The sequence below is a fragment of the Canis lupus genome, chromosome X (assembly GCF_048164855.1).
Source record: "Canis lupus baileyi chromosome X, mCanLup2.hap1, whole genome shotgun sequence".
In the NCBI taxonomy this organism is placed as follows: Eukaryota; Metazoa; Chordata; class Mammalia; order Carnivora; family Canidae; genus Canis; species Canis lupus.
In genome coordinates this window covers 67,555,797-67,677,692 of record NC_132876.1, presented here as the reverse complement: position 1 = coordinate 67,677,692, position 121,896 = coordinate 67,555,797, and the positions used below count along the sequence as shown (strand labels likewise).

Below are 121,896 nucleotides of genomic sequence, written 5' to 3'. Positions count from 1 at the left end.
CACCATAAGAGCTGGGAGATCCTGCTGATCCCATGCCCCCTTCCGAGGAACTATCCATTCTCTTCACCTACCTGAGCCATCCCCTCAGGTTCAAGAATTGTGACATGATGCAGTTAGGGGTGAGGGTAGGGATGTAAGCAAAGGGGGAGAGCTCAGAACTCGGGTTCAGTCATAGTTTAGAAACAAAGATGGAAAATTCCTGACGAACACCCTTCCCTACTACTGACCTCTCTGTCCCCTTCCACCATGTAATTGGCCTTTGTGTGCTTAGAGTGTTCAAAGGGTAATGGGGCCCCTTTTAAAGTGTACAAGTTCACTCATTCCCAGTCATGGTGGACAGTAAGGGGAGGCATATTTGAGGGCTTTGCGTTTTGTTTTGTTTTGTTTTTTGGCTGATTCTGAGCCTTCCACAGCCAGAGAAGAATCAGAGGGCTTAAGGATGTGCACAGCTAGGAGAACATGACTGACTGAGAACACAGGCAATCACTTCTAAAAATGCTGAGCCCGCAGAGAGGGAAGGGCTTGCTCAAGGTCAGCCAGAAAGATCATGGTTCCCCCAGAAAGGGAGAACAGGGATGTTAATGGGAAGGCATAAGGGGGAATATCCTGTGAGTCTGAGGCTGGCAGAGGAAATTAACTCTTGCTCTGAGGCTGTGGAATTCAAAGGCCTGTACAAAGTGGGAGGCAGAGAAGATCATGTGGCACATCAAAGCTAGGAGGGGCCGAAGTGGGTGATGCCAACCTGAGTTCACATCAACAGCAGAGGTGTTCCTTTCAAGAGATGATGTGTAGGGTTGTGTCTGGGTGATCAGTCAGCATCTGGTGGGTAGGGGTAGGTGGCACTGGGCCTGGGGAGGAGGAGCTTAGAAAATAAAATTCTCAGATTTGAAAATCCTTAGATAAGGTGGGATTGTGCCGAGGACGAAGAACAGAAGTGAGGGCTCCTTATTGCCAGGTCCTGCTTTGTTTTTGTTTTTGAAGATTTTATTTATTTATTCATGAAAAAGAGAGAGAGAGAGAGAGACAGAGACACAGTCAGAGGGAGAAGCAGGCTCAGAGACAGAGACACAGTCAGAGGGAGAAGCAGGCTCCATGTAGGGAGCCTGATGCGGGACTTGATGTGGGACTGGATCCCGGGACTCCAGGATTACGCCCTGGGCCAAAGGCAGGCGCCAAACCGCTGAGCCACCCAGGGATCCCTTAAGTCCTGCTTTGTTAATTCCCATCTCTGCTGCTTGGGTTTCAGGGTTGGCTGTCGAGTTGTGTCCCATGTTTATCCACCAGTTTTTACCATATCATTTCTTGTTTCCACAAATATTCGTATCCTACACACACACACACACACACACACACACTCCCCAACACCCCCAGTCATGTCCGGTGACTTGCTGTGACAGCAGCTATGAAGGAGTGAATGCCCAATAGTCTCCTCAGGCCCTAATTGTTGGAGCTCCTCTCCTCTTTTGGACAGGGCTGAGACCCATGGTGTGAGGTCTCAGTGCCTTTTGGAGAAGCAGCAATATGGAGCTGAGTTAGGGGCAAGGTTAGGACAACAGAGGCATTGTGGGAAGACAGGTGGTTCCTAGGCCATCAGGAATGGCTGCAGAAACACCAGACACAAAGCAAACCAGTCACACTAAGTTAACAGCTTCCTCTGTTCTGTTCCTCTCAGGTCTTGGCTGCCCTTCAGGGATATAGGAAAAGGGCTATGAAAGGGCTATGGGCCTCCCAAATGTTGTTTGGTGCCTGAAACCTACCCCACCGGAGCTTCATTAGTGTTTAAAGGTATTGAACCTCTGAAAAACTAAAGAACAATTAATTCACACAGCAAGCCCTGTGCAAGTACTTTTTCCTCTCCTGGCTTTGTGTAGAGGACTATGCGAGTTAGGAGGAAATAATATTTTGGTGTTCCTGTGTGCTAGTTAGGCTCTTTGATATTAAAGAGCACAGCCTATGTCTTTGCGTGTGATTTGGGGTGTTGCAATATCTAACAGGGCTTCTACACGTTGTTGGGTTAAAGGGACAAATATGCTCCAACCACTCTGATAGACTGACCTCCTCTACTGATATTATGTTGCAGTACATATCAAGGTCACCTCAGGAAGGGGGAAAAACACCCTTATCATGAAAATGAACAATCCGTACTTAGAGAGGAGGTTGCCAATCTTGTGCCTGAGTCCGGGTGCTTGGGAGCTGACTATACGCTTATGAGTCAACCAGTTTTTCTTAGGCTCCAGAGATTCTTTTTGCACGTGTTCCTCCCCCCTCCCCTCCATATAAGCCCTGCCCAGTCATTTTTGAATGTGAAAACTCTGTGTGGTATTGGGTCATTTCTGCAGTCATTTCCCCATTAGGGTCAGAGCTGCCTCCTGGGAAACACTCACTCTTCATTGGCTAAAGCTATCACAACCGTGACTGAAGAACCATCAGCAGTGCCCCAAGAAGGAGGGTGTACAGCCTATTGAGCTAAGTAAGATGCTAACTCCCTCCCTCTGCCACCCCACCACCACAACTGACAACCCCCAATTCACCTAAGGCTGGAGTCAGTGTTGCAAATTACAGTGTTGAAAAGTTGAAGCAGAAACGGTCAAGTGTGCCAGCATTTATTTCAGGCCCAGTGACCAAGAAACTGGAGAAAGCAGGGAGCATGTGGCAGCAGAAGGGGGCTCGATCACCATTTATGGGTCTGTCTCTGTGGACCCCGTGGTCTCAGTTTCCGAATGTCTGGTATCCTTCCCTACAAAGGCGAAGCAGAGTGACAAACTGTACCCTTGGGAACTCTGGGGAAGTCAGGCCTGGCCTGGGGGCTTCGTGGGTTGAGTAGGAAGGGGAGGCATGCTTGGCTTGGTTGTGAGCAGTGAGAGAGGCAGAGGCTGGCTCTGAGCTCTCACCTGAAGGACCTGGTGAAACATGGCAGGGTACTCTGGAACCAGCTCCTTCAAGACCCTTAGGGACTAGCAGGCTCTCTAGGTGAGCCTGTGCCATTGGATGTATCCTCTGTAGTGTCAGACCAAAAACCACATTCCTTGGTGTCTTTCCCATTCTGGAAAACAAACAAACAAACAAACAAACAAACAAACAAACAAACACAAAGAGTAAATAGCCTCATCCTAGTGGTCCCTGCCTTCCCTGACATTCATTAACTCATTCAACAAGTATTACGTGCATCCCTGGCCCTATTCCAGGTGCGAGGGATACAGCAGGGACTGCTATAGGTCAAACCCCAGCCCCTTGCGGCTGACACTGCAGGATAACAGGGAAAGCAGACTCACTAGGTCAGGAGGTGGAAGGAAGGGAATGAAGATCATACTTCTAGGAGAGTGTGATGTGCCAGTAGTGATGGACAGGACTTCCCTGAAGAGACCAGTAGAACTCCTCACTCTGCTAAGGGGAAAGAGGCTAAGGGCCTGGCCCCTCTACACCCCTCCAGCCCCTCCAGCCCCGCCCTGTCTTTTCTCCCTCCTACAGCTTAGTGCACTGTGCCCAAGCAGTGGATACATTTCTTTTCTGTGACATCCCCCCACCCCGTTCCTGTGCCTTTTACTCCCACCCCTCCTGTGTCTTTTTCTTTCTTTCTTTCTCTTAGTTTCTCTGAACCTCCCAGAAGGCTCAAGCCAGGTTTTTGTTCGCTGACCAAAAAAGCAGAGGTGTTCAGGCAGATGGTAAGTTGTTATTTGATGGGGATGCCATAGACAGGAGTGTTCATGTGGGCCCTCCCCAGAGTTAGATTCGTAGGATTATGTACATCAAAACTCTGATGGGGGGGGGTTGTGCGGATCCAAATGAATTATTAAAGCAAATGAACTAGGTGATGGCATCCATAGTCCAATCAACAGCAGAGCTTTTTCTCTCAGTGGGTTATGTGAGATACCATGTCTATGAGTCAGCATCCAGTGGGTAGTGGACAGGTGGTTTGGGGCCTCATGGGTAGCTTGGAAAATGTAAGGGACAGAGGGGAAGGGTCTGGGCTGGGCTAGGTTGAAAGCAAAACAAGTGAGGTAAGGGCTCATTGTTGCCTAGCTCTGCTATATGAAATTTCATCTTTGAACTTGGGTTTCAAGTGAAGCTGTCTATTTATGCTCCCTTTTTGCCACTGAGAACCATGAGAGTCTGGGCCACTGACTCTAAGGGAGCTTCCTTGCAAATAGGATCTGGGAGGGAAAGAGGAAGTAGGTTGCCTCAGAATCTTTTATTTGGTTTCTGAAGCAATAGTGTGGTTTAAGCAAGCATCTCTTATATAACTGTCAGGATACAAGGCTAATCTTCTCTGGTGGCCTATCAGTGGGCCATGGCCTGGGGTTATAGGAATGAATGAGGCTTGGTTGCTGCTTCAAGCCACTCTGTGCAAGGGAAGCTGAGAAAAGGATGATTACAGTAGAGAGCAATGGAACGAACTTTACATGGCTTTGGGAGGACCAAGAAGGGACAGCCACCCAACCTTGGGAGTTAGAAGAGAGTCTTGGAGATTTCCCAGAGAAGGCATGCCTGAAATGGGTGAGGAAAGAAGTTACCAGGAAATAGAGAAAGGGGAGTGCTTTGCAAGCAGAAACCCAAGGCAATAAAGTGAGTTTTTGTAACCGAAAAATAAGCAGACCCTGTTGTGGGGATTAAGTAGAAGTCAAGGTCAGTCATGAGGTTCCAGTACAGAAGTAGAAAACGGTGCGACACAGAGATACTGAACTCTGTTTTTTTAAGAAGCAAAAGGGTGGTTTTTGTTTTGTTTTGTTTTGTTTTGTTTTGTTGGTGTTTGTTTGTAATTTTGATAACAGTCCATTGATTATTTTCCCTTTGTGATTCACACTTTTTTGATTGAATGTTCTACCTAAGATATCTTTGCCTAACTTCGTGACACAAAAATTTTCTCATATGTTTTCTTGTAGATTTTCAATTTTATAATGTGCACTTAGATCTATGATTTATTTTGAGTTAATTTTCTGCATACAGCATGAGGTATTGAAGTTTTGTTTGTGCTTTCTTTTTCCGTATGGAGATACACTTTTCCCAGTACCACTAGTTAATTATTAGTTAATTTCATTACCTTAGAACCTTTGCCACAAACCAACTTACCATATACGTCTAGGTCTATTTCTGGGCTATTTTATCCTTTGATCCATATATCTATTTTTACAGTATTTTTATAGTACCACCCTATCATGAATACCATGCCTTTATATTAAGTCAGGGAACTTGGTAGTGTGAGTCCTCCATCTTTGTTCCTTTCCAAATGGCCTTGGTTATTTTATGTCCTTTGCATTTCCACATAAAAAGCTATTTGAGATAGCTTTTCATTTTAATTGTGATTATGGTGAACCGCTAGAAGAATTACCAGAGAATTGGCATCTTAAAACTTTTTTGAGTCTTCTGATCCATGAACATAGCACATCTCCATTTACTTAGGTCTTTAATTTCGTTCAGCAATATTTTATAGGTATCTGTGTATAAGTCTTGCACAGATTACATTAAAATTCTCAATAGATATTCCAATTATTTTGCTGCTATTATAAGTGACATTTAAGAAAATTTCCATCTCTTCCTCTGTGAGATTTCTCTTCATGTCTTTTGCCCGTTTCATGATTGGATTGTTTGTTTCTTTGCTGTTGAGTTTAATAAGTTCTTTATAAATCTTGGAAAGTAGCCCTTTATCTGATATGTCATTTGCAAACATGCACATGAGAAAATGCTCTGCATCACTTGCCATCAGGGAAATACAAATCAAAACCACAATGAGATACCACCTCACACCAGTGAGAATGGGGAAAATTAACAAGGCAGGAAAGCACAAATGTTGGAGAGGATGCGGAGAAAAGGGAACCCTCTTACACTGTTGGTGGGAATGTGAACTGGTGCAGCCACTCTGGAAAACTGTGTGGAGGTTCCTCAAAGAGTTAAAAATAGACCTGCCCTACGAACCAGCAATTGTACTGTTGGGGATTTACCCCAAAAATACAGATGCAATGAAATCCCGGGACACCTGCACCCCGATGTTTCTAGCAGCAACGTCCACAATAGCCAAACTGTGGAAGGAGCCTCGGTGTCCATCGAAAGATGAATGGATAAAGAAGATGTGGTTTAAAAAAAAAAAAGAAGATGTGGTTTATGTATACAATGGAATATTACTCAGCCATTAGAAACAACAAATACCCACCATTTGCTTTGACGTGGATGGAACTGGAGGCTATTATGCTGAGTGAAGTAAGTCAATCGGAGAAGGACAAACAGCGTATGTTCTCATTCATTTGGGGAATATAAATAATAGTGAAAGGGAATATAAGGGAAGGGAGAAGAAATGTGTGGGAAATATCAGAAAGGGAGACAGAACATAAAGACTCCTAACTCTGGGAAACGAACTGGGGGTGGTGGAAGGGGAGGAGGGTGGGGGGTGGGGGTGAATGGGTGACGCGCACTGAGGGGGGCACTTGACGGGATGAGCACTGGGTGTTATTCTGTATGTTGGTAAATTGAACACCAATAAAAAATAAATTTATTATAAAAAAAGAAAATTTCCATCTCCAGTTATTTGTTCTTAGTATATTGAAATAAAAAGAACTTTTCTTTATATTGACTTTGTATCCTGTGACCTTATTAAATCGTTTATTAGATCTGGGAGATGATTTTTGTTTCTTGTTTTTTTTTCTTTCCCTAGATTAGTATTTTCTTTGTAGACAACCTGATTTGTGAAAATAAAGACAGCTTTTTACTTCTTCCTTTTCTATCTGCATGCCTTTTATTTCCTTTTCCTGCTTTATCTCATCAACTAGGACCTGAAATATAACATCAAATAGACACAGTAAGAGTGGACATTTGGCCATATTCTTAATCTTATGGGAGAAGCATTCAGTCTTTCACCATTAATTATGATGTCAGCAGCAGGTTTTTGGTAGAATTACTTTATCAGGTTGAGGATGTTCCCTCATGCTCGTAAGTTACCGGCTGTGGGTGTGTTTGTTTGTCCGTTTGTTAGTTTTTTTATTTTTATTTTATTTATTTATTTTGTTTACCACGAATGGATGTTTTATATTATCAAATGACTGTTCTGTTGTATATTGTGATAATTATTTCTTTTCTTTCATTCCCTCAGTATGGCAAAATACTGTATGTATTTTTTAAATGTTAAAATGGCCTTGTATTCCTAGGATAAACTATGCCTGGTCACGGATTATACTTTTCACATGTCCTTGGATTCAAATTTCTAAACTTTTGTTAGTGAGTTTTACCTCAATGTTCATCAAGGATATTAGTCTGTAGTGCTTTCTTTCCCTTGTAATGTCATTTTCTATTTTTTTTTTGTATAAAACTCATGTTGCCCTCATAAAATGAATTGGCCAGTGTTTCTCCTAGATTTTCTGGAAAAGGTCTGTAGGACTGTTAGTATTTTTTTCCTTTTAAATGTGTGATACTGTTCACCAGTGAAGCCATCTAGGACCAAAGTTTTCTTTATGAAAAAATCTTGAATTACAAATTCAATGTCCACATATTTGTGTATTTTCCAGTTTCTCTTCTGCTGCTAATTTTAGTTTCACTCCATTGTGATTGGGAAAAGAAAGTACTTAGCACGATTTCCATCTCTTCAAATTTATTAGGGCTTGTTTTGTGGACTATCATACGGTTGATCCTGGAGAATGTTCCAGGTGCACTAGAGAAAAATGTGTATTTTTTTTGTTTGGGGGTGGAGTGCTCTGTATGTTTGTTAGATACCATTGCTCTGTAGGGTTGTTCAAATCCTGTATTTCCTCGTTGATCTTCTGTGTGGTAGTTCTATTCATCACTAAGTGTGAGTCCTGAAGTCTCCTCCTATCATTGTAGAGCTGACCATGTCTTCCTTCAATTCTGCTAATGTTTTCCTCATATATTTTGGAGTTCTGATATTTGGTGCAAATATGTTTATAATTATCATATATTCCTGGTTCATCGACCCCTCTATCATTATATAATGACCTTCATTGTCTCTTTTGACAGTATTTTTTCTTAAATCCTACTTTGTGTGATATTAGTATCACCACTCCAGCTCTTTTGTTTTTGTTTTTAGTTACTATTTTAGGGGAGAATCTTCTCCCATCTTTTCACTTTCAGCTTCTGTGTGTCCTTAGATCTTAAGTGAGTTTGTAGTAGATAGCATATAGTTGGATCATTTTTTTAAGAAAACTATTCTGCCAATCTGTGTCTCTTAATTGAAGAGTTTAATGCATTTGATACATTTGAAGTAATTGCTGGTAGGGAAACATTTTTTCATTTTATTATTTGTTTTCTGTATTCCTTGCAATTTGTTTGTTCCTCATTTCCTCCATTACTTTCTTCCTTATGTTTAGTTGCTTTTTGTGGTTTCACATTTAGATTCCCGTCTTGTCTTTCTGTGTGTGTACTCAGTAGACATCTTCTTTGTGGCCGCCATGGGAATTGCATCAAACATTCTACTGAAGTATGACAATATATCTTAAATTGATCCCAACTTAACTTCAATTGCCTACAAAAACTCTAGTCCTTTTACAGTTTTGCTTCTCTTTTTATATTATTGATTTCACAACTTTTATATTTATATACTGTGTACCCATTAACATGGGCTTATTATTATTTTTTATGCATTTCTCCCTCATATTCTATAGGAAACAAAAATAAAGTTGCAAATGAAAATTACAGTAACATACGTTTTTATCTGTCCATATATTTACCTTTACTGGACAACTTATAGGACAATTCACATGGCTTCAAATTACTGTCTAGAGTCCTTTAGTTTCAACTTGAGGGACTCCCTTTAACATATCTTGCATGGCAGGCCTAGTGGTAATGAACTCCATCAGCTTTTGTTTCTTTGGGAGTGCCTTAATCTCTCTGTTGTTTTTGAAGGACAGTGTTGCTGGATATAGTGCTCTTGGTTGACAGTACTTTTCTTTCAGCACTTAAATATATCATCTCACTATCTTCCGGATGTCAAGGATTCTGCTGAGAAATTTGCTAGTAGTCTTCTTAGGGGTCCCTTATACATAATGAATCACTTTTCTCTTGCTCTTTTGAGGATTCTCTCTTTGTCCTTGGCTTTTGACAGGTTGGTTACAATGTGTCTTGGGGTGGGTGTCTTTGTGTTTATCTTGCTTGAATCCTTCAGTTTCTTGGATTCGAATAAGTATGTCTTTCTTCAAATTTGGTAAGTTTTCAGCCATTATCTCTTTGAATAATCTCTCTTATTCAATGCTCCCTTACCCTTTTGGGACTCCCATAGTGCATATATTGTTTCACCTGATGAAATTCTGGAAGCCTCTTAGTCTTTCTTCACTTTGATTCTTCCTTTTTCCCTTTTGCTCCTCAGAATCAATAATTTCAAATAATCTCTTTTCAAGTCCATTGATTATTTCTTCTGCTTGTCCGAGTCTGCTGTTGAAACCCTCTAGTGAATTTATCATTTCAGGCACTGTATTTTCCATTCCTAGAGTTTTTGTTCGGCACCTTAAAAACTAATTTGTCTTTGTTGCTATTAGCCTTTCATTCCTATATCATCTTCATGATTCCCTTTAGCTCTTTGTCTCTGTTTTCCTTTAGCTCTTTGAACATATTTAAAAGAGTTCTTGTAAAGTCTTGATCTAGTAATTTTGATGCATGTGTTTCTTTAGGGACAGGTTCTGGAGATCTCTATCTAGCTATCATCTATCTACCTACCTATATATTCTATATTCTTTTTAATGGGCCTCCCCCCCCCCCCCACCGTGTACCTTACTCTTCTTCTTTACTGTATTTTGGAACCATACGTTATTGATTTGAGGCCCTTGTTCTTTTATAATATAAGCATTTAATGCAATAAATTTTCCTGTAAGCACTGCTTTATCTGCATCCCTCAAATTTTGTTCTGCTGTGCTTTCATTTCTATTCAATTGAAAACATTTTCTAATTTCTTTTGTGATGTCTTCTTTGGCTTATGGGTTATGAAAATATTTCTTGTTTAATTTCCAAGAAATTTGGGATTTTTTTGCTATGTTTATGTTATTGGTTTATCATTTATTGCTGTCACAGTCAGAAAATCTGCTCTGTATGATTTCAGCCGCTATACATTTCTTGAGACTTGTTTTAAGACCCAACACAGAGTCTGTCTTCATGTAATATCCAACTCTGCCTCTGGTCATATCCTTTGGTATGATGTGCCTGATAATCATATACACACTCGGCTATCTGTTGATTAGTATTTGCATGATTAGTATTCTCTACACTCTCGCCTATTAATTTCTAATCTATTTGCATCTTTGTATATACTATCTATAAGTTGTTGTACAAAGCATATAGTGTGGTTTTAGTTTTTTCCATCCGGCAATGTATCTTTTTCTTCAAGTGTCTAGGTCCTTTAAATCTAGTGTAATTATCAATACATTTTGTTTGAAACCACAAACTTGATAGTAGTTTACTATTTGTCACATTTGTTCTCTGTTCTTTGTTCCTCTCATTTGTTACCTATCACTATTTATTTTACTCTCATGGTTACTCTTGGGGTTACAATATGCACCTTTAGCTTATCATACTCTACCTTCAAATAAGAGACACCATTTCACATACAGTGACATTTGCTCCTCTGGCATTTTGCTGGCATCCTCTGCATATATTTTACTTCTACATATGTGGTAAACACCATTGCCCTTTCATATTAATTGGTTATAAGTAGCCAATTATCTTCAATCATTTTTTAAATGAGAAAATGATATCTTTTATATATCTGTACATGTGTTTTATTCATTCATTCCTTTTGGCCAATCCAAGTTTCTGTGTGGTATCATTTTACTTATGACTGCAGAATTCCCTTTAACTAACCTTTCTTTTAGTAAAGATGTGCTTGTGATGATCCAATCCATGTTATTTTGCTTTAAATAGCTTCAATTCCCCATTTTTTAGAACAGTTTGTCAAGATTCAACTAACTCATTTAAATTCTACAATTCAACTTATTTGAGCAAATCCAAGAGTTGTGCAGCCATCACTATAATAAACTTAGAATATCTTCACATGTTAAATACTCTATGTCCGTTACCTGCCACTTCCCCTTTATTCCACAACTGCATCGCCTGAGCTTTAAGCAATGATTAATCTACTTTCCGAATTTGCAGATGTGCCTCTTCTGGACATTTCATATAAATGAAATCATAATGTGTGTGGTCTTTTGTGACTATCTTTTTTTTTTTTTACATAGAATAATGTTTTCAAGTTTCATCGATGTTGTATCATGTATCAGTGTTTCATTCCTTTTTAAAATTTTTTATTTATGCATTTATTTTAACTGAAGTATAGTTGACATATAGTATTATATTCATCTCAGGTGTACAACATAGTGATGGGACAATTACATACATTACAAAATGCTCACTCCAATAAATGTGATTATCATCTGTCACTATACAAAGTTATAATGATATTATTGACTATATTTTCTACACTGTACTTTTCATCCCCATTTAGTTCATCACTGGAAGTTTGTGCCTCTTCATCCCCAAAGTAGTTGACTGCTCTGCTTACCACCCCCAACCTTCTACCCTCTGGCTACCACCAAGTTCGTTCTCTATGTTTATGAGTCTGCTTCTATCTTATTTCTGCTGTTGTTCGTTCATTTGTTTGCTTTGCTTTGTAGGTTGCACATATAAGTGAAATCATATGGTATTGGTCTTTTACTGTCTGGCTTATTTCACTTAGTACAATACCCTCTAGGGCCCTTCATGTTGTCACGAATGGCAAGAGTTCATTGCTTTTTTTAATGACCAAATAAAGTTTCATTGTGTATATATACCACATCTTCTTTATCCCTTTGTCTATTAACAGATACTTCCATATTGTGGCTATTGTAAACGAAGCTATGATGAACACGGGCGTGCATAAATCCTCTCAAATTAGTGGTTTTGTTCTCTTTGAGTAAATATCGAGAAGTGGAATTACTGGATTGTGTGATCTTTAATTTTCTGAGGAATTTGCATACTGTTTTCCAGAGTGAAAACTCAGAAATTTCCAACTTACATTCCCACCAACAGTACACAAGGGTTCCCTTTTCTCCGCGTCCTCACCAACACTTGTTATTTCTTCCCGTTTTATACTAGCCATTGTGACTGGTGTGAGGCCGTATCTCCTTCTGGTTTTGATATGCATGTCCCTAATGATTAGTTATATTGAGCATCGTTTCATGTGTCTGTTGGTCATCTGTATACCTCCATTGGAAAAATGTCTATTTAGGTCCTCTGTTAATTTTTATTTTTTATTTTTTTGTTTTTTTTTTGTTTTTTTTTTTTTCTCTGTTAATTTTTAAATCAGTTTATTTGTTTTTTTTTTCTTACTTTGTTTCTTTGCTTGTTTTTGGTATTGAGTTTTCTGAGTTCTTTATATATTTTGGATACTAAGCCCTTATTGGATATGTCATTTGTGAATATCTTCTCCCATTTAGTAGGCTGCCTCTTTGTTTTGTTGATGGTTACTTTCACTGTGCCAGACCTTTTTAGTTTGATATAGTCCCACTTGTTTATTTTTGCTTTTGCTTTCCTTGCCTAGAGAGACATATCCAGAAAAATATTGCTAAAGCCCATGTCTATGAGTTTACTACCCAAGTTTTCTTTTAGAAGTTTTATGGTTTCAAGGCATGCATTTAGGTCTATAATCCATTTTAAGTTTGTTTTTGTGTATGGTGTAAGAAAGTGGTCCAATTTCCTTCTTTTGCACTGTCCAGTTTTTTGTAGCTGTCCAGTTTTCCCAAAGACTCCTTTTTGGAGAGATTGCTTTTATTTTATTTTATTTTTTGAAGAGACTGCCTTTGCCCATTGTATGTTCCTGCCTCCCTTGTCATGGAGTAATTGACCACATATATGTGGGTTTATTTCTGGGCTCTCTATTCTGTTCCATTGATCTGTGTGTCTATTTCTGTGCTGGTACCATATTGTTTTGACGACCTATAGCTTTGCAGTATAGTTAGAAATCTGGGATTCTGATACCTCAGGCTTTCGTCTTCTTTCTCAAGATTGCTCTGACTATCCAAGGTCCTTGGTGGCTCCATACAAATTTTAGGATCCTTTGCTCTAGTTCTGTGAAAAATACTGCTGGTATTTTGATAGGGATTGCATTGAATCTGTAGATTGCTCTATGTAGTGTGAACATGTAGACAATATTAATTCTTCCATTCCGAGAGCATGGTACATCTTTCCATTTATATATGTCATCTTCAGTTTCTTCCTACTCTACCAGCTTCCTGAGTGTTTTCCAGTACTATGTTTCTATAGCCAAATAACATTTCATTGTGTGGATAGATCACATTTTATGTATCCATTCATCAGTTGATGGCCATTTGTTTTGTTTCCACTTTGGGGGCATTATAATAAAAAATAATACTGCTGTGGACATTGGTATGCAAGTTTTTATGTGGATATATATTTTAATTTTTCTTGGGTTTATACCAAGGACTGGAATTGCTTGGTTATATGATAAGCCTGTGTTTAATATTTGAGAGAATGGCAGACAGTTTTCCAAAGCATATGCACCATTTTACATCCCAATCAATAATGCTTGAGGATTCAAATTTTTCCACATCATCAACAACAATCATTTTTATGATTTCATGCCTTTTTGTTTTTAGCTATTCTAGTGGGCATAAGTAAAATAGATTCTCATTGTGGTTTTTATTTGCATTTCCCTAAGGATGAATGGCATCAAGTTACTTTTCAAGTGCTTCTTGGCCATTTCCCTAATCTTTTTGGGGAAACCGACTATTCACATAATTTCCCCGTTTCTCAAGGAGTTTATATATTTTATCATTGGTTTGTAAAACTAATTTATATCATCTTGGTACAGGTCCCTTATGCTTATATGATTTCCAAATACTTTTCCCCTTCTGCAAGTTCTCTTTTCACTTTCTTGATGGTATTATTTGCAGCAAATAAAGTTTTTAAAAATCTGATGAAGCCCAGCATATCTTTTCATTTTGTTCATTGGCCTTTTGGTGGTATATCTAAGAAAACACTGCCTAAACCAATGTCATGACAATTACTGCTATGCTTTCTTCTAGGAGTTCTATACTTTTAGCTCATACATTTAGATCTGTGATCCATTTTGAATAAATTTTTGTATATGGAGTGAAATAAGGATTGGGTCCAATTTCATTCTTTTGTATGTGGATATCCAGTTGTCCCAGTAACATTTGTTGAAAACATTCCTTTTTACCCCATACAATTACCTTGCCACCTGTTTGAAAATCAATAGACTGTAAGTGTGAAAGTTTTTTTGATGGATTTGCAATTTGATTCCATTAATCTATACAAATATCCTTACACTAAGCCCACACTGTCTTGATTGCTGGAACCTCCTAGTAAGATTTGAAATTGGGAAGTTCGAGGCCTCCAACTTTAATCTTCTTTTTAAAGATTGCCTTGGCTATCCTGGAATACTTGAATTACCATGAGGGTTTTGAGATCAGCTTATTTTTGTAAAGAAGTCAGCTGGGGTTTTGTTGGAAATCACGATGTATCTATAGATGTGTTTGGGGCGTATTGCCAGGTTAATAATATTTAGTTTCCCAAACAATGGGCAGGGGATGGCTTTCCTTTTCCCCCCCTCCTTTTTATAAATTGTGGTAAAATATGCATGATGTAAAATTTAACATTTAACCATTTTTTGGCATACACCTCTGTTTCATTAAGTACACTCACGTCGTTGTGCAACCATCAACATTTTCATCTCCAGAATCTTTTCATTTACCCCAAATGAAACTCTGTACCCATGAAACACTAACTCTTCGCTACCCTTCTCTCCCCCACAATCCCTGGCAGCCACCATTCTGCTTTCTATCTGTATGATGTTCTGCCAATAGCTCCTTTGCCGTTTACTGTTCGTTTCATTTACATGTAATGTAATTAATGATAAGGTAGGATTTATTTCTGCCGTTGTCATTTTTTCCTCAAGTTTTTATGTTTTTCTCTCACATCGTAGAGGTGCCATTTTGTGTGAAAAATATTTTCTCTCCTACCCTTTTTATTCCCTTATTGTTACTAGAGTTTTGAATTATTTTCTTAGTGGTTGCCTCACAGATTACAATTAAGATTTTAATCTTAAAGAATTTAACTCAGATTAATACCAGCTTAATTTCAATATTATGTAAAAACTTTGATCTTGTATAGCTCTGGACCCTCCAGCTCCTTTGTAGTGTTATTGTCATAAAAATTACACCTTTATGCCTTTTAAGCCTATCCAGATAGTTCTATAATTATTGCTTTGTGCACTTGTATTTGATGCTCTTTATTTCTTCATGTAGATTGGAGTCACTCTCTGGTGTCTTTGGGGGGCTTCCTCTTAATATTTCTTGTAAGGCAGGCCTGCCAGTGATAAATTCACTCAGTTTTTCCTTATCTGAGAATGGGTTTATTTCACCTTCATCTTTGAAGGATAGTCTTGCTGGATAGAGAATTCTTGGCTGAGTCTTTCTTTCGGTGCTTTGAATATGACTTCCCACTACCTTCTGTTCCTCATGGTTTCTGGTGAGAAGTCAGCTGTTAATCTTACTAGGGAATCCCTTGTATGTGATGAGCTGCTTTTGTATCTCTGCTTTCAACCTTCTCTCACTGTCTTTGGTTTCCAGGAGTTTGACTAAGCTGTTTCTAGGTGCAGATCTCCTTGAGTCTGTCCTCCATGGAGTTTCAGATCTTTTGGTTTCTCTGGATTAATAATTGTAATAAGATTTGGGAAATATTTGGCCAGCCATTGTTTTTCTAATATTCTTTCTTCCCCTTCCTCTCCTCTCCTCTCCTCTCCTCTCCTCTCCTCTCCTCTCCTCTCCTCCAGGAACTCTCATTATGCATAAGCTGGTGTGCTTAATCATGTCCTACAAGGTCTCTGAGGCCGTGTTCATCTTTCTTCATTATCTTTTCTTTCTTTTCCTCAGACTGTACTGCCCCAGTTGGCTTTAACTTCCAAGTTTCGTGATTCTTTTTAATCTCAATTGCAATTTCTGTTGAACTGTCTAGTGAATTTTTCGTTGTAATTATTGTACTTTTCAACTCCAGAATTTCTGTTTGATATTTTTAAAGCGATTTCTATCTCTTTGCTGACGTGTCTATTTAATGAATCATCAGTCTCACACTTTCCATTAATTCATAAGACATGGTTTCCATTAGATGTTGAACATATTTACAACAGTTGATTTAAAGTCTCTGTCCAGTAAGTCCAATGTCTGGGTATCCCTGCGTATGCTCCATACTTCTCTGTTTCTTTGCATGCCAGATAGGATTTGGTCAAAAGCTGGACATCTATTCTAAGTAATAGAACGTGGCAACTCTAGAATTCAGATTCTGCCCCCTTTCCAGGTTTTATTGTTGCTGTTCGTTTTTGGTATCCTTGTTGTCATTGGTCTGCTTAGTGACTTTTCTGAACTACTTCTGTAAAGTCCATATCCTCTGTTGCATGTGGCCACTGAATTCACTGCTTGGCTAGCTTAGTGGTTATCTTGTGGAGGCCGAGAAAATTAAGGCCATTCCACCTCAAGTTTAGCATTAGCACAAGTACAGCCATCCCAGGCCCCTGTGAATAAGAGCTGAACTTTACAGGAAAAACTGCAGAATGTCCTTGACAGGGAATCCCATATCAGAAAGATTACAGAGCTCAAAACACCCTGGACAGAGACAGAAAATCCTGTGTTGGAAGGAAAACAGATCTTAAGAAACTCCCCCACCCTTTCCCCCATATCAGAATGAAAAAAATTCCTCCACCCCTTCTGAAAATACCCTAGACCAGCCCATAAAAACCCAGCTGTAACCCACCGTGGGGTCCAAGCCCCTGCACTGCTGTGTGGAGTATACTTGGACCCAAGCTCCAGCTTGTAAATAAACCCTCATGCGTTTGCATTGGTGTCAGCTCCTTGGTGGTTTCTCGGATACATAATCTTGGGCACAACAATCTAATGATTGGGCAGAGGTGCCTTTAAATGATTGTAGCTGCTAAGATGCTCAGTTGTTGACATGGAGCCCTGTGTGTATGTTGGGCATGCCTTCAACACTCAGCCAGGCAGTTGTCTACTCTGTGTCAGCCTTCATTCCGGCTTTCTCAGAGCCTCAAAATAAAGCAGAGTTGAGAGCATGGGGCCTTTTGGGGTCTCTCCAGAGCATACTGTAGTCTTGGGAATGGTTCCGGCCTTCCAGATTCATAGGGATAATGTCATAGCTTTTTAAAGTCCCTACAGACATCTTATTCCTCAGTTTCTCCTTTGAAGGTTTAGGTTCACTTATTGTTCACCGCAAGTGTTACCTACTGCCTGAGGCGGTTGCAATGTTAAACAATTGCTCCTAAATGTTTTGACAAATGCCCCCAGGGAATGGGCACTTCAAATGGGCAAGCTCTGAGTCAGTCCAAATACAGACAGCCGTGTGAGTGGGGTCATCCAGGAAACAACCAGACAGATCAAATGATGACAGTTGTCTGGGAATGAAACTTTGCAGGAGGCCCATCTCCTTTCTGTTCCCTCTGGCAGCTGCCAAGCTGCTGGCTTTTACTGCAATTGTAGACTGTCCAGAGTCAAGGCTATCACAGGGTTGCAGAGAGGGGCATGGGAATATGACCGGTTAAAATGCCACCAAAAACTCACTCTTCCTACTGAGATTCATCTGTCTCTCTAGAATAAACATACTGAGGTTGTTGCATGCTTTTGGTGAATTTCCAGAGTTCTGAAAACATTGATTCTGAAATTTTCTGCCAGTTTTTTTCATGGATTTTAGGGAAGACAGAATTTTCAGAGGTTCTTCCTCTGCCGGCTTTGGCCGGCTTCCAGTACAACCTTTCACTGTGCTTGTCTATCATGGTGTTTGTTGCTGTGCTTTGCACTTACATGTCTCTCGACAAATGACTTTTGTTGGTCACTGACCACGTGAAAGGGACCACAATAGGAGCTGTGGGAGCAAAGATATATAAGGTACTATCTTTGATCTCAAAGGTGTCACTCTTGAAAATAAATGAATTTAACTGGAATATTTAAAGCGTAATGATTGCCAAGTCTGCATCTGGTCATCAAATTGTATCTTTTTTTTAAAAAAAAGATTTTATTTATTGATTTATTGATTTAGAGACAGACCATGTGAGCACACAGGGGGAGGGGCAGTAGGAGAGGAAGAGAAGCAGACTTCCTGCTGACCATGAAGCCTGAGGCAGGACTCAATCCCATGGCCCTGAGATCATGACCTGAGCCAAAATCAAGAGCGGGATGCTTAACTGACTGAGCCACTCAGGCACCCCAGTCACCAAATTAAATCTTAATTCAGTTCAGTGGCAGTTAGTTTTGGCCTCCATGTCTTAAATATAACCAGGTCTTCACGAGGATATTTGGCAGCAAGCCTGGACTAATATCTCTGGTCACAACTAATTTCACCCCTAATCCCTTCAGGAAGCTGAGAGCCTCAAGTGAATAAGAGGGCAGATGAAGAACTGCAGAGATCTCCCATATGAAGAGTTAGAAAGAGAGATCCATTTGAACAGCCAGTCTCAGTTTTCATAATTCCATAGCACCAAGTTAGTACTTTACACTGAAATGGTTTATTTTTATATTGATGCAGCCCACCGCCCTGCTGGTTATTGATAGACTTCTGAGCAAAACATAGAAGAGACCCAAAAGACTACTCTTCACACCACAGAATGGAAATATAGCTCCATCTTTCTCCTTTTGAATCAATCTCTGCATACTCAACAAATATCACTTGGCCGTTGACCCAAGAGTCCCACAGTAGCCTTTATAAAATCTGAGTTTACATATAATGTCTATTTATGTGAAACCCTTTGAACTGCAAGAGATGCCTGCTAACATACAACCTGTTTGTTCAGGGCCTGATTACTCAAGGAACTCTGGAACCTTGGATAAATATGTCTGTAAAGTTGTCAAGGAGCCCACAAGTGACAATTAAGATAGATGATTTTTAATTTGAAACTTGGTTCTACCACTTCTTAGTTGGGCAAATTACTTAGTTTCTCCTAGTCTCAGATTTCCAGTTTTCAAAACTTGGAATAATCACGGGGGTGAGTACTAAATGTGACAATGTTTATAGAACATTTAGCACACTACCTGGCAAATAGCGAATGCCCCCAAAATATTAGCTCTAATTACTATTGACAAACCTCCAAAATGCCACAAACCCGCAAAATCTATTACGGTGACCCAAATTAAGAGATTCAGAATTCATTTGCCTCATTTGGCCAACAATGAGTTCCTCCCTCCGTGTGCTTGCACAGATGGACAGTGGCCAGGAGAAGAGCCCCCTGTTATGCTTCGTGATGTTGGGTGACAACAAAATCAACTTGCCGAAAATGAATGCATTTACCAAGTGACAAATTTGACACATCTACTGAATTTCTCATTTGTCATTTTAACAGCTTTTATAGGAAAGCTCATATTTGGTTATTGAAGCTGAAGTATGTTTCTGAATATTAACTTCAATGAAGTAGATATACCTTAGAAATTGGGGGAAATTTTTTTTAAAATAAAAATAAAAGAAATTGGGGAAAACATCCAAAGTTACAGACTGAGAAATTGCCCCTCAAAACTATTATTTCTTTTTTTTTTCCAAACTATTATTTCAACCTAAAATCTGGGTTTTACTTATGATAGAATTGTTTTAATTATTCCTGATTTATCCGGGAATCTTTTGAATATAAATTTCTGTTTCTTCAAAGCACATGCATTTGGGGGCATACTTTTCAAATAGTGTATTAAATAGATGTGCTTATTTCTTCCAATTAGAGTTTCTAGTCAAGGACAAATATATTGAATTCAAAATCTGTATTTAATTTTAATTTAAAATTCAATTATTTTAAGTTGGATTAAAATTGAATTTAAATTTAATTTTAAATTCAAACACATGCTAAAAATCAGGACTTATAATTAAATTCATACAGAGACTTCTGAAGCTTCTGGGAAGATAGAGTAGAAGTACATTTCCCTATTCTTCCCACTAACTACAACCTAAAACTCTAGGCACCATATATAAAATAAACACAGGACTCTGCAAAGTGGAGAGGAGTAGGCAGAACAACTAGGGGTCTCGGAACCAAAGGAAGGACAAAATGGTGAGTTCCCCTGGTTTTCTGTCCGTGTCATATATCCCAGACTTTGAGCTGAGGAAGCCAGCTACCCAGAAATGACAAAAGGCACAAGCAAACCAGTGATGATGACAACCATGACAATGAAAACAAGGACAACAACAACAACAACAACAACAACAACAACAAAAACAAAACAGCTGCAACAAAAGGCTGCCGTCTCTAGCACAAGGGTCAAAAAAGTGACAGCTTAGCAAGACAGGAGGAAAACCCTTTGACAATAACTGTTCCACTTCAGCCAACTACCACAGAACAACCCATGGACTCGCCCCCACGCAAGCCAGCAAAGGTCTAATGGGAAGCCTAGAATTCCACATTTGACTGGAAGAAACAGGAGCCATTCTGCCCCTCCTATGTTAGTGGAAATCAATCACGTGGAAGTTCGGGAGGTATAATTAAATTATACCTCCACCAGGCAGTAAGGAGGAGATCTGCCCTATCTCTGCTGAAATGATTTTAGGACTTTTAATGGCACTCATTGGTAAGGAGGCCACCCAATCTATGGACTAAAGGGAAAATGTTCCAGCACATCAAGAAATGAATCGAACTGAATGGAAATGCTTATAAAACATACCAAAATTTGTGGGATGAAGCTAAAGCATTGCTGAAAGGCAAACTCATATCTTTAAGGGCTTCCGTTAAGTAAAAGGAAACCATCAAATCAATAGTCTAAGTTCTCAGCTTCAGGAAACTAGAAGAAGACGAAGAGCAAAATAAACCCTAAGTGAGCAGAAGGAAGGCAACATTAAAGATAAAGCCCAATAATCAATGAAATATAAAACAGAAGACAATAGAGAAAATCAGTGAAACAAAAATCTGGTTCCTTGAAAAGATCCATAAAACTTAGAAACCTCTAGTGAGACCGACAAAATTAACTTACAATGATTCACTACATTTGCACATATTTACTGAAGGACATTAATAGCCCTATCCACGATAGTCGACATAGGATCTACTTTAGAAACCTAACTACCCATGCTCTCATTATGTATCACACAGTGGAAAGAAGAGTAAGGGAAATATTGGACTCTTGGTTTATTTTTATTTTATTTTTCAAAAGATTTTATTTATTTATTCATGAGAGACACAGAGAGAGGCAGAGACACAGGCAGAGGGAGAAGCAGGCTCCATGCAGGGAGCCCAATGCAGGACACGATCCTGGGACCCCAGGATCATGCCCTGAGCCAAAGGCAGATGCTCAACCTCTGAGCCACACAGGCATCCCTGGACTCTTGGTTTAAAACAACAATGAAATTCGATTTTCAGCACAACAGCTAGATTGTTGTCCTTCATGACACAAACTATTTTTTGTAATACCTCCTGTAATTAGCTCAAATTCTTTTGTAAGTGATAGAATAGATTCCACAGTATCTGTTTATCTGTGCCACGAGTTCAATTTTTTTTTTTAAGCTACGAATCATGGCTTTGCAAATTGGAAAGTCCTTGGAGACAAAATGTACCTAAAGTATCAATTGGTCAAGGTCTCATGTCTCACAACTTGTGTAATGATAAAAATAAGGTATTTGAAACTTCTTTCAGATTTGGAATCAATTCCTCTTTCACATTGTTGGTAAGGTCTGGTATTATATATAGACATAGTTGAAGATCTTCTGCGTTTTGTAAAATATAATATATGGTGTCACTGTTTTCTAACATACGTTCTGTGACTGAAATAATGTTTTTTTATTTATGTTTCTTGGCATGTGTCCATCTAAAATGTTTGCATGCGTGTGCACACGTGTGCATGTGCACACACGCACATGTGCATGCACAAAAGGTCTAAGCCATTTTATAGTGATTAAATTTATAACCCAGGTCATCTTAACAATTTTTTTTAAATAGACTTTATTTTTCAGAGCAATTTTAGGTTCAATTTCTGCAAAACTGAGCAGAAAGTACAGAGAGTTCTCATATACCCTCCGACCCTACACATGCATAGCCTCCCCAGCTGTCTACATCCCCCACCAGAGTGGTACATTTGTCACAATTGATGAACCTACATTGATACATCATTATTACTCCAAATTCATAGTTTACGTTAGAGGTCACTCTTGATGTTGTACATTTGATGGGTTTGGATGAATATATAATGACATGTATCCACCAGTGTAGTGTCATACAAAATACTTTCACTGCTCTAAAAATACTCAATGCCCTGCCTATCCATCCCCTCCTTTCCCCCCGAACCCTGGGCAACCACTGATCTTTTTACTGTCCCCATAGTTTCTTCTTTTCCAGAATGTCGTGTAGTTGGAATCACAGTATATAGCATTTTCCCAACTGGCTTTTTTTTTTTCACTTAGTAATACAGGTTAAGCTTCTTCCATGTTTTTTCACAACCTGATATTTCTTTTCTTTTTAGTGCTGAATAATATTTCATTGTATGAAAATGATACCACAGTTTATCCATTCATCTACTTAAGGACATCTTAATTGCTTCCAAATGTTGGAAAATGTGAATTAAGCTGAAACTAACATCCACGTGTAGGTTTTTGTGTCGACATAAGTTTTTATCACATTTGAGAATACACCAAAAACATAACTGCTGGGTCACATGGTAGGTTTTGTAAGAAACTGCCAAACTGTCTTCCAAAGTGGCTGTAGCATTTTTCATCCCCACCATCAATAGGTGAGAGTTCCTGTTGCTTCACATCCTACAGTGTTTGGTTTTATCAGTGCTTTGGATGTTGGCCATTCCAATAGATTTATGGTAATATTGCATACTGTGTCTGTCTGTTACAGCCTGGGTAATTGAATGCGATCTAGTTTCCATTTCACTAATTTACTACTCAGCTATGTCAAATCTGTCTAACATATCCAGTGAGTATTTTTATTGAGGTGAAATTCACATAACATAAAATCAGCCATCTAGAAACATACAATTCAGTGGCTTTTTGTACATTTGCAATGTTGTGCATGCCCATTTCTGTCTTGTTTCCTCAAAACATTTTCACCAACCCAACAGAAAGCCTTGTACCAGTGAACTGGTCCCTCCTCATACCCCCTCCTCCTGGGAACTATCAATATTCTTTTGATCTCTATAGCTTTAACTACTCTGGACATTGCATATAAAGAGCATCATACAATGTGTGACCTTTTGCTTATGGTTACTTACGGAGCACAATGTTTTTGAGGTTCATCCATATTGTATGTCTCAATACTTCATCCCTGTTGATGACTGAGCAATACTCTCCACAGTGTGGTGTGTATATATCATGGTCTGTTTATCCATTCTTTCATGGTCATTAGGGTTGTTTCCAGATTTGGGCTGCTCTTAGCCTGATTTTTCAGATGGGAAAACCAAGACACAGAGAGGCGAGTAACTTGTGCAAAGTCAAACATCTGGTGAAGTGGGGAGCTGAGGTTCAATTTTAAGCAGTTTGTTTTCAGAGTCCTTCTTTTTGAACATGCCCTCATTTGATGGTGAGGAGATACTGTATTCCAAGCACCATAGCGTTTCTTCTGCCTCCCCAGGCAAAGCCGATTGTTTCCTTCTCCACTTTCCCAAGGCATTGCTTATTTGAAATCAACTGTACCATGAAACTTAAAGATTCCTGGGCACTAACTTTCCATCAATGTGACCTCTAGCTTTGGCTTTATCAAACTTGAGCAAGATAAGGAAATGAAGAGGATAAACCAAGACATGTACTTTTTTTTTCTTCAAATTTTATTTATTTTTATTTTTTTAAATAAATTTATTTTTTATTGGTGTTCAATTTACCAACATACAGAATAACACCCAGTGCTCATCCCGTCAAGTGCCCCCCTCAGTGCCCGTCACCCATTCACCCCCACCCCCCGCCCTCCTCCCCTTCTACCACCCCTAGTTTGTTTCCCAGAGTTAGGAGTCTTTATGTTCTGCCAAGACATGTACTTAAAATGACCCCATTCTTTTCTCTTTTTTTCCCCATAATGACCCCGTGTGGAAAATATTATTATTTTGCAATGGAATGTCAATACTAATAACCAAAACATGCTAAAAACCAATAAAATGGATGGAAATTGAGAGAGTAATGCTCAGCATCATACTTCATCAGGGAAATGGAAATTTTAAAAAACAATTGTTAAAAACGTTGTTGCTGTTATTGTTGCTAATTTCAGGCACTAGATTTTGTCATTATGTTTGGACTGTTAGAGAACTTCTTACCAAATTCATCTTAAATTTGTTTACATTTCTCTTGATATTGTCCACTTTGTTCTCTTTATATTTCTTTGAGCACAACAAATGAATAACTTTTCATCATTCTCTGCTGTTGCAAACACAACAGCAGCAACAGCAACAAGGTGGGGGGCTGGGGGCTGGGATGCTCATCTTTACAGCAAAATGTCTGTCAATGAAAAAGTAGAAAGGAATGATATCAATAGAAAGTCATCATTTTCCAACACCAAGGTAAGAATCAAATCAGACTAGAGCCAGCAACAAAAACTAAGGCCAAGAGGTGAAATTCTGTGGGGAGGAAACAGAATTCCCACACGGTATCAAAATGTCATGCTACGGACTGCTTGTAAGTCACAGAGGGACAAAGGTATCTTTACAATGGACGGAGCTGCCCAACAATACCATAAATAAGTGATCAAACTGAGTAGTGCCAATAGCAGCACTGACAGCTAGACAAACTGACCTTGGGAGCTTCCGGATGTGATGTAATGTAACTAGCCATCACCTATTTAGTATCCTTGCCAAAAATGTTAAACCAAAATCATCTAAATGAGAGGAGAATATCAGGCAAGGCCATATTGCGGACACGTTGGAAGCAAACAGGCCTAGGCTCTTGGAAAATGTCATTGACATGGAAGATTTAAGTTGAGGGACTGTTTGGGACTAGAAGATACTAAAGAGACATGACAACTGAATGCAATGCATGATACTTGATTGAACTGTTGACCCTCAAAAGGACATCATTGGGACAAGTGCGGGAAATTTGAATATGGAGTGTGTATGGACTTAATAATGTTACCATGCCACTGTTAAATTTCTTCAACGTGACAATAATAATATGGTTAGACAAGGGTGTTTGGAACCTGGGTGGTTAGGCAAAAAGAAGAAAAAGGGAGAGATAAAGCAATAGGATAATATGGAATCTAGGTAAAAGAATGTTCACTCTTCCACTTTGTGCGCTTTGAATCTCTTTTCAAATGGATAGTTGAGGAAAATGAATCTCTCATATTTTAGAGTTACATGATGAAGTGTTCCACAATAAAAATAAGATGGCTTATGGTATCTCCTTGAAAATTATCTGGAGGAGACTGAGGGGAGAAGATATATATGAAATGAAATTGGCTATGAGTTGTTAATCGTTGCAGCCCAGTGATGGATACTTGGAGGCGCCCTCACTATTCTCTCTTGTACAGTGTGCTCAAAGGGTGGCTCCCCCTCCAGCAGCATCTGCATCACCAGGGAACTTGTCAGAAAAGCAAACTCTGGGTCCCACCTCTGACTTTTTAGTCTGAGACTGTAGATGTAGAGCTCAGCAATCTGTTTTCACAAGCTCTTTGGCTTATTTGGATTCTGATGCAAGCTAATGGGCCAGGACCAACAGCACTACTGTAATGAACCTGGAGACTGTAAGTTTCTGTACAAACCCTATTTGTATACACTTGAAACTATCCACAGTACAACTTAAGAAAAAAAATGAATAAAACTGGCCCCGCAGCTGTTTACTGGTAATATTTTAATAAAGTCTCAAGACAGAGAATCCCGATGTTATACAAAAACTTCCAGAGGATAGAAAAGAGAACCTATCCCCCAACTCAGTCTATGAGACTAGAAAACCTTGATGCTGGAAGCAGCAAGGATAGTATGAGAAAGACAAACTTCAGGTTGATCTTCCTCATGAGCAGAAAACACAAAAATCCTAAGCAAAATTTTAGCAAACTGAACCCACCAGCATCTACAAAAGATGATCCACCATAACAAAGCTACATTTGTCCTAAGAGAGCAAAGCTGGATTCACATTAAGAACAACAACGACAACAACAACAACAAAAAACAACTATAGATGGAAGGGGGCAAGAGAGAGATTTATGTGTTGCCAACATATTCTGTTGCTTGCTCTAGGTGCTAACTGAATGTGTATGTTTAATTTTTGAAAACTCATTAAGATACATGCTTATGATTTTTGTCATTTTGTGATTAGAAGTTTCATTAAAGATTTTGAAAAAAAGCATCTACAAATAACAGCCACTGTATTAACAGACTAGACAAATAGACCCTTGATCATTTCAATAGAGACAAAAATGTAAAATTCAATATCTAGTCATGATTTTTGAAACAAACTCGTTAAGCTGGAAATATAAGGGAAGCTCCTTAATTGTATAAAGGGAAAGAAAAAAGAAAAGAGAAAGAAAGGAAGGAAGGAGAAAGGAAAGAGAGAAAGGAAGAAGAAAGGAGAAGAAAGAAAGGAGAGAGGAAGGGAGGGAGAAAAAAAAAACAGTGAAACAGCAAACATATTTTATTATGGAAATGTTGGCAGCATTCTATTTAATACGAGGGAAAACTCAGGTCCAATTTCGTCATGTCTCTTCAGCCTTGTGTGGAGGCCCGAGCTAGCCGGTAGAGGCTTGAGAAACCTGTACATTGATTACTGTGCTTCTGTAACTCACAGATTCGTGAAAAACAGCAGAATGTCTAAAGACAAATTATTAGATATCGCAGAGTATTTAGCAGGGTGGCTGACTTTAAGGTCGATATAGTTTTTAAACAGTCAAATGGATTCCTATAAGTTAGATACAATCAGAAAATGCCATTTTAAACAGGTATCAAGTACAAGAGCAACAACACTCTAGAATATCTTGGGATAAATGCAAGAAAGGATGTACAAGATCTGAATGTACAAAAGATAAAACTAAACACTAAACTGAAAGGTTAAAACGTTAAGGAAAACCTACCTAACTGGAGAGACATGCCATGTTGGTGACTAGGAGGGCTGGGTGTCCTGAAGATAGTCAATTGTCCCCTAGCTCATCCACAGATTTAAAGAAAATGCAACCCCAAACCGTTACAAATGAGCTTTCAAGGAACGTGGCATGCTGATTCTGACGTTTATACTGGAAGGGAAGAATAAGGAAGATATGCTTGAAGATTACGAATAAGATGTGGGGACTTGCCCAACCATAGATCAGGATGTCATATCAAGAGGTAAAAACTAAGATGGTGTAGTACTGGCACAGTTATAGACAAATTTATCTGTGGAACAGAAGAGGGAGCTCAGACACGGAGACACGCAAAGATGGAACAAAATGACTCAGGCACCGCCAAATGTACCCTGGGGGTACAGAATCCCCCCACACCACCCGGGACCCCGCCGCCCATTGACAATCCCTGACAGGGGAGTATGGATGAATCTTAAAAACACACGGTGAATTTTGTAAAGGTAAGTTACAGAATACCAAGGACATGAGTTAAATATGCACGCACATGTAATATTTCACATCCAAAGAGAGAAAAGCCTGCCAGCCTGTGTCTGGGAAGCACAAAGTTTCACTTCACTTCACGAGTTAGAGTCTGGTTTGGTAAAGCCGCCACACCAAGGCAAGAGGAGAGGGGGCGGGACTTTGTTGGATGAGCTTCGATGGAACTCAAAGCTCATTGGTCGCTGGCCTCAGCTTGGGAGGTGGAAGGCAGCGCTGGAAGCTCATTGGCCTTTGTGGGAAGGGCGGGAAAGAGAGAGAGAGAGAGAGAGAGTGAGAGCGAGAGACAGCTGGGTCCTCCTTCCCACCTCTTGTCCCTGCTGTTGGATTCTGATCTATGGGAAGCTGAGGTAACATTACCTCAGCTGGCATTAGGAATCGGACCCTCGACCCTTCGACCCTCGTTCTCCACACACCTTCTTTCACCCCTCCGTCCTTTCCTCTATTCCTCCCTCCCTCCTGCTTGGGATGACCAACTGTGTCTCTTCTCCTCCACCTCAGTGGGGTACCTCCGCCAGCTCCTGATATACCTCGCACTCTGCCCCACTCCCCGCCGCCCCCCTCACCAACCAACAACCACCAAATGCCTGTGGGAGGAAACCCTTGCCTCAGCCCCCTGACCCCTGGCCTCTGGAACCTGAGGTGGAGCTCATGTCCCTGCCTTTGATTCTGATGTGGTAGTGGCAGCGAATGATTGGGCTGCCTGAGATGCGGTGGTGCACCCCATGTGTGAGGGACCAGGAGGTGGACCATTGAAGTGTGAAGAGGAAAGAGGAGTGTGAAAGATTGCTGAGAGGTTGTTCAGGGAATACGTGGGTTTGCATGAAAGCAAAGAGGGTGTGTTGGCGGAAGAAAGCAATTAGTGCAGTGAGGAGTTGGCTGTTGACTAGATCAGGGTCTGGCATTGGATAGGGGGCTCAACGAGGATCTGGTCACTAAATACTGGAAGGGATGAATAAAAATAATTATTGAAAGAGGGGCTTGGGATCCAGCATCATAATATAATTTCGTGGTGCGCAAAGGGGGTGTCAGCTTAAAGGGGGTGTGTGTGAGAAAATAATTAAGATTACGGTAGGGTGCAAGAAGAGAGTCCGAATGAGGTGTGAGAGGAAAGTTGAATGTAGGACATACATGAGACTAATAATAGAATTCAGGGGGGAGGGGGGCTAGGGGGGCTAGGGCTAGAATCATGAGTAGGGAGTGAATGAATGCAGGAGGTCAGGAAGACAATTGCGGAGGTGGAGACCAGGAAAAATAGTGCAGTATGGCTGAGTACAGGATGATACACGGGAAGGGGAGGGCAGTAATTGTTGAAGGGGGCACAAGAGTGCATGAGTATGCCTGAACATGGGGTCTATGTAGAGTGAAGGAAAGCAACGAGAATAATGATTGGATTGAAAGTTTACAGGAACCATGCCAAGAGTTTCTTGGAATGAGACTGTGTGTGAGTGGGGCTTCCTGGGAAGGAGGCTCTGTGAGCAAGAAGGGTGGATGGGATCTGATTTCAGCGGTGAGCTGGGTGAAGGAGAAAGCCAGGCACCTCAGGTGGGGTTTTCAAAGGGCAGAGGAAGTACGTTGAGGGTAAGGGGATCATGTAGCCATCCTGACCTCCGCTCCTGGCCCTAGAACCATGGATCCCAATGAGATGCCTGCTGTGCCCTGCTGCCCCTCAGACTCCCCCACTGGTCTTGAGACCGGAGCCCCATGGGGGATTGAACTTGGCCCCAAAAGAGCTGTAAGTCGCTGTGTCCACTGCTACAACCACGGCTTCACTGAGCAAATCAAGGACCAGGAGCACTTCTGCCCCTTCCAGGCCTGCGATTGTCACAAGTGTGCCTTTTTCTCGTGAGTATGGTGTCTGACAAAGGGTGTGTGTGTGTGGGGGGGGGGGGTGGGTGCGTGGGCCTCCTCTAAATGTGACTGACTGTAGGCCTGCAATTCCCCACTTTAGGGAGCACCGCAGTGTCTTGCCTGCTGAGAGTGCCTTGAACAAGGAGCAGGGGGCACACCTAAAGAGGCATCTGGCTCAAGGACTGACAAGGAGTGGGGCCTCCCTTCCCAAAGCTCACGGCCATGTCACAAAGTTGACCATTCAAGCAGGAGTCATCAGTGAGTGTCTCTGGCCAGGGAGAACATCTGAGTTTGGGGTTAGGGATCATTGAGCAGTTCTGTCACCAGTCCTACTACCCAATTTTGATGTCGCCTTGGCAAGTTACTCCTCGGTCCTTTAGCTGTCCCACCTATAAAACTTCATCAATATTAGTTACCAAGTGTGGGTGCGAAGGAGAGAATGGGGGGTGGGGTGGTCTAAATGGTCCATCTAAATGAGATGAGACCTCAGACTGGGGGTGAGGAAGAGTGGGGTGGGGTCAGGGGGAAAGGCTCACCTAAAGTGTCCCCAGCTTCCCACAGCTGGGAAGGAGAACCTCATGTCCCAGCTTGAGGCCCACCGCTGTGCAGCCCCCGGGGAGGTAAGGAGAGTCTGGGGCCTGTGGGGGAGGTTCCCATCTCACCCACTGCCCAGACTCTTCTCTGTGTCCTGAAGACAGGGGTTCCCTCCCTAACCCTACTGCAGCTTGCCGTGTGACCTTGGGAAAATACCATTTCTGCTCTCTGGGCCTCGGTTCCTCAGGTGGAAAATAAAGAGTGGGAACTGGCTGGTCTTCCAGGTCTTCTCAGCCCTGACATTCTGGGCTCCTATCCTCATCCCAGAACATACCCATACATATGTCCTCTCCGTGGCCGGCCTGGTGCCTGACTCCACCCTGTGCTCTCTGCTCCTGCAGGCAAGCACCCAAGGAGCTCTGCTGACTGGTCAGGCCCCAAAACCTTTGTCTCCATCTTGGACTCCAGCAGCCTTGAGGATGCAACTAACAATTTCTGTTTCGAGGAAGACCCACAGGATCCCTGCCCTGCGCAGCCTGTGAGTAAAGTGAGAAGGGACATGGAGCTAGTTGTATATTATGTTATTGTGTGCCCAGCCTTTGTGCTTGATGTTGTGGGAGAGAGAAGGAAGGAGTGGAGGAGGCAGCCAATGAGGAGGAGAAGGAGGGGGAGGAGAGGAGCAGGACAAGAAGTGGCAGGGGGAGGAGGAGGGGCGTGTGGAGATGGCAGCATATCGGACTAGCGGGCACGGGCAGGGCTCTCCCAGCCTTGCCATTGCCTATTCGTGAGGCTTATGACAAGTGACATTACACTTCCCAGCCTCCGTTTCCCTAGCGGTGTACTGATAGGGACAATATCCTACACCTATAGCACTGACAAGAGGACTAAGCCAAGGCGTGCCACCATAGCAGGACTTCAACTAATGGAGGCTATTATTCCACATGAAACACATTGATGGGATAGAAGGTCCTGCTGAAAGGAGGGCCACGATGGTGAGGGTCACAAGGCCCGGGGTGGGGAGTCCAGAGGTCATTAGAGAAAGCTTCCTGCCCATTAGATGAGCCAAGCTGGTCCTTCAAGTTCCATGGGGATTGGGGAATATGGAGGTGAGAACCAGTCCCTGCACAAGGGACAGCGATCACATCCCTCCAGGTGCCTTGCACATTAAAACACAGACACCTGTGATTTCCCATAATCGTCACTGTGGCCCTGGGAGTTTTGGAAATGCTGGCAGGAATTAGTGTTCCAGGAGAGATACAGAAGAAGGACATAGAAAGGGAAGGAAAACAGACCAAACAGGGGAAAGGACTTGTGCGAGCCACAACGACTAATAGCCAGCAGGCATTCAGACTCCCACATCCAGATATTGCAAAGTCCTGGCCCTGTCTCTCTCTACTGGTAGTATATGTCTGCCTGCCAGAGGGTTTAATCCTCTGGCCTCTCTTCTTGTTTCTAGATGCTCAACCCTGGTCCTCCAGCCCTGTGCCATCCTTGGCCCTGTCCTACTGCAGCCACAGATTCTGGGAAAATAGCGGGGTCCACAACCCTGGCAGGGGCCAAGCTTAGTGAATGGGAAGAGCAGATGGCCTTGGGGTGGGGGTGGGGCCTTGAGCAGAACCCGGGACTGAAGGGGCACTTGCCACATGAGGTGGGGAGGCGTGGGTTTTCGCTTCCCATCCTCTCACACCCTTTCCCTGGCAGGCTCCTGAAGCCTCTGACCAGGACTTGGTTTCTGCCTCAGAGTGGCAGCGGAAGCTGGAAGCAGCCGAGGCTCTGCTGATTCTGAGAGACTCTACCCAGGAGTCTTCTGGCTCCATCTTCCTGCTACAGCCCTGCGTGGCAGCAGGTAGCCCGGTCCTTGAAAGGAGAACGTGGAGTGGTGGGGATGGTTGGGAAATGGGAGGGCATTGTGGTAAGCAGGGCCTAACTGGGAGGTCAGAGTTGGTGGGTTGAACCTCCTTGGGCCCAGGCACCCAAGCTCCTCAGTCTGATGCTGGAGATGGCAGTTGATGGTTGCTCACTCAATCGAGCTCCGTGCTCAACAGCAAATGCCCCTAGCACCCTAGCATCAAGAAACAAGGAAACCGAGACCCCGTGAGTGGCAGGGACTTGCCCTGGGGCATGCAGCCTATCAAGTGGAACACCCAGGTCCCCTCACTCCCAGCCCAGAGCTTTCTATCCACACCCCTACAGTTCTGCTGTGGTGGGCAGGATATGCATAGGTGATGAGAGCCTAGGCTGGAGGGTGATCTGCTCTCTGATTCCAGTCTCCATGTGGAGCCTGGATGCCTTTACACTTCCCTTGTGTTTTGTGGCTAAATTTCATTGATGAGCCTGGAGAGGAAGGAACAGAGGAAGTCTGAGGAGAGGTAGATGCCTGAGAAGGCTGAGAGGGAAGGATGGTCATTCCTAGACGAAAATGTTGGATGGGGTATGGTGCACGAGTGAAGCAGCAACCTGAGTGAAGGAGGAACTGCTGGAACAGAAGGGGGCGAAGCCGGAGAGGCTGCCAATCACAGAGGTCTGGAATGCCAGGCTTAGGGGCTAGACCAGAAACTGTGCGTGGTGAGGAGGCAGGGAATGTGTGAGCTAGGGAGGAGTATATTCAAAGATATTGGGCTCAACAGAAAGAAATGTGGTGGCTCTGATGGAGGGACTGGAGGAGGCAAGACCTGAGATGAGCAAATCAGCGAGGAAGAGTTCTGTGCTGTAGTCTGTAAGTCCAGGTGACAAAGCCTAGATTGGGTGGAACAAAAAAGAGGGGGGAGCCAGGAGAGGAAATGGATCTGACCTGGCTCTGATGCCTTCCTTTCTATCTGCAGCTCCTGCTGGAGATACAGGACTCCAGCCTCCTAGCCCCTCTCTGAGACCCAGGCCAGCCACCACTATTTCTCTGCCTATTGGACATCTGGGGTGCATCTCCCTCTTGAGCTAGAAGCCCAGAAGAGAAGGCCTCACTAGAGTACTGCTTATTTATGCATTTGCAAAGTGTTTAATGTCCAGTATGCTTAACATGTTTTTTTTTTTTAACCTGCAGGTTCTTTTACAGGCTTTTTCAGGCCCTTTTTATTATAGGGGGCAATTTTTGGCTGAGGGTGGATATTCTTGTACCGCCATCCCTTACTGCCTTGGATTCTGGGGCCTTTTTGTGCGACTGAAGCTGATCATTCTCTCAATAGGGTTCTCTGAAAGGTCATACATTCATATGCCAGAGTTTTCATTTGACTTGTGACCGCAAACATAGCTGTGCACTCATGTACGTATCCATGCTTGTCAAAATACAAGGACGTTTTCATTTTGTATCTAGGTTTATGTGTGTGAACAAATAGTAAACCCTTGTTGTTGTAAGGCAGTGAGATATAGGTGTTGTTTGTTACCACAGTATAACGTAGACCATCCTGACTCTGGTGGACTTGTTCAATTTGCTTTCCAAAGTGAGAATCCCCCTACTCAATAACTGGGATTTCGTAACACGACTAGAGAAGAAAATGGTAGTGGGGAAAAGAAAAAGGCGTTAAGGGTTTTTACTCATTGAGCAAGTAAGTGCCTACCCTCTGCCTGGCACAGACTGTTTCCAGCTGTCCATAGGGCCCCAAATTGAGTTGTCTGCAGGGTCAAGCAGGTCTTATAAATGAGTGGAACAGCCCAGATAGGCTCTGGTCAACTGACAGTGCATTTTCTACCTAAGGGGCCAGGTGGCACCTGGCTCTAGCCGATTGTTGCCATGCAGGAATGTAGACTCTGCATTGCCACATCTCCTGATTTTTCAAGAGAAAATGGAATTCCAGATATCTACGTAAAATATCTCAATTTTAAAATGTTGGCTCTGGTTTCCTCTTTAAGACCTCTACATGAGCCAAGGAAAACATCCATTCAGGCCAACTATGACCAAGCGAATGCCAGGCTGATTCTAGTCCAATGTGTATTTTACAGTGGGGGACACTGAAGCCAACCAGGGCCAGAAGAATCAAAGAGGGGAGGTGAATTAGACCCAGAGCCTATTTTTGAAGGACCCATGAAATATGAGGAAGAATCAATATCATTTCTTGATTTTGTGCCCCCTGTATGCTGAAGACATATAGCCTCACAGCAGGTCTCTGAGCTAGGCATTATTACCCCCCACTTGCACAAGTGTTTTGGGGGAAATTTTTAGCCAAAGATGGGTGGGAGAGGACTCCCTTCTCTTTACCAGGCCCTGAATTAGCTAATAATTTACCTTCTAAAAAGTTATCTATCTATCTATCTATCTATCTATCTATCTATCTATCTATCTCTATATATCTAAACCATTGAATGAAAGGTTCAAAGTTTGAAGAGGCAGACATCCAGTCAGAAGAGTCTCAAAAATAGTCTCTTTGTTTTGTACTCAAGGTAACAACATGTAGTAGTGGATCCGATCTTACCTCCACTTGTTTCTCAGTCCTCTGCTGATGTTCCAAACAAAGGAAGAGCTGGCGACCCTGCCCCAAAGGCAGAAAGCTCAATTGGATATGCCCCGTCGCTATTTCCCATTGTGTTTTCTCCCTCCTTCCTTGCCTCCCTCATATTTACCCAAGATGACTGATGGTGATGACAACTTATGCTTTCAGGCCTTGAGAAGTCAGGCTTCTAATCAGCCTTATCTAATCCCAGCTAAACATGCAAAGCCACTTGGCACATAGGGGAAGACTGACATCCATCTCAAGCTTTCCTCCCTTCCCTGATTTGCCCCTTAAAGCAGTGACCCGAAACCCCTCTTCTCCCAGATATTAGATAAACAAGCCCACATAATCACAGAGGAAGGAAGCTGTGTCACGTGGAAAAGGACTAAAGCCCTGTTGTGCAACTGCATCCTAGGTGCGCCACAGTCTCACAGCTGAATTGGTAAAAGGGAAATTCTATTTGGGGTTAAAGGATGTGGCATGAGAAGAGGGAGGAAAAGAGAAATAAAGTGATGGAGACTGGGAGAAGGAGTGAGCCCCTTTGTCCTGTACCCTTTCATTTTTCTGAGTCCCGCCTGTCCTTCTATGCAGAACCTTTTAGGCCTGATACTGATGCTTCAGCCCCCCCTGCCACTCCACTTCCCCACACCCCATAAATGCATGCACACAAGCGCACTTGTGTGGGTACACTGCTTTTTATGCCTTTTTAAAAAGCCTCTTCACGGTGGCAAATTATGGGCATCTTAGGACTTTGTCATAAATGAGGAAATATCCATCTATTTTGTCATGTACTCCTCCAGTTCACAGATTCAAAACATCACTTTGTAGAATAAATAGTGTGAGTTAGGCCTCGACTCTCATGTGTTCTACAACGGCATTGTTTGGATCTGAGGATATCCACCACATGAGAGTATCTGCAGAGTGGATCAATTTCAACCAGGGGTATGCCTGTAAGTGTTTAACAACAGGCTCTCTGGGGGAGGGGGTGGCTTGAGGGGAAATGCCCTTTGTTGTAGCATTTGCCAATTTCAAGCTACTGACACCAGGTCAATTAGTGCAGAGTTGGGAAGGGATGCATTTTCAGGTACAATACATGGGCAGGTACAACAAATGGGCATAACCTGAAGAACATAGGTAACAGGAAAGTGTAGGAAAAATAATAAAAAATTGATGAGTTTTTGCTTTTTGTTTTTTTTTTTTGTTTGTTTCCAGTATAATGCATGTCTTGTAATTGATACTTTATATAATTTAGTCTTTAAAACAGCTGTGTTCAACAGCTGGCTTGCAGAACTCCTGAAAAATTAAGTTGGCTCTTATGTTCCAGTATGAGTCCCGTCCAGTATTCTGCCACTTTCAGTCCTTGCCCAGAAAGGCACCTCTTCAATAGTAGGTCACGTGAACCCTGCAGGGCCATCAAGGCCTGACACCACTGGTTTCTGGCCAAGAAGAGCTTAACATGTAGGGAAAGTATTAATTATTAATGAAAAAATGGAATGATCTGGAACAAATATTGAGCACAATGAATTGTCAGAAGTATTTGTGGGTGAACATGTGTTTTCAGAGACAGCCAACATTGGGTAGAAGTGGGAAGTGGGGACACCAGGATAAGCAAAACCCATGCAGCAGCATATTCAACAGATTCTTTGAAGTCTGAAGGAATGGAGCAACTGGTACTTCCCAGCCATCAGATTTGTATCTCTCATCAGAGAGAGAGACATTCAATATACTCTCTCCTCCTTAGATAAGTGCTGCATCCTCTATATAAACTCTTTCACTTTGCCCTTTTTAAAATTTTATTTAAATTCAATTAATTAACATATAATGTAATATTGGTTTCAGAGGTAGAGGTCGGTGATTCCTCAGTCTTATCTAATACCCAGTGCTCATTACATCATGTGCCCTCCTTAATGTTCATCACCCAGTTACTCTGTCCTCCCAACCCTCTCCCCTCCACTTTGCCTTTTTTCACTTAAAAACATAGCCTTCATTGTTATGTATAGGCACCATGTTATACAGCAGATCTCTAGAACATACTCATTTTGAATAACCGCAATTTTATATCCATTAAACAACTCTCCATATTCCCCTTCCCTCCTCTCCTGGCAACCACCATTCTATTGTCTATTTCCATAAGTTTGACTGTATTCGATGTTTTTCTTAAGAGGTATTGTCCATTTAAGAATATGTTAAGAGGGTAAATCTCATGTTAAGTTTTCTTATCACAAGAAAGCAGAAACAAAACAAAATAATGAAGGGACACAGAAGGACTCCTAGAGGTGATGGGTATGTTTATTACCTTGATCATGGAGATGGTTACCTGGATGTGTGCATATACCCAAACTCGTGAAATCGTATACATTACTATGTGCAGGGTTGTTTTTTTTTTTTTTTTTTTTTTGTACAAATTATACCTCAGTAAATCTGAAAAAAAAACAACAACACCCAGTATCCATGAGACCACTCCATAGTGCAATGTAGAGACATCTCCCACTCCTTGCAACAGTTATAGAGTATGCCACTGTGTGAAGGTACCATAATTTAGTCAGCTAGTCTTCTATTGATGCACACTTTGGTTGTTTCTATTCTGGCTATTATGAATACAGCCACAATGAATAAAATTGTGACATAATCTTTAGCAATATTTATCAATATATCTTTGAAATTGATCCCTAGATGCACTATTGCTGAATAAAGGGTGAAAATACATGTAATCTTGCTCATTATTGTCACGCTCCCTTTCATAAAGGTTGTGGCATAGCAACCAACAGCCAAAGCAATCTTCAATGAGGAGAACAAAGCAGGAGATACCACAGTTCCTTATTTCAAAATAGATTACAAAACTATAGTAATCAAAACAATATGGCACTGGCCTAAACACAGACACCTAGACCAAGGGGACAGATATGGGAGCCTGGATATAAATCCATGCATCTATAGTCAGCTAATATATCAGCTAAGAATATCTTGTCAAATATATCTCTTGACAAGAGTCAAGAACACTCAAGAAGAAAAGGCAGTCTCCCCAACAAATGGTGCTGGGAAAAGTGGAATTTCACATGGAAAAGAATGAAATTGGACCCCTATTTTGCCCCATCTACAAAAATTAACTCAAAATGGAATAAAAACTTAAATATAAGACCTGAAGCCATAAAACTCCTGGAAGAGAACACAGGGAAAAGTCTCCTTGATATTAGCCTTGGCTATGATTTTATGGATGTGACGCCCAAAACCCAAGCAACAAAAGCAACAATGAACAAGTGGGACTACATCAAAATAAAAAGCTTCTGCTCCCAAACGTAGTTAGAGTGAAAAAGCCAAGACAGAAACAATATGTACTCTATAATTCATAATCGTTAAGACTGTCAAAGTCAGTATATGGTAGTGGAAGTTGGAATAATGGCTCCTCAGGCAGGGGGCTCTACGAAGTTCTACTTCTAAATGTGTTTGTGGATACATGGGTGTATCACTTTGTGGATTCAGGTACACATTTTGATTTGTGTAGTTTGTGGATATATGTTACTAAGATGTACTTAAAACTTAGGAAATAAACGAATTGAAAAGACAAAAGCAAAGGAATAACGGACAGTTAGGATGCATGGATATAAATCATTTGGTATTTTAATATACAGAAAATCATTGCCTTCTAATTGTTTCATATTCCGTAGACACACTAAAAACTCCATGGGGACAAAATCTGTACCTCATTCGTTTTTACATCTCCCGAATGTCCACAATAGTATAAGTCAGAGTAGTTATCCTATATATACATAACGACAATTTTTGAATGTTCTATTAATAGAATTCTCTACAATGAATATAACAAATGAGTGAGTTTCTACAATAAAAAATGATAAAGAGCTTCTGCACAACAAAATGAATGATCAACAGAATGAAAAGGCAACCTACAGAATGTGAGAAAATATTTGCACAATCACATATCTGATAAGGAGTTAACATCAAAAAAAAAAAAAAAACAGAAGGAACTACTACAACTCAATAGTAGAAAAGCAAATGATCCAAATAAAAAATGGACGAAGGACCTGAATAGGCATTTTTCATTATTACTTTTAACCATAATCCTATTGTGGTCAGAGGCTATCCTCTGTATGATTCAATTCCTGTGACATTTGTGGAGTCTGATTATGGCCCAATATCTGATCAGTTTTTCTATACGTTAAGTGTGTGGGGGAGGTGGGGTGTGTGTGTGTGTGTTTGAACTGGATGTGCATCCTGCATTTTGTGGGGGTGGTGTTTTACAAAGGCCCATCATTTCACATTTGCTAATCATGTTGTTTAAGTCCTCTATACTCTCACTGATTTTGTTTTTTTTGTTTTTTTTGTTTTTTTTTTTTTTTTTGTCTCTTACATCAGTTACTGAGAGAGGTGTCGATAAACCGACCACAATGATTGCAGATTTGTGGACTTCTCTTTGAAGTTCTGTCAATTTGTACATTGTATAGTTTTGACTATGCTTTTCATTGTATACCAGCTTCAATGATCTAACTTCCTGGTAAATTATGTCATTTCAAACTGTCTCCTTTTTTTTCTATAATAATGCATTTTGCCTTAAAGTCCTTTTTGCTCAATATCAGTAGAGCTAAACCCATGTGGTATGTCTATTGTTTTGCATCCTTTTAATTGCAAACTTTCTGCATATGCTTAGGTTGTAAAGTGTGTCTCCTGTGAGGTACACATAATTTGATTTCCTTTTTATTGTCCAGTCTGATTGTGTTTTCTTTTTTGACTGCCTTTTACATTTTGTGTATTAACTGTCTCATTTTTCTATTTTCCATTTATTCCAGCTCTTCCTGTTTCCACCCGTCACTGTCCTATCCTTGCTTTCTTTTGGATTGATTATTGTTTTGATTTGACATTTCACTTTTCTTGCCTATTTGTCTGTTATCGTGAACACTCTCTCTAAAAAGTGGTCCCCCTAAAAATTACAACATGCCTCCTCAACTTATGAAAGTCTGACCTTCATACTTTTATCACCCTCTTGGACAATACAAGATCTTAGAACATTTCGTCTTGATTTATTTCCCTCCCTAATTTCATGGCATCTTACAGCATCCTTTCAATTAATACTTAAAGCCTCCGTATTATGCTGAGTGAAGTAAGTCAGTCGGAGAAGGACAAACATTATATGTTCTCATTCATTTGGGGAATATAAATAATAGTGAAAGGGAATATAAGGGAAGGGAGAAGAAATGTGTGGGAAATATCAGAAAGGGAGACAGAACGTAAAGACTGCTAACTCTGGGAAACGAACTAGGGGTGGTGGAAGGGGAGGAGGGCGGGGGGTGAGAGTGAATGGGTGACGGGCACTGGGGGTTATTCTGTATGTTAGTAAATTGAACACCAATAAAAAATAAATTAAAAAAAATACTTAAAGCCTCCAACGACATTATGGTTATAGTTTTACACAGTCATATCTATTTGGAGTTACTATAATATTTATTGTTTTCTTCACTCTTCTTGCATCTCAAATTCCATTCAGTTTCATTTTCCTTCTACCTTTCAAATTTTATGTCATGTGAAGATGGTTTCTCATTGTTTTGTTTGGTATTTCCCTCATTACCAGTTGGGGGTGAATGTACTTTCATACTTTCTGGCTGTGTGTATGGCCTCATCTGTGAATTTCCTTCTATGGATTGCTTCTGTGAATTACCGGATACCAAAACTGAGGATCATGGGAGTGTGACAGAATAAATTTAAGTGTCAGCAGAAAATGTCGGGGTGGTTGTGGAACCAGACTGTGTTCTCTTTCCTCCAGGTGTGGTTGAGCTAATACAAGTATAGATCTAGGGATCTGTGGGTCTGGGATAAGGGGGTGGACAGGTGGTCATGGGACCCTGGGTCCTGAATGGTGATGATGCAGCCACATGATCAAGGTGAAGGGGTCTAGATGGGGCTGTAACATGGAAGGCATAGCGATGAGGGAGCTTGCTGAGGGCAGCCTGGTGGAATCTGACAGCTGTTGGGGTAAGTGAAGAAGGCAGCCAACTATCTGGTAAGTTCCCTGTCTCTGTGCTCCTGGCCTATCAGGGCCCTCAGCAAAAGAAGGAAAACAGTTTACAGATGAAGCAGAGCCTGCCGACTCAGTTTCCCAGATCAACAAATTCTGTCACTAGGCCGACTGAACTTGTGTGCCTCCTTCCAGTTGCCATGATTGGATGGTATTGATTTCTCCATCAGAGGCCCATGATGCGTAGTTGTCACTCTTCTTATGATATTTGCAATTGTTGGTGATCATTGACTAGACCTGTGAAATTCTTTAGAAATTTTGTAGTTCTCATATTCTACAATCATTTTATCTTTTGATCATCCTGAAGGAGAGTTCGATAAAGCAAATGCCCACTCTTCTATGTTATTTATCAGTTATCAAAATTATGGGTTTACTCCCTAGCATTCCTCATTGGGGTACAATTATTTTTGTAACGGTGTGCCTATTACATAGATGTGTTTCGGGTCATTAGAGTTATTATCTTTATCAATGCTTGTCTTTGACTAGGTGGATATATCCTTTCGACATGGTCCTGATAGTTTTGGGTGGATTTATTCCTACTGGTATAACAAAGTGTTCCAGGCTCATCTTGTGCTTTTCTTCTCCCGGGCCTGGAATCGATCATCTCCCCAAATTTCCTTGGCTACTTTCAGTGGGAAATGATATTGGGATATCATAGTCTGGGCAGTACTTGTGTTCATTGCTACTGGGCTGGCCATTGTTTCTAGGCCTTTTGCATTGGATTCCGGCTTCCATCACCCACCTGAGGTTCTCCTTGCTGTGATGAACACTTTGGACCCACCCTCCTCTCCACTTTGCACGTCTTACCCCTCAGAGGGGAGATGTGCTCCCTTTGCCAGCCCTGGTCCCACAGTGAGGGACCATGCAGTGTCTTGCTGCAATTACCTTTGTTCCGCCACATTAGGAAGAGATGCTTCCCCTGTTCCTTAACTTGGGCAAGTCTCTTCCCTTCCAGGCCTCTGTTTCCACACCTGGAAAACAAAGAAAGTGGAATTCTATGTCTCTGAGACCCTATCCTTTTATCCAGCTGCTGTTAAGGTAATCCCAGTTTCCTGAACAATAAAAGTATCACTGTCTTGTTCGGAGCGTGGAGAACCCTGGGAACTAAGAAGCTTGGCAGAGGAAATGGCGATCTTTGTGGACGACTTCCCCTCAGAGCTGAAGGGCAAAGAGTCTCTATACTGGGAGGTCCTCGGTATCCCCAGAGGGCTCTGGAGAGGGGCTCTTTAGGAAAGGCTTCTCAGGCTTCAGCATCCCAACCCCTCCTGACCCTGCCCCCTCCCTGACCTGGTTGGAGGTAGGGAGACCTCCAACCAACCCTTAAGAAAGATGGATTCTAAAGGTGTATCTAGAAAGCACAGACACGCCTTAGTCCTTATCTGGGGAGAGGTTGCTCTTTTGGCCTTTTACAGCAGGAAAATGGAGCCTTTGGCTTCCAAATACTGACTCCTCCTCAGACTCAGCCAATACAGCTCTGACCCCAGCAGAGGTGTCCTATACTGGTAAACTCACCAGGACAAGGGCCACTGGAAAAGGAGTCAGCTGATCAGGTTTTAAACCATAGCTTTAACCCTTCACTATCCTTGTAACCTTGGGCTGGGTACCTAGCTCTCCTGATCTTATTTATAATCATTTTGAGAAGTAGTCATGGCATTGCTTATGGACCAATGTACAGGCAGAGGTCCAGTACTGACCCCTGGTTATTTTATCCTCTTTAACACCAGGATCCCGTGCCTCAAATGTGAAGGCCAGTCCTGACACTGGGAAATATTATTATTTTGCATCTTTGTATGTTGTGTATCCCTTGACTAATTTTGGTAGATATAGTTGATTTTTGCAACTTTTGTGTTTTAACTTCCATACTGGCTTTCTGAGTGTTTAATCTACTACCTTTGCTATATGCTTGCTTTTATCTTTATTTTTCATAATTTTCTTACTGCTGGTGATAGCTTTCTCTTTCCACTTGAAGAAGTCCCTTTAACATTTTTTGTAAGGCTGGTCTAGTGATGGTGAGCTCCTTTATCTTTTGTCTGGTAAACTCTTCATCTCCTCCTCAATTCTGAATGCTATCTTTGCCGAGCAGAGCATTCTTCATTGTAGGTTTTGTCCTTTCAGCCCTTTGAGCGTATCATGCCACTCTCTCGTGGCCTGCAAAGTTTCTGCTGAAAGATCAGCTGATATCCCTACGGAGTTTCCCCTTGTTTGTAACTGTTTTCTCTTGCTGCTTTAAAAGGTTTCCATTCTCATTACGTTTTGCCATTTTAATTACTATGCATCTTGGTGTGGACCTCCTTGGGTTCATCTTGTAACACAACATTTTGTTGATTAAAAATATATACATCCCAAACAACAATGCACATTTTTCAAGAACACATACAAAGAAAACTGAACAGGTAACTTCTGAGACCGTTACACATCAACCAGAGGAGAATGATAGTATGAGTAAAAGGGAATCGTTGAATGAATAAAATAGAGAACTTAGAAGATCAAAGGAAATAATGTGCTACTAACCCAGGAGTTTGTTTGCTTTAATCTTCAGCTTTTGGAGGTGGGGAATCAAGCAAACAAGACAAAATCAAAATAATGAATTGTGCTTCTTCCTCCAGCAACGGTGGATTAGGCAATTCAGAATATCCCTCCCACTGAGACACTATAGAAAATTGGTACCCACCATGACTCTAGATGGCTCAAATAGCTATCCAGGTGGTGAAAAGTTACCAAGCCAAGGTCCTAGAGAACATCTAAGCAGAAAGCTATGAGACTGATATTAGATATTAGGTGTTTAACAAATTGAGAATAAAAAGCTGAGTGCTGAACAGTGCTTTTTACAGCCTCATGAGGCTTGGATGGCAAAATAAAAAAGTCCAGAGCCCGCCAAGGGTAATGGTCTTGGTGAGGGACACTGACAAAGGCTGCACTCTAGGTATAACAGTGAAAAGGAAACAAATTCAAAGAATGTGGACCAGCACTGGGGAATCTCAGGAGTCCATAAAAATCTTAATCTCTAACATCAGATTTATATAATTGCAGAATGCTAATGTCCAAAGTTCCTGGGAGCAGCAACAGATAATCATCTGTGGAAGTATTTAAAATAAACCAAAGAGCAGCCCGGGTGGCTCAGCGGTTTAGCGCCACCTTCAGCCCAGGGCGTGATCCTGGAGAACCAGGATAGAGTCCCATGTCAGGCTCCCTGCATGGAGCCTGCTTCTCCCTCTGCCTTGTGTCTCTGCCCCCCTCCTCTCTCTCTGTGTCTCATGAATAAATAAGCAACATCTTTAAAAAAATAAATAAAATCAACCACAACTTGAAATGATATTTATGAATGATTCTTTAAAAAGAAAATATCAGATACACACTGCAAGAAATATATGAAGAGATGAAGAATGAATGAAAATGAGAAAAATGACAGGCCATAGATCCACAAAGCTCTTGATATTGGAATTTTTTGGTGCACACCTAAAATACACACATGCAAACACACACACACACACACACACACAAGTTATGCTTACTATGTCCAAGGATATAAAAGGAAAGAATGACAATACTGACAGAATATTAATGCATAAACATGACACAAAAATTTTGAAAAAGAACCAGCTATAATTTTGGAACCATAAAATGTATTAACTGATATTAATTCTGAGGTGTTTTACAACACCAACAACAATTCTCTGATTCTCCAGACACAAGCTGGATGCTCCACAATTAAATTAAATTCTGACACTACTACCCTGAGTTAGTGCAGACTTCATGGGTCAAGGGTTCAATCCTCAAAGACTGCCTCCAACTTCCAATGCCAGTCAAAAGTCTCAGGCCTCCCAAACTGCCCTACAACTGGTTGTTTATAATTTAGGAGTACCCATGGCTCCCTCCCTCTTCAGGTTTGTTAATTTTCTAGAATGGGTCACAAACTCAGAAATACACTCTATTTACACTTACTGATTTTTTTTAAATAAAGGATATTATATGAAACATAGAAATGAACAGCAGGATGAAGAGGTACATCGGGCAAGGTCTGGATGGGTCCCAATTGCAGGAGCTTCTTCCCCTGTGGAGTTGGGGTATGCCACCCTCCTAGCATGTGGATGTGTTTGCCAGAAGCTTTCTGCACTCCATTGTTTAGGGGGTTTTATGGAGGTTTCATCACATAGGCATGATTGATTATTAACCCAATCTCCAGCTGTTGCCCCTTCTTCTGAGGTTGGAGGGGTATGGAAATGAAATTTCCAGGCTTCTTATCAAGGTTCGATCTTTCTGGAAACCAGTTTCTATTCTGAAGCTACCATCTAGGGGCTTGCCAAGCCAAGAATTGTCATATTGGAACATAAAGTGCTCCTGTCACCCAGGAAATTCCAAGGGATTTAGGTGCTCTGTGTCAGGAACTAGGGACAAAGACTAACTATATATTTCTTATTATGTCACATAAATCAAAAGATAGGTTGAATAGAAGATTAAAATGTAAAAAAGAGATTTACATATACTGTACATTAGAAATACAAACAATAGGTAAAGTACAATGGCTAAAATACAATATCTGGAATAAAGTTTGGAGACACAAAGGAAGTAACATGGAGAAGAGAGGGTAGGGGATTCAAGTAGAAGGTCGTATTTATCTGTATCTTTAAGGGAAGGAGAGAGAGAAGCAGTGTTTGAAATAATGGAGGAGAATTTTCCAATACTGACCAAAAATATCAAGCCATAGATTTAAGAAGGTCTGTGAGCCTCAGTAGGATAAGAGAGCCATGAATAAACATATCATAACAGGGCTACATGAAATCAGAGACAAAGAGAAACCTGAAAAGTGGTCAAAGAGAAAAGATACATCCCCTTCAAAGAAACAACAAGTAGACCTATAGCCAACTCCTCAATAGGAAATACGGAAATCAAGGAAAACGGGTAAATATTGTTAAGGGTCTAAAAGGAAATGCTTGCCTAAATAAGTCATGGGAATAAAAGGCACAACATAGGGAATATACTCAATGATATTGTAACAGCATCGTATGGTGACAAACGGTAGCTACACTTGTGGGGAGTGCAACATAACGCATAGAGAAGTTGAATCACTATGTTGTACACCTGAAACTGATGTAACATTGTGTATGAACTATACTCAAATAAAAAAGTCACTAAACAAAATTAAAAAATAAAAAGGTCATTTGCTCCAGTTGCTCTCAATCCTGGCCTTACATCAGAATCACTGGAAGGGTTGTTAAAAGTGGCTGGTTACATAACTTGTGGGGTCCAGAGTAAAATAAAAATGCCAGCCTTATATTCAAAAAGTAAAGAGTGGGGGAAAGCCTTTAAAGGTACTAACATATAAAGCTTTTTCCTTTTTAACCATAACTTCTGTTTCTCTGCCTCTCTGTCTCTCTGTCTGTCTCTTGACTTGTCCTGGAATTTTTTTTCCTGCCTAGTGTTATTCTAAATAAAAATCAATCAATCAATCTTTCTAAAAAGCAAAAATCCTAAAAAGTGAACTGAAATAAAAATATGTTCCTTTTTGTGCATCAAAGGACACTATCAATAGAGCGGAAAGCCAACCCATGGGTGGGGAAAGGGACGGAGAAAATATTTGCAAACCATATATCTGATAAGGGATTGATGTCCAGAACACAGAAAGAACACCTACAACTCTTCAACCAAAAAAATAAACAGCCCAATTCAAAAATGGGCAAAAGATATTTGAATAGACATTTTTCTAGGGAAGATATACACATGCCCAATAAGCACGTGAAAAGATGCACAAAATCACTAGTCATCAGGAAAATGCAAATGAAAATCACAATGAGACACCACTTCACACCCATTAGAATTTGCTATTATATTCAAAAAAGAAATAAGCCTTGGAAAGAATATGGAGAAACCGGGACCCTTGTGAATTGTTGATGGGAATGTAAAATGGTACAACCACCATGGTAGGCAGTATGGCAGTCGCTGAAAAAGTTAAACATAAAGCATATTCTACTGCTGGGTATATACCCAAAAGAACTGAAGGTAAAGAGACATATATTTATGCAGTCATGTTCAAAGAAGTGTTATTCATAATAGTCGAAAAGGTGGAAACAACTCAAGTGTCCAATGACAAATAAATGGATAAACGAAATGTATTTACATACAATTGAATATTATTTGGCCTCAAAAGAGGAATGAAATTCTGATACATACTGCAATGTGGATAAAACTTGAAAATATTAAGTAAAATAAGCCAGCCAAAAAGGACAAATATTTTATGAATCCGCTTATATGAATTACTTGGAGTCAAATTCATAGACACAGAGAGTAGAATGGTGAATGCCAGGTGCAAGAGTGAGGGGGAAATAGGAAATTATTGTTTAACGGGTATAGAACTCTACACTTAAAAGTTGTTTACATGGTAAATTCTATGTGATATATATTTTATCCCAAAAAACTTTTTTTCCAGACAAAAAAGTGAAGAAAACTCATAGCCAGCAGATCCCCAATATTAAATATATGAAGGGAGACCTGTCAGAACCACTGTAATTCCAGATGGAAACATGGAAATTCGGGAAGGGTTGGAGAGCATCTCTCACATTTTCTATAGTTATAAATTACTTTTTCTTTGGGAAATTGTAAGAAGAATATTGATTTCTTAAACCTTTTTAAACTTTGCTCACAATGACCAAAAATAATTCTACACTGTAAGTACAAGTCTCTCTTTCCTCATAAAGCCCACACATAGGAATCATACTGGACCATAAACTGCACTAAGGGCAATGATGACAGATCACATTGGAAATGTGAATTTGGAATTCTAATTCCAAGGGGTACATGCACCTCGATGTTTATAGCAGCATTATCTACAATAGCCAAAATATGGAAACAGCCCAAGTATCTGATTAATGGAAAAAGAAGATGATATATATGATATATATGTATGTATACACACACACAATGGAATATTACTCATCCATAAAAAAGAGTGAAATCTTGCTATTTGCAATGACATGGATGGAGCTAGAGAGTATTATGCCAAGTGAAATCAATCAATCAGAGAAAGACAAATAAATACCATATGATTCCACTTATATGTGGAATTTAGGAAACAAAACAAACGAGCAAAGGGGGAAAAAAAGAGAGAGGGAGGCAAACCAAGAAACAGACTCTTAACTATAGAGAACAAACTGACGGTTACCAGAAGGGAAGTGGGTGAGGGGATGGGTTAAATAGGTGATGGGGATTAAGGAGTGCCCTTGCTGTATACTCTTGTGAAAACTCCTTGTGATGTACTCTTTTTCCCCCTTACAAGCAAGGTGGATATTCTTCCTAAGATATTTCCTGTGCACACTTGAGGTGGTGGTTAATTTTATGTGTTAACTTGATTGGGCCATGGCATGCCCATATGTTTGGCCAAACATTACTCCAGGTATTTCTGCAAGAGTGATTTTGGATGAGATTCACATTTAAGGCAACAGGCTGAGTAAAGCAGACTGCCCTTCCTAATGTTGGTGGGCTTGATCTAATCAGCCTGCATAGAACACAATGGCTGACCTTCCTCTGTGGGACATCAAATCTTGAGCCTGTTGGTCTTTGCACTGTAACTACACCAGATTGCTGACTCAACTGGCAGATATTGGGATGTGTCAGAATCCATGATTGTGTAAGCCACTTATAATAAATTAATCAAGGCTCAAGACTTGGGAAATGCTGATAGTTTGGTTTGAGTCCAAAGATGGGAAAAGGATAATGTCCCACAGAGGAAGGTCAGCCATTGTGCTCTATGCAGGCTGATTAGATCAAGCCCACCAACATTAGGAAGGGCAGTTTGGGAGGCCTGAGACTTTTGACTGGCATTGGAAGTTGGAGGCAGTCTTTGAGGATTGAACCCTTGACCCATGAAGTCTGCACTAACTCAGGGTAGTAGTGTCAGAATTTAATTTAATTGTGGAGCATCCAGCTTGTGTCTGGAGAATCAGAGAATTGTTGTTGGTGTTGTAAAACACCTCAGAATTAATATCAGTTAATACATTTTATGGTTCCAAAATTATAGCTGGTTCTTTTTCAAAATTTTTGTGTCATGTTTATGCATTAATATTCTGTCAGTATTGTCATTCTTTCCTTTTATATCCTTGGACATAGTAAGCATAACTTGTGTGTGTGTGTGTGTGTGTGTGTGTTTGCATGTGTGTATTTTAGGTGTGCACCAAAAAATTCCAATATCAAGAGCTTTGTGGATCTATGGCCTGTCATTTTTCTCATTTTCATTCATTCTTCATCTCTTCATATATTTCTTGCAGTGTGTATCTGATATTTTCTTTTTAAAGAATCATTCATAAATATCATTTCAAGTTGTGGTTGATTTTATTTATTTTTTTAAAGATGTTGCTTATTTATTCATGAGACACAGAGAGAGAGGAGGGGGGCAGAGACACAAGGCAGAGGGAGAAGCAGGCTCCATGCAGGGAGCCTGACATGGGACTCTATCCTGGTTCTCCAGGATCACGCCCTGGGCTGAAGGTGGCGCTAAACCGCTGAGCCACCCGGGCTGCTCTTTGGTTTATTTTAAATACTTCCACAGATGATTATCTGTTGCTGCTCCCAGGAACTTTGGACATTAGCATTCTGCAATTATATAAATCTGATGTTAGAGATTAAGATTTTTATGGACTCCTGAGATTCCCCAGTGCTGGTCCACATTCTTTGAATTTGTTTCCTTTTCACTGTTATACCTAGAGTGCAGCCTTTGTCAGTGTCCCTCACCAAGACCATTACCCTTGGCGGGCTCTGGACTTTTTTATTTTGCCATCCAAGCCTCATGAGGCTGTAAAAAGCACTGTTCAGCACTCAGCTTTTTATTCTCAATTTGTTAAACACCTAATATCTAATATCAGTCTCATAGCTTTCTGCTTAGATGTTCTCTAGGACCTTGGCTTGGTAACTTTTCACCACCTGGATAGCTATTTGAGCCATCTAGAGTCATGGTGGGTACCAATTTTCTATAGTGTCTCAGTGGGAGGGATATTCTGAATTGCCTAATCCACCGTTGCTGGAGGAAGAAGCACAATTCATTATTTTGATTTTGTCTTGTTTGCTTGATTCCCCACCTCCAAAAGCTGAAGATTAAAGCAAACAAACTCCTGGGTTAGTAGCACATTATTTCCTTTGATCTTCTAAGTTCTCTATTTTATTCATTCAACGATTCCCTTTTACTCATACTATCATTCTCCTCTGGTTGATGTGTAACGGTCTCAGAAGTTACCTGTTCAGTTTTCTTTGTATGTGTTCTTGAAAAATGTGCATTGTTGTTTGGGATGTATATATTTTTAATCAACAAAATGTTGTGTTACAAGATGAACCCAAGGAGGTCCACACCAAGATGCATAGTAATTAAAATGGCAAAACGTAATGAGAATGGAAACCTTTTAAAGCAGCAAGAGAAAACAGTTACAAACAAGGGGAAACTCCGTAGGGATATCAGCTGATCTTTCAGCAGAAACTTTGCAGGCCACGAGAGAGTGGCATGATACGCTCAAAGGGCTGAAAGGACAAAACCTACAATGAAGAATGCTCTGCTCGGCAAAGATAGCATTCAGAATTGAGGAGGAGATGAAGAGTTTACCAGACAAAAGATAAAGGAGCTCACCATCACTAGACCAGCCTTACAAAAAATGTTAAAGGGACTTCTTCAAGTGGAAAGAGAAAGCTATCACCAGCAGTAAGAAAATTATGAAAAATAAAGATAAAAGCAAGCATATAGCAAAGGTAGTAGATTAAACACTCAGAAAGCCAGTATGGAAGTTAAAACACAAAAGTTGCAAAAATCAACTATATCTACCAAAATTAGTCAAGGGATACACAACATACAAAGATGCAAAATAATAATATTTCCCAGTGTCAGGACTGGCCTTCACATTTGAGGCACGGGATCCTGGTGTTAAAGAGGATAAAATAACCAGGGGTCAGTACTGGACCTCTGCCTGTACATTGGTCCATAAGCAATGCCATGACTACTTCTCAAAATGATTATAAATAAGATCAGGAGAGCTAGGTACCCAGCCCAAGGTTACAAGGATAGTGAAGGGTTAAAGCTATGGTTTAAAACCTGATCAGCTGACTCCTTTTCCAGTGGCCCTTGTCCTGGTGAGTTTACCAGTATAGGACACCTCTGCTGGGGTCAGAGCTGTATTGGCTGAGTCTGAGGAGGAGTCAGTATTTGGAAGCCAAAGGCTCCATTTTCCTGCTGTAAAAGGCCAAAAGAGCAACCTCTCCCCAGATAAGGACTAAGGCGTGTCTGTGCTTTCTAGATACACCTTTAGAATCCATCTTTCTTAAGGGTTGGTTGGAGGTCTCCCTACCTCCAACCAGGTCAGGGAGGGGGCAGGGTCAGGAGGGGTTGGGATGCTGAAGCCTGAGAAGCCTTTCCTAAAGAGCCCCTCTCCAGAGCCCTCTGGGGATACCGAGGACCTCCCAGTATAGAGACTCTTTGCCCTTCAGCTCTGAGGGGAAGTCGTCCACAAAGATCGCCATTTCCTCTGCCAAGCTTCTTAGTTCCCAGGGTTCTCCACGCTCCGAACAAGACAGTGATACTTTTATTGTTCAGGAAACTGGGATTACCTTAACAGCAGCTGGATAAAAGGATAGGGTCTCAGAGACATAGAATTCCACTTTCTTTGTTTTCCAGGTGTGGAAACAGAGGCCTGGAAGGGAAGAGACTTGCCCAAGTTAAGGAACAGGGGAAGCATCTCTTCCTAATGTGGCGGAACAAAGGTAATTGCAGCAAGACACTGCATGGTCCCTCACTGTGGGACCAGGGCTGGCAAAGGGAGCACATCTCCCCTCTGAGGGGTAAGACGTGCAAAGTGGAGAGGAGGGTGGGTCCAAAGTGTTCATCACAGCAAGGAGAACCTCAGGTGGGTGATGGAAGCCGGAATCCAATGCAAAAGGCCTAGAAACAATGGCCAGCCCAGTAGCAATGAACACAAGTACTGCCCAGACTATGATATCCCAATATCATTTCCCACTGAAAGTAGCCAAGGAAATTTGGGGAGATGATCGATTCCAGGCCCGGGAGAAGAAAAGCACAAGATGAGCCTGGAACACTTTGTTATACCAGTAGGAATAAATCCACCCAAAACTATCAGGACCATGTCGAAAGGATATATCCACCTAGTCAAAGACAAGCATTGATAAAGATAATAACTCTAATGACCCGAAACACATCTATGTAATAGGCACACCGTTACAAAAATAATTGTACCCCAATGAGGAATGCTAGGGAGTAAACCCATAATTTTGATAACTGATAAATAACATAGAAGAGTGGGCATTTGCTTTATCGAACTCTCCTTCAGGATGATCAAAAGATAAAATGATTGTAGAATATGAGAACTACAAAATTTCTAAAGAATTTCACAGGTCTAGTCAATGATCACCAACAATTGCAAATATCATAAGAAGAGTGACAACTACGCATCATGGGCCTCTGATGGAGAAATCAATACCATCCAATCATGGCAACTGGAAGGAGGCACACAAGTTCAGTCGGCCTAGTGACAGAATTTGTTGATCTGGGAAACTGAGTCGGCAGGCTCTGCTTCATCTGTAAACTGTTTTCCTTCTTTTGCTGAGGGCCCTGATAGGCCAGGAGCACAGAGACAGGGAACTTACCAGATAGTTGGCTGCCTTCTTCACTTACCCCAACAGCTGTCAGATTCCACCAGGCTGCCCTCAGCAAGCTCCCTCATCGCTATGCCTTCCATGTTACAGCCCCATCTAGACCCCTTCACCTTGATCATGTGGCTGCATCATCACCATTCAGGACCCAGGGTCCCATGACCACCTGTCCACCCCCTTATCCCAGACCCACAGATCCCTAGATCTATACTTGTATTAGCTCAACCACACCTGGAGGAAAGAGAACACAGTCTGGTTCCACAACCACCCCGACATTTTCTGCTGACACTTAAATTTATTCTGTCACACTCCCATGATCCTCAGTTTTGGTATCCGGTAATTCACAGAAGCAATCCATAGAAGGAAATTCACAGATGAGGCCATACACACAGCCAGAAAGTATGAAAGTACATTCACCCCCAACTGGTAATGAGGGAAATACCAAACAAAACAATGAGAAACCATCTTCACATGACATAAAATTTGAAAGGTAGAAGGAAAATGAAACTGAATGGAATTTGAGATGCAAGAAGAGTGAAGAAAACAATAAATATTATAGTAACTCCAAATAGATATGACTGTGTAAAACTATAACCATAATGTCGTTGGAGGCTTTAAGTATTTTTTTTAATTTATTTTTTATTGGTGTTCAATTTACTAACATACAGAATAACCCCCAGTGCCCGTCACCCATTCACTCTCACCCCCCGCCCTCCTCCCCTTCCACCACCCCTAGTTCGTTTCCCAGAGTTAGCAGTCTTTACGTTCTGTCTCCCTTTCTGATATTTCCCACACATTTCTTCTCCCTTCCCTTATATTCCCTTTCACTATTATTTATATTCCCCAAATGAATGAGAACATATAATGTTTGTCCTTCTCCGACTGACTTACTTCACTCAGCATAATACGGAGGCTTTAAGTATTAATTGAAAGGATGCTGTAAGATGCCATGAAATTAGGGAGGGAAATAAATCAAGACGAAATGTTCTAAGATCTTGTATTGTCCAAGAGGGTGATAAAAGTATGAAGGTCAGACTTTCATAAGTTGAGGAGGCATGTTGTAATTTTTAGGGGGACCACTTTTTAGAGAGAGTGTTCACGATAACAGACAAATAGGCAAGAAAAGTGAAATGTCAAATCAAAACAATAATCAATCCAAAAGAAAGCAAGGATAGGACAGTGACGGGTGGAAACAGGAAGAGCTGGAATAAATGGAAAATAGAAAAATGAGACAGTTAATACACAAAATGTAAAAGGCAGTCAAAAAAGAAAACACAATCAGACTGGACAATAAAAAGGAAATCAAATTATGTGTACCTCACAGGAGACACACTTTACAACCTAAGCATATGCAGAAAGTTTGCAATTAAAAGGATGCAAAACAATAGACATACCACATGGGTTTAGCTCTACTGATATTGAGCAAAAAGGACTTTAAGGCAAAATGCATTATTATAGAAAAAAAAGGAGACAGTTTGAAATGACATAATTTACCAGGAAGTTAGATCATTGAAGCTGGTATACAATGAAAAGCATAGTCAAAACTATACAATGTACAAATTGACAGAACTTCAAAGAGAAGTCCACAAATCTGCAATCATTGTGGTCGGTTTATCGACACCTCTCTCAGTAACTGATGTAAGAGACAAAAAAAAAAAAAAAAAAAAAACCAAAAAAAACAAAATCAGTGAGAGTATAGAGGACTTAAACAACATGATTAGCAAATGTGAAATGATGGGCCTTTGTAAAACACCACCCCCACAAAATGCAGGATGCACATCCAGTTCAAACACACACACACACACCCCACCTCCCCCACACACTTAACGTATAGAAAAACTGATCAGATATTGGGCCATAATCAGACTCCACAAATGTCACAGGAATTGAATCATACAGAGGATAGCCTCTGACCACAATAGGATTATGGTTAAAAGTAATAATGAAAAATGCCTATTCAGGTCCTTCGTCCATTTTTTATTTGGATCATTTGCTTTTCTACTATTGAGTTGTAGTAGTTCCTTCTGTTTTTTTTTTTTTTTGATGTTAACTCCTTATCAGATATGTGATTGTGCAAATATTTTCTCACATTCTGTAGGTTGCCTTTTCATTCTGTTGATCATTCATTTTGTTGTGCAGAAGCTCTTTATCATTTTTTATTGTAGAAACTCACTCATTTGTTATATTCATTGTAGAGAATTCTATTAATAGAACATTCAAAAATTGTCGTTATGTATATATAGGATAACTACTCTGACTTATACTATTGTGGACATTCGGGAGATGTAAAAACGAATGAGGTACAGATTTTGTCCCCATGGAGTTTTTAGTGTGTCTACGGAATATGAAACAATTAGAAGGCAATGATTTTCTGTATATTAAAATACCAAATGATTTATATCCATGCATCCTAACTGTCCGTTATTCCTTTGCTTTTGTCTTTTCAATTCGTTTATTTCCTAAGTTTTAAGTACATCTTAGTAACATATATCCACAAACTACACAAATCAAAATGTGTACCTGAATCCACAAAGTGATACACCCATGTATCCACAAACACATTTAGAAGTAGAACTTCGTAGAGCCCCCTGCCTGAGGAGCCATTATTCCAACTTCCACTACCATATACTGACTTTGACAGTCTTAACGATTATGAATTATAGAGTACATATTGTTTCTGTCTTGGCTTTTTCACTCTAACTACGTTTGGGAGCAGAAGCTTTTTATTTTGATGTAGTCCCACTTGTTCATTGTTGCTTTTGTTGCTTGGGTTTTGGGCGTCACATCCATAAAATCATAGCCAAGGCTAATATCAAGGAGACTTTTCCCTGTGTTCTCTTCCAGGAGTTTTATGGCTTCAGGTCTTATATTTAAGTTTTTATTCCATTTTGAGTTAATTTTTGTAGATGGGGCAAAATAGGGGTCCAATTTCATTCTTTTCCATGTGAAATTCCACTTTTCCCAGCACCATTTGTTGGGGAGACTGCCTTTTCTTCTTGAGTGTTCTTGACTCTTGTCAAGAGATATATTTGACAAGATATTCTTAGCTGATATATTAGCTGACTATAGATGCATGGATTTATATCCAGGCTCCCATATCTGTCCCCTTGGTCTAGGTGTCTGTGTTTAGGCCAGTGCCATATTGTTTTGATTACTATAGTTTTGTAATCTATTTTGAAATAAGGAACTGTGGTATCTCCTGCTTTGTTCTCCTCATTGAAGATTGCTTTGGCTGTTGGTTGCTATGCCACAACCTTTATGAAAGGGAGCGTGACAATAATGAGCAAGATTACATGTATTTTCACCCTTTATTCAGCAATAGTGCATCTAGGGATCAATTTCAAAGATATATTGATAAATATTGCTAAAGATTATGTCACAATTTTATTCATTGTGGCTGTATTCATAATAGCCAGAATAGAAACAACCAAAGTGTGCATCAATAGAAGACTAGCTGACTAAATTATGGTACCTTCACACAGTGGCATACTCTATAACTGTTGCAAGGAGTAGGAGATGTCTCTACATTGCACTATGGAGTGGTCTCATGGATACTGGGTGTTGTTGTTTTTTTTTCAGATTTACTGAGGTATAATTTGTACAAAAAAAAAAAAAAAAAAACAACCCTGCACATAGTAATGTATACGATTTCACGAGTTTGGGTATATGCACACATCCAGGTAACCATCTCCATGATCAAGGTAATAAACATACCCATCACCTCTAGGAGTCCTTCTGTGTCCCTTCATTATTTTGTTTTGTTTCTGCTTTCTTGTGATAAGAAAACTTAACATGAGATTTACCCTCTTAACATATTCTTAAATGGACAATACCTCTTAAGAAAAACATCGAATACAGTCAAACTTATGGAAATAGACAATAGAATGGTGGTTGCCAGGAGAGGAGGGAAGGGGAATATGGAGAGTTGTTTAATGGATATAAAATTGCGGTTATTCAAAATGAGTATGTTCTAGAGATCTGCTGTATAACATGGTGCCTATACATAACAATGAAGGCTATGTTTTTAAGTGAAAAAAGGCAAAGTGGAGGGGAGAGGGTTGGGAGGACAGAGTAACTGGGTGATGAACATTAAGGAGGGCACATGATGTAATGAGCACTGGGTATTAGATAAGACTGAGGAATCACCGACCTCTACCTCTGAAACCAATATTACATTATATGTTAATTAATTGAATTTAAATAAAATTTTAAAAAGGGCAAAGTGAAAGAGTTTATATAGAGGATGCAGCACTTATCTAAGGAGGAGAGAGTATATTGAATGTCTCTCTCTCTGATGAGAGATACAAATCTGATGGCTGGGAAGTACCAGTTGCTCCATTCCTTCAGACTTCAAAGAATCTGTTGAATATGCTGCTGCATGGGTTTTGCTTATCCTGGTGTCCCCACTTCCCACTTCTACCCAATGTTGGCTGTCTCTGAAAACACATGTTCACCCACAAATACTTCTGACAATTCATTGTGCTCAATATTTGTTCCAGATCATTCCATTTTTTCATTAATAATTAATACTTTCCCTACATGTTAAGCTCTTCTTGGCCAGAAACCAGTGGTGTCAGGCCTTGATGGCCCTGCAGGGTTCACGTGACCTACTATTGAAGAGGTGCCTTTCTGGGCAAGGACTGAAAGTGGCAGAATACTGGACGGGACTCATACTGGAACATAAGAGCCAACTTAATTTTTCAGGAGTTCTGCAAGCCAGCTGTTGAACACAGCTGTTTTAAAGACTAAATTATATAAAGTATCAATTACAAGACATGCATTATACTGGAAACAAACAAAAAAAAAACAAAAAGCAAAAACTCATCAATTTTTTATTATTTTTCCTACACTTTCCTGTTACCTATGTTCTTCAGGTTATGCCCATTTGTTGTACCTGCCCATGTATTGTACCTGAAAATGCATCCCTTCCCAACTCTGCACTAATTGACCTGGTGTCAGTAGCTTGAAATTGGCAAATGCTACAACAAAGGGCATTTCCCCTCAAGCCACCCCCTCCCCCAGAGAGCCTGTTGTTAAACACTTACAGGCATACCCCTGGTTGAAATTGATCCACTCTGCAGATACTCTCATGTGGTGGATATCCTCAGATCCAAACAATGCCGTTGTAGAACACATGAGAGTCGAGGCCTAACTCACACTATTTATTCTACAAAGTGATGTTTTGAATCTGTGAACTGGAGGAGTACATGACAAAATAGATGGATATTTCCTCATTTATGACAAAGTCCTAAGATGCCCATAATTTGCCACCGTGAAGAGGCTTTTTAAAAAGGCATAAAAAGCAGTGTACCCACACAAGTGCGCTTGTGTGCATGCATTTATGGGGTGTGGGGAAGTGGAGTGGCAGGGGGGGCTGAAGCATCAGTATCAGGCCTAAAAGGTTCTGCATAGAAGGACAGGCGGGACTCAGAAAAATGAAAGGGTACAGGACAAAGGGGCTCACTCCTTCTCCCAGTCTCCATCACTTTATTTCTCTTTTCCTCCCTCTTCTCATGCCACATCCTTTAACCCCAAATAGAATTTCCCTTTTACCAATTCAGCTGTGAGACTGTGGCGCACCTAGGATGCAGTTGCACAACAGGGCTTTAGTCCTTTTCCACGTGACACAGCTTCCTTCCTCTGTGATTATGTGGGCTTGTTTATCTAATATCTGGGAGAAGAGGGGTTTCGGGTCACTGCTTTAAGGGGCAAATCAGGGAAGGGAGGAAAGCTTGAGATGGATGTCAGTCTTCCCCTATGTGCCAAGTGGCTTTGCATGTTTAGCTGGGATTAGATAAGGCTGATTAGAAGCCTGACTTCTCAAGGCCTGAAAGCATAAGTTGTCATCACCATCAGTCATCTTGGGTAAATATGAGGGAGGCAAGGAAGGAGGGAGAAAACACAATGGGAAATAGCGACGGGGCATATCCAATTGAGCTTTCTGCCTTTGGGGCAGGGTCGCCAGCTCTTCCTTTGTTTGGAACATCAGCAGAGGACTGAGAAACAAGTGGAGGTAAGATCGGATCCACTACTACATGTTGTTACCTTGAGTACAAAACAAAGAGACTATTTTTGAGACTCTTCTGACTGGATGTCTGCCTCTTCAAACTTTGAACCTTTCATTCAATGGTTTAGATATATAGAGATAGATAGATAGATAGATAGATAGATAGATAGATAGATAACTTTTTAGAAGGTAAATTATTAGCTAATTCAGGGCCTGGTAAAGAGAAGGGAGTCCTCTCCCACCCATCTTTGGCTAAAAATTTCCCCCAAAACACTTGTGCAAGTGGGGGGTAATAATGCCTAGCTCAGAGACCTGCTGTGAGGCTATATGTCTTCAGCATACAGGGGGCACAAAATCAAGAAATGATATTGATTCTTCCTCATATTTCATGGGTCCTTCAAAAATAGGCTCTGGGTCTAATTCACCTCCCCTCTTTGATTCTTCTGGCCCTGGTTGGCTTCAGTGTCCCCCACTGTAAAATACACATTGGACTAGAATCAGCCTGGCATTCGCTTGGTCATAGTTGGCCTGAATGGATGTTTTCCTTGGCTCATGTAGAGGTCTTAAAGAGGAAACCAGAGCCAACATTTTAAAATTGAGATATTTTACGTAGATATCTGGAATTCCATTTTCTCTTGAAAAATCAGGAGATGTGGCAATGCAGAGTCTACATTCCTGCATGGCAACAATCGGCTAGAGCCAGGTGCCACCTGGCCCCTTAGGTAGAAAATGCACTGTCAGTTGACCAGAGCCTATCTGGGCTGTTCCACTCATTTATAAGACCTGCTTGACCCTGCAGACAACTCAATTTGGGGCCCTATGGACAGCTGGAAACAGTCTGTGCCAGGCAGAGGGTAGGCACTTACTTGCTCAATGAGTAAAAACCCTTAACGCCTTTTTCTTTTCCCCACTACCATTTTCTTCTCTAGTCGTGTTACGAAATCCCAGTTATTGAGTAGGGGGATTCTCACTTTGGAAAGCAAATTGAACAAGTCCACCAGAGTCAGGATGGTCTACGTTATACTGTGGTAACAAACAACACCTATATCTCACTGCCTTACAACAACAAGGGTTTACTATTTGTTCACACACATAAACCTAGATACAAAATGAAAACGTCCTTGTATTTTGACAAGCATGGATACGTACATGAGTGCACAGCTATGTTTGCGGTCACAAGTCAAATGAAAACTCTGGCATATGAATGTATGACCTTTCAGAGAACCCTATTGAGAGAATGATCAGCTTCAGTCGCACAAAAAGGCCCCAGAATCCAAGGCAGTAAGGGATGGCGGTACAAGAATATCCACCCTCAGCCAAAAATTGCCCCCTATAATAAAAAGGGCCTGAAAAAGCCTGTAAAAGAACCTGCAGGTTAAAAAAAAAAAACATGTTAAGCATACTGGACATTAAACACTTTGCAAATGCATAAATAAGCAGTACTCTAGTGAGGCCTTCTCTTCTGGGCTTCTAGCTCAAGAGGGAGATGCACCCCAGATGTCCAATAGGCAGAGAAATAGTGGTGGCTGGCCTGGGTCTCAGAGAGGGGCTAGGAGGCTGGAGTCCTGTATCTCCAGCAGGAGCTGCAGATAGAAAGGAAGGCATCAGAGCCAGGTCAGATCCATTTCCTCTCCTGGCTCCCCCCTCTTTTTTGTTCCACCCAATCTAGGCTTTGTCACCTGGACTTACAGACTACAGCACAGAACTCTTCCTCGCTGATTTGCTCATCTCAGGTCTTGCCTCCTCCAGTCCCTCCATCAGAGCCACCACATTTCTTTCTGTTGAGCCCAATATCTTTGAATATACTCCTCCCTAGCTCACACATTCCCTGCCTCCTCACCACGCACAGTTTCTGGTCTAGCCCCTAAGCCTGGCATTCCAGACCTCTGTGATTGGCAGCCTCTCCGGCTTCGCCCCCTTCTGTTCCAGCAGTTCCTCCTTCACTCAGGTTGCTGCTTCACTCGTGCACCATACCCCATCCAACATTTTCGTCTAGGAATGACCATCCTTCCCTCTCAGCCTTCTCAGGCATCTACCTCTCCTCAGACTTCCTCTGTTCCTTCCTCTCCAGGCTCATCAATGAAATTTAGCCACAAAACACAAGGGAAGTGTAAAGGCATCCAGGCTCCACATGGAGACTGGAATCAGAGAGCAGATCACCCTCCAGCCTAGGCTCTCATCACCTATGCATATCCTGCCCACCACAGCAGAACTGTAGGGGTGTGGATAGAAAGCTCTGGGCTGGGAGTGAGGGGACCTGGGTGTTCCACTTGATAGGCTGCATGCCCCAGGGCAAGTCCCTGCCACTCACGGGGTCTCGGTTTCCTTGTTTCTTGATGCTAGGGTGCTAGGGGCATTTGCTGTTGAGCACGGAGCTCGATTGAGTGAGCAACCATCAACTGCCATCTCCAGCATCAGACTGAGGAGCTTGGGTGCCTGGGCCCAAGGAGGTTCAACCCACCAACTCTGACCTCCCAGTTAGGCCCTGCTTACCACAATGCCCTCCCATTTCCCAACCATCCCCACCACTCCACGTTCTCCTTTCAAGGACCGGGCTACCTGCTGCCACGCAGGGCTGTAGCAGGAAGATGGAGCCAGAAGACTCCTGGGTAGAGTCTCTCAGAATCAGCAGAGCCTCGGCTGCTTCCAGCTTCCGCTGCCACTCTGAGGCAGAAACCAAGTCCTGGTCAGAGGCTTCAGGAGCCTGCCAGGGAAAGGGTGTGAGAGGATGGGAAGCGAAAACCCACGCCTCCCCACCTCATGTGGCAAGTGCCCCTTCAGTCCCGGGTTCTGCTCAAGGCCCCACCCCCACCCCAAGGCCATCTGCTCTTCCCATTCACTAAGCTTGGCCCCTGCCAGGGTTGTGGACCCCGCTATTTTCCCAGAATCTGTGGCTGCAGTAGGACAGGGCCAAGGATGGCACAGGGCTGGAGGACCAGGGTTGAGCATCTAGAAACAAGAAGAGAGGCCAGAGGATTAAACCCTCTGGCAGGCAGACATATACTACCAGTAGAGAGAGACAGGGCCAGGACTTTGCAATATCTGGATGTGGGAGTCTGAATGCCTGCTGGCTATTAGTCGTTGTGGCTCGCACAAGTCCTTTCCCCTGTTTGGTCTGTTTTCCTTCCCTTTCTATGTCCTTCTTCTGTATCTCTCCTGGAACACTAATTCCTGCCAGCATTTCCAAAACTCCCAGGGCCACAGTGACGATTATGGGAAATCACAGGTGTCTGTGTTTTAATGTGCAAGGCACCTGGAGGGATGTGATCGCTGTCCCTTGTGCAGGGACTGGTTCTCACCTCCATATTCCCCAATCCCCATGGAACTTGAAGGACCAGCTTGGCTCATCTAATGGGCAGGAAGCTTTCTCTAATGACCTCTGGACTCCCCACCCCGGGCCTTGTGACCCTCACCATCGTGGCCCTCCTTTCAGCAGGACCTTCTATCCCATCAATGTGTTTCATGTGGAATAATAGCCTCCATTAGTTGAAGTCCTGCTATGGTGGCACGCCTTGGCTTAGTCCTCTTGTCAGTGCTATAGGTGTAGGATATTGTCCCTATCAGTACACCGCTAGGGAAACGGAGGCTGGGAAGTGTAATGTCACTTGTCATAAGCCTCACGAATAGGCAATGGCAAGGCTGGGAGAGCCCTGCCCGTGCCCGCTAGTCCGATATGCTGCCATCTCCACACGCCCCTCCTCCTCCCCCTGCCACTTCTTGTCCTGCTCCTCTCCTCCCCCTCCTTCTCCTCCTCATTGGCTGCCTCCTCCACTCCTTCCTTCTCTCTCCCACAACATCAAGCACAAAGGCTGGGCACACAATAACATAATATACAACTAGCTCCATGTCCCTTCTCACTTTACTCACAGGCTGCGCAGGGCAGGGATCCTGTGGGTCTTCCTCGAAACAGAAATTGTTAGTTGCATCCTCAAGGCTGCTGGAGTCCAAGATGGAGACAAAGGTTTTGGGGCCTGACCAGTCAGCAGAGCTCCTTGGGTGCTTGCCTGCAGGAGCAGAGAGCACAGGGTGGAGTCAGGCACCAGGCCGGCCACGGAGAGGACATATGTATGGGTATGTTCTGGGATGAGGATAGGAGCCCAGAATGTCAGGGCTGAGAAGACCTGGAAGACCAGCCAGTTCCCACTCTTTATTTTCCACCTGAGGAACCGAGGCCCAGAGAGCAGAAATGGTATTTTCCCAAGGTCACACGGCAAGCTGCAGTAGGGTTAGGGAGGGAACCCCTGTCTTCAGGACACAGAGAAGAGTCTGGGCAGTGGGTGAGATGGGAACCTCCCCCACAGGCCCCAGACTCTCCTTACCTCCCCGGGGGCTGCACAGCGGTGGGCCTCAAGCTGGGACATGAGGTTCTCCTTCCCAGCTGTGGGAAGCTGGGGACACTTTAGGTGAGCCTTTCCCCCTGACCCCACCCCACTCTTCCTCACCCCCAGTCTGAGGTCTCATCTCATTTAGATGGACCATTTAGACCACCCCACCCCCCATTCTCTCCTTCGCACCCACACTTGGTAACTAATATTGATGAAGTTTTATAGGTGGGACAGCTAAAGGACCGAGGAGTAACTTGCCAAGGCGACATCAAAATTGGGTAGTAGGACTGGTGACAGAACTGCTCAATGATCCCTAACCCCAAACTCAGATGTTCTCCCTGGCCAGAGACACTCACTGATGACTCCTGCTTGAATGGTCAACTTTGTGACATGGCCGTGAGCTTTGGGAAGGGAGGCCCCACTCCTTGTCAGTCCTTGAGCCAGATGCCTCTTTAGGTGTGCCCCCTGCTCCTTGTTCAAGGCACTCTCAGCAGGCAAGACACTGCGGTGCTCCCTAAAGTGGGGAATTGCAGGCCTACAGTCAGTCACATTTAGAGGAGGCCCACGCACCCACCCCCCCCCCCCACACACACACACCCTTTGTCAGACACCATACTCACGAGAAAAAGGCACACTTGTGACAATCGCAGGCCTGGAAGGGGCAGAAGTGCTCCTGGTCCTTGATTTGCTCAGTGAAGCCGTGGTTGTAGCAGTGGACACAGCGACTTACAGCTCTTTTGGGGCCAAGTTCAATCCCCCATGGGGCTCCGGTCTCAAGACCAGTGGGGGAGTCTGAGGGGCAGCAGGGCACAGCAGGCATCTCATTGGGATCCATGGTTCTAGGGCCAGGAGCGGAGGTCAGGATGGCTACATGATCCCCTTACCCTCAACGTACTTCCTCTGCCCTTTGAAAACCCCACCTGAGGTGCCTGGCTTTCTCCTTCACCCAGCTCACCGCTGAAATCAGATCCCATCCACCCTTCTTGCTCACAGAGCCTCCTTCCCAGGAAGCCCCACTCACACACAGTCTCATTCCAAGAAACTCTTGGCATGGTTCCTGTAAACTTTCAATCCAATCATTATTCTCGTTGCTTTCCTTCACTCTACATAGACCCCATGTTCAGGCATACTCATGCACTCTTGTGCCCCCTTCAACAATTACTGCCCTCCCCTTCCCGTGTATCATCCTGTACTCAGCCATACTGCACTATTTTTCCTGGTCTCCACCTCCGCAATTGTCTTCCTGACCTCCTGCATTCATTCACTCCCTACTCATGATTCTAGCCCTAGCCCCCCTAGCCCCCCTCCCCCCTGAATTCTATTATTAGTCTCATGTATGTCCTACATTCAACTTTCCTCTCACACCTCATTCGGACTCTCTTCTTGCACCCTACCGTAATCTTAATTATTTTCTCACACACACCCCCTTTAAGCTGACACCCCCTTTGCGCACCACGAAATTATATTATGATGCTGGATCCCAAGCCCCTCTTTCAATAATTATTTTTATTCATCCCTTCCAGTATTTAGTGACCAGATCCTCGTTGAGCCCCCTATCCAATGCCAGACCCTGATCTAGTCAACAGCCAACTCCTCACTGCACTAATTGCTTTCTTCCGCCAACACACCCTCTTTGCTTTCATGCAAACCCACGTATTCCCTGAACAACCTCTCAGCAATCTTTCACACTCCTCTTTCCTCTTCACACTTCAATGGTCCACCTCCTGGTCCCTCACACATGGGGTGCACCACCGCATCTCAGGCAGCCCAATCATTCGCTGCCACTACCACATCAGAATCAAAGGCAGGGACATGAGCTCCACCTCAGGTTCCAGAGGCCAGGGGTCAGGGGGCTGAGGCAAGGGTTTCCTCCCACAGGCATTTGGTGGTTGTTGGTTGGTGAGGGGGGCGGCGGGGAGTGGGGCAGAGTGCGAGGTATATCAGGAGCTGGCGGAGGTACCCCACTGAGGTGGAGGAGAAGAGACACAGTTGGTCATCCCAAGCAGGAGGGAGGGAGGAATAGAGGAAAGGACGGAGGGGTGAAAGAAGGTGTGTGGAGAACGAGGGTCGAAGGGTCGAGGGTCCGATTCCTAATGCCAGCTGAGGTAATGTTACCTCAGCTTCCCATAGATCAGAATCCAACAGCAGGGACAAGAGGTGGGAAGGAGGACCCAGCTGTCTCTCGCTCTCACTCTCTCTCTCTCTCTCTCTCTTTCCCGCCCTTCCCACAAAGGCCAATGAGCTTCCAGCGCTGCCTTCCACCTCCCAAGCTGAGGCCAGCGACCAATGAGCTTTGAGTTCCATCGAAGCTCATCCAACAAAGTCCCGCCCCCTCTCCTCTTGCCTTGGTGTGGCGGCTTTACCAAACCAGACTCTAACTCGTGAAGTGAAGTGAAACTTTGTGCTTCCCAGACACAGGCTGGCAGGCTTTTCTCTCTTTGGATGTGAAATATTACATGTGCGTGCATATTTAACTCATGTCCTTGGTATTCTGTAACTTACCTTTACAAAATTCACCGTGTGTTTTTAAGATTCATCCATACTCCCCTGTCAGGGATTGTCAATGGGCGGCGGGGTCCCGGGTGGTGTGGGGGGATTCTGTACCCCCAGGGTACATTTGGCGGTGCCTGAGTCATTTTGTTCCATCTTTGCGTGTCTCCGTGTCTGAGCTCCCTCTTCTGTTCCACAGATAAATTTGTCTATAACTGTGCCAGTACTACACCATCTTAGTTTTTACCTCTTGATATGACATCCTGATCTATGGTTGGGCAAGTCCCCACATCTTATTCGTAATCTTCAAGCATATCTTCCTTATTCTTCCCTTCCAGTATAAACGTCAGAATCAGCATGCCACGTTCCTTGAAAGCTCATTTGTAACGGTTTGGGGTTGCATTTTCTTTAAATCTGTGGATGAGCTAGGGGACAATTGACTATCTTCAGGACACCCAGCCCTCCTAGTCACCAACATGGCATGTCTCTCCAGTTAGGTAGGTTTTCCTTAACGTTTTAACCTTTCAGTTTAGTGTTTAGTTTTATCTTTTGTACATTCAGATCTTGTACATCCTTTCTTGCATTTATCCCAAGATATTCTAGAGTGTTGTTGCTCTTGTACTTGATACCTGTTTAAAATGGCATTTTCTGATTGTATCTAACTTATAGGAATCCATTTGACTGTTTAAAAACTATATCGACCTTAAAGTCAGCCACCCTGCTAAATACTCTGCGATATCTAATAATTTGTCTTTAGACATTCTGCTGTTTTTCACGAATCTGTGAGTTACAGAAGCACAGTAATCAATGTACAGGTTTCTCAAGCCTCTACCGGCTAGCTCGGGCCTCCACACAAGGCTGAAGAGACATGACGAAATTGGACCTGAGTTTTCCCTCGTATTAAATAGAATGCTGCCAACATTTCCATAATAAAATATGTTTGCTGTTTCACTGTTTTTTTTTTCTCCCTCCCTTCCTCTCTCCTTTCTTTCTTCTCCTTTCTTCTTCCTTTCTCTCTTTCCTTTCTCCTTCCTTCCTTTCTTTCTCTTTTCTTTTTTCTTTCCCTTTATACAATTAAGGAGCTTCCCTTATATTTCCAGCTTAACGAGTTTGTTTCAAAAATCATGACTAGATATTGAATTTTACATTTTTGTCTCTATTGAAATGATCAAGGGTCTATTTGTCTAGTCTGTTAATACAGTGGCTGTTATTTGTAGATGCTTTTTTTCAAAATCTTTAATGAAACTTCTAATCACAAAATGACAAAAATCATAAGCATGTATCTTAATGAGTTTTCAAAAATTAAACATACACATTCAGTTAGCACCTAGAGCAAGCAACAGAATATGTTGGCAACACATAAATCTCTCTCTTGCCCCCTTCCATCTATAGTTGTTTTTTGTTGTTGTTGTTGTCGTTGTTGTTCTTAATGTGAATCCAGCTTTGCTCTCTTAGGACAAATGTAGCTTTGTTATGGTGGATCATCTTTTGTAGATGCTGGTGGGTTCAGTTTGCTAAAATTTTGCTTAGGATTTTTGTGTTTTCTGCTCATGAGGAAGATCAACCTGAAGTTTGTCTTTCTCATACTATCCTTGCTGCTTCCAGCATCAAGGTTTTCTAGTCTCATAGACTGAGTTGGGGGATAGGTTCTCTTTTCTATCCTCTGGAAGTTTTTGTATAACATCGGGATTCTCTGTCTTGAGACTTTATTAAAATATTACCAGTAAACAGCTGCGGGGCCAGTTTTATTCATTTTTTTTCTTAAGTTGTACTGTGGATAGTTTCAAGTGTATACAAATAGGGTTTGTACAGAAACTTACAGTCTCCAGGTTCATTACAGTAGTGCTGTTGGTCCTGGCCCATTAGCTTGCATCAGAATCCAAATAAGCCAAAGAGCTTGTGAAAACAGATTGCTGAGCTCTACATCTACAGTCTCAGACTAAAAAGTCAGAGGTGGGACCCAGAGTTTGCTTTTCTGACAAGTTCCCTGGTGATGCAGATGCTGCTGGAGGGGGAGCCACCCTTTGAGCACACTGTACAAGAGAGAATAGTGAGGGCGCCTCCAAGTATCCATCACTGGGCTGCAACGATTAACAACTCATAGCCAATTTCATTTCATATATATCTTCTCCCCTCAGTCTCCTCCAGATAATTTTCAAGGAGATACCATAAGCCATCTTATTTTTATTGTGGAACACTTCATCATGTAACTCTAAAATATGAGAGATTCATTTTCCTCAACTATCCATTTGAAAAGAGATTCAAAGCGCACAAAGTGGAAGAGTGAACATTCTTTTACCTAGATTCCATATTATCCTATTGCTTTATCTCTCCCTTTTTCTTCTTTTTGCCTAACCACCCAGGTTCCAAACACCCTTGTCTAACCATATTATTATTGTCACGTTGAAGAAATTTAACAGTGGCATGGTAACATTATTAAGTCCATACACACTCCATATTCAAATTTCCCGCACTTGTCCCAATGATGTCCTTTTGAGGGTCAACAGTTCAATCAAGTATCATGCATTGCATTCAGTTGTCATGTCTCTTTAGTATCTTCTAGTCCCAAACAGTCCCTCAACTTAAATCTTCCATGTCAATGACATTTTCCAAGAGCCTAGGCCTGTTTGCTTCCAACGTGTCCGCAATATGGCCTTGCCTGATATTCTCCTCTCATTTAGATGATTTTGGTTTAACATTTTTGGCAAGGATACTAAATAGGTGATGGCTAGTTACATTACATCACATCCGGAAGCTCCCAAGGTCAGTTTGTCTAGCTGTCAGTGCTGCTATTGGCACTACTCAGTTTGATCACTTATTTATGGTATTGTTGGGCAGCTCCGTCCATTGTAAAGATACCTTTGTCCCTCTGTGACTTACAAGCAGTCCGTAGCATGACATTTTGATACCGTGTGGGAATTCTGTTTCCTCCCCACAGAATTTCACCTCTTGGCCTTAGTTTTTGTTGCTGGCTCTAGTCTGATTTGATTCTTACCTTGGTGTTGGAAAATGATGACTTTCTATTGATATCATTCCTTTCTACTTTTTCATTGACAGACATTTTGCTGTAAAGATGAGCATCCCAGCCCCCAGCCCCCCACCTTGTTGCTGTTGCTGCTGTTGTGTTTGCAACAGCAGAGAATGATGAAAAGTTATTCATTTGTTGTGCTCAAAGAAATATAAAGAGAACAAAGTGGACAATATCAAGAGAAATGTAAACAAATTTAAGATGAATTTGGTAAGAAGTTCTCTAACAGTCCAAACATAATGACAAAATCTAGTGCCTGAAATTAGCAACAATAACAGCAACAACGTTTTTAACAATTGTTTTTTAAAATTTCCATTTCCCTGATGAAGTATGATGCTGAGCATTACTCTCTCAATTTCCATCCATTTTATTGGTTTTTAGCATGTTTTGGTTATTAGTATTGACATTCCATTGCAAAATAATAATATTTTCCACACGGGGTCATTATGGGGAAAAAAAGAGAAAAGAATGGGGTCATTTTAAGTACATGTCTTGGCAGAACATAAAGACTCCTAACTCTGGGAAACAAACTAGGGGTGGTAGAAGGGGAGGAGGGCGGGGGGTGGGGGTGAATGGGTGACGGGCACTGAGGGGGGCACTTGACGGGATGAGCACTGGGTGTTATTCTGTATGTTGGTAAATTGAACACCAATAAAAAATAAATTTATTTAAAAAAATAAAAATAAATAAAATTTGAAGAAAAAAAAAGTACATGTCTTGGTTTATCCTCTTCATTTCCTTATCTTGCTCAAGTTTGATAAAGCCAAAGCTAGAGGTCACATTGATGGAAAGTTAGTGCCCAGGAATCTTTAAGTTTCATGGTACAGTTGATTTCAAATAAGCAATGCCTTGGGAAAGTGGAGAAGGAAACAATCGGCTTTGCCTGGGGAGGCAGAAGAAACGCTATGGTGCTTGGAATACAGTATCTCCTCACCATCAAATGAGGGCATGTTCAAAAAGAAGGACTCTGAAAACAAACTGCTTAAAATTGAACCTCAGCTCCCCACTTCACCAGATGTTTGACTTTGCACAAGTTACTCGCCTCTCTGTGTCTTGGTTTTCCCATCTGAAAAATCAGGCTAAGAGCAGCCCAAATCTGGAAACAACCCTAATGACCATGAAAGAATGGATAAACAGACCATGATATATACACACCACACTGTGGAGAGTATTGCTCAGTCATCAACAGGGATGAAGTATTGAGACATACAATATGGATGAACCTCAAAAACATTGTGCTCCGTAAGTAACCATAAGCAAAAGGTCACACATTGTATGATGCTCTTTATATGCAATGTCCAGAGTAGTTAAAGCTATAGAGATCAAAAGAATATTGATAGTTCCCAGGAGGAGGGGGTATGAGGAGGGACCAGTTCACTGGTACAAGGCTTTCTGTTGGGTTGGTGAAAATGTTTTGAGGAAACAAGACAGAAATGGGCATGCACAACATTGCAAATGTACAAAAAGCCACTGAATTGTATGTTTCTAGATGGCTGATTTTATGTTATGTGAATTTCACCTCAATAAAAATACTCACTGGATATGTTAGACAGATTTGACATAGCTGAGTAGTAAATTAGTGAAATGGAAACTAGATCGCATTCAATTACCCAGGCTGTAACAGACAGACACAGTATGCAATATTACCATAAATCTATTGGAATGGCCAACATCCAAAGCACTGATAAAACCAAACACTGTAGGATGTGAAGCAACAGGAACTCTCACCTATTGATGGTGGGGATGAAAAATGCTACAGCCACTTTGGAAGACAGTTTGGCAGTTTCTTACAAAACCTACCATGTGACCCAGCAGTTATGTTTTTGGTGTATTCTCAAATGTGATAAAAACTTATGTCGACACAAAAACCTACACGTGGATGTTAGTTTCAGCTTAATTCACATTTTCCAACATTTGGAAGCAATTAAGATGTCCTTAAGTAGATGAATGGATAAACTGTGGTATCATTTTCATACAATGAAATATTATTCAGCACTAAAAAGAAAAGAAATATCAGGTTGTGAAAAAACATGGAAGAAGCTTAACCTGTATTACTAAGTGAAAAAAAAAAAGCCAGTTGGGAAAATGCTATATACTGTGATTCCAACTACACGACATTCTGGAAAAGAAGAAACTATGGGGACAGTAAAAAGATCAGTGGTTGCCCAGGGTTCGGGGGGAAAGGAGGGGATGGATAGGCAGGGCATTGAGTATTTTTAGAGCAGTGAAAGTATTTTGTATGACACTACACTGGTGGATACATGTCATTATATATTCATCCAAACCCATCAAATGTACAACATCAAGAGTGACCTCTAACGTAAACTATGAATTTGGAGTAATAATGATGTATCAATGTAGGTTCATCAATTGTGACAAATGTACCACTCTGGTGGGGGATGTAGACAGCTGGGGAGGCTATGCATGTGTAGGGTCGGAGGGTATATGAGAACTCTCTGTACTTTCTGCTCAGTTTTGCAGAAATTGAACCTAAAATTGCTCTGAAAAATAAAGTCTATTTAAAAAAAATTGTTAAGATGACCTGGGTTATAAATTTAATCACTATAAAATGGCTTAGACCTTTTGTGCATGCACATGTGCGTGTGTGCACATGCACACGTGTGCACACGCATGCAAACATTTTAGATGGACACATGCCAAGAAACATAAATAAAAAAACATTATTTCAGTCACAGAACGTATGTTAGAAAACAGTGACACCATATATTATATTTTACAAAACGCAGAAGATCTTCAACTATGTCTATATATAATACCAGACCTTACCAACAATGTGAAAGAGGAATTGATTCCAAATCTGAAAGAAGTTTCAAATACCTTATTTTTATCATTACACAAGTTGTGAGACATGAGACCTTGACCAATTGATACTTTAGGTACATTTTGTCTCCAAGGACTTTCCAATTTGCAAAGCCATGATTCGTAGCTTAAAAAAAAAAATTGAACTCGTGGCACAGATAAACAGATACTGTGGAATCTATTCTATCACTTACAAAAGAATTTGAGCTAATTACAGGAGGTATTACAAAAAATAGTTTGTGTCATGAAGGACAACAATCTAGCTGTTATGCTGAAAATCGAATTTCATTGTTGTTTTAAACCAAGAGTCCAGGGATGCCTGTGTGGCTCAGAGGTTGAGCATCTGCCTTTGGCTCAGGGCATGATCCTGGGGTCCCAGGATCGTGTCCTGCATTGGGCTCCCTGCATGGAGCCTGCTTCTCCCTCTGCCTGTGTCTCTGCCTCTCTCTGTGTCTCTCATGAATAAATAAATAAAATCTTTTGAAAAATAAAATAAAAATAAACCAAGAGTCCAATATTTCCCTTACTCTTCTTTCCACTGTGTGATACATAATGAGAGCATGGGTAGTTAGGTTTCTAAAGTAGATCCTATGTCGACTATCGTGGATAGGGCTATTAATGTCCTTCAGTAAATATGTGCAAATGTAGTGAATCATTGTAAGTTAATTTTGTCGGTCTCACTAGAGGTTTCTAAGTTTTATGGATCTTTTCAAGGAACCAGATTTTTGTTTCACTGATTTTCTCTATTGTCTTCTGTTTTATATTTCATTGATTATTGGGCTTTATCTTTAATGTTGCCTTCCTTCTGCTCACTTAGGGTTTATTTTGCTCTTCGTCTTCTTCTAGTTTCCTGAAGCTGAGAACTTAGACTATTGATTTGATGGTTTCCTTTTACTTAACGGAAGCCCTTAAAGATATGAGTTTGCCTTTCAGCAATGCTTTAGCTTCATCCCACAAATTTTGGTATGTTTTATAAGCATTTCCATTCAGTTCGATTCATTTCTTGATGTGCTGGAACATTTTCCCTTTAGTCCATAGATTGGGTGGCCTCCTTACCAATGAGTGCCATTAAAAGTCCTAAAATCATTTCAGCAGAGATAGGGCAGATCTCCTCCTTACTGCCTGGTGGAGGTATAATTTAATTATACCTCCCGAACTTCCACGTGATTGATTTCCACTAACATAGGAGGGGCAGAATGGCTCCTGTTTCTTCCAGTCAAATGTGGAATTCTAGGCTTCCCATTAGACCTTTGCTGGCTTGCGTGGGGGCGAGTCCATGGGTTGTTCTGTGGTAGTTGGCTGAAGTGGAACAGTTATTGTCAAAGGGTTTTCCTCCTGTCTTGCTAAGCTGTCACTTTTTTGACCCTTGTGCTAGAGACGGCAGCCTTTTGTTGCAGCTGTTTTGTTTTTGTTGTTGTTGTTGTTGTTGTTGTTGTTGTTGTCCTTGTTTTCATTGTCATGGTTGTCATCATCACTGGTTTGCTTGTGCCTTTTGTCATTTCTGGGTAGCTGGCTTCCTCAGCTCAAAGTCTGGGATATATGACACGGACAGAAAACCAGGGGAACTCACCATTTTGTCCTTCCTTTGGTTCCGAGACCCCTAGTTGTTCTGCCTACTCCTCTCCACTTTGCAGAGTCCTGTGTTTATTTTATATATGGTGCCTAGAGTTTTAGGTTGTAGTTAGTGGGAAGAATAGGGAAATGTACTTCTACTCTATCTTCCCAGAAGCTTCAGAAGTCTCTGTATGAATTTAATTATAAGTCCTGATTTTTAGCATGTGTTTGAATTTAAAATTAAATTTAAATTCAATTTTAATCCAACTTAAAATAATTGAATTTTAAATTAAAATTAAATACAGATTTTGAATTCAATATATTTGTCCTTGACTAGAAACTCTAATTGGAAGAAATAAGCACATCTATTTAATACACTATTTGAAAAGTATGCCCCCAAATGCATGTGCTTTGAAGAAACAGAAATTTATATTCAAAAGATTCCCGGATAAATCAGGAATAATTAAAACAATTCTATCATAAGTAAAACCCAGATTTTAGGTTGAAATAATAGTTTGGAAAAAAAAAAGAAATAATAGTTTTGAGGGGCAATTTCTCAGTCTGTAACTTTGGATGTTTTCCCCAATTTCTTTTATTTTTATTTTAAAAAAAATTTCCCCCAATTTCTAAGGTATATCTACTTCATTGAAGTTAATATTCAGAAACATACTTCAGCTTCAATAACCAAATATGAGCTTTCCTATAAAAGCTGTTAAAATGACAAATGAGAAATTCAGTAGATGTGTCAAATTTGTCACTTGGTAAATGCATTCATTTTCGGCAAGTTGATTTTGTTGTCACCCAACATCACGAAGCATAACAGGGGGCTCTTCTCCTGGCCACTGTCCATCTGTGCAAGCACACGGAGGGAGGAACTCATTGTTGGCCAAATGAGGCAAATGAATTCTGAATCTCTTAATTTGGGTCACCGTAATAGATTTTGCGGGTTTGTGGCATTTTGGAGGTTTGTCAATAGTAATTAGAGCTAATATTTTGGGGGCATTCGCTATTTGCCAGGTAGTGTGCTAAATGTTCTATAAACATTGTCACATTTAGTACTCACCCCCGTGATTATTCCAAGTTTTGAAAACTGGAAATCTGAGACTAGGAGAAACTAAGTAATTTGCCCAACTAAGAAGTGGTAGAACCAAGTTTCAAATTAAAAATCATCTATCTTAATTGTCACTTGTGGGCTCCTTGACAACTTTACAGACATATTTATCCAAGGTTCCAGAGTTCCTTGAGTAATCAGGCCCTGAACAAACAGGTTGTATGTTAGCAGGCATCTCTTGCAGTTCAAAGGGTTTCACATAAATAGACATTATATGTAAACTCAGATTTTATAAAGGCTACTGTGGGACTCTTGGGTCAACGGCCAAGTGATATTTGTTGAGTATGCAGAGATTGATTCAAAAGGAGAAAGATGGAGCTATATTTCCATTCTGTGGTGTGAAGAGTAGTCTTTTGGGTCTCTTCTATGTTTTGCTCAGAAGTCTATCAATAACCAGCAGGGCGGTGGGCTGCATCAATATAAAAATAAACCATTTCAGTGTAAAGTACTAACTTGGTGCTATGGAATTATGAAAACTGAGACTGGCTGTTCAAATGGATCTCTCTTTCTAACTCTTCATATGGGAGATCTCTGCAGTTCTTCATCTGCCCTCTTATTCACTTGAGGCTCTCAGCTTCCTGAAGGGATTAGGGGTGAAATTAGTTGTGACCAGAGATATTAGTCCAGGCTTGCTGCCAAATATCCTCGTGAAGACCTGGTTATATTTAAGACATGGAGGCCAAAACTAACTGCCACTGAACTGAATTAAGATTTAATTTGGTGACTGGGGTGCCTGAGTGGCTCAGTCAGTTAAGCATCCCGCTCTTGATTTTGGCTCAGGTCATGATCTCAGGGCCATGGGATTGAGTCCTGCCTCAGGCTTCATGGTCAGCAGGAAGTCTGCTTCTCTTCCTCTCCTACTGCCCCTCCCCCTGTGTGCTCACATGGTCTGTCTCTAAATCAATAAATCAATAAATAAAATCTTTTTTTTAAAAAAAAGATACAATTTGATGACCAGATGCAGACTTGGCAATCATTACGCTTTAAATATTCCAGTTAAATTCATTTATTTTCAAGAGTGACACCTTTGAGATCAAAGATAGTACCTTATATATCTTTGCTCCCACAGCTCCTATTGTGGTCCCTTTCACGTGGTCAGTGACCAACAAAAGTCATTTGTCGAGAGACATGTAAGTGCAAAGCACAGCAACAAACACCATGATAGACAAGCACAGTGAAAGGTTGTACTGGAAGCCGGCCAAAGCCGGCAGAGGAAGAACCTCTGAAAATTCTGTCTTCCCTAAAATCCATGAAAAAAACTGGCAGAAAATTTCAGAATCAATGTTTTCAGAACTCTGGAAATTCACCAAAAGCATGCAACAACCTCAGTATGTTTATTCTAGAGAGACAGATGAATCTCAGTAGGAAGAGTGAGTTTTTGGTGGCATTTTAACCGGTCATATTCCCATGCCCCTCTCTGCAACCCTGTGATAGCCTTGACTCTGGACAGTCTACAATTGCAGTAAAAGCCAGCAGCTTGGCAGCTGCCAGAGGGAACAGAAAGGAGATGGGCCTCCTGCAAAGTTTCATTCCCAGACAACTGTCATCATTTGATCTGTCTGGTTGTTTCCTGGATGACCCCACTCACACGGCTGTCTGTATTTGGACTGACTCAGAGCTTGCCCATTTGAAGTGCCCATTCCCTGGGGGCATTTGTCAAAACATTTAGGAGCAATTGTTTAACATTGCAACCGCCTCAGGCAGTAGGTAACACTTGCGGTGAACAATAAGTGAACCTAAACCTTCAAAGGAGAAACTGAGGAATAAGATGTCTGTAGGGACTTTAAAAAGCTATGACATTATCCCTATGAATCTGGAAGGCCGGAACCATTCCCAAGACTACAGTATGCTCTGGAGAGACCCCAAAAGGCCCCATGCTCTCAACTCTGCTTTATTTTGAGGCTCTGAGAAAGCCGGAATGAAGGCTGACACAGAGTAGACAACTGCCTGGCTGAGTGTTGAAGGCATGCCCAACATACACACAGGGCTCCATGTCAACAACTGAGCATCTTAGCAGCTACAATCATTTAAAGGCACCTCTGCCCAATCATTAGATTGTTGTGCCCAAGATTATGTATCCGAGAAACCACCAAGGAGCTGACACCAATGCAAACGCATGAGGGTTTATTTACAAGCTGGAGCTTGGGTCCAAGTATACTCCACACAGCAGTGCAGGGGCTTGGACCCCACGGTGGGTTACAGCTGGGTTTTTATGGGCTGGTCTAGGGTATTTTCAGAAGGGGTGGAGGAATTTTTTTCATTCTGATATGGGGGAAAGGGTGGGGGAGTTTCTTAAGATCTGTTTTCCTTCCAACACAGGATTTTCTGTCTCTGTCCAGGGTGTTTTGAGCTCTGTAATCTTTCTGATATGGGATTCCCTGTCAAGGACATTCTGCAGTTTTTCCTGTAAAGTTCAGCTCTTATTCACAGGGGCCTGGGATGGCTGTACTTGTGCTAATGCTAAACTTGAGGTGGAATGGCCTTAATTTTCTCGGCCTCCACAAGATAACCACTAAGCTAGCCAAGCAGTGAATTCAGTGGCCACATGCAACAGAGGATATGGACTTTACAGAAGTAGTTCAGAAAAGTCACTAAGCAGACCAATGACAACAAGGATACCAAAAACGAACAGCAACAATAAAACCTGGAAAGGGGGCAGAATCTGAATTCTAGAGTTGCCACGTTCTATTACTTAGAATAGATGTCCAGCTTTTGACCAAATCCTATCTGGCATGCAAAGAAACAGAGAAGTATGGAGCATACGCAGGGATACCCAGACATTGGACTTACTGGACAGAGACTTTAAATCAACTGTTGTAAATATGTTCAACATCTAATGGAAACCATGTCTTATGAATTAATGGAAAGTGTGAGACTGATGATTCATTAAATAGACACGTCAGCAAAGAGATAGAAATCGCTTTAAAAATATCAAACAGAAATTCTGGAGTTGAAAAGTACAATAATTACAACGAAAAATTCACTAGACAGTTCAACAGAAATTGCAATTGAGATTAAAAAGAATCACGAAACTTGGAAGTTAAAGCCAACTGGGGCAGTACAGTCTGAGGAAAAGAAAGAAAAGATAATGAAGAAAGATGAACACGGCCTCAGAGACCTTGTAGGACATGATTAAGCACACCAGCTTATGCATAATGAGAGTTCCTGGAGGAGAGGAGAGGAGAGGAGAGGAGAGGAGAGGAGAGGAGAGGAAGGGGAAGAAAGAATATTAGAAAAACAATGGCTGGCCAAATATTTCCCAAATCTTATTACAATTATTAATCCAGAGAAACCAAAAGATCTGAAACTCCATGGAGGACAGACTCAAGGAGATCTGCACCTAGAAACAGCTTAGTCAAACTCCTGGAAACCAAAGACAGTGAGAGAAGGTTGAAAGCAGAGATACAAAAGCAGCTCATCACATACAAGGGATTCCCTAGTAAGATTAACAGCTGACTTCTCACCAGAAACCATGAGGAACAGAAGGTAGTGGGAAGTCATATTCAAAGCACCGAAAGAAAGACTCAGCCAAGAATTCTCTATCCAGCAAGACTATCCTTCAAAGATGAAGGTGAAATAAACCCATTCTCAGATAAGGAAAAACTGAGTGAATTTATCACTGGCAGGCCTGCCTTACAAGAAATATTAAGAGGAAGCCCCCCAAAGACACCAGAGAGTGACTCCAATCTACATGAAGAAATAAAGAGCATCAAATACAAGTGCACAAAGCAATAATTATAGAACTATCTGGATAGGCTTAAAAGGCATAAAGGTGTAATTTTTATGACAATAACACTACAAAGGAGCTGGAGGGTCCAGAGCTATACAAGATCAAAGTTTTTACATAATATTGAAATTAAGCTGGTATTAATCTGAGTTAAATTCTTTAAGATTAAAATCTTAATTGTAATCTGTGAGGCAACCACTAAGAAAATAATTCAAAACTCTAGTAACAATAAGGGAATAAAAAGGGTAGGAGAGAAAATATTTTTCACACAAAATGGCACCTCTACGATGTGAGAGAAAAACATAAAAACTTGAGGAAAAAATGACAACGGCAGAAATAAATCCTACCTTATCATTAATTACATTACATGTAAATGAAACGAACAGTAAACGGCAAAGGAGCTATTGGCAGAACATCATACAGATAGAAAGCAGAATGGTGGCTGCCAGGGATTGTGGGGGAGAGAAGGGTAGCGAAGAGTTAGTGTTTCATGGGTACAGAGTTTCATTTGGGGTAAATGAAAAGATTCTGGAGATGAAAATGTTGATGGTTGCACAACGACGTGAGTGTACTTAATGAAACAGAGGTGTATGCCAAAAAATGGTTAAATGTTAAATTTTACATCATGCATATTTTACCACAATTTATAAAAAGGAGGGGGGGAAAAGGAAAGCCATCCCCTGCCCATTGTTTGGGAAACTAAATATTATTAACCTGGCAATACGCCCCAAACACATCTATAGATACATCGTGATTTCCAACAAAACCCCAGCTGACTTCTTTACAAAAATAAGCTGATCTCAAAACCCTCATGGTAATTCAAGTATTCCAGGATAGCCAAGGCAATCTTTAAAAAGAAGATTAAAGTTGGAGGCCTCGAACTTCCCAATTTCAAATCTTACTAGGAGGTTCCAGCAATCAAGACAGTGTGGGCTTAGTGTAAGGATATTTGTATAGATTAATGGAATCAAATTGCAAATCCATCAAAAAAACTTTCACACTTACAGTCTATTGATTTTCAAACAGGTGGCAAGGTAATTGTATGGGGTAAAAAGGAATGTTTTCAACAAATGTTACTGGGACAACTGGATATCCACATACAAAAGAATGAAATTGGACCCAATCCTTATTTCACTCCATATACAAAAATTTATTCAAAATGGATCACAGATCTAAATGTATGAGCTAAAAGTATAGAACTCCTAGAAGAAAGCATAGCAGTAATTGTCATGACATTGGTTTAGGCAGTGTTTTCTTAGATATACCACCAAAAGGCCAATGAACAAAATGAAAAGATATGCTGGGCTTCATCAGATTTTTAAAAACTTTATTTGCTGCAAATAATACCATCAAGAAAGTGAAAAGAGAACTTGCAGAAGGGGAAAAGTATTTGGAAATCATATAAGCATAAGGGACCTGTACCAAGATGATATAAATTAGTTTTACAAACCAATGATAAAATATATAAACTCCTTGAGAAACGGGGAAATTATGTGAATAGTCGGTTTCCCCAAAAAGATTAGGGAAATGGCCAAGAAGCACTTGAAAAGTAACTTGATGCCATTCATCCTTAGGGAAATGCAAATAAAAACCACAATGAGAATCTATTTTACTTATGCCCACTAGAATAGCTAAAAACAAAAAGGCATGAAATCATAAAAATGATTGTTGTTGATGATGTGGAAAAATTTGAATCCTCAAGCATTATTGATTGGGATGTAAAATGGTGCATATGCTTTGGAAAACTGTCTGCCATTCTCTCAAATATTAAACACAGGCTTATCATATAACCAAGCAATTCCAGTCCTTGGTATAAACCCAAGAAAAATTAAAATATATATCCACATAAAAACTTGCATACCAATGTCCACAGCAGTATTATTTTTTATTATAATGCCCCCAAAGTGGAAACAAAACAAATGGCCATCAACTGATGAATGGATACATAAAATGTGATCTATCCACACAATGAAATGTTATTTGGCTATAGAAACATAGTACTGGAAAACACTCAGGAAGCTGGTAGAGTAGGAAGAAACTGAAGATGACATATATAAATGGAAAGATGTACCATGCTCTCGGAATGGAAGAATTAATATTGTCTACATGTTCACACTACATAGAGCAATCTACAGATTCAATGCAATCCCTATCAAAATACCAGCAGTATTTTTCACAGAACTAGAGCAAAGGATCCTAAAATTTGTATGGAGCCACCAAGGACCTTGGATAGTCAGAGCAATCTTGAGAAAGAAGACGAAAGCCTGAGGTATCAGAATCCCAGATTTCTAACTATACTGCAAAGCTATAGGTCGTCAAAACAATATGGTACCAGCACAGAAATAGACACACAGATCAATGGAACAGAATAGAGAGCCCAGAAATAAACCCACATATATGTGGTCAATTACTCCATGACAAGGGAGGCAGGAACATACAATGGGCAAAGGCAGTCTCTTCAAAAAATAAAATAAAATAAAAGCAATCTCTCCAAAAAGGAGTCTTTGGGAAAACTGGACAGCTACAAAAAACTGGACAGTGCAAAAGAAGGAAATTGGACCACTTTCTTACACCATACACAAAAACAAACTTAAAATGGATTATAGACCTAAATGCATGCCTTGAAACCATAAAACTTCTAAAAGAAAACTTGGGTAGTAAACTCATAGACATGGGCTTTAGCAATATTTTTCTGGATATGTCTCTCTAGGCAAGGAAAGCAAAAGCAAAAATAAACAAGTGGGACTATATCAAACTAAAAAGGTCTGGCACAGTGAAAGTAACCATCAACAAAACAAAGAGGCAGCCTACTAAATGGGAGAAGATATTCACAAATGACATATCCAATAAGGGCTTAGTATCCAAAATATATAAAGAACTCAGAAAACTCAATACCAAAAACAAGCAAAGAAACAAAGTAAGAAAAAAAAAACAAATAAACTGATTTAAAAATTAACAGAGAAAAAAAAAAAACAAAAAAAAAACAAAAAAATAAAAAATAAAAATTAACAGAGGACCTAAATAGACATTTTTCCAATGGAGGTATACAGATGACCAACAGACACATGAAACGATGCTCAATATAACTAATCATTAGGGACATGCATATCAAAACCAGAAGGAGATACGGCCTCACACCAGTCACAATGGCTAGTATAAAACGGGAAGAAATAACAAGTGTTGGTGAGGACGCGGAGAAAAGGGAACCCTTGTGTACTGTTGGTGGGAATGTAAGTTGGAAATTTCTGAGTTTTCACTCTGGAAAACAGTATGCAAATTCCTCAGAAAATTAAAGATCACACAATCCAGTAATTCCACTTCTCGATATTTACTCAAAGAGAACAAAACCACTAATTTGAGAGGATTTATGCACGCCCGTGTTCATCATAGCTTCGTTTACAATAGCCACAATATGGAAGTATATGTTAATAGACAAAGGGATAAAGAAGATGTGGTATATATACACAATGAAACTTTATTTGGTCATTAAAAAAAGCAATGAACTCTTGCCATTCGTGACAACATGAAGGGCCCTAGAGGGTATTGTACTAAGTGAAATAAGCCAGACAGTAAAAGACCAATACCATATGATTTCACTTATATGTGCAACCTACAAAGCAAAGCAAACAAATGAACGAACAACAGCAGAAATAAGATAGAAGCAGACTCATAAACATAGAGAACGAACTTGGTGGTAGCCAGAGGGTAGAAGGTTGGGGGTGGTAAGCAGAGCAGTCAACTACTTTGGGGATGAAGAGGCACAAACTTCCAGTGATGAACTAAATGGGGATGAAAAGTACAGTGTAGAAAATATAGTCAATAATATCATTATAACTTTGTATAGTGACAGATGATAATCACATTTATTGGAGTGAGCATTTTGTAATGTATGTAATTGTCCCATCACTATGTTGTACACCTGAGATGAATATAATACTATATGTCAACTATACTTCAGTTAAAATAAATGCATAAATAAAAAATTTTAAAAAGGAATGAAACACTGATACATGATACAACATCGATGAAACTTGAAAACATTATTCTATGTAAAAAAAAAAAAAAGATAGTCACAAAAGACCACACACATTATGATTTCATTTATATGAAATGTCCAGAAGAGGCACATCTGCAAATTCGGAAAGTAGATTAATCATTGCTTAAAGCTCAGGCGATGCAGTTGTGGAATAAAGGGGAAGTGGCAGGTAACGGACATAGAGTATTTAACATGTGAAGATATTCTAAGTTTATTATAGTGATGGCTGCACAACTCTTGGATTTGCTCAAATAAGTTGAATTGTAGAATTTAAATGAGTTAGTTGAATCTTGACAAACTGTTCTAAAAAATGGGGAATTGAAGCTATTTAAAGCAAAATAACATGGATTGGATCATCACAAGCACATCTTTACTAAAAGAAAGGTTAGTTAAAGGGAATTCTGCAGTCATAAGTAAAATGATACCACACAGAAACTTGGATTGGCCAAAAGGAATGAATGAATAAAACACATGTACAGATATATAAAAGATATCATTTTCTCATTTAAAAAATGATTGAAGATAATTGGCTACTTATAACCAATTAATATGAAAGGGCAATGGTGTTTACCACATATGTAGAAGTAAAATATATGCAGAGGATGCCAGCAAAATGCCAGAGGAGCAAATGTCACTGTATGTGAAATGGTGTCTCTTATTTGAAGGTAGAGTATGATAAGCTAAAGGTGCATATTGTAACCCCAAGAGTAACCATGAGAGTAAAATAAATAGTGATAGGTAACAAATGAGAGGAACAAAGAACAGAGAACAAATGTGACAAATAGTAAACTACTATCAAGTTTGTGGTTTCAAACAAAATGTATTGATAATTACACTAGATTTAAAGGACCTAGACACTTGAAGAAAAAGATACATTGCCGGATGGAAAAAACTAAAACCACACTATATGCTTTGTACAACAACTTATAGATAGTATATACAAAGATGCAAATAGATTAGAAATTAATAGGTGAGAGTGTAGAGAATACTAATCATGCAAATACTAATCAACAGATAGCCGAGTGTGTATATGATTATCAGGCACATCATACCAAAGGATATGACCAGAGGCAGAGTTGGATATTACATGAAGACAGACTCTGTGTTGGGTCTTAAAACAAGTCTCAAGAAATGTATAGCGGCTGAAATCATACAGAGCAGATTTTCTGACTGTGACAGCAATAAATGATAAACCAATAACATAAACATAGCAAAAAAATCCCAAATTTCTTGGAAATTAAACAAGAAATATTTTCATAACCCATAAGCCAAAGAAGACATCACAAAAGAAATTAGAAAATGTTTTCAATTGAATAGAAATGAAAGCACAGCAGAACAAAATTTGAGGGATGCAGATAAAGCAGTGCTTACAGGAAAATTTATTGCATTAAATGCTTATATTATAAAAGAACAAGGGCCTCAAATCAATAACGTATGGTTCCAAAATACAGTAAAGAAGAAGAGTAAGGTACACGGTGGGGGGGGGGAGGCCCATTAAAAAGAATATAGAATATATAGGTAGGTAGATAGATGATAGCTAGATAGAGATCTCCAGAACCTGTCCCTAAAGAAACACATGCATCAAAATTACTAGATCAAGACTTTACAAGAACTCTTTTAAATATGTTCAAAGAGCTAAAGGAAAACAGAGACAAAGAGCTAAAGGGAATCATGAAGATGATATAGGAATGAAAGGCTAATAGCAACAAAGACAAATTAGTTTTTAAGGTGCCGAACAAAAACTCTAGGAATGGAAAATACAGTGCCTGAAATGATAAATTCACTAGAGGGTTTCAACAGCAGACTCGGACAAGCAGAAGAAATAATCAATGGACTTGAAAAGAGATTATTTGAAATTATTGATTCTGAGGAGCAAAAGGGAAAAAGGAAGAATCAAAGTGAAGAAAGACTAAGAGGCTTCCAGAATTTCATCAGGTGAAACAATATATGCACTATGGGAGTCCCAAAAGGGTAAGGGAGCATTGAATAAGAGAGATTATTCAAAGAGATAATGGCTGAAAACTTACCAAATTTGAAGAAAGACATACTTATTCGAATCCAAGAAACTGAAGGATTCAAGCAAGATAAACACAAAGACACCCACCCCAAGACACATTGTAACCAACCTGTCAAAAGCCAAGGACAAAGAGAGAATCCTCAAAAGAGCAAGAGAAAAGTGATTCATTATGTATAAGGGACCCCTAAGAAGACTACTAGCAAATTTCTCAGCAGAATCCTTGACATCCGGAAGATAGTGAGATGATATATTTAAGTGCTGAAAGAAAAGTACTGTCAACCAAGAGCACTATATCCAGCAACACTGTCCTTCAAAAACAACAGAGAGATTAAGGCACTCCCAAAGAAACAAAAGCTGATGGAGTTCATTACCACTAGGCCTGCCATGCAAGATATGTTAAAGGGAGTCCCTCAAGTTGAAACTAAAGGACTCTAGACAGTAATTTGAAGCCATGTGAATTGTCCTATAAGTTGTCCAGTAAAGGTAAATATATGGACAGATAAAAACGTATGTTACTGTAATTTTCATTTGCAACTTTATTTTTGTTTCCTATAGAATATGAGGGAGAAATGCATAAAAAATAATAATAAGCCCATGTTAATGGGTACACAGTATATAAATATAAAAGTTGTGAAATCAATAATATAAAAAGAGAAGCAAAACTGTAAAAGGACTAGAGTTTTTGTAGGCAATTGAAGTTAAGTTGGGATCAATTTAAGATATATTGTCATACTTCAGTAGAATGTTTGATGCAATTCCCATGGCGGCCACAAAGAAGATGTCTACTGAGTACACACACAGAAAGACAAGACGGGAATCTAAATGTGAAACCACAAAAAGCAACTAAACATAAGGAAGAAAGTAATGGAGGAAATGAGGAACAAACAAATTGCAAGGAATACAGAAAACAAATAATAAAATGAAAAAATGTTTCCCTACCAGCAATTACTTCAAATGTATCAAATGCATTAAACTCTTCAATTAAGAGACACAGATTGGCAGAATAGTTTTCTTAAAAAAATGATCCAACTATATGCTATCTACTACAAACTCACTTAAGATCTAAGGACACACAGAAGCTGAAAGTGAAAAGATGGGAGAAGATTCTCCCCTAAAATAGTAACTAAAAACAAAAACAAAAGAGCTGGAGTGGTGATACTAATATCACACAAAGTAGGATTTAAGAAAAAATACTGTCAAAAGAGACAATGAAGGTCATTATATAATGATAGAGGGGTCGATGAACCAGGAATATATGATAATTATAAACATATTTGCACCAAATATCAGAACTCCAAAATATATGAGGAAAACATTAGCAGAATTGAAGGAAGACATGGTCAGCTCTACAATGATAGGAGGAGACTTCAGGACTCACACTTAGTGATGAATAGAACTACCACACAGAAGATCAACGAGGAAATACAGGATTTGAACAACCCTACAGAGCAATGGTATCTAACAAACATACAGAGCACTCCACCCCCAAACAAAAAAAATACACATTTTTCTCTAGTGCACCTGGAACATTCTCCAGGATCAACCGTATGATAGTCCACAAAACAAGCCCTAATAAATTTGAAGAGATGGAAATCGTGCTAAGTACTTTCTTTTCCCAATCACAATGGAGTGAAACTAAAATTAGCAGCAGAAGAGAAACTGGAAAATACACAAATATGTGGACATTGAATTTGTAATTCAAGATTTTTTCATAAAGAAAACTTTGGTCCTAGATGGCTTCACTGGTGAACAGTATCACACATTTAAAAGGAAAAAAATACTAACAGTCCTACAGACCTTTTCCAGAAAATCTAGGAGAAACACTGGCCAATTCATTTTATGAGGGCAACATGAGTTTTATACAAAAAAAAAATAGAAAATGACATTACAAGGGAAAGAAAGCACTACAGACTAATATCCTTGATGAACATTGAGGTAAAACTCACTAACAAAAGTTTAGAAATTTGAATCCAAGGACATGTGAAAAGTATAATCCGTGACCAGGCATAGTTTATCCTAGGAATACAAGGCCATTTTAACATTTAAAAAATACATACAGTATTTTGCCATACTGAGGGAATGAAAGAAAAGAAATAATTATCACAATATACAACAGAACAGTCATTTGATAATATAAAACATCCATTCGTGGTAAACAAAATAAATAAATAAAATAAAAATAAAAAAACTAACAAACGGACAAACAAACACACCCACAGCCGGTAACTTACGAGCATGAGGGAACATCCTCAACCTGATAAAGTAATTCTACCAAAAACCTGCTGCTGACATCATAATTAATGGTGAAAGACTGAATGCTTCTCCCATAAGATTAAGAATATGGCCAAATGTCCACTCTTACTGTGTCTATTTGATGTTATATTTCAGGTCCTAGTTGATGAGATAAAGCAGGAAAAGGAAATAAAAGGCATGCAGATAGAAAAGGAAGAAGTAAAAAGCTGTCTTTATTTTCACAAATCAGGTTGTCTACAAAGAAAATACTAATCTAGGGAAAGAAAAAAAAACAAGAAACAAAAATCATCTCCCAGATCTAATAAACGATTTAATAAGGTCACAGGATACAAAGTCAATATAAAGAAAAGTTCTTTTTATTTCAATATACTAAGAACAAATAACTGGAGATGGAAATTTTCTTTTTTTATAATAAATTTATTTTTTATTGGTGTTCAATTTACCAACATACAGAATAACACCCAGTGCTCATCCCGTCAAGTGCCCCCCTCAGTGCGCGTCACCCATTCACCCCCACCCCCCACCCTCCTCCCCTTCCACCACCCCCAGTTCGTTTCCCAGAGTTAGGAGTCTTTATGTTCTGTCTCCCTTTCTGATATTTCCCACACATTTCTTCTCCCTTCCCTTATATTCCCTTTCACTATTATTTATATTCCCCAAATGAATGAGAACATACGCTGTTTGTCCTTCTCCGATTGACTTACTTCACTCAGCATAATAGCCTCCAGTTCCATCCACGTCAAAGCAAATGGTGGGTATTTGTTGTTTCTAATGGCTGAGTAATATTCCATTGTATACATAAACCACATCTTCTTTTTTTTTTTTAAACCACATCTTCTTTATCCATTCATCTTTCGATGGACACCGAGGCTCCTTCCACAGTTTGGCTATTGTGGACGTTGCTGCTAGAAACATCGGGGTGCAGGTGTCCCGGGATTTCATTGCATCTGTATTTTTGGGGTAAATCCCCAACAGTACAATTGCTGGTTCGTAGGGCAGGTCTATTTTTAACTCTTTGAGGAACCTCCACACAGTTTTCCAGAGTGGCTGCACCAGTTCACATTCCCACCAACAGTGTAAGAGGGTTCCCTTTTCTCCGCATCCTCTCCAACATTTGTGCTTTCCTGCCTTGTTAATTTTCCCCATTCTCACTGGTGTGAGGTGGTATCTCATTGTGGTTTTGATTTGTATTTCCCTGATGGCAAGTGATGCAGAGCATTTTCTCATGTGCATGTTTGCAAATGACATATCAGATAAAGGGCTACTTTCCAAGATTTATAAAGAACTTATTAAACTCAACAGCAAAGAAACAAACAATCCAATCATGAAACGGGCAAAAGACATGAAGAGAAATCTCACAGAGGAAGAGATGGAAATTTTCTTAAATGTCACTTATAATAGCAGCAAAATAATTGGAATATCTATTGAGAATTTTAATGTAATCTGTGCAAGACTTATACACAGATACCTATAAAATATTGCTGAACGAAATTAAAGACCTAAGTAAATGGAGATGTGCTATGTTCATGGATCAGAAGACTCAAAAAAGTTTTAAGATGCCAATTCTCTGGTAATTCTTCTAGCGGTTCACCATAATCACAATTAAAATGAAAAGCTATCTCAAATAGCTTTTTATGTGGAAATGCAAAGGACATAAAATAACCAAGGCCATTTGGAAAGGAACAAAGATGGAGGACTCACACTACCAAGTTCCCTGACTTAATATAAAGGCATGGTATTCATGATAGGGTGGTACTATAAAAATACTGTAAAAATAGATATATGGATCAAAGGATAAAATAGCCCAGAAATAGACCTAGACGTATATGGTAAGTTGGTTTGTGGCAAAGGTTCTAAGGTAATGAAATTAACTAATAATTAACTAGTGGTACTGGGAAAAGTGTATCTCCATACGGAAAAAGAAAGCACAAACAAAACTTCAATACCTCATGCTGTATGCAGAAAATTAACTCAAAATAAATCATAGATCTAAGTGCACATTATAAAATTGAAAATCTACAAGAAAACATATGAGAAAATTTTTGTGTCACGAAGTTAGGCAAAGATATCTTAGGTAGAACATTCAATCAAAAAAGTGTGAATCACAAAGGGAAAATAATCAATGGACTGTTATCAAAATTACAAACAAACACCAACAAAACAAAACAAAACAAAACAAAACAAAAACCACCCTTTTGCTTCTTAAAAAAACAGAGTTCAGTATCTCTGTGTCGCACCGTTTTCTACTTCTGTACTGGAACCTCATGACTGACCTTGACTTCTACTTAATCCCCACAACAGGGTCTGCTTATTTTTCGGTTACAAAAACTCACTTTATTGCCTTGGGTTTCTGCTTGCAAAGCACTCCCCTTTCTCTATTTCCTGGTAACTTCTTTCCTCACCCATTTCAGGCATGCCTTCTCTGGGAAATCTCCAAGACTCTCTTCTAACTCCCAAGGTTGGGTGGCTGTCCCTTCTTGGTCCTCCCAAAGCCATGTAAAGTTCGTTCCATTGCTCTCTACTGTAATCATCCTTTTCTCAGCTTCCCTTGCACAGAGTGGCTTGAAGCAGCAACCAAGCCTCATTCATTCCTATAACCCCAGGCCATGGCCCACTGATAGGCCACCAGAGAAGATTAGCCTTGTATCCTGACAGTTATATAAGAGATGCTTGCTTAAACCACACTATTGCTTCAGAAACCAAATAAAAGATTCTGAGGCAACCTACTTCCTCTTTCCCTCCCAGATCCTATTTGCAAGGAAGCTCCCTTAGAGTCAGTGGCCCAGACTCTCATGGTTCTCAGTGGCAAAAAGGGAGCATAAATAGACAGCTTCACTTGAAACCCAAGTTCAAAGATGAAATTTCATATAGCAGAGCTAGGCAACAATGAGCCCTTACCTCACTTGTTTTGCTTTCAACCTAGCCCAGCCCAGACCCTTCCCCTCTGTCCCTTACATTTTCCAAGCTACCCATGAGGCCCCAAACCACCTGTCCACTACCCACTGGATGCTGACTCATAGACATGGTATCTCACATAACCCACTGAGAGAAAAAGCTCTGCTGTTGATTGGACTATGGATGCCATCACCTAGTTCATTTGCTTTAATAATTCATTTGGATCCGCACAACCCCCCCCCATCAGAGTTTTGATGTACATAATCCTACGAATCTAACTCTGGGGAGGGCCCACATGAACACTCCTGTCTATGGCATCCCCATCAAATAACAACTTACCATCTGCCTGAACACCTCTGCTTTTTTGGTCAGCGAACAAAAACCTGGCTTGAGCCTTCTGGGAGGTTCAGAGAAACTAAGAGAAAGAAAGAAAGAAAAAGACACAGGAGGGGTGGGAGTAAAAGGCACAGGAACGGGGTGGGGGGATGTCACAGAAAAGAAATGTATCCACTGCTTGGGCACAGTGCACTAAGCTGTAGGAGGGAGAAAAGACAGGGCGGGGCTGGAGGGGCTGGAGGGGTGTAGAGGGGCCAGGCCCTTAGCCTCTTTCCCCTTAGCAGAGTGAGGAGTTCTACTGGTCTCTTCAGGGAAGTCCTGTCCATCACTACTGGCACATCACACTCTCCTAGAAGTATGATCTTCATTCCCTTCCTTCCACCTCCTGACCTAGTGAGTCTGCTTTCCCTGTTATCCTGCAGTGTCAGCCGCAAGGGGCTGGGGTTTGACCTATAGCAGTCCCTGCTGTATCCCTCGCACCTGGAATAGGGCCAGGGATGCACGTAATACTTGTTGAATGAGTTAATGAATGTCAGGGAAGGCAGGGACCACTAGGATGAGGCTATTTACTCTTTGTGTTTGTTTGTTTGTTTGTTTGTTTGTTTGTTTGTTTGTTTTCCAGAATGGGAAAGACACCAAGGAATGTGGTTTTTGGTCTGACACTACAGAGGATACATCCAATGGCACAGGCTCACCTAGAGAGCCTGCTAGTCCCTAAGGGTCTTGAAGGAGCTGGTTCCAGAGTACCCTGCCATGTTTCACCAGGTCCTTCAGGTGAGAGCTCAGAGCCAGCCTCTGCCTCTCTCACTGCTCACAACCAAGCCAAGCATGCCTCCCCTTCCTACTCAACCCACGAAGCCCCCAGGCCAGGCCTGACTTCCCCAGAGTTCCCAAGGGTACAGTTTGTCACTCTGCTTCGCCTTTGTAGGGAAGGATACCAGACATTCGGAAACTGAGACCACGGGGTCCACAGAGACAGACCCATAAATGGTGATCGAGCCCCCTTCTGCTGCCACATGCTCCCTGCTTTCTCCAGTTTCTTGGTCACTGGGCCTGAAATAAATGCTGGCACACTTGACCGTTTCTGCTTCAACTTTTCAACACTGTAATTTGCAACACTGACTCCAGCCTTAGGTGAATTGGGGGTTGTCAGTTGTGGTGGTGGGGTGGCAGAGGGAGGGAGTTAGCATCTTACTTAGCTCAATAGGCTGTACACCCTCCTTCTTGGGGCACTGCTGATGGTTCTTCAGTCACGGTTGTGATAGCTTTAGCCAATGAAGAGTGAGTGTTTCCCAGGAGGCAGCTCTGACCCTAATGGGGAAATGACTGCAGAAATGACCCAATACCACACAGAGTTTTCACATTCAAAAATGACTGGGCAGGGCTTATATGGAGGGGAGGGGGGAGGAACACGTGCAAAAAGAATCTCTGGAGCCTAAGAAAAACTGGTTGACTCATAAGCGTATAGTCAGCTCCCAAGCACCCGGACTCAGGCACAAGATTGGCAACCTCCTCTCTAAGTACGGATTGTTCATTTTCATGATAAGGGTGTTTTTCCCCCTTCCTGAGGTGACCTTGATATGTACTGCAACATAATATCAGTAGAGGAGGTCAGTCTATCAGAGTGGTTGGAGCATATTTGTCCCTTTAACCCAACAACGTGTAGAAGCCCTGTTAGATATTGCAACACCCCAAATCACACGCAAAGACATAGGCTGTGCTCTTTAATATCAAAGAGCCTAACTAGCACACAGGAACACCAAAATATTATTTCCTCCTAACTCGCATAGTCCTCTACACAAAGCCAGGAGAGGAAAAAGTACTTGCACAGGGCTTGCTGTGTGAATTAATTGTTCTTTAGTTTTTCAGAGGTTCAATACCTTTAAACACTAATGAAGCTCCGGTGGGGTAGGTTTCAGGCACCAAACAACATTTGGGAGGCCCATAGCCCTTTCATAGCCCTTTTCCTATATCCCTGAAGGGCAGCCAAGACCTGAGAGGAACAGAACAGAGGAAGCTGTTAACTTAGTGTGACTGGTTTGCTTTGTGTCTGGTGTTTCTGCAGCCATTCCTGATGGCCTAGGAACCACCTGTCTTCCCACAATGCCTCTGTTGTCCTAACCTTGCCCCTAACTCAGCTCCATATTGCTGCTTCTCCAAAAGGCACTGAGACCTCACACCATGGGTCTCAGCCCTGTCCAAAAGAGGAGAGGAGCTCCAACAATTAGGGCCTGAGGAGACTATTGGGCATTCACTCCTTCATAGCTGCTGTCACAGCAAGTCACCGGACATGACTGGGGGTGTTGGGGAGTGTGTGTGTGTGTGTGTGTGTGTGTGTAGGATACGAATATTTGTGGAAACAAGAAATGATATGGTAAAAACTGGTGGATAAACATGGGACACAACTCGACAGCCAACCCTGAAACCCAAGCAGCAGAGATGGGAATTAACAAAGCAGGACTTAAGGGATCCCTGGGTGGCTCAGCGGTTTGGCGCCTGCCTTTGGCCCAGGGCGTAATCCTGGAGTCCCGGGATCCAGTCCCACATCAAGTCCCGCATCAGGCTCCCTACATGGAGCCTGCTTCTCCCTCTGACTGTGTCTCTGTCTCTGAGCCTGCTTCTCCCTCTGACTGTGTCTCTGTCTCTCTCTCTCTCTCTCTTTTTCATGAATAAATAAATAAAATCTTCAAAAACAAAAACAAAGCAGGACCTGGCAATAAGGAGCCCTCACTTCTGTTCTTCGTCCTCGGCACAATCCCACCTTATCTAAGGATTTTCAAATCTGAGAATTTTATTTTCTAAGCTCCTCCTCCCCAGGCCCAGTGCCACCTACCCCTACCCACCAGATGCTGACTGATCACCCAGACACAACCCTACACATCATCTCTTGAAAGGAACACCTCTGCTGTTGATGTGAACTCAGGTTGGCATCACCCACTTCGGCCCCTCCTAGCTTTGATGTGCCACATGATCTTCTCTGCCTCCCACTTTGTACAGGCCTTTGAATTCCACAGCCTCAGAGCAAGAGTTAATTTCCTCTGCCAGCCTCAGACTCACAGGATATTCCCCCTTATGCCTTCCCATTAACATCCCTGTTCTCCCTTTCTGGGGGAACCATGATCTTTCTGGCTGACCTTGAGCAAGCCCTTCCCTCTCTGCGGGCTCAGCATTTTTAGAAGTGATTGCCTGTGTTCTCAGTCAGTCATGTTCTCCTAGCTGTGCACATCCTTAAGCCCTCTGATTCTTCTCTGGCTGTGGAAGGCTCAGAATCAGCCAAAAAACAAAACAAAACAAAACGCAAAGCCCTCAAATATGCCTCCCCTTACTGTCCACCATGACTGGGAATGAGTGAACTTGTACACTTTAAAAGGGGCCCCATTACCCTTTGAACACTCTAAGCACACAAAGGCCAATTACATGGTGGAAGGGGACAGAGAGGTCAGTAGTAGGGAAGGGTGTTCGTCAGGAATTTTCCATCTTTGTTTCTAAACTATGACTGAACCCGAGTTCTGAGCTCTCCCCCTTTGCTTACATCCCTACCCTCACCCCTAACTGCATCATGTCACAATTCTTGAACCTGAGGGGATGGCTCAGGTAGGTGAAGAGAATGGATAGTTCCTCGGAAGGGGGCATGGGATCAGCAGGATCTCCCAGCTCTTATGGTGAATAGGATGACCATTGGAGTGCGCAAGCAAGCAAACGAGCAAGAGATGAACCATGTTCTTTTTGGTCTCACCTACCCTCATTCTCTCTGTTGCTATATCCCAATGAATTCTGGGCAGCCTTAGGAAGGTGGCAGTATTTGTCCTCAGCTCTGCCAAACATTACACAGCCTGCTGTGTTATAGGGGTTTCACACATACTTGCTTTATCCTACAGTCATCCAAAAGAAGTGGGGTGGTGTGTGAGCTCCATTCTGGGGTCACATCCCCACGAAGGGATCCAGAACCAGGATATGGTCCCTGGTCAATCCAAGACAAGGGGCCTTCTGTTACAGCAGTGTGGCCTAAGCACCACTGTCCCCGCCTAGGAGCCATGAAATCCTGACCTACTCTGTGTCAGCTCATTGTCTTGAGGATGGGCATTTCTGTACTTGCAGTCCTACACCCAGCAGAGCTACAACATTTAAGGGTGTTGGGGTTCCCGGGTGACAAGGTCACCTAGAGACAGTTGCCACCACTCACTGGCCAATCTCATCCCATGCCACACCCCACTGGGAAATTATTTCTACTAATGAAATGATGGTGGTAATCCAAGGGGAAAAAGAAGTACATCTGCTCTACCTTTCACCCATTGCTCCCTATGATCCCCTGAGGCAATTCTGCAGACCTCTGGGGAGCTCCCTAGCACGGTGTGAAAATCACTGGTCTCATGCAAAAGATGGAGTCTAATGGTGAGCCTTTCAGGCACAGAATAATGAGTGAGCGAATGTCATAGGGGTCCATATCAAATCACATTCATCTTCCATTTTCTTACTGTACGTGGAAAGCTGCATATCACTGGGACTTCCAGCGTGGGGCCCTCAGCTTCCCGGGGTAGGCAACTCAATCTTTTAGCCTTCTCAAGGGAGAGAACACTCCCGAGGACCAGTCCCACTCTTGAGAGACCATCCTCCCTGCACCAGTTATCCTTCCTTCACTCTAACCAGTTATAAGGAGGCACTCGGTTTTTCTGTGACTCCAGTGTGAGGAAATGTACTGAGATCTCACTAGTGGGCAGCAAGGTGGGCTTTGCTTGTATCCATGACCCTGTCAGCCAATTTTGTTCATCACTGGCCACCTTCAGAGGCAGGAGGTAGGCTTAGAAATCATAACCTTTATGTTCTCTACTTGCCATGAGAACTAAATGGCATAAAACTTGTAGAGGAGTGCCAGGAAAAACCTGGTTCCCAGTAACAGTGACTTGCCACATTTCCCTACAGGACAGAAACCATGATTTGGGGGGGGGGTGGTATTTGTAACTCTGTCAGGCATATTCTCAGCAGTGGGCATTCAGTAATGAATAGTGGTAACAGTAACCATTTATCTCATATGGACTGGAAACAGCTCTCGTGTGTGTGTGTGTGTGTGTGTGTGTGTGTGTGTGTGTTTCTGCAGTTGACTGAATGAGTAATCCATTGCACTTGTATCACGCTCCGTGCTTCTTAATACCTCCCAGTGCTGTTGGATTTGCCTCATTAATCTCCACAGCTTTATTGAGGGGTTGAGGACTGATGTTGTTACCCTTTGGGGAGGGGGGGATGAGTACAGTGATCCATAGGAATAATACCTTCTGCCTCACGGAAGGGCTGTGAGGATTAAGTGGGATGGTCCTTTCACAGAGCAGCAGGTGTTGAACTGGGCCCAGAGCCAACACTCAGCAGTTTCCTTGAGGTCAAGCCCTTTAGGGTAGGCTTTGGATCTGATTTGTTCTTTAGACCTGGGCCAGCAGCCATTTGCATGAAAATCATGAAGACACTAGCAATAGCTGAGAGCTTGCAGTGAGGAGGGCTATGGGTTGCCAAAATGACTGCTGGGGGGAATATCGCATCTTCTTTTTCAGAACTGTTATTTTGATTTTAGAAGAATGGTCAAGACAGAGTCAGCTACTTAGCCAAGGTCACAGTCAGTGATGGGTCTGGGGCTGGCCTGCAGATATCCTGACCCTCATTACAGTGTTCTTCTGTCCAGCAGGCCCCATATCATGTCCCATTCTTCTGCAATACCTTGTTGTGGGGGTTTAAAGTAGGCTCATTCTTTGGTGGGTAAAAGGGGGATAGTTTTGCGGTGTACTTTATTACCTCTATGCCTGGGAGGAGGCAAGTGTGAAGAGGCCTTAGTGTTAGCTGACAGCCTACCATGGGCCCAACTCATTGCTCAGTTTCTGATTCTTGCACACACAAAGGATAGGATCTCAGATCAGCATCTGGGGGCAAGTCATTGTACCTTCTCAAAGTCTTGTTTTCCCAATTTGAAAATCGGGGCAAGTATTACCAACTTTGCATGGTTATGGTGAGGACTAAATAAACCAGCCCGTATGTATGCCCCAGATGAAAAGCAGCCATGTGAGAAGACACAAGAAATAAAATGCAAAGATGAGCGAGAGGCTGAGGGCAAACATGTTCTTCAATTAGGACAGACTAAGAATCATATTTATGACATGCAGAGAGAATTCTGATGAAACAACTCAAGAAACACACACCCACAAACAAACAACGATAGGAAAGTTAGCAACAAATTGAACAGTCCGTGTACAACATTACAAATGGCCAATGCAAAAAGAATAGGAGCTCAACAGCACAAACAATAATGGAGATAAAATAGCAATGAGGTTACAATTTTCAAATTGCGAATTGACAAACATTAAAAAAAATTAATGATGCCAAATGGGTATCACACACTGATGTTGTGTGAATTGGGGCAGATTCTTTAGAGTCGATTTAGCACAGAATAACCAGCTGTGATATATTTACCTTACTGCGCATCTCCCAAGTCTCCTTTTTTCTGCTGCCATAGACCAAAACTAGAAGCAGGCTGGGACAACTGATGCTTCCTAGCACAGGGCCCAGGGAGCTCAGATGTCATGGCCTTAAGACCCATTGCAGTGTTCTAGAAAATCTGTTTTAAGCCCCGGACAGTCCCCCTGGGCATCCTCAAGGTCAGGACCTCGGGAGGGGTTCCCAGAGCTGAGCCTGAGCCTTGATGGAACAGCTTGACTCTCAAGAATTACAGACAAAGGTCTTGGGGGTCTCTGAGACACAAGTTTCTAGATTTGTGCTTCCTTCAAATGTCCTACCTCGGCTTTCACTAACACATGGAAGAGTAGCCTGGAGTTTGACTATGCATCCCCAGCAAAGCTGGGGCTCTGCTCATTGCGAATTCAGGGGCAGTTTCAGGAATTTGGCAGAGCCTTCCTATCTACAAAATGAGTTTCTGGATAGGAGGAGGAGGCTGGTGAGGAGAAAGTATAACCAACAGTGACCTGGGTTTGAATTTCATTAGAGCTCAAAATAATGCACAAATCAGACTTCCCTTAAGTCTTTAGGCTTATATGTATTCATAAGTAGAGTAAAGTAAAAGTTGGGAGCCGTCACTTTTGATTAGTCACTTAACCATCTATGTTAAAGTAGAGTGGGGAAGCTGGAAGCCTGATTGAAGTGGGTTTAAGGGAGAGTGAGGGAGAGGAAAAGGAAACGATGATATTGGTCAATGAAACATTTCAGTAGCTGAAGGAGTGTCAGAGAACACAGTGTACTCATCTGCAGGATGGAATGGTGGAAATCTGGGCCAGGGAGGCAGATTGGAGTTTCAAGGAGGGGACAGGCCCTTAACCTCTCTATACCCAGAAGCATAAAGAGCTCTGCTGGCCTCCAACAATAACTCCTTTCACACACGACATGCACATCACGTTCACAGAAAACATGAACTTCCCTGGCAGTCTGCTGTTGCTGCTGCTGCCGCTGCTGCTGCTGCTGCTTCTGAGTCCCGACCTGGTGAGTCTGGTTTCCCTCTAGCATCACAGATCATCAGGTCCAGGAGGGCTAGGATCTGGGTCTCTAGAGTTCAGTGTCGTATCCCCAGTGCCGAAAACTGTGCTTTGTATGCACGTAGTAGGCAGGCCCTCGACAAACACTTGAAGAAAGAAGAATGAGTGTCAGTACTGGCCAGAATCGTTCCTTTTTCTTTTTCCAGTTACCTCCCCCAGGAAACACTGACCCTCCCCCCCCCAAAGTGCAAGACAACACACGGAGAACTCATTCAAAGGTACAGGCTGGCCTAGGGAGCCTGCTGGTCCCCAAGGGTCTTGAAAGAACTGGCTCCAGAGAGCCCTGGCATATTTCACCAAGCCCTTTGGGTGAGAGCTCAGAGCCAGCCACTGCCTCTCTCACTGCTCACAGCCAAGCCAGCACAACTCTCCTTCCTGCTCAACCCCTCTAGCCCCCAGGCCAGGCCTGACTTCCTCGAGGGCTCCCAAGGGCCCAATTGTCACTCTGCTTTGCCCTTATAGGGGAGAATACCAGAAACTCAGAAACTGAGGCCACAGGACCCGCGCACACCCATGAACAGTAATCCAGCCTGACCCCCTGCTGCCACATGCCCCAATTTTCCCAGTTTCTCGGTCACTAGCTTAAAATAAATGTGCCACACTTGATTCCTTTGGCTTCATGATATTTATTGTCCTTTTCCACACCAGCATCTGCCTCCCGTGGTTTATGGTTTACCTCTTTTGGTGAGGGCACTGGGGGAGGGTGATGGTGGGGAGAGGGGGTTACCACATCACTTAGCCAGATAAATCAGTACTCCTGTGCCTTGGAACAGTACTGCTTGTTTCTCAGCCACTGTTGGGATAGGACTGTGTTGATAGGGAGTAATCGTTCTACTGGTTTCAGACATTTCAGAAAAGATGGCTGTTGGGCCATGACTGAGTGGCAGCCATGGGGGTGGGGACGAGAGTCATGAGTAAAGGGACAGGGAGGTCAGGTCAGAAGGAGTGGAGATGTCACCAAACTCAAGGCTTTTAGAGGTATGAGAGCCACTAAGTTCTAATCAGACCACAATGACTCTCACTCCACCCTTGGAAAGAGTTCCTTACAGCACGTGGCCTCATTCATCCATTACCTCAGGTCATTTATCTCATATTTTGACACCATGTCTCTTTGTAAGCTGCTCTTAGTATGTATTGCAATAAAATGGCAGTAGGGGAAGAGCTGAGTCTGGTGAGTGCTTCCAGGAATTGGGAAAAGCCTGGGATTTTCTGGGAACTGCTCTGCTCCTGCCTAAGGCTCTGCTCAGGGAGTCCAGCCCCCTGTAGTCCATGCCCCCATGGCCTAATGGAACCACTTGGTTCCTTGGAAACTCCTGAGCTCACCAGGCCCTTCAACTTCCTGCATTTGGTTCTGAGTCATACCGAGGAAATGTGGGGTACAGGGGCTCTGAGAGTCCATCCTCCTCTTGTATTTTCCACTTTTAGAGTATTGTCTACTATACTATTTCAAACTTGCAGAAAAACAGAGGGCAATTCAGTAGCCACCACCCCTATCTGATAAGACTTTGCCATAAGTGCTTCAGATCCCTCTCTACCTTTGAATTAAATATCATGGACACGTGTATATCATCCCCAACCCATGCTCACTCATGTCCTCCCTAAAGTACATCCCCCTTCCCGGTGTCTGAATAATCCCAGTCTTCATGCAGCTTCATAGCAGTTCCCCCTCCTGCATGGGTGACTCCCACACCCCCTTAGAAATGGTTCCCCGATGCCTCCTCATAAACATGGGGGATTATACAACGCTGAACCCCAGCCCAGAGGGCAAAAAGCAAGAACACCACCACAGATTTTACAGATAACCCCAAACCCAACCCTCTCCCACCCCTTAAACTTTTTTTCTCTTCTGAGGAGGGCGCCATCTCAGTGTGGGAGCTGAGCTCTTCATCTGTTTTAGTAGGAGAGGCTGGGGACACCATCCTGGGTCCCAGCCCTGCTCAAGTGTTCCATCCCATACAGGTAGCTGGTCTTTTGCCAGCTGTTGTCCACACCCCATGGGCTCCATGACCATCTTAATGGTGGAGATGGAGAAGAAGGCAGGATCAGGCAGATCCGAGTCCTGATGAGACCCATCCAATGGGCCCACTGGAAGCTGGCTGAGATAACCAGATCACACAGCACTGTTCAAGGTGACCCACCAACCATTAATTCCATCAAGGTGCCTGATACCAGCAGGGGCTCACTCTACTGAAATGGGTACAGAGAGCAAGTATGGCAGGTTGCCTTCTAAAAGGGTTTCTACAGATCCCCACATCCTGGCACTCATGCCCCAGTAGAGTCCATTCTCCTTGAGGGTGGGCTGGACCTAGTAACTTGCTCCTAACCAATAGAATTCAGCAAAAGTGATGGCATGCCATGTCTGAATTTAGGCTAGATCAAGACTCTGACTTTCATCTTGCTGGAATTCATTCTCTCTCTCCCTGGCTCTTTCTGTGTTCTTGTCCTGATGGAGAGGGCCACATGGCAAGTAACTGATGGCAGTCTCTGACCAACATCCAGAGAGGAACTGAGGCCCTCAGACCAATAACCCATGAGGAACTGCATCCTGTCAATAGCCACATGGGTGAGCTTGGAAGTGGATCTTCCCCCAGTTGAGTCTTTAGATGAGACCACCATTCCTGGGCTGACAGAGACTTGATCACAGCCTTGTGAAGGATGGGAAGTAGAGGATCCAGTTAAGTCATACCCGTGGTGGTTCCTGATCCACAAACCCCTGAGGTAGTAACTGTGTATCCTTTTAAGATGCCATGTTTGGGGGTAATTTGTTATGCAGTGGTAAATAGTAATTAAAACAGCAGGAATCTTTGGAGGCTAGGGGCAAGAGACAGAGGCCTGACTCAGGCTGGGAAGCGCTTCCCAGGGGCCACAGTGGCACAGAATGTGCCCACATCTTAGTCTGACCTGCTGTCTAGTCCCAGCCTTGTCACTAATCGCCTGTGTCACCTTGGGCACATCACTTGAAGTCTCTGGCTCAGTTTGCTCTTCTCTGCTGCTTTTAAGATTCTCTCTTTGTCTTTGACTTTTGGTGGGTTTAATGTAATCTGTCTTGGAGAGAATACCTTTAAGTTGAGTTTGTTTGTTGACCTATGAGCTTCCTGAATTTGGATAACCAAGAACTAGGGGTGATGGAAGGGGAGGAGGGCGGGGGTGGGGGTGAATGGGTGACGGGCACTGAGGGGGGCACTTGATGGGATGAGCACTGGGTGTTATTCTGTATGTTGGCAAATTGAACACCAATAAAAAATAAATTTATTATTTAAAAAATAAAAAGAAATAAAAAATAAAAAGAAATAAAAAAATATATATCCCAGATTTGGGAAGCTGTCAGCCATTATTTCTTTAAATGACCATTCTGCCCACCCACCTCCCCCCCGCCCCTGCTCACCTTCTCTTCTCCTTCTGGAACTCCAGTAATTCTCAAGTTGGTTCTTTTGGGGTTATCCTGTAGACCACATAAGCATTCTTCACACTTTTTCATTCTTTTTTCTTTTTTCTCCTTTGACTGGATAACTTCAAAATTTTTCTTGTCTTCTGTCTCACAGATTCTTTCTATTACTGTATCAATTGGTTGTTGATTCTCTCTATTGCAGCTTTCAGTTCATTCACTCTATTCGTCAGCTCCAGATTTTCTTTGGTTCTTATTTGTGATTTCTGTCTATTTGTTAAAAATTTCATTTTGCTCAGGAATTGCTTTTCTGACTTCAGTGAATTCTCTTTCTGTGTTTCCTTGTAGCTGATTGAGTTTCCTTAAGAAAGGTAGTTTGAACGATTTATTGGGTGCTTTGCCAATTTCCATATCTTTGTGTCAGTTACTGGATGATTGTTTTCCTTTGGTGGTGGTATCTTTCCTTGATTTTTTGCATATTCCTTGAAGTTTTGCACTGCTGTCTTCACATTTGATGTGTGTGTGTCAGTAACCTCCTCCAGTCGTTACGGTCTTCAGGAGTGAAATACCTCCCATCCACCCTGCTGATGATTATGAAGCTTTCTCAGATCTATTGATACACTTGTTCCACACTTCTTGCTCCCTCTTGTGGCAAAATTCTTAGGCTCCCTATGCCTTCTCTTGGTCTTTCAACACACCAGACCAGGTGAGGTTAATCTCCCTTTCCTTTCCATAAGGTGGCACTAAAGCTCAAAACCAACTCTTTCTGTTTGTCTGGGAAACACTTCATCTCTGTTTCCTTTCTGAATGATAGCCTTGCTGGATAGAATATTCGTGGCTGCAGATTTTTCCCATTCAGTACGTTGAATATGTCATGCCACTTTCTTCTGGGCTTCAGGTTTCTGTGGAGAGATCTACTGCTAACGTTACTTGTCTTCCGTTCTGAGTTAGGGACTTCTTTTGTCCTGCCGCTTTTTTTTTCTTATACTATTTTTTCGTTATCTCTATGTTTTGCAAATTTAACTACAACATGTCTTGCTGCTGGCCTGCTTTTGCTGATTTTGATGGGAATTCTCTGTGCCTCCTGGATATACAAGTCTATTTATTTCGCCAGATTAGGGAAGTTTTCACGTATAATTTGCTCAAATAAATCTTCTGCTCCCTCTTCTATCTCTTCTTCTTCTGGGACCCTATGATACGAATGTTATTACCTTTCCTGGAATGACTGAGTTACTTAAGTCTGCTCTCATGATTCAAGACTTTTCTTTCCCTCTTTTGGTCAGCTTCATTATTTTTTCATAATTCTATCTTATTTTTTAAAAATTTTCATTGGAGTTCAATTTGCCAACATTTAGCATAACACCCAGTGCTCATCCCGCCAAGTGCCCCGCTCATGCCCATCACCCAGTCACCGAACCCCCGCCCACCTCCCCTTCCACCACCCCATGTTCGTGTCCCAGAGTTAGGTGTCTCATGTTTTGTCACCCACACTGATATTTTCACTCATATTCTCTCCTTTCCCTTTATTCCCTTTCACTAATTTTTATATTCCCCAAACGAATGAGACCATATAATGTTTGTCCTTCTCCGATTGACTTATTTCACTCAGCATAATGCCCTCCAGTTCCATTCACGTCAAAGAAAATGGTGGGTATTTGTCATTTCTAAAGACTGAGTAATATTCCATTGTATACATATACCACATCTTCTTTATCCATTCATCTATCGATGGACACCAAGTCTCCTTTCACAGTTTGGCTAATGTGGACATTGCTGCTATAAACATCAGGGTGCAGGTGTCCCGGCGTTTCATTGCATCTGTATCTTTGGAGTAAATCCCCAGCAGTGCAATGGCTGGGTTGTAGGGCAGTTCTATTTTGAACTCTTTGAGGAACTTCCACACAGTTTTCCAGAGTGGCTGTACTAGTTCAAATTCCCACCAACAGTGCAAGAGGGTGCCCCTTTCTCCACATCCTCTCCAACATTTGTTGTTTCCTGTCTTGTTAATGCTCCCCATTCTCACTGGTGTGAGGTGGTATCTCATTGTGGTTTTGATTTGTATTTCCCTGATGGCAAGTGATGCAGAGCATTCCCTCATGTGCTTGTTGGCCGTGTCTATGTCTTCTCTGGTGAAATTTCTGTTCATGTCTCTTGCCCATTTCATGACTGGATTGTTGGTTTCTTTGCTGTTTGAGTTACTAAATTCTTTATAGGTCTTGGATACTAGCCCTTTATCTGATAGGTCATTTGCAAATATCTTCTCCCATTCTGTAGGTTGTCTTTTAGTTTTGTGGACTGTTTCTTTTGCTGTGCAGAAGCTTTTCCTCTTGATGAAGTCCCAATAATTCATTTCTGCTTTTGTTTCTCTTGTATCTTGCAAGAAGTTACTGTGGCCAAGTTCAAAAAGGGTGTTGCCTGTGTTCTTCTCTAGGATGTTGATGGAATCTTGTCTCACATTTAGATATTTCATCCATTTTGAGTTTGTCTCTGTGGATGGTGTAAGAGAATGGTCTAGTTTCATTCTTCTGCATGTGGCTGTCCAATTTTCCCAGCACCATTTATTGAAGAGACTGTCTTTTTTCCGGTGGATAGTCTTTCCTGCTTTGTCGAATATTAGTTGACCATAGAGTTGAGGGTCCACTTCTGGATTCTCTATTCTGTTCCATTAATCTATGTGTCTCTTTTTGTGCCAGTACCACACCGTCTTGATGACGACAGCTTTCTAGTACAACCTGAAACCTGGCATTGTGATGCCCCCAGCTATGGTTTTCCTTTTTAATATTCCCCTGGCTATTCGGGGTCTTTTCTGATTCCACACAAATCTCACAATGATTTGTTCCAACTCTCTGAAGAAAGTCCATGGTATTTTGATAGGGATTGCATCAAATGTGCAAATTTCCCTGGGTAACATTGACATTTTCACAATATTAATTCCTCCAATCCATGAGCATGGAATATTTTCCATCTCTTTGTGTCTTCCTCTATTTATTTCAGAGGTGTTCTGTTGTTTTTAGGGTATAGATCCTTTACCTCTTTGGTTAGGTTTATTCCTAGGTATCTTATGCGTTTCGGTGCAATTGTAAGTGGGATTGGCTCATTACGTTCTGTTTCTTCAGTCTCATTGTTAATGTATAGAAATGCCATTGATTTCTGGGCATTGATGTTGTATCCTGCCACACTGCCAAATTGCTGTATGAGTTCTAGCAAGCTTGGGGTAGAGTCTTTTGGGTTTTCTGCATACAGTATCATGTCATCTGTGAAGAGGGAGAGTTTGACTTCTTCTTTGCCAATTTGAATGTCTTTTATGTCTTTTTGTTGTCTGATTGCTGAGGCTAGGACATCTAGTACTATGTTGAATAGCAGTGGTGAGAGTGAATATCCCTGTCTCATTCCTGATCTTAGGGGGAAGGTTCGCAGTGTTTCCCCATTGAGAATGATATTGGCTGTGGGCTTTTCGTAGATGGCTTTTAAGATTATGAGGAATATTCCCTCTATCCCTACACTCCGAAGAGTTTTGATCAGGAATGGATGCTGTATTTTGTCAAATGCTTTCTCTGCATCTATTGAGCTGATCATATGGTTCTTGTTTTTCTCTTGCTGATATAATCAGTCACATTGAATGCTTTATGAGTGTTGAACCAGCCTTGCATCCCGGGGATAAATCCCACTTGGTCATGGTGAATAATCTTCTTATTGTATTGTTGGATCCCATTGGCTAGCATCTGTTGAGAATTCTTGCATCTGTGTTCATCAGGGATATTGGTCTACAATTCTCCTTTTGGATGGGGTCTTTGTCTGGTTTTGGAATTAAAGTGATTCTGGCCTCATAGAACGAGTTTGGAAGTCTTCCATCCCTTTCTATCTTTCCAAACAGCTTTAGTAGAATAGGTATTGTTTCTTCTTTAAACGTTTGATAGAATTCCCCTGGAAAGCCATCTGGCCCTGGACTTTTGTGTCTTGGGAGGTTTTTGATGACTGCTTCAATTTCCTCCCTGGTTATCGGCCTGTTCAGGTTTTCTATGTCTTCCTGTTCCAGTTTTGGTTGTTCGTGGTTTTCCAGAAATGAGTCCATTTCTTCTACATTGCCTAATTTTTTGGCGTAGAGCTGCTCATAACAAGTTTTTAAAATCGTTTGTATTTCCTTGGTATTGGTGGTGATTTCTCCTTTCTCATTCATGATTTTATTAGTTTGAGTCTTTTCTCCCTTCTTTTTAATAAGGCTGGCTAATGGTTTATCTATCTTATTAATTCTTTCAAAGAACCAACTCCTGATTTTGTTGATCTGCTCCACAGTTCTTCTGGTCTCTATTTCCTTGAGTTCTGTTCAAATCTTTATTATCTCCCTTCTTCTGCTAGGTGTAGGGTCTATTTGCTATTTTTTCTCCAGCTCCTTTATGTGCAAGGTTAGCTTTTGTATTTGAGTTCTTTCCAGTTTTTGGATGGATGCTTATATTGCGATTGTATTTCCCCCTCAGGACTGCTTTTGCTGTATCCCAAAGATTTTGAGCGGTTGTATCTTCATTCTCATTAGTGTCCATGAATCTTTTTAATTCTTCTCTAATTTCCTGGTTGACCCTTTTATCTTTTAGCAGAGTGGTCCTTAACCTCCATGTGCTTGAAATCCTTCCAAACTTCTTCTTGTGGTTTAGTTCTAGCTTCAAAGCATTATGGTCTGAAAATATGCAGGGGATGATCCCAATCTTTTGGTATCGGTTCAGACCTGTTTTGTGACCCAGTATGTGTTCTATTCTGGAGAAAGTTCCATATGCACTTGAGAAGAATGTGTATTCAGTTGCGTTTGGGTGTAACGTTCTGAAATATCTGTGAAATCCATCTGGTCCAGTGTATCATTAAAGCTCTTGTTTCTTTGGAGATGTGCTTAGAAGATCTGTCGATTGTAGAAAGTGCTGTGTTCAAGTTGCCAAGTGTAAGTGTATTATTATCTAAGCATGTCTTAACTTTGGTTATTAATTGATTGATATACTTGGCAGCTCCCACATTCGGGGCATAAATATTCATGATTGTTAGGTCTTCTTGTTGGATAGATCCTTTAAGTATGATATAGTGTCCCTCTTCATCTCTTACTACAGTCTTTGGGATAAACTGTAATTTAACTGATATAAGGATGGCTACCCCTGCTTTCTTTTGAGGACCATTTGAATGGTAAATGGTTCTCCAACCTTTTATTTTCAGGCTGGAGGTGTCCTTACATCTAAAATGCGTCTCTTGTAGACAGCAAATAGATGGGTCTTGCTTTTTTATCCAGTCTGAAACCCTGTGCCTTTTGATGGGATCATTAAGCCCATTCACGTTCAGAGTGACTATTGAAAGATATGAATTTAGTGTCATCATGATACCTATTCCGTCCCTTTTTTTGTGCATTGTTTCCTTGGGCTTCCTATTTCTTTTACAGAGTCCCCCCTTAATGTTTCTTGCAGAGCTGGTTTGGGGGTCACATATTCTTTCCGTTTCTGCCTATCTTGGAAGCTCTTTATCTCTCCTTTTATTCTGAATGAGAGCCTTGCTGGATAAGGTATTCCTAGCTGCATGTTCTTCTCATTTAGGACCCTGAATATATTCTGCCAGTCCTTTCTGGCCTGCCAGGTCTCTGTGGAGAGGTCTGCTGTTAACCTAATACTTCTCCCTCTAAAGGTTAGGGATCTCTTGTCACTTCTTGCTTTAAGGATCTTCTCTTTATCTTTGGAATTTGCAAGTTTCACTATTAAAAGTCGAGGTGTTGAGCAGTTTTTATTGATTTTAGGGGGGATCTCTCTATCTCCTGGATCTGAATGGCTGTTTCCCTTCCCAAGTTAGGGAAGTTCTCAGCTATGATTTGTTCAAATACACGGTCTGGTCCTCTGTCCCTCTCGGCGCCCTCGGGAACCCCAATTAAACATAGATTTTTCCTTATGAGGCTGTCATTTATTTCCCTTAACCTATCCTCATGATCTTTTAATTGTTTTTCTCTTTTTTCCTCAGCTTCCTTCCTTGCCATCAACTTGTCTTCTATGTCACTCACTCCTTCTTCTACTCTACTTCTACTTCGTTAACCCTCATCGTTCGGAACTCCATTTTGGATTGCATCTCATTTAATTGATTTTCAGCCTGATTAGATCTAAATTCTGCAGTCATGAAGTCTCTTGAACCCTTTATGCTTTTTTCTAGAGCCACCAGTAGCTTTATAATTGTGCTTCTGAATTGGCTTTTTGACATTGAATTATAATCCAAATTTTGTAACTCTGTGGGAGAGAGTACTGTTTCTGATTCTTTCTTTTGTGGTTAGTTTTTCCTTCTAGTCATTTTGGTCAGTGCAGAGTGGCCAAACAAGTTGTACTTGATAGAAGGGCGAACTCTTCTCACTGTAGCATTCCAGCTGTTCTCTCTTTAAATGTCAGGTTGAATTCGTAGTTTTTCAGGATGATTTGAAAGTTATCTAGGTAAGTTGGTAGGGACAGGTGACTTGGGGACCCTACTCTTCCACCATCTTGCCCCGCCTCCTCTAATTCTATCTTCTATATCACTTATTTATTCCTTTGCTTCCTCCACCCAGTCAGCTTTGAATCTCAGTTAGTGCATTTTCATTTTGGCTTGATTGGTTTTATGCTCTTTTATCTCTGTGGTAAGAGTATCCCTGATGTCTTCTATGTTTTCCTCAAGCCCAGCTAATATCCTTATGGTTGTTGCTTTAAGTTCTTGATCAGGATTATTACTCATATCTGTTTCAATTAGATCTCTGGCTCTGACCTTGTTCTTTCCTCTGGAATGAATTCTTCTGTCTCTGCACAGTGCCTAGGTCTCTGTCTTCTACATATTAGGAAAGCCTGTTTATGTTTCCTGCTTCTGAGAGTAGTGGCTTCATGAGGAAGGTGTCATATAATGTCCAGAGCTTGCTGCTTGGTCCAGGGTCTCTAGGGTATGCTGCATGCACTCTGCTGTTGTGTTATGGCTGCTCTATTCCTCAGGGCAGTCCTCAGCAGAGTTTCTCCTTGCCTGCAGTGGGGAGTTTTGGACCTTGGCCAGAGTGTGGTGATCTTTAGATAGGTGTGCTCTGGTCTGCTTGCTAAAAGAGACCTGGTCCTTTTTCCACTAGAGCTGAAGCAGAACTCTGTGATCATTAGATGTAGTGGGTGTGGGGATTTGTGTTGGTCTTCTGGGGGAGAGGCCTGCTGTACTAGTTCTCAGGCACAGCTGCCCAAGGAAAGCAGCACCAGCAGATCACAGAGGGAAGGGGCTTAGTGTAAACAGATTAGGCAGCCAGTGTTTTCACTGTGCTATTACCCAAGTTAGTTTATGCTGAGGCGCAGGGGAGTGAAATGGCACCAGCCAGCTCCTTTGTCCCTAGAGAGGGGAGTTTGTGCTTGCTGCTGTCAGAGAAGCCCTCCCAAAAGAGCACACAATTTCTCCCAGTGCATCTTAGGTGTTTTTCTGATCGCTGTTCTCATACTGTCTGTGTCCAGGTTGCTACACAATGCAATTTTGGGCTCTAACCCAGGCTAGCTGAGTTTCAAAACCCCAAGCCTTAGGAACCTGGTGCGGCAGGGATTTGTGCTTGTCCTCTGGAGGAAGGTCTCACCACACTAGGACTGATGCAGGTTTGACCCAGGAGGGCATTCGCACCACGCTTGCACAGGAGCATGGGGTTTGGAGCACGCACCCCAAGGAGCCATGTCCAGGTTCACTGCCCGCAGCAAGTGTCTCTGTGCCTATGCTGAGGGGTGGTGGGGGAAGGAAATGACGCCCACCAGCTCTTTTATCCCCAGAGAGGCAATGCCACCTCCCTCAGATGTGCTCTAAGAAGGGGGAACTGTCTCTCTCAGTGCATCTCAGGGGATGCTCAGATCGAGCTGTCTGCCCCCGGGTTACATGCCTGCCTTCTCTACAGGAGAACTGCAGTGCCCTCAGGCATGCCACAGACCTCCAAAACTCCAGTCTTTGAGCCCCACTAGCTGTAAACATTCATAAAAATCAGCCTCTTTTGTTTTCCCAGTCAATGGCTTTGGGGAAGTGTTTTCCTTGTGGGATCCCCTGTGTGCTTCTCTCTCTCTTGCCTCTCTCCACTATCAGGGTGCTCTCCCTTGTGCAGTGCCTATGATCTGTTTCTCCCCCAAACCACATCTCCCCACCTCCTACCTTCCACGGTGTGGACTCCTCCCTCCCGCTAGTTGTGCAGTTTGTTCTGTCAGTCCTCAGATTGATGTCTTGGGTATTCAGAATGATTTGATATTTATCTGACTGTATTTGAGGGACGAAGCGAGCCTAGGGCCCTCCTACTGCTCTGCCATCTTTCTCAGATTTTCTTCATCCATCCATCTGTTGATAGACATTTAGATTGTTTCCATGTTTTGGCCATTGTAAATAAGCTGAAATGAACATGACGTGATGACATCCTTTCGAGACAGTGATTTTGTTTTCTTCAGATAAATGCTCTGAAGTGGAATTGCTGGATCAGATGGGAGGTTTATTGTTAATCTTTTTGAACATTATCCATACTGTGTTACATAGAGGAGACACCAATTTACATCCCCACTGATAATGTATGATGATTCTCTTTTCTCCAAATCCTCAACAGCACTTATTCTTTCTTGTCATTTGATAATAGCCTTTCTGACAGGCATGATGTCCTATCATATCTCATTGTGGTTTTGGTCTCCAACGCTCTGATGATTAGTAATGTTGAATGTGTTTCCATGCACCTGTTGGCTATTTGTATGTCTTCTATGGAAATATACCTCTTTAGATTTTCTGTCCATTTTTTTTCTGTCCATTTTTTATTGTGTTTTTTCCCTATTGCATTGCATGAATTCATTATATATTTTTGATATTAGCACATTTTTATGTATATGATTTGGAAATATTTTCTTTCATGAATCAGTTGCCTTTTCATTTTGTTGACAGTTTCCTTTGCTGTACAGAGGATTTTGATTTGATGTAGTCCCATTTTTTAAGTTTACTTTTTGTTGCTTGTGGTTTTGATGTCAAATTTAAGAAAAACTTTTTGAAGAACAATGTCAGGTAGCTTACTCGTTATGTTTTCTTTAGGGGTTTTATTGTTTCAGGACTTCTGTTCAAATGTTTAATCAATTTGGGGTTGAGTTTCATGTATGATGTAAGATAGCAGTTCTTCTTCTTCTTCTTCTTCTTCTTCTTCTTCTTCTTCTTCTTCTTTCTTCTTCTTCTTCTTCTTCTTCTTCTTCTTCTTCCTTCTTCTTCTTCTTCTTCTTCTTCTTCTTCTTCTTCTTCTTCTTCTTCGTCTTCCTCCTCCTCCTCTTCTTCTTCCTCTTCTTCTTCCTCACCTTCGCCCTCATCTTCGCCTTCTAGTCCCTCTCCTCCACCACCTCCTCCTCCTCTTCTTTTTCTTCTCATGTGAGACTGTTTGGTTTTCTCAACACCATTCATTGAAGGGACTGTCCTTGCCCCATTGTACATTCCTGGCACTTTTGTCAAAAATTAATGGTCTACATATGCATGGAGTTATATCTGAGCTCTCTATTCTGTTCTACTGTTGAATATGCCTGTTTTTATGCCAACGCCATACTGTTTTGACTACTGTAGTAGTTATACAGTTTATATAGTAGTGATATAGTTTCAAATCAGGAAGTATAATGCTTCAAACCCAGACGTATAATGCTTCCAACTTTGTTTTACTTTCTCTAGATTGCTTTGGCTATTCAGGACATTTTGTGATTCTACATAAATTTTAGGATTGCTTTCTCTATTTCTATAAAAAGCCATTGGGATTTTGATACAGACTGGATGAATCTGTAGGTTCCTTTGGGCAGCATGGACATTTTAACAGTATTAAATCTTCTAATCCATGACTTCTTCAATTTTTTCCATCGACATCTTATGGTTTTCTGTGTGTTGGCTTTTTAACTCTGGATCAATTTGTTCCTTGGTATTTTTGATGCAATCATATTTGGATTGTTTCCTTAATTTCTCTTTCTGATGATTTGTTATTAGTGTGTAGAGGTGCAAAAGATTACTTTACTTTGATTCTGTATCCTGCAACTTTTTTAAAATTCATTTTTTAACTTTTTTTTTTTGGTGGAGTCTCTAGAATTCTCAAATGGAATATCACATCATTTGCAAATAAACAGTTCTACTTCTTCCCTTCCCAGTTTGGATGCCTTCTGCTTATTTTTTCTTGGCTAACTGCTTTGGTTAAGACTCCTATTATGATAATGAATAAAAGGGGAGTGAGAGCGAACATCCTTGTCTTTTTATGGCCTTAGAAAATTGCTTTTAGCTTTTCACCATTGAGCGTGATGTTAGCTGTGTTCTTGTCATATATGGCCTTCATTATGTTGAGACGTATTCCCTCTATAGTCACTTCGTTGAGAGTTGTTGCCATGAATGGATGTTGCATTATGTCAAGTGCTTTTCCTGCATCTATTGGGATGGTCATGTGATTTTTTATACTTCATTTTCTTTTCTCTTTTTTTATTAAGATTTTATTTATTTATCCCTGAGAGACACAGAGAGAAGCAGAGAGATAGACAGAGGGAGAAGTAGGCTCCTCACAGGGAGCCCGATGGGGGACTTGGTTCTGGGCCCCGGGATCACACCTTGAGTCAAAGGCAGCCGCTCAACCGCTGAGCCATCCAGGCATCCCTATACTTCATTTTCCTAACATTGTATTATATTGATTGACTTGTAGATGCTGAACCATCCGTGTATTCCTAGTGTCAGTCCCTCTTGTTTGTGGTGTATCATTTCTAGTGTATTACTGAGTTTTGTTTCCTAATATTTTGTTGACAGATTTCGCATCTATATTCATCAAAGACATTGGCCTATAATTTCCTTTACTTGCTGTGTCCTTGTCTGGTTTTGGTGTTAGGATCATGCTTGAATCATAAAATGAGTTTTGAAGTGCTCCCTCCTCTTCAATTTTTTTAAGAGTGTTAGGGAAGAATTGGTATTATTTCTTCTTTTCTTTAAGATTTTATTTATTTATTCATGAGAGACACAGAGAGAGAGAGGCAGAGGCACGGTTAGAGGGAGAAGCAGGCTACATGCAGGGAGTCTGATGTGGGACTCGATCCCAGGACTCCAGGATCACGCCCTGAGCTGAAGGCAGACGCTTAACCTCTGAGTCACCTAGGTGTCCCAAGTATTATTTCTTCTTGAAATGCGTGGTATAATTTATCAGTGAAGCCACCTGGCCCTGAACTTGTATTTGTTGGTAGGGTTTGACTACTGATTCATTCTCTTTACTAGAAATTGGCCTATTCAGTTTTTCTATTTCTTCATGACTCCATCTTGATAGGTTATATGCTTTGATAAATTTAACCATTTTGTCTAGATTATCCAATTTGTTGGTTTATAATAGTTCATGGTGGTCTCTTGTGATCCTTTTTTATTTACGTGCTAACATTTGTAACATGTCTCCTTTTTCATTCAGTATTTTATTTATTGGAGCCCTCTCTTTTCCTGGCGAGTCTAGCTAAATGCTTGTCAGTTTCTTAAGCTTTTAAAAAACTAGCCCATTGTTTATTGAACTTTTCTATTGTCTTTTAGCATCTATTTCATTTGTATCCACTCATAATTGATATTTCTTTAATTCTATAAGCTCTGGGATTTGTTCTTCTTTTCATAGTTTCTTGATGTTTAATGTAGGTTGATTTGGGGGGATCTTTCTTATTTTCCTAACATACATGTTCATTGCTATAAGGTTCCCTCTCCATCAGTTTTGGTATGCTTTATTTACATTTTCATTGGTCTCAAAATATTTTTTTTATTTCTGTTTTGATTTCTGCTTTGACCTATTGATCATTCATAAGCATGTGGCTTAGTCTCCATGTATTTGTGAATTTTCCAGTTTCCATCCTGTAATCGTTTTCTAGTTTTATATCACTATATCCAAAAAGATGCTTGATATGATTTTAATCTTTTAAAATTTCTTAGGATATACTTTGTGGCCTAATATATGATGTACCTCAGGGATGTTCCATAAGTGCTTGATAAGAATGTTTGTTCTATTGCTGTTGGTTAGAATGTTCCATAAATGTCTGTTAAGTCCATTTGGTCTAATGTATAGTTTAAGTCCAATGTTCTTTAATTGATTTTCTGTCAAATCTATCCACTGTTGAAAGTAGGGTATTAACCTCCCCCCGATTATTGTATGGTCTTCTATTTCTCTCATCAGGGCTTTTAATATTTTTCATTTTTTTATTTTTTTATTGAAATTCAACTTGCCAACATATAGTATAACACCCAGTGCTCATCCCATCAACTGCCGCCCACAGTGCCCATCACCCAGTTACCCCATCCGCCTCCCCTTCCACTACCCTTTGTTCGTTTCCCAGAGCTAGGAATTGGAGGGCATTATGCTGAGTGAGGTAAGTCAATCGGAGAAGGGCAATCATCATATGGTTTCACTCATACGGGGAATATAAGAAATAGTGAAAGGGGGATCCTTGGGTGGCTCAGCGGTTTAGTGCCAGCCTTTGGCCCAGGGCGTGATCCTGGAGTTCCAGGATTGAGTCCCACATCAGACTCCCTGCATGGAGCCTGCTTCTCCCTCTGCCTGTGTCTCTGCCTCTCTCTCTCTCCCTTTCTCTCTCTCTCTCTCTCTCTGTGTCTCATGAATAAGTATATAAAATCTTAAAAAAAAGAAATAGTGAAAGAGATTATAAGGGAAAGTGATTGGGAAAAATCAGAGAGGGTGACAAAACATGAGGACTGTTAATATTTGCTTTATAAATTTAGGTGTTCATTTTCATGTGCACAAATATTTACACCTATGACTTCTTGTTAGATTGACCTGTTTATCATTATATGTGACCTTCTTTTGTCTCTTGATAAAATCTTTGGCTTACAATCTATTTTTTATGATATAAGTAGAGTTATCCCTGCTTTCTTTTGTTTTCCATTTGCATGGAATATTAGTCCTTCCCTTTAATGTGTGTATGTCCTTAAGGCTGAAGTGATTCTTTTGTAAGAAGCATATAGTTGGATCATGCCTTTAAAAAAAAATTCAGTCAGTCACTCTTGTTTTACTTATTTATATTTAAAGATTTTATTTATTCATTCATGAGATACACAGAGAGAGAGGCAGAGACATAGGCAGAGGGAGAAGCAGGCTTCTCACAGGGAGCACGATGGAGGACTTGATCCCAGAACCCCGGGATCACACTCTGCAGCCAAAGACAGATGCTCAACCACTGAGCCACCCAGGCGTCCCAAGCCACTCTGGTTTTAGATTATAATACCTAGTCCAGTGATATTTAAAGTAATTATTGACAATTATGGACTTACTATTCATATTTTGTTCATTGTTTTCTGTTTTGTAATTCCTTGTTCTTTTGTTCTTCTTATAGTCTCTCTTTTTTATACTTGATTTTTATCTGTAGTGGTACACTTTGAATCTTTTCATCTTTTGTGTATCTACTATAGAATTATGTTTTGTGGCCTTCATAAAGATTATTATCAAACATGCTATATTTATAGCAGTCAATTTTAAGGGGATAGCAACTTAACTTTGAATGCACACTAAAGCTTTACATTTCTATTCTCCCCTCTCAAGACAGTTTATGTTCTTGATGATTCTATGTGGAACTGATTTTTAAATTTTCTTTTCAGATTATTCTTTATTAATGTGCAGAAATTAAACCAGTTTTTGTGTGTTGATTTTGTATTCTGCAAATCTAGTGAATTATTTTATTAGTACTAAAGGATTTTTTTAGATTTTTTTTAGGCTTTCTTACATATATGTTCATGTCATGTGTGACAGAGTTAATGTGATATTTACCTTTACAAATGTAAGCCTGTTTTTTTTCTTTGCCTAATTGTTCTAGCTAGGTCTTACAAAAATATTTTTAAAATTTTATTATTTTTTATTTTATTATTTTTATTTTTTTAAAAGATGTTTTTTATTTATTCATGAGAGACACACAGAGAGAGGCAGAGACACAGGCAGAGGGAGAAGCAGACTCCATGCAGGGAGCCTAATGTGGGACTGGATCCCGGAACTCCAGGATCACGCTCTGAGCCGGGGGCAGATGCTCAACTGCTAAGCCACCCAGGCGTCCCTAGGTCTTGCAAAACTATGTTGAATAGAAATGGTGAAAAAACATGATCCCTGTCTTATTCCCAATCTTAGAGAAAAAGCTTTTCCATTGTGTAAGCTATTATTCATGTGCTTTCCTTATATGGTTTTTATCATGCTAAAGTAGTTTCTTTCTAGTCATGGTTTGTTGAGTGTTTTTATCATAAAAGAATCTTGAACTTTTTATCCAAATTTTATTTTATTTTATAGTTTTTTATTGAAGTTCGATTTGCCAACATACAGTATAGCACCCAGTGCTCATCCCGTCAAGTGTTCTCCTCAGTGCCCATCACCCAGTCACCCATTAGAAAGGACGAATACCTACCATTTACCCAAATTTTAATTTAAATTCTAGTTACTTAACATATTGTGCTATATTGGTTTCAGGAGTAGAATTTAGTGATTCACCACTTACATATAGCAACTTGTGTTCATCATAACAAGTGCTTTCCTTAATTCCCATCACCTTCTTAGCCCATCCCCCACCCGCCTCCCTCCATCAACCCTCAATTTGCTCTCTATTGTTGAGTCTCTTATGATTTGTTCTCCTCTCTCTTTTTTTTCTCCTTCCCATATGTTCCTCTGGTTTCTTTCCTAAATTCCACATGTGAGTGAAAATGAATGAAGCCATATGGCATTTTTCTTTCTCTGAATGACTTATTTCACTTAACATAATACCCTCTAGCTCCATCCACGTCATTATAAATGGCAAGACTTCATTATTTTTGATGGCTAAATATTTCATTATATACATATACATATATATATATATATATATATATATATATATATATATATATATATAATCAAATCTTCGTTAACCATTCATCAGTCAACGGTCACTTGGGCTCTTTCCACTTTTAGCTATGGAATGGGAGAAGATACTTCCAAAAGACATATCTGATAAAGGGTTAGTATCCAAAATCTATAATGAACTTATCAAACTCAACACCCCAAAATCAAATAATGTAGTTAAGAAATGAGTTGAATGACACATAGAACAATGGAACAGAATAGAGAATCCAGAAGTGGACCCTCAACCCTATGGTCACCTAATTTTCGACAACGCAGGAAAGACTATCCACTGGAAAAAAGACAGTCTCTTCAATAAATGGTGCTGGGAAAATTGGACATCCACATGCAGAAGAATGAAACTAGACCATTCTCTTACACCATACACAAAGACAAACTCAAAATGGATGAAAGATCTAAATGTGAGACAAGATTCCATCAAAATCCTAGAGGAGAACACAGGCAACACCCTTTTTGAACTTGGCCACAGTAACTTCTTGCAAGATACAGCCATGAAGGCAAGAGAAACAAAAGCAAAAATGAACTATTGGGACTTCATCAAGAGGAAAAGCTTCTGCACAGCAAAAAACAGTCAACAAAACTCAAAGACAACCTACAGAATGGGAGAAGATATTTGCAAATGACCTATCAGATAAAGGGCTAGTATCCAAGACCTATAAAGAACTTAGTAAACTCAACAGCAAAGAAACAAACAATCCAATCATGAAATGGGGAGAAGACATGAACAGAAATTTCACCGGAGAAGACATAGACATGGCCAACAAGCACACGAAAAAATGCTCTGCATCACTTGCCATCAGGGAAATACAAATCAAAACCACAATGAGATACCACCTCACACCAGTGAGAATGGGGGACATTAACAAGACAGGAAACAACAAATGTTGGAGAGGATGTGGAGAAAGGGCACCCTCTTGCACTGTTGGTGGGAATGTGAACTGGTGCAGCCACTCTGGAAAACTGTGTGGAGGTTCCTCAAAGAGTTCAAAATAGATCTTCCCTACGACCCAGCCATTGCACTGCTGGGGATTTACCCCAAAGACACAGATGTAGTGAAACACTGGGACACCTGCACCCCGATGTTTCTAGCAGCAATGCCCACAATAGCCAAACTGTGGAAGGAGCCTCGGTGTCCATCGAAAGATGAATGGATAAAGAAGATGTGGTATATGTCTACAACGGAATATTACTCAGCCGTTAGAAATGACAAATACCCACCACTTGCTTCGATGTGGATGGAACTGGAGGGTATTATGCTGAGTGAAATAAGTCAATTGGAGAAGGACAAGCATTATATGGTCTCATTCATTTGGGAAGTATAGAAATTAGTGAAAGGGAATAAAGGGAAAGGAGAGGAAATGAGTGAAAATATCAGTGAGGATGACAGAACATGAGAGACTCCTAACTCTGGGAAACAAACAAGGGGTAGTGGAAAGGGTGGTGGGCGGGGGTTTGGGGTGACTGAGTGATGGGCACCGATGGGGGCACTTGATGGGATGAGCACTGGGTGATATGCTATATGTTGGCAGATTGAACTCCAGTTAAAAAAAGAAAGAACTGAGTTGAAGACATGAACAGACATTTTTCCAAAGAAGACAAACACATGGTTAATAGACATGTGAACAGTTGCTCAACATCACTCATCATCAGGTAAGTACAAATCAAAACCGCGATGAGATATTACTTCACACCTGTCAGAATGTCTAAAATTAACAAAAGTGAAAACTGCAGAGGTTGTCAAGGATGTGGAAGAAGAGGAACCTTCTTACACTGTTGGTGGGAATGCAAACTGGTGCAGCCACTCTGGAGAACAGTATAGAGGTTCCTCAAAAAGTTAAAAATAGAACTACTCCACAATCCAGCAATTGTACTACTAGGCATTTGCCCAAAAGATGTAAAAATACAGATTGTAAGGCGTAAATGCACTCCAATGTTTATAGCAGCATTATCAACAAAAGCATTGAATTTTATTTTATCAAATATTTTATCTTCATCAATTTAGATAATCATTTCCCCTTTTCCTCTGCTTATTTGATATAAACTGTATTTTATTTATTATGTTTAACAAACCTTGCATTCCAGGAATAAACTCCATTTGGTCATGGATCCCCGAAGATATGATTTTCTACATCTAGAAAGCTAAACGTTTTCTTTCCCCCATAGCATTTATTATCTTCTAATATCCCCTTTACTGATTTATTTTATTTTGGCTTCTCTCTCTCTTCACTAGAATATAAGGGTAATTATGTGTATCTATTTTGTTTTGTGCTCTACCTCACATGCTTAGAAGGCTGCCTAAACATAGAAGGCCCCCAAAAGTATCTGCTGTGTTGAGCCATATTGATACCCTGAGTCCTGAGGTCATCTTCAATAAAACTGACAACTTCCCCTGAATGCTCCAAAAGGCCAGTATTTCACTGCCAGCTTTGTTTACCAATTTATTCTAGCACCAGAATGCCAGACAGATCATATTAGTGCACAATAAATTATTTTCAAATCAATGCATGAAACAGCATTTGGAAATCGTGCAACGTAATTCACTTGGTGAACAAATAAAAGGAGAAAACTCTACACATATCAATAGATAATATAAATGCATTTGATAATAAGAAAGCCATATATATATGGCTCATAAATATATATTTATGAGAGAGAGAGAGAGAGAGAGCGAGAGAGAGAGAGAGAAAACAGCAGGCAGAGTGGCAGGCAGAGGGAGAAGGAGAAGCAGGCTCCCTGCTGAGCAGAGAGCCCAATGTGAGGCTCGATCCCAGGATCCTGAGATCATGACCTGAGCTGAAGGCAGACTCCCGGGTGCCTCAAAAACCTAATATTTTTATAGCACTCTAATAAGCACTCTGTGTATACTTATTAATTTTATCTCCGCAGGAATCTCACAGTATAGGTGATATTGTTATCCTTATTTTGGAGATGAAGAAACAGAAGGGTGGATAAATAAGTAATTTGCCAATCTACACAGCTGATAAGTGCCAGAGCCTAAGATTTCAGCACAGGGATCCCAGTTCCAGCATCTGTGCACCCAAACTCTATACTCTACTGACTCTCTGGAAAACTATTCTCAGCTAATTCTAAGGAAACCTTCAAGTAGTCAGGTAGGTTATCAGGATGGAAATGCCAGAATCTGTGAGTTAACATTCTTCCAAATGATGAAATTCTAAATCTATTTCTATTTAAAATTGATTAAATGAGAAGAATACTCTATCATCACTCTTTTCAACTTTGTTTTAGGTATCTTGATGACATCAAATTTCAAGAAAAAAATGGCCTTCTCAACCTATGGGACCTATGGACTCAAGGTATACTGGCAGTCCCAAAAACATTCCACCTTTTCTCTTACCACACTGGATCAGGCACACATACATGTATGACTTCTACTCAATATCACCTCTTGCTAATGGTGGTGATGGAGAACTCATATGTCTCCTTGGACTAAGTCTCACCTGGTTATCATATAGACTTATGTGCTTTTTAGGCAGTATATCATAGAAGAAAGTATAGAACATGCAGGCAAAAAAATATTAGTTTCTGGCTCAAACATTTCCTAGATGTGGGTGATTTTAGGCAAACTGCATCATTGACATGAGCCTTAGCTTCTTCATTAGGAAAATAAGGGTACTAACACCCACTAGAATAGGTTGTTGTGAGGAATCAATGAGGTCATGCAGGACAAGGAGAATGTGCAGTGCCTGGCACATGGCACACTCAAAGCAGAACCACTAGTTTGAAATAAAGTCAGAGTAGATATAATCTATTTCCTCCATTCAATACCATATAATGTGTTTTACTTCTCCTTTTCACATTTGTGCAATATGCAAAGAAAACCAAAGTTCTGAGACCTGCTCCTTATTTGACATATGCACAGTTTGGGGACATATTTATATCCACAGATGAGTCTTCACTTTAAGTGAAGGTTTGAGTAGCTTGTCTGAGACTGAGTTGCCTTTTATCTGGGAGAGAGTGAAATAATATTCCATATACTCATTCTGCCTGTCATGGAATATAGTAAGAAATCATTACTTTGACTTGAGAGAAGAGCTGGAAAGAAGACAGGATTCAAGAACACTCAACAAGCTGCAAGTCTCTTTAAAATAGCTCTGTCTTGGGCTTCACACCTAGTGCCTGCCAGAGGGACAAGTATAATGCTAACACATATTTATTTCACTTCCTGCACTTACATTTTCAAATGTTCTCTTTGCTAAATTTGATATTTTGTTTAGACAAAAGTTCTCTCTTTTATAGGACCTGGAAAGACAGGACTGGAAGGGAACAATATTTGTCAAAGGCTTACTATGGTGCGAGACACTTTACGCAACAATACACCAAGGTAAAGGAAGCAGGGATTATATCCAGGAGGTCAATTATAGGAGGATTGTCACTCTGTCCTCTTTGACTGTTGCTATAGTTCTGAACTTTTTTACAATATGAGAAGATATGAATTCATGTTCATGACTGAGATTGATTTTTCAATAAGAACATGCAGGTATTCTTTATCCAGAGTCATATGTTAGGAAACATTTGATGACAGTTGAGTATAAGAATATTTGATTGCTATAGTCATAAGAGGATAAGAGTAGACATAGCTATCCATTTGTTAAATCAAACGGAAGCTGTATTTTGAGGATGTTGGCTCCAAGAACCTATCACCTATACAGAAAGATTATTATCAAAAATCCATATTACTACAGAATTTACTTCCATTGTGCAGGCTACTGAAGGACAATTAATATGAACATAAGAGACCAAGAAGTGTATTTAACAGTTCATTTATGAAAGTCAGGAATTGTGATCTGTATTAGTAAAGTATCCCAGAAAAATAAAAATAGTTTCTCTGTCTCTATTTATCTCTCTGTCTCTCAAGATAGAGACTAGATAGAAGAGAGGGGGGAGATTACTCTTAAGGAATTTATTCACACAATTGTAAGGCCTGGGAAGTCCAAGTACACTGGCAAGTTGGAGACCCAGGGAAGAGTGGGAATTTGAGTCCAAAAGCAGTCTGCAGGTAGAATTCCTTCTTCCCCAGGGGAGGTCAGTCTTTTCACCTTTTTCATTTAAGGCCTTCAACTGATTGGATGAGGCCCACCCACATAATGAAGGGTAATCTACCTTGTTCAAAGTTTACTGATTTAAATGTTTATCTAACCTAAAAAGTACCTTTGCAAAAATGCACACAATACTGTTTAACCAAATATCTAGATACCATGGCCTAAGCAACTTGACACGTTAACCTTCACATGATGTTCTGTATTTTATCACAGCCTATGAGGTTTTTCTTTTTATTAAAAGTTGTTACAGATAGTAGGCTAGTTTTATTTTTAACTTTTTGAGGAACCTCCATACTGTATCCCACATCGGCTGCACCAGTTTGCAATCCCAACAGTGCAAGAGAGTTCCCCTTTCTCCACATCCTTGCCAACAAGTGTTGTTCCTTATATTGTTAATTTTAACCATTTTGACAGGTGTGAGGTGATAGTGTGGTTTTGATTTCTACTTACCTGATGACAAGTGATGTTGAGTATCTTTTCACATGTATAATTGCCATCTGGATGTCTTCTTTGGAAAAATGTCTATTCATATCTTCTGCCCATTTTAAAATTAGATTATTTGTGTTCAGTGTTGAGTTGTATAAGTTCTTTATATATTTTGGATACTAACCCTTTATCAGATATGTCATCTGCAAATATCTTCTCCCATTCCACAGGTTGCCTTTCAGTTTTGTTGATTATTTCCTTTTGCTGGGCAGAAGCTTTTTATTTTTTATCTTTTATCTTTTTATTATTAATTTTTTTATTTTTAATTTAATTTAATTTTATAAATTTATTTTTTATTGGTGTTCAGTTTGCCAACATATAGCATAACATCCAGTGCTCATCCCATCAAGTGCCCCACTCAGTGCCTGTCACCCAGTCACCCCCACCCCCCACCCACCTCCCTTTCTACCACCCCTAGTTCTTTTCCCAGAGTTAGGAGTCTCTCATGTTCTGTCTCCCTTTCTGATATTTCCCACTCATTTTTTCTCCTTTCCCCTTTATTCTCTTTCACTATTTTTTATATTCCCCAAATGAATGAGACCATATAATGTTTGTCCTTCTCCGATTGACTCATTTCACTCAGCATAATGCCCTCCAGTTCCATCCACGTTGAAGAAAATGGTGGGTATTTGTCGTTTCTAATGGCTGAGTAATATTCCATTGTATACATAAACCACGTCTTCTTTATCCATTCATCTTTCAATGGACACCGAGGCTCCTTTCACAGTTTGGCTATTGTGGACATTGCTGCTAGAAACATCGGGGTGCAGGTGTCCCGGTGTTTCACTACATCTGTATCTTTGGAGTAAATCCCCAGCAGTGCAACGGCTGGGTCGTAGGGAAGATCTATTTTGAACTCTTTGAGGAACCTCCACACAGTTTTCCAGAGTGGCTGCACCAGTTCACATTCCCACCAACAGTGCAAGAGGGTGCCCTTTCTCCACATCTTCTCCAACATTTGTTGTTTCCTGTCTTGTTAGTGTTCCCCATTCTCACTGGTGTGAGGTGGTATCTCATTGTGGTTTTGATTTGTATTTCCCTGATGGCAAGTGATGCAGAGCATTTTCTATGTGCTTGTTGGCCATGTCTATGTCTTCCTCTGTGAGATTTCTCTTCATGTCTTTTGCCCATTTCATGACTGGATTGTTTGTTTCTTTGCTGTTGAGTTTAGTAAGTTCTTTATAGATCTTGGATACTAGCCCTTTATCTGATAGGTCATTTGTAAATATCTTCTTCCATTCTGTAGGTTGTCTTTTAGTTTTGTTGACTGTTTCTTTTGCTGTGCAGAAGCTTCTTATCTTGATGAAGTCCCAATAGTTCATTTTTGCTTTTGTTTCTTTTGCCTTCGTGGATATATCTTGCAAGAAGTTACTGTGGCCAAGTTCAAAAAGGGTGTTGCCTGTGTTCTTCTCTAGGATTTTGATGGAATCTTGTCTCACATTTAGATCTTTCATCCATTTTGAGTTTATCATTGTGTATGGTGCAAGAGAGTTGCTTAGTTTCTTTCTTCTGCTTGTGGATGTCCAATTTTTCCAGCACCATTTATTGAAGAGACTGTTTTTTTTATTCTCCAGTGGATAGTCTTTCCTCCTTTGTTGAATATATTAGTTGACCATAAAGTTGAGGGTCCACTTCTGGATTCTCTATTCTGTTCCATTGATCTCTGTGTCTGTTTTTGTGCCAGTATTTTCATGAAGTCCCAATGATTATTTTTTGCTTTTCTTTCCCTTGCCTCAGGAGACATATCTAGAAAGAAGTTGCTATGGCTGATGTCAAAGGTGTTACTACCTGTGTTCTCCTCTAAGAATTTATGATTTCCAGTCTCACATTTAGGTCTTTAGTTCATTTTGAATTTATTTTTGTGTATGTTCTAAGAAAGTGGTTCAGTTTCATTCTTTTGCTTGTTGCTGTCCAGTTTTCCCAAGACCATTTACTGAAGAGACCATCTTTTTCCCATTGGATACTCTTTCCTGTTTTGTCAAAACTGACTATAGAGTTGTGGGTTCATTGATGGCTTTTCTATTTTGTTCATTGATCTACATG

General features: G+C 41.0%; 2 protein-coding genes and 2 long non-coding RNA genes across 13 annotated transcripts; 2 read left to right on the top strand and 2 right to left on the bottom strand.

Annotated features, from left to right (window-relative positions):
• The first annotated feature begins 2,451 nt into the window (after positions 1-2,451).
• LOC140627216 (doublesex- and mab-3-related transcription factor C2-like) lies at positions 2,452-36,679 on the top strand. 5 transcript variants are annotated; one of them, XM_072815257.1, is made up of 7 exons: positions 2,452-2,470; positions 3,587-3,662; positions 29,102-29,320; positions 29,427-29,584; positions 30,262-30,398; positions 31,562-31,706; positions 32,683-36,679. In XM_072815257.1, the coding sequence occupies exons 3-7, from the start codon at positions 29,106-29,108 to the stop codon at positions 32,793-32,795; spliced, it is 768 nt and encodes a 255-aa protein (XP_072671358.1). In that variant the 5' UTR covers positions 2,452-2,470; positions 3,587-3,662; positions 29,102-29,105; the 3' UTR covers positions 32,796-36,679. The 5 variants fall into 5 exon arrangements, with proteins under 5 accessions (XP_072671358.1, XP_072671357.1, XP_072671359.1 ...); XM_072815256.1 differs by lacking the exon at positions 2,452-2,470 and having other exon boundaries at positions 3,502-3,662; XM_072815258.1 differs by lacking the exons at positions 2,452-2,470; positions 3,587-3,662 and adding an exon at positions 24,428-27,438.
• Positions 2,603-3,433, bottom strand: LOC140627217 (uncharacterized). The gene is made up of 3 exons (XR_012026072.1): positions 3,273-3,433; positions 2,892-3,043; positions 2,603-2,737 (listed from the first exon to the last, which is right to left on the bottom strand). It is a non-coding gene; the product is annotated as an uncharacterized lncRNA (long non-coding RNA).
• A 22,325-nt stretch (positions 36,680-59,004) lies between the features above and the next one.
• LOC140627226 (doublesex- and mab-3-related transcription factor C2-like) lies at positions 59,005-89,753 on the bottom strand. Of its 6 annotated transcripts, XM_072815284.1 has the most exons (7): positions 89,735-89,753; positions 88,543-88,618; positions 62,893-63,111; positions 62,629-62,786; positions 61,815-61,951; positions 60,507-60,651; positions 59,005-59,530 (listed from the first exon to the last, which is right to left on the bottom strand). In XM_072815284.1, the coding sequence occupies exons 3-7, from the start codon at positions 63,105-63,107 to the stop codon at positions 59,418-59,420; spliced, it is 768 nt and encodes a 255-aa protein (XP_072671385.1). In that variant the 5' UTR covers positions 63,108-63,111; positions 88,543-88,618; positions 89,735-89,753; the 3' UTR covers positions 59,005-59,417. The 6 variants fall into 6 exon arrangements, with proteins under 6 accessions (XP_072671385.1, XP_072671384.1, XP_072671387.1 ...); XM_072815283.1 differs by lacking the exon at positions 89,735-89,753 and having other exon boundaries at positions 88,543-88,714; XM_072815286.1 differs by lacking the exons at positions 88,543-88,618; positions 89,735-89,753 and adding an exon at positions 64,775-67,788.
• Positions 88,772-89,602, top strand: LOC140627227 (uncharacterized). Its single transcript, XR_012026074.1, has 3 exons — positions 88,772-88,932; positions 89,162-89,313; positions 89,468-89,602. It is a non-coding gene; the product is annotated as an uncharacterized lncRNA (long non-coding RNA).
• Positions 89,754-121,896: the final 32,143 nt, after the last annotated feature.

What these genes read in the sequence shown, in the direction of transcription:
- LOC140627216 (XM_072815255.1), top strand. Translation starts at nt 27,473, where the DNA reads ATGCACGCACATGTAATATTTCACATCCAAAGAGAGAAAAGCCTGCCA. An exon ending in CACAAGTGTGCCTTTTTCTC is followed by an intron (nt 29,321 to 29,426) that starts GTGAGTATGGTG and finishes TCCCCACTTTAG; the next exon opens with GGAGCACCGCAGTGTCTTGC. An exon ending in CATTCAAGCAGGAGTCATCA is followed by an intron (nt 29,585 to 30,261) that starts GTGAGTGTCTCT and finishes CTGCTCCTGCAG; the next exon opens with GCAAGCACCCAAGGAGCTCT.
- LOC140627226 (XM_072815281.1), bottom strand. Translation starts at nt 64,740, where the DNA reads ATGCACGCACATGTAATATTTCACATCCAAAGAGAGAAAAGCCTGCCA. An exon ending in CACAAGTGTGCCTTTTTCTC is followed by an intron (nt 62,787 to 62,892) that starts GTGAGTATGGTG and finishes TCCCCACTTTAG; the next exon opens with GGAGCACCGCAGTGTCTTGC. An exon ending in ACAGCCCTGCGTGGCAGCAG is followed by an intron (nt 59,531 to 60,506) that starts GTAGCCCGGTCC and finishes TTCTATCTGCAG; the next exon opens with CTCCTGCTGGAGATACAGGA.